Consider the following 144,179-nt stretch of genomic DNA (forward strand, 5'->3'; position numbering starts at 1 on the left):
GCAGTACGTGTGAAAAAGATCTTGGAGTCCTCATGGACAACAAGTTAAACATGAGCCAACAATGTGATGTGGTGGCAAAAAAAGCCAATGGGATTTTGGCCTGCATCAATAGGAGCATAGTGTCTAGATCTAGGGAAGTAATGCTACCCCTCTATTCCGCTTTGGTTAGACCACACCTGGAATATTGTGTCCAATTCTGGGCACCACAATTCAAGAGAGATATTGACAAGCTGGAATGTGTCCAGAGGAGGGCGACTAAAATGATCAAGGGTCTGGAGAACAAGCCCTATGAGGAGCGGCTTAAGGAGCTGGGCATGTTTAGCCTGAAGAAGAGAAGGCTGAGAGGAGATATGATAGCCATGTATAAATATGTGAGAGGAAGCCACAGGGAGGAGGGAGCAAGCTTGTTTTCTGCTGCCCTGGAGACTAGGATGCGAAACAATGGCTTCAAACTACAAGAGAGGAGATTCCATCTGAACACGAGGAAGAACTTCCTGACTGTGAGAGCCATTCAGCAGTGGAACTCTCTGCCCCGGAGTGTGGTGGAGGCTCCTTCTTTGGAAGCTTTTAAACAGAGACTGGATGGCCATCTGTCAGGGGTGATTTGAATGCAACATTCCTGCTTCTTGGCAGGGGGTTGGACTGGATGGCCCATGGGGTCTCTTCCAACTCTTTGATTCTATGATTCTATGATTCTTTGATTCTATGAAAACCAGTTTCCGCCAAACCGGTTCCAAACTGATTTAATCACTTTGCGTAGATGAGCCCTTAATGTTGTTCTTCAAATGCAGCCTTCTGCAAAGAACAGCCCTGCCTTCTTCCTCAGTCCTGGGAAGCTCAGAGTTAAAAGCAGTTCACCCTCCTCCCTCCCGGTCTTTTTTCACAGATCTGTGACAGCAGGTGACCTTCCCTTGAACAGCTGAGATTCAGTCTGCAGCTCCAGAATCCAACAAGCCTACCATTGCAAAAGGAAGAAAAGAGACTTGTAAATAATTCTCCTTTCTCAGTTATATTTTCCCCCAATTTTCCTATATTTCCATGAATTGAAGGTAATGGAACTGTATTGTTTCAAACATTATAGATACATAATATGCATTTAAAAATTTTATTCTGGTTTTTTCTTGAACTAAAAGCAAAAACTGCTTTCTCAGTAGGCACTAACAATGGGAAGACACATGATCAATAACGTTGGAGGGCTGGTGGCAACTAGCTATTATTACCATGCTAAACTGCACATGTACAAGCTGGGTTTAGAAAAGGCAGAGGAACAAGAGACCAAATTGCCAATATCCTCTGGATAATGGAGAAAGGCAGGGAGTTTCAGAAAAACATCTATTTCTGTTTGATTGACTATTCTAAAGCCTTTGACTGTGTGGATAATAATAAATAGTGCAAGTTTTTGATGGTATGGGCATGCCAAGTCACCTTATCTCTCTCCTAAGGAATATGTATAAGGACCAAGTACCAATTGACCACGGAACAAGACACTGGTTCAAGATTGGGAAAGGCAGGGTTGTATACTCTCCCCCAATCTATTCAACTTGTATGCAGAACACATCATGCAATGTGTGGGGCTTGACCAATGCAAGTCTGGGGTGAAAATTGCTGGAAGAAACATTAACAACTTTCGATATGCAGATGACACCACTTTGACGGCCAAAAGCGAGGAGGAGCTGAGGAGCCTTCGAATCAAGGTGAAAGAAGAAAGCGCAAAAGCTGGGTTGCAGATAAACATTTAAAAAACCAAGATTATGGCAGCAAGAATGATTGACAACTGGGAAATAGAGGGAGAAAATATGGAGGCAGTGACAGACTTTGTATTTCTAGGTGCAAAGATTACTGCAGACGCAGACCGCAGCCATGAAATCAGGAGACACTTACTTCTTGGGAGGAGAGCAATGACCAATCTTGATAAAATAGTGAAGAGTAGAGACATCACACTGGCAACAAAGATCCACATAGTTAAAGCAATGGTATTCCCATAGTCACCTACGGATGTGAGAGCTGGACCATAGGGAAGGCTGAGCGAAGGAAGATAGATGCTTTTGAATTGTGGTGTTGGAGGAAAGTGCTGAGAGTGCCTTGGACTGCGAGAAGATCCAACCAGTCCATACTTCAGGGAATAAAGCTCGACTGCTCATTGGAGGGAAGGATAGTAGAGGCAAAGAAGAAGTACTTTGGCCACATAATGAGGAGACAGGAAAGCCTGGAGAAGACAATGATGCTGGGGAAAATGGAAGGAAAAAAGAAGAGGGGTCGACCAAGGGCAAGATGGATGGATGGCATCCTTGAAGTGACTGGATTGACCTTGAAGGAGCTGGAGGTGGTGACGACCAACAGGGAGCTCTGGCGTTGGCTGGTCCATGAGGTCACAAAGAGTTGGAAACGACTGAACAAATGAACAACAACAAACTGCATTGCTGTCCTTAGGAATGCAAATACGGAAAGAAAGAAGCATGGTGTGGATTGCAAGTTATTTTATGCATTGTTTGCTGTAGGAGGAATATATACTATCTGGATGCTTACTTGCATTCGATTTGCAGATCGGAGGCAAATAGGGATTACAGGAAACAAACACTTTCAATATCTTCTCCTCACAGGAAAACTGGGATTGTAAATGATTTACATATATGTGCACACTTTCTATCACATATCCTGGAATGTTGAAGAGCATCGCACCAAAATAGCAAGTGATTTCCAACAATTGCAAAGCATGGGCTAGGGAGCAACAGGTTGCACGTCACTTACCCAAAATTCTGAAATACTCGAAATCCGAAGTTGTCTTCATACGTGGCTGAGATATGTGACACCTTGTCTTTCAGATGGTTTACTGTACACAATATTTATTTCATGCACAGAATTATTGAAAACATTGTGTTTAAAATTACCTTCAGGCTATGTGTATAAGGTGTGCATGACACATAAATGAATTTCATGTTTAGACTAGGGCCCCATCCTAAAGATATGCAAATGTATATGCAAATGCGGGTATTCCATCCCCCCACTCCCAAAATACGAAATCCAAAACATTTCTACTCCCAAGCATTTTCGATAAGGAATACTCAGCATGTAGTGTCTGTGTGGGTTGTTTGATAGGATACCAGAGCCCTTTGGATACCTTTCTTTCCCAAATGAGGAAGATAGGTGCTTTTGAACTGTGGTACTGGAGGAAAGTTCCGAGAGTGCCTTGGACTGCAAGAAGATCCAACCAGTCCATACTTCAGGAAATAAAGTCCGACTGCTCATTGGAGGGAACGATAGTAGAGACAAAGATGAAGGACTTTGTCCACATCATGAGAAGAAAGGAAAGCTTAGAGAAGACAATGATGCTGGGGAAAATGGAAGGAAAAAGGAAGAGGGGCCGACCAAGGGCAAGATGGATGGATGGCATCCTTGAAGTGACTGGATTGACCTTGAAGGAGCTGGAGGTGGTGACGGCCGACAGGGAGCTCTGGCGTGGGCTGGTCCATAAGATCACGAAGAGTCAGAAACGACTGAATGAATGAACAACAAATAGAACGAGATGGGGTAAAATCTTGTCTTTTTGTCCCAGGCATCACAAAGTTTTCGGTCTGAAGCATAAATTTAAAAACCAGCTCTGTTCCAGGTACCTTCCTGTAAAATATAGGTAACAATAATTTATCCCACTGTTTTGATCTAAGCAGAGAAATGCGATAAAACTCTCTGTGGATTTAAGACTGTGGCATCAATGCAACATAAACCACTTCCACCTGTTAAGACAGAAGGTGCAGAACATGTTTTTTCTATTTCCCTCTCAAGCTTTTGGCCCAGAGATGCCCACTTGAGCCTTGTTTCTAGGAAAAGAAAGAAGCACCGGGTGGGAGGAACCCTCTGATGTGGGAACAGAATGTGCATTGACATGTTGAGGCGAAGGATGGGGCCTACATCAGCTCCTGGCGCCTTTATGCGTGTTGCCATGTTAAAGCCAGTTGCCTGGCAACCTGTTCACTGGGAAGAATTTGGGATGGCAAGGACTGCAGGAAGAAAACAAGATGCTGGTTTTTTGCATCCCCCTTTTTTGCTTCGTTTGAAAATAAGGGGTAAGATGGTGGTGGAAGAGGAGGGTCACAGTATTGACAAGGACACATATTTTTGGATGAGGTTTCATCCATCGCTGCCCTTCGCAACTCCTTTGCCCAATTCCATACTATCGCCACAATGAATGCCCAGTCAAACATGCTTCAGCTCCCACACACAGCTGAATCTCTTCTCATGCAGAAGGAAAAAGAGATGTCCTTATTTCCAAAGGGCACAGATGCTATCATTCCAGTCTCACCCCAGACGTTTCAATGCTGGATTGCCCTTTCAGGAGAATCGAGTGGAATGAAAACACCACCCCCATAAATGCTCTGTAAGACATTGCAATCACAGAAGACAAGCTGCAGATGAGTATCGCAATCGCACAGAAAATACCACACTTCAGACACTTGTGGAGAAATTAAAGACAGTTAAAGACGATTCAAAAACTATTTTCGACACATTCTTTGCCTACGCATATTTGAGCAAAAATGAGAAACAGCTCCTGCAAATTCATTTTAGTAATTTTTAATTCAAACATAATAAAAAAGCAATAACAATAAAGCAGCAAAATGTATAATATATAATGTTAAAACTATGCTGTGCTGGTATGGCTGTACCAGGAGCTCCAACTTCCTTTTCTTTCTTTGAGTATTTGCATGTATTCCAAAGTTCCATGCATTTTACAATAAGGTGGCTTCCCTTGATTTGCAGCCACCTGCCTATCATTGTTGGGGTTTTTTAGTTCCGCCCCTTTCCCCAGGGTTCAGGAAGGAAAGGGAGCCATTTTAGCTCAGTCTTATAGTTGAAAGCTTAGCTACAGGACGTGAATCAGCTCCACCTGTAGAGAAGCTTTGTTTCTTACGAAATTCCGGGGTAAAACAGTTCCAAAGGACTCCAGCTGGAGAAACTACACAGAGACTTTGGCCTGGTAAGGACCTCTCGCAGCAGCCATAACGCAAATTGGAACCGGGTGTAGGGGCCCCACACCAGCAAAGCCTAAATACAGATTGCCCAAGGAGGGGTTAAAAAGGGTTTTCCTGTTAAAGAAAAGAAACAGTTAAAGAAACAGTTCACGTAGCCAGTTGCCTGTCCCTTGTGGACAAGATTAAGAAAGCCACCAGTTGATTCAAAGCCTTTAAGTATTTGCTTGACCTGTTGAAGATCTGAGAAGTATTTGATTGTTTTGTTGAAGACCTAAGCAATAATAAAGGACTTTGTTAAACTTTTCAAGCTTCTAAAGACTTTTGTATAGGAAAATCCTTACAGCCTCTCAGCTGAGGCACCCGGCTTCCCGCTGGGCACAGAGAGCACGTCCTGTTCAAAAGCCAATTGCTATAGGCCCAGCGCGTGACAGCACATATGCAGTTTCATTCTAGCTCCTGTAACCAGGAGATGATCACGCACACGCATAACTCGTATCTGACACTCTTTGCCTAACTGGGGAAATCAGGTCCTAATGTATGATGGAAGGTTCATTTTATCCAATATGCGTAGGCAAAGAATGTGTCAAAAATAGTTTTTGAATCATCTTTAATTGTCTTTAATTTCTCCACAAGTGTCTGAAGCGTGGTATTTTCTGTGCGATTGTGATACTCATCTGTAGCTTGTCTTCTGGGATTGTGATATCTTATGGGGCACATTTATGGGGGTGGTGTTTTCATTCCACTCGATTCTCCTTTGACGAAATGTCCGGCACAAGTGAGTAAAGTAATAAAAGTTTTACACTTTCCCATTATTTCCCATTTTGATTATTTTTTAACATTTGGGATCTGCACAGCTCTGTAGGAACAGAAAGATGAGTGTGCACGGACTCTTGAAGCTGTGCTCTCATGAGACCATGCAGTTCTGAAGTTGTGCAATCATATTTATTTATTTATTTATTTACTGTATTTGTATATTACCTTTCTCAGCCCACAGGCAAATCAAGGCGGTTTACGGGGCAAAATTAAATGCCTATAATACCATAAATGCAATTAAAAACATTAATATATAATAAAAACCATATCAACATCAATAAAAGCATAAATAATGAGTGTCTCCTTGTTAAAAACATTGCCTGGCTCCATCGTCTAGTATAATAATCTTCCAAATTTGTGTACTTATATTTTGAGGACATTTACCGGTAACCAAACAATATCCACTTTTTTATATACATTTTAGCAAACATGCTTCAGCTCCTTCAACTCCAGCTGAATCTCTTCTCATGCAGGAGGAAAAGATCGCTTAAAGCAAAAAACAAAACAAAAACACATATACACAGACTGGGCCACAGCAACGCGTGGCAGGGGACTGCTAGTATATAATAATAATAATAAAGTTTTATTTGTATTTATTTATTTATTTAAAACGTTTATATTCCGCCCTTCTCACCCTGAAGGGGATTCAGGGCAGAGCACAGCATATACATGGCAAACATTCAATGCCGGGACACAAATTCACATACAGTACATAAACATTAAAAAAATATATCAAAATATTAAAATACACCATTTAAAACTGTCCTAGTCATCCGCATCAAATCTAATTGGCCTGGTCATCTTTCCTATTGCTGCTTTATTGCCCTGTCCCAAAAGCTTGGTCCCACAGCCAAGTTTTACCATCCTTCTAAAGGACAGGAGGGAGGGGGCCGACCTGATCTCATCAGGAAGGGAGTTCCATAGCCGGGGAGCAATCACTGAGAAGGCCCTGTCTCTCGTCCCTACCAATCGTGCCTGTGACAATGGTGGGACGGAAAGTAGAGCCTCCCTGGAAGATCTTAATCTCTGTGATGGTTCATAAATAAATAAATAAATAAATAAATAAATACATATTTGTATCCCACACTATCTCCCCGTGTGGACTCAGTCTTTATAGTCTTTGTAGGGTTGCCACATGAGAATTATTCCAGGTGCTGATTCATAGGATTACCAGACTTAAAACTGGAGACAGATCCTGTATTTAGAAGGAAATTAAAGCAGGTGTTGTTGTTATTATTCTTTATTCACTTATTTTATGTTTTATCCCACCCTTCTTCCAATCTAGAACTCAAGATGCCTACTTATAAGTGCAAAACAATGCAAAGTGAAACAATGGAAACGCATTACAATACAAATATACAAATTAAAAAGACAATGAAACCATTTGTGTCACTGAAAGCATTAAATATTAAAATATTAAAATGCATTAAAACTCCACACCCAACACAAAATCCCAATTGCACCATCCCCAAAAACCTGCCTTTCATCAAACCATAAATGATGGATGGAGAAGGTACATTTGAAAGGCAAACTAGACAAGCTACACCCAAATTGTTCCAATGTTAGTTGACCCTAGTGTGAATTAATCATGGGGTTTTATTCATAAGATGAAAGAGCAGAGCACATTTGACCTGATCCAACACTGCTTTAAAAAAAAATCTTTTTATAAGAAGAAGGCAATTGTTAAGTGACGCATATCCTTCTCCTTAAGCATTCCCACAGAGTTCCCTGAGAAGCTTTTAGTTCCTATCTGCAGTTTCCGAGGCCTGTTCTATACTGTCATATAATTCAGATTAAATCAGACAATCCACTTAATCTCCTCTGAACTGGATTATTTGAATCTACACTGCCATATAATCCAGTTCAAAGCAGATAATCTGGATTTTATGTGGCAGTGTAGAAGGGGCCTCAGAGATGCTGTTGTAGTTCAGCGTGATGGTAATGTTGCTAATACTGGTAGAAGGGAGAAGAGGGCTGGAAGAGGAGCAGCAGCGAAAACGGATTAGGGAGATAATCATGGCTCCGAGTGATTCTGAAACCTTTGAGGGCTTCTCCGACTGTGAGATGGGGATGGGGAGGAAAGCAGGGAAGTCAAGCGGGCTACTCGCAAACAAGAGTCCGACGAGGAGATTCAAAGGAAGTGTATCCGTGATATACTTAGCGCTCCTACAGAGGACGAGGACTTCATGGGGTTTGAAGGGAGTGATGGGTCTGGGAGTGACACGGGGGAGGAGGATGAGCTGGATTGGACCTGTGTACAATAAATTAGGGATATCTGTAATCAACCCACCTCCAGCGAGGACTTTGAGGGGTTTACAGGGGAATGGCAACCGGGAAGCACTTGGCAAGATCTAAGTCTTGACAGATGCTGGCAGAGGTGGAGGGATGGGCGCTCGGGTTCAGCTGCGGGGAATGGGGCAGCTGAGAGCGATGATGAAAGGGTGGGGAGCTCCTCAGCTTCTGATGGGGAGCTTTAGGATAAAAATGGGGTTTTGTTGTATGGATCTTTGCAGAAGGCAAAGTGTCTCTTTTGGGGTGTGAATCTTTGTTGCTGCCAATTCTCGAGCTTGGGTCCTTGGACTACAGATTCCTGCGTTCCTGTGTTTACTTCTACTCTGCCACTTGACTCCGGACTGTTTTGATCGACGCTTTTTTGCCAGTTGGATTTGGACAACTTGCCTACCACGTGCTTTGACCTTGGAACGTTTTCTGGACTCTGTTTTTGCTTCTTTGTACTGTGCTTTTTGAACTGTGTGAGTTTAAAGCGGATTGCTGTATTTTTGTGTTGAACCGGATTAAACGCCAGAATAATCCGGGTTATATTTCAGTTACTTATAGCGCCTGATTTTTGATGCCAAATTGTTGGCTGAGCTTGGGGCACTGAAATTAAGTGCTCCAAAGACTCTGTTGTGAACAATAAATTTGTGTTTGGACCTATTACTCTGTGTTTGGCTTTACTGAGGCTTCTGGGTCTTGACAGATGTTTCAGTACACATGAGTTACAGGTGCAAAGGAGTGGTAATACATTTTATTGATTAGCCCATTGGCTATATCAAAAACATTTGGCAAACACATACACATATAGTACAACATAAACCAAAATAAACAAGCTGCTAAAAAGGTTCAAATCCAGACCAAATATCTGCATCATCCATACAGTTTACCCCAATCGACTCTAAATATTCAGTCCTTAACTGTGTTGCTTCAAATAGTAAAAGGGCTGTTCTGTAAGTTATTTTAGTATTCTGGACAGTCAATAAAAATGTAGTTTTAATATACAGATCCCAATGTGTGTTTTTTAAAGAAAATAATGTATGGCCCGAGGTATTGGTTTATCTCAACTAAACAGTACATGTGCAATATCTTCTACCTCTGACGCTCCACAGATACAAAATCGTTCATTATATGGAACTTGGTTAAACCTTCCATGTTTGACCATTGTATCCAGCTGTTCAATTCTAGTTCTGGTAAATACCCTCCTGAGGTGTTTAGGTATTTCTGTCTTTAGATATTGGGCTCTTTGAAAAGTATGTTTAAAATGACTTAGCCATTTCAATGAGCCAGCTTTACTGAGGGTGGCAATGTCTTTCTGAGCTTCTACAAGGGTTGAATGAAAAGTAATGCCTCCATCTTTGTAACTTTCTTCAATACCTGTTTGAAACTGATTTAAGTCATCAGTGTAGATGTGCCCTGTGTGATTTGCCCAGGTTCACCCAGTGGATTTCCATGGCTAAGTGAGTATTCAAACCCTGATCCCCAGAGTTGTGATCTAATGCTCAAACCACTGCCTATGCTCCTAGGTTTGCCTGTTTATTAGGATTATGTGAGCAATAAGGAAAGATTACAGGCTACCCCATAGGCACCACGCTGTTGTCTCGTCTTGTCCAGATGGCTTGGTACACACAAAAAAGGGATGAAGCCACATGGTCAGGCAGCAAGAGAAAGCACCCTGGAGCGGAGCCTGGGGGGATCCGGCATCTTGCTCTGCTCCGCTCCTGACAATTCACCTTTTGTTCTCCTTGCGCCTCTGCAGCCAAATTCCCTTGGCTTTTTGAAAGCCAGATGGGGCAGCGCTGGGAAGATCTTGGCTGGCCAGGTCTGAATTTTCCCTTATTAACTTCATTACATTATCTTGCCCATTTGTTTGGATTCATCTTCCATTAATTATTTGGCCCCACCATCCAGAGCCTTGTTGCCGGAGAACTATGGAGAACAGAAAACACAGAACCAGCAGACTCAAATGACAAAGGGAAACAGAACAGGATGCTGAAGACAATATGTTTGATATATATTCAGAAGTTGCTGTGTTGGCCGTGCAGCGAAATATAACAAAATCCAAATTCTACATTACAGTGATACTGTTATGGAGCCAACTAAAATAGACCACATGAACATTTGCAAAGCTTCACTGGTTTCTTCACTAGGCAAATATATTTAAAATCATATAGGAGAAGAAATGCGGTGATGTTAAAGACACAAGTCAACGTTTTATTTCAAATGTTGCTTTTGTCATCAGGATGGACCTCAATGCATTTTAGTTAAATCAATAAAGTTATTCCTGTTTTGAGGGTTGAGGAACCTGCTTAATATCTCACATCAAGAAACAGTGAAATGAAGTGATTTAAAGCAGTTCACGGATAGTGAGATCTGGATCGTGGATAGTGAGACCCAGCATGTGGATACTGAAACCCGACAAGTGCATAGCGAAATCCAGTGCTAGGCTGCAGTGAGTCTGTGCCTGATGAGACTTAAAGTTAAAACCCAGTGTCCCCCAATCAAAGAATTCTCACCAGCTGAAGCAGGAACCACCAAAGTACGAGGGTTGAATGAAAAGTAATGCCTCCACCTTCGTAACTCCTCAACAGATGGCAGTACTGGTATGCGGCAGGTACTGGCTTGTTCAGTAGACTCTCCTCTACAGTTCCATTTTAGTGGGAAGTCTTAGCATTGAACAATTGTGTTGTTAAAGTGCAAACTATGGAACCCTGCACAGATGGTCGGTCAATGTGACTTAAGCAACGTGCAGTCATTGAATTCTTAACAGCAGAAGTTGTCACCTCAACATCTTTAAACTTACTCGCCAAACAACGCACAGTATTCACATCAACACAATCACCATAAACAGCTTGCATTCTCTGATGAATCTCCTTTGAGATGACACCTGTCCATGGAGAGCCTTCTTTTGCCAGGAACTGTCCATGGAGAGTCTTCTATTATTATTATTATTATTATTATTATTATTATTATTATTATTGGGTTGCTGTGAGTTTTCTGGGCTATATGGCCATGTTCCAGAAGCATTCTCTCCTGATGTTTCACCCACCTCTATGGCAGACATCCTCAAGGTTGTGAGGTCTGTTGGAAACTAGGCAAGTGAGGTTTATGTATCTGTGGAATGTCCAGAGTGGGAGAAAGAACAAACACCTTCCAACAAAGGATTCCTCCAGACAGAAAGCAGCCAGGCTTTGAAGCTGAAAGGCCATTAATTGCTAATCAAGGTTGCCAATTGCAACATTCAGACATGCCTCCAACAGAAAAGAGTTATTTCTCCCACCCTGGACGTTATTCCACAGGGATATCAACCCCACTTGCCTAGTTTCCAACAGACCTCACAATCTCTGAAGATGCCTGCCATAGAGGTGGGCGAAATGTCAGGAGACATGGCCATACAGCCCGGAAAACTCACAGCAACCCAGTGATTCCAGCCATGAAAGCCTTCAACAACACATTATTATTATTATTCCTATTGTATTTGGGCATGTCTCATTAAGCAAAGTTGTAACCATTTGAGAAACTTGATTAGCATTAGGTCTACTTTGCCCACACATTTCAGAAACTTCAAAACAATCCAATTCAGTGTTGATTTAAGGCTGACAAGCATGTATGTGTATTAGGGATGCGCACTAAATTACAATGCAGAATGAGTGGCATCCCTCCCTCATTAAACAGCAGTCCTGATGTCACCCAAATAAACAAAAGATGTAAAAGAGAGTGGCAACCCAAGCTCTCCCACTGCCTGAGGCAGGGAGTGAAGGATATCATTAGAAGGATTAAGGCAGAAAGGAGAACCAGTAAAGGCAATCTGTGCGAGTGTTTGTTTTGAAGGGCCAAGGGGAAGAAATGAGAGGTGCTCTTCTGTCCTTGAGAATGGTGGTAAAGAAAGCGCCACATCTTGCCAAAAGATTGTGTACTCGTGCCTTCAGACCGCAAGCATTTGGGACCCAAGTGAGAGCTTGGCAGGCAGCTGGTAAAAGGGAGGGTGGGCAGCGTTCCCAGTACAGCTCTAGTCTAGAAGGAACCAAACTGAAAAGGCACTTCCCTTTCTGTCTTGTACCCAGTAGAAGAAGGAATTGGCACAGGGAGAGAAGGAAAATTTGTGATTCCTAAAACCCAGAAGCAGTACAAGTCTGATTTATCCGAAATTAGCTCCCCTTGGCTAATAAAAACACTTGCTTTGACCAGCACCTGTAATCATGGTCAGCGTTTTGGTATTCAAGCCCATTAATTTGCACTCGCCTCCTCCCCAAATCTGAATTATCCCCATATGAAAATCAATCACATAGAAAAATACCACCTGTAAAATTAGCTATGAATGCCATTAAGTATTGTGCCAAATACACACCCTTACAAGATGTCTGTGATGCATCTGAGGACACTGTTACTATAGATCAGTGTTTTGCAACCTGAGGGTCGGGACCCTTTGGGTGTTGCGAGGGGTGTCAGAGTGGTCGCCAAAGACCATCAGAAAACACAGTATTTTATGTTGGTCATGAGGATTCTGTGTGGGAAGTTTGGCCCAGTTCTATTGTTGGTGAAGTTCAGAATGCTCTTTGGTTGTAGATGAACTATAAATCCCAACAAGTACAACTCCCAATTGTCAAAGTTTATTTTCCCCAAACTCCATCAGTGTTCACATTTGGGCTTATTAAGTATTTGTGCCAAATTTGGTCCAGATCCATCATTGTTTGAGTCTACAGTGCTCTCTTGATGTAGGTAAACTACAACTCCAAAACTCAAGGTCAATGCCCACCAAACCCTTCCTGTATTTTCTGTTGGTCATAGAAGCTCTGTGTGCCAAGTTTGGTTCAATTCCATCACTGGTAGAGTTCAGAATGCTCTTTGATTATTGGTTAATTACAACTCCCACATGACATCAACCCCCCCACCCCACCCCACCCCACCAGTATTCAAATTTGGGCATATTGGGTATTTGTGCCAAATTTGATCCAATGAATGAAAATACATCCTGCATATCAGATATTTATGATGAGATTCATAAAAGTAGCAAAACTACAGTTATGAAGTAGCAACAAAAATAATGTTATGGCTGGGGGTCACCACAACATGAGGAACTGTGTTAAGGGGTCACGGCATTAGGAAGGTTGAGAAACACTGCTATAGACCTTGCCTGAACAAGAAACGGAAGTTTCAAAAACCTATATAGAGAATTTGGGACCTTTTTTCATTAGCCCAAAGATGTGATCAGAATATGGACTTTGGAAGTTGAGAGGATGACTTAGCCAAGAATGGTATAATCCTATGCATCCTACTCAAATATTTATTTGTCGTATCAGGACAACCAGTCAAATTATATTACATTTCTAACAGAACAAAGCAAACAAACAGACAAAATACAAAATTTGTGAGTTTGGTAGTTGATTAAATGTCCTTTGACCAGTATCTGGCCACTTGCAGTGCTTCTGGTGTTGCTGCAAGAAGGTCCTCCATTGTGCATGTGGCAGGGCTCAGGTTGCCTTGCAGCAGGTGGTCAGTGGTTTGCTCCTCTCCACACTCGCGCGTCGAGGATTCCACTTTGTAGCCCCATTTCTGAAGGTTGGCTCTGCATCTCGTGGTGCCAGAGCGCAGTCTGTTCAGTGCCTTCCAAGTCGCCCAGTCCTCTGTGTGCCCAGGGGGGAGTCTCTCGTTTGGTATCAGCCATTGGTTAAGGTTCTCGGTTTGAGCCTGCCACTTTTGGACTCTCGCTTGCTGAGGTGTTTCAGTGAGTGCCTCTGTAGATCTTAGAAAACTATTTCTAGATTTAAGTCGTTGACGTGCTGGCTGATACCCAAACAGGGGATGAGCTGGAGATGTCTCTGCCTTGGTCCTTTCACTATTGGCTGCTACTTCCCGGCAGATGTCAGGTGGTGCAATACCAGCTAAGCAGTGTAATTTCTCCAGTGGTGTAGGGTGCAGGCACCCCGTGATAATGCGGCATGTCTCATTAAGAGCCACATCCACTGTTTTAGTATGGTGAGATGTGTTCCTACTCAAATGAAACCCTATTAAGTTCCATGACTCCCAGGAATATTCATGTATAGCAGACATTAGGCCAAAGATTTCAGATTTATATGCAATTATATATTTTTTCCAGTTTTACTAGAAATATACCGGAGTGGTATTAAGTATTTTGCATTTTTTTTAAAGTATGAGAGTTTTGTATCGTAGTATTCTAGAAATCAACTCAAAATGCTAAGTGTCACAGCATTTCCTTTTAATGTTACTTGTCCTACTTGTGTCAAATAAATACAATACAGCAGCAGCAAACACAAAGAAAAGAAAGCTTTCTGGAGATCAAGGCTGAGACTTATGCTGAAGGTTGATCTATAGGGACTTCAAAATCGTACTTAAATTTTCCATGCCTTTAAGGCAGCGGTTCTCAACCTGGGGGTTGCGACACCCAAGGGGGTCGTTTGGCCATTTTGGAGGGGTCATGAGGCTGCCTCCTTTGGTCCCGCCCCCAAGTCTTTGGCCCCACCCCCAAGGCTTTGTGCAAGGGTGGCCTTTTGCAGCTGGCAGATGGTAATCTTCAGTGCTGTTCTGTCACGCGCTGGGCCTGTAATAGCTGTTCTTTTCTTATAGGACGTATAATTTAAGCCCAGCAGGAAGCCAGGGACGCCTTAAAGAGAGGTTGTCAGCGATTTCTCTGAAGTGATGGTCTTTAGAGTCTTTAATGATACAGCAAAGTCTTTATTATGGAACAAACAACAAATCTTCAATAGTTCAAACAACACTTTAAGGCTTTCTTAGTCTAGTCTTCAATGGATTGGCACCTGACTTCGATCAACTGAACCTTCTCCGTAGGAAAAAACCCTTTTTAACCTCTCCCAGGCTGCTTTCTATCTATGCCTCGTCGGTGTGGGTGCTACTACCGAAGCCAAGTGTGTCTGGCTATCGAGCAGACCTTACCGGCTGAGGCTTGAAGATATTTCAGCTGAGTTCAGTGAATCAATTTCCCTGCATGGTCAGTTTTCCTGGATGATCCTTTTCCCTGGATGTTCTTTTTCCTCTGGATGCTCCCTTTTCCCTGGATGATCCTTTTTCCCTGGCGGTTCTTAAAAAAGGAAGCTTTTCTATGGGACGAGCTGGTCTACATCCTATAGCTTAGCTACCTTGTGTGAGACAGACCAAAAAATGGCTCCTTTCACTCCCAGAGCCCAGAACAAGGGGCGGAACCAAAGCTTAACTATGATGGACAGGAAACCTGTCCTATGACAGCAAACAGATAACAGAAAGAAAATAAAGTTGGAGCTCCTGGTACAGCCATACCAGCACAAACACCGATTGTGTTTAAGTGCAAGCCTAGGTCTTTAGGCACTGCACCCAGTGTACCTATCACCACCAGGACCACCTTTACTACTTTATGCCAGAGTCTTTGCAGTTTGATCTTTAAATCCTATTCTATTATTATTATTATTAATTGTTGTTATTATTATATTTATTATTTTACTCTATTTATTATTGTTATTATTACATTTATAACTATTATTATTGGAAGAATACGTAAGCACATTTACATTGAAGGTTAGAATAATGGTTTAATCAGAGTTGGACAGTCTTATCTTATATTACCATTACCAGAGTTGGACAGTCTTATCTTATATTACCATTTTATGTAAATATTCAGAAACATTGTACCTACTGATGCCTCAATTAATGTAATTGTATTGGTATCTATGTTTATTTTGAAACTGACCAGTAGCTGCTGCATTTCCCACCCTCGGCTAATACTCGAGTCAATCCATTTTCCCAGTTTTTTTGTGGTAAAATTAGGTACCTCGGCTTATATTCGGGTCGGCTTATATTCTAGTATATACGGTATGTATTTTCACTTTTATTATGGGCATAGATATAGATAGATTTAGATAGATCATTAAATTTTATCTTTTTCTATTGATCACTATGGGATTATGCTGGTTGCAGAAGTAATGCACTTCCATAATTCCCCTCCTGTAACCATGGTTTAATGTTATATCCACTTGATTGCAGCGAGATGGGTTTTACAAACCATAGCTTGTGTTAACATTGTTTAGAGTTGCATTTGGACAAGCGAGCCATTCTTATGACAATTTCCCAAGTTTGTGAAATCATCAAAAAGAGGGTGTGACAAGAAAGTCTCCTTGAAAGCTCTTTAAAGCATGTCAAATAGCTTTATTGAGCAGGTGATCTGGTGAGTTCTTTCTCCCTTCTTTCCTCTCCAATTTAATTTCGATGTTATTAGGAAGGAAATTTCAGTTCTCCTCCTGGCAGCCGGGTACCATGTGCAACGGCTTGGTGCCTGCGTTGCCAAACAGACCATGTGTGGGAGTGACAAATTACATGGCATTTGGAGAAGGGAGGGAAAAAATCCTTTTGAACAAGAGGGAGGGAGGAAGCGGGAGCATCTGTTTGTACGCCTGTGTGGGAATATTAACCCATTTCAATGTATTGCCGAAGGCTTTCATGGCCGGAGTCACTGGGTTGTTGTCGGATTTTTGAGCTGTATGGTTATGTACCTGGAAGCAGTCTCATATACCTCTCTAGAAATCTCTATATATATCATCCCCGGTTAAAAGGTGGTGCAAGGGGTTAAACCCTTGTGCCGGCTGAACTGCTGACCTGAAGGTCGGCGGTTCAAATCTGCGAGATGGAGTGAGCTCCCATCTGTCAGCTCCAGCTTCTCATGTAGGGACATAAGAGAAGCTTCCCACAGCATGGTAAAACATCCAGGCGTCCCCTGGGCAACGTCCTTGCAGACGGGTAATTCTCTCACACCAGAAGTGACTTGCAGTTTCTCAAGTCACTTCTGACATAATAAAAAAATCCCTGGTTAGAAAAAAAAAACATTCATGGGATTTTGTGCCTCTAACCCAGGGGTCCTCAAACTTTTTAAACAGAGGACCAGGTCACAGTCCCTCAAAGTGTTGAGGGGCTGGATTATAATTTGAAAAAAAACATGAATGAATTCCTATGCACACTGCACATATCTTATGTGTAGTGCAAAAGACACTTTAAAACAATACAATAATTAAAATGAAGAGCAATTTTAACAAATATAAACTTATTAGTATTGCAATGGGAAGTGTGGGCCTGCTTTTGGGTGATGAGATAGGATTATTTATTTATTTATTTATTTACCTTACTTATATACCGCTGTTCTCAGCCCGAAGGCGACTCACAGCGGTTCACAACAAATACGAACAGCAAAAATTCAGTGCTACAGTATAGAAACAATTAACAACCTAACACATTACACAATTAATAAACAGTTACTACAATACCCATTCACTGTCATCTCGTCATCAAAAACATGTTCCAGATTCGTCATCCATTGTTCCATTCCAGTGTTCATTAACCAATCATTGCACTAATTATTGGAACCCCTGCTCAAACAGCCAGGTCTTCACTTTTTTGCGGAATACCATTAGGATTGTTGTTGTTGTTGTTGTTGTTGTGTGCCTTCAAGTTGTTCTAGACTGAGCAAGGGCCGGGTAAATGACCTTGGAGGGCCGTATCTGGCCCCTGGGCCTTAGTTTGAGGACCCTTGCTCTAACCCCTGAAATGTGGAGGGCCAACTGTAATGGATTCAAATTACAAGATTCCACCTAAATTTTAGGAAAATAATAGAATCATACAGTTGGAAGAGACCCCGTGGGCCATCCAGTCCAACCCCCTGCCAAGAAGCAGAGCAATAACATTCAAAGCACCCCCAAAAGATGGTCATCCAGCTTCTGTTTAAAAGTCTCCATAGAAGGAGCCTCCACCACACTTCAGGACAGAGAGTTCCACTGCTGAACAGCTCTCACAGTCAGGAAGTTCTTCCTAATGTTCAGGTGGAATCTCCTTTCCTGTAGTTTGAAGCCATTGTACTGCGCCCTAGTCTCCAGAGCAGCGGAAAACAAGCTTGCTCCCTCCTCTCTATGACTTCCCCTTACATATTTATACGTGGCTATCATGTCTCCTCTCAGTCTTCTCATCTGCAGGCTAAACATACCCAGTTCTTTAAGCCACTCCTCATAGGGCTTGTTCTTCAGACCCTTGATCATTTTAATTGCCATCCTCTGGACACATTCCAACTTGTCAATATCTCTCTTCATTCGTGGTGCCCAGAATTGGACACAATATTCCAGGTGTGGCCTAACCAAGGCAGAATAGAGGGGTAGCATGACTTCCCTGGATCTAGACACTATAACTCCTATTTATGCAGGCCAAAATCCCATTGGCTTTTGTAGCTGCAGCATCACATTGTTGGCTCATGTTTAACTTGTTGTCCACAAGGACTTCTCTCCTGACGTTTCACCTGCATCTATGGCAGGCATTCTCAGAGGTTGTGAGGTCTGTTGGAAACTAGGAAAATTGGGTTGATATATCTGTGGAAAGTCCAGGGTGGGAGAAAGAACTCTTGTCTGTTGGAGCTAGGTGTGAATGTTTCAAATACCTCGATTAGTATTTGATTAGCATTTCACACCTACCTCCAACAGACGAGAGTTCTTTCTCCCACCCTGGACTTTCCACAGATATATAAACCCAATTTTCCTAGTTTTTAGCAGACCTCACAATCTCTGAAGATGCCTGCCATAGATGCAGGCAAAACGTCAGGAGAGAATGCTTCTAGAACATGGCCATACAGCCTGAAAAACCTACAACAACCCATTAATCCACTTGCATACCAGAACATCAAGCGCTCGAATGAGCTCTACTTACATTTAAAATCATTATCTCTATTTTGGTAATGATTTTTCTGGGACATTATGCAAGAACATTGTTGGTGTGTGAATTTGGTACCCAGTTATGTGTAAAATGGGTACAGTTATGTGTAATATTGCATACCTGAATATGACAGGGTGCCCAACTTTCCCTTCTACTTTCCTCAACGGGAGAGATTCATGTTGATAATCAGAAAACAATTAAGTTCTCTTATCACATCATTAATCAAAAGAGCGAAGAGTCCCTATGCTTTTCAATCATTGCTGCATAGATTGCAGAGTAAATGAATATCACACAAATGCACAGATGGGGAGAAGCCTACAGCCATATCCAACGCTGGTGGCGCGCTGTTCACGTGCAAGCATGCGCCCAGGCTGTGATCTTTAGGTGTGAGAATAAGGATATTACTGGTTATGTTATTTTCATCTGTGAAATGCTAGAGGGTGTGCTAAAATAGAGGAAGGGTTCATAGTGGGAGAAGGAACCACTTGTAGTCTACTGCCATAATGCAGCAAAGTTGGAGTAAAGCATGACCCTCGTATCTGTGGACTTTGCTTGGACATAGAAAATCATGGATAATAGTGAACATGATTGAAAAGAAGAACATCTGACCTAAGAATTGAGGATTTCAAAAGGGATGCCATGCTGTAATGGGTTATCTGGAAAGACATGTTAGCAGTTGATTGGCTGAGCATGCCAAGAGCCAGAGTTCTGATTGGCTGCTGTTTCTGGCTTGCTGCTGAGACCAACGGTTCTAACTGCCATTTCCATCTTTCACTTTGGACGGTGAAGAGAGTGCTGTCTGCCAACTATCTTGAAGCCTGATCATTTTAAGACACAATACAATACAGGAGGCCCTGCTCTTGGTCCCGCCTGCATCACAGATATGTCTGGCGGGGACGAGAAACAAGGCCTTCTCAGTGGTGGCCCCTCGGCTGTGGAATGGAAATTAGATCGGCCCCCTCCCTATTGGCATTTCGGAGGAAAGTGAAGACCTGGTTGTTCGAGCAGGCCTTTGAATAGGCAGTGTAATGAACATAGGAATACGGAACAACAGATGATGAGATTGGAACTTGATTTTACTTGAGACGCTAATGAGATGTTATATTGATGTTTAACTGTTTATTATGTTATTATTTTAATCATTTTAAACTGTTTTTATGATGTCAAACATTGAATTTTTGCTATTGTTAACTGCATTGAGTTGCCCAAGGGCTGAGAAAAGTGGTATATAAATGAAATAAATAAATAAATAAATAAATAAATACATATTTAAAGATTATTTTAAAGGACTGTTTTATTCCCCCTATTCTCTGTGTGAACTCAACGAGACTACTGTATATATTGTTTGAACTTTTATATTGAAGTGACACTTTATTATACTGCAGGGTATATACTGGTTTAATAACTGTGGTAATGCTTTTACCAACTCAATCAAGAATGTCAGAGGAATCCTGAAAGAATGCCAAGAGATGACATATTTTGAGAAGTGATAGGTGAAGCTACGGATATCAATCCTGCAGATATGGGCATCATAGTGTAAATGTATAAAGCAGGATGCATTGGGCTCTAAGCCAGTGTTTCGCAACCTGGGGGTCGGGACCCCTAGGGGTATTGCAAGGGGGTATCAAAGAGGTTGCCAAAGACGATTAAAAAATACAGTATTTTGTGTTGGTCCTCCGCCATCAACTCCACTGGACTGGCCATGTTGTCTGGATGCCCGACCACTGTCTCCCAAAGCAGTTGCTCTACTCCAAACTCAAGAACAGAAAACGGAATGTTAGTGGACAGGAAAAGAGATTTAAAGATGGCCTCAAAGCCAACCTTAAAAACTCTGGCATAGACACTGAGAACTGGGAAGCCCTGGTCCTTGAGAGCTCCACCTGAAGGTCAGCTGTGACCAGCAGTGCTGCAGAATTTGAAGAGGCACGAATGGAGGGTGAAAGAGAGAAACGTGCCAAGAGGAAGGTGCATCAAGCCAACCCCTTTAATGCTGGTGGTCTTTGCTTCTTCCAGCACGCTGGCGTTCATCCGCTTGTCTTCCCAGGAGATTTGCAGGATTTTCCGGAGGCAGCGCTGATGGAATCCTTCCTGGAGTTGCACGTGATGTCTGTAGACAGTCCATGTTTCACAGGCATATAGCAGGGTTGGGAGGACAATAGTTTTATAAACAAGCACCTTGGTATCCCTACAGATGTCCCTGTCCTCAAACACTCTCTGCTTCATTCGGAAAAATGCTGCACTTGCAGAGCTCAGGCAGTGTTGTATTTCGGTGTTGATGTTGACTTTGGTGGAGAGATGGCTGCCAAGATAGCGGAAATGGTCAACATTTTTTTATTTTACACCATTAAGCTGTATCTCTGGCATTGGAAAGGGATTGGCTGGTGACTGCTGGAACTGCACTTGGTTTTCTCGATGTTCAATGACAGGCTGAGCTTCTTGTATGCTTCTGCAAAGGTGTTTAGAGTGGCTTGTAGGTCTTCTTCTAAATGCGCACAGGCGACATTGTCATCAGCATACTGGAGTTCTATAACAGATGTTGTTGTAACCTTTGTTTTAGCTTTCACTCAGCTGAGGTTAAACAGCTTGCCATCTGTCCGACAGATGATTTCCACTCCAGTGGGAAGCTTCCCATCAACAAAGTGAAGTATAATAGCGATGAAGATGGAGAATAAAGTTGGGGCAATAACATTATGCTTCATAACAGTAGCAAAATTAGTTATGAAGTAGCAACAAAAATAATTTTATGGTTGGGGGTCACCACAACATGAGGAACTGTATTAAGGGGTTGCGGAAGTAGGAAGGTTGAGAACCACTGCTCTAAGCAATCTGGAGGTTACACAATTGCATCCATTTCACCATTTCTTTCATCAGTGTGTGTGGCTTCCAGCAATCCTGCCCTCAATTCCAGATGAATGGAAGTCTAAAGGAGTTTCTCAAAGTCAAAGAAAAGGCATGTAATATCCAGAGATGCACCGTTACTATTTCATTGGTCCAAAGCTAACCCCCTGCGGGTAACCTAATTCAAACTGAACTCTGACCAGCATGGATTCCCATTGTAATAGCGATTATTGGGCACGGCACATTTCTCCCCCCAGCCCACCCCATCTTGGGTCTTTTTCAATAGTAGCAATCATATTTGCAACAGGCATGCAACTTATTGCTGTATTACTCTTATTTTATTGAATAGCGTAAATGCCTCTTGGTCTGGGTGGATACAGGACTCTTGCACAGGCTTATATAAAGATGCCATACATTAAAGCCGAGGCTTTCTGTGCAAAACCCTTTTTTTTTTCAGCCACTGAGCTTACCCCAATCGCTTTTACCATGGTAACCTGCTATACTTGCTATTTTTGTACACAAGTGAGAAATAGTATGAATTCTCTCCTGCATAAAACATACAGAACTTTTTCCTACCAGGTAATTGGTCCAACTGCTTCATTATTGTCTCTACCAGGGCAGGCGAAGCAAAGGCCTGGGGCATCAGGCAGCTTCAGGTTGGATTCCCAGCTCTCAAATCCTCCAGGTGATAAAAAGATATGAGGTGTAAAATCTTCAAATGATGCATTTTTGTGAGGAAACATTTCCACACCTCATTATATACTGGAATATACCCGTTGATGAAGCAGATGTGTCATTAAGCATTACTTCTTTGAGAGAACATTTGGTACCAAAGGTAGAAATAACATTCTGAGGTTCCTACACTACAAAAAAAATGAGTTCAACAAGTTTCAGCAATGTTTTTATTCAAAATTATCTTGGGAACCTGGATAGTTTGTTTTTTGAAGTTTGATCATATCAGATATCGCTATTTAATAGAACAAAGCCAGTTTTTTCCTTTTTTGTATGAATGCTCCCAATAGAAAATGCATAAGGATGTGGGTGAACTACAATTCCCAGAATTGTTAGATAGTCCTTCCCAAACCCTGCTATTATTCAAAGTTGGCCATGTTGGATCTGTGTGCCAAGTGTGGTCCAGATCTGATAACAGCTGGGTTCAGTGATATCTAGATAAGGGTGAACTACAACTCCCAAATTCCCAGGGCAATCACCCACAAGCCAGCTAGTAATCATAGTTGCCCATGTTGGTTCTGTGTGCAGTTTGATCCAGATCCGTTGTCGGCTAGGTTCAGTGCTGGCTTCATAAGGGTGAACTACAACTCCCAGACTCCCAGGGCAATCACTCACAAACCCAGCTAATAATCATAGTTGCCCATGTTGGTTCTGTGTGCAAAGTTTGGTCCAGATCCTTTGTTGGCTGGGTTCAGTGCTCTATGGATAAGGGTGAACTACAACTTCCAGATTCCCAGGGCAATAATGCCGAAACCCTGCCAGTATGCACAGTTGGCCATGCTGGGTCTGTGTGTCAAGTTTGGTCTAAATCCATAATTGGCTGGGTTCACAGTGCTCTCTGGATATAGGTGAACTATTTATAAATCAAGGTCATTGGGGGTTTTGTGTGCCAAATGTAGTCCAGGTCCATTATTGAAGGGGTCAGAGTTCTCTGACTTGATGCAGGGTGAACTACAACTTCCATCCTGTGGAGTCCCTCTCCCAAACCCCTCCAGTCTGTTCAGTTGCTGATGAATTCCTCTGTGTTTGCTAGGAGCCCCTGGTGGTGCAGTGGGTTAAACCGCTGAGCTGTAAACTTGTTGACCAAAAGGTTGCAGGTTCGAATCCAGGGAGCGTTGTGAGCTTCCGCTGTCAGCCCCAGCTTCTGCCAACCTAGCAGTTCGAAAACATGCAAATGTGAGATCAATAGGTACCGCTTCGGCGGGAAGGCAACGGCGCTCCATACAGTTATGCCAGCCATATGACCTTGGAGGTGTCTATGAACAATGCTGGCTCTTCGGCTTAGAAATGGAGATGAGCACCACCCACCAGTCGGACACGACTGGACTTAATGTCAGGCGAAAACCTTTACCTTTCTAGGAAAAGGTAGGAAAGGGTTAAGGGAGAGGCAGTCGGCAGGGTCATGCAAATTCCACACAAGGAACTCTGGGATGCTTGCCTGTGGTGGAGGAAACGTGACAAATCTAGGATGAAATGGCCCCCGAATGAAAGCATTCCTTTGATTACTAACTGTGACCACGAGGGGAAAATGAAATAATCGTATCAGGTAAACTTTGCGAAAGTAAACCAAAACATTTTGAACTTGCTTGAGAGCAACTGAAATGTATTTTCTAAAATGCATCTATTTTGGCAATTCTTTCTCGATTGTTATTGTTATGAGCTCCATTTTGGAAGTCATACAGATTGGGGTTTTGCTTTTTTTTAACATACTGACCATATCTGGTGAGGCCTGCTGATGTTTGTTCCTTTTTGCTCTGTTTTGCTGTCCACACAGTAAGTAAAAGATTCTAGAACAAGAGATCTTAACCTGGGGTCTGTGGAAAGATTTCTGGAGGTCCGTGGGAAATTTTTTTTCTCTGACCTCTAATTGAAATTGAGCATTTTCCCCACTTACGAATGTTTGGGAAAAAAATACAATAGTATTCATTTCATATCACATTACAGTTGTTGCATCTCTAAAAATTGCTTATGCTGATCCATACTTTGAAATTATGGTAGTTGTTAGACTCAATGCTAGATCACATTATGATCACTTTCCTGCTGTTTACAAAATAATGTGACATAGTTGGCCAACTATCTGGTAACACATACTGTAATCGGCATTGAACAGAAGGAAATCGGGTATTGAAATTGTGAGGAAGTTGTAAAATGTAATTTTAAATAATAACATACCAATGTAGAGTGTCATAAAACTATTTGCCGCTACGTTCTGAGAAGAGGTTGGTGGTTTTCACCTGGTTGGCAAAGGGCCCATATGTGTGAATTTCAGAGGGACCACTTACAACAAAAAAATTAAAGAACCAGTTTCAGAGGCAGGTGCTGTTTACCTTGCCTGCTGTAGGTAGGCACAAAGCTACAATAGGACTGATCACCTGAGGAAAATCCCATTCTTTCCCAGCTTAAGTTTTATTGCAGTTAGGTGCAGACTACTGCAACTTGGCATCTGAAAAGCTGTGTTTGTTTCATTCTCCTTCACCAGCCTCCCAGTATAAATGTTGTAAAAAGAAACGGGAAAAAAGCACCCAGCTAGACAGAAGCTTCTTTATCAGAGGCTTTATTAACAAAGGTATGCCTACACACATGTATACAACACAAAAAATTATCCATAGCTGTCTGGATTGTTAAATCACAATCCATGATGGCAAATGAACTAAAATATAATATGAAATCCTAGTTATTTTTTGAAGGAGCAAACACTGACAACATGCTCCAAGTAGACTAACAAATGAGCACTCTGCTAAGCGTCTATTTCACAAAATTTCTTACTTTGCAATCAGTCACAAAGTACAAGTAGTTGTGATAAATTGCCTGTCCACAGATTTACTGACATCCTTTAATAACACAAAATGTTTAACAAATTGTACTGAATTAATCTATTCTTAACATTAAACAGAACTGATAAGTAGAGTGGACAGTACATGAATGAAACTGTAAGTACTAGTTATAACTGAGCAAAAGACAAACTGCTGATATAAAGTACAATTCTCTTTAACTTATGTGACCTTAAAAATAGTGTTCCTTCTGATATAGTCATTTTTATTAAATATACGGGAAGAATATACTGTACTCTTTACTTTATTACATATCCCATTACAATAATTTATACATAAAGCGTTGAATGTGTTTGATTATATTTAAACCAGTTAAATCTGATATTTAGAGTATTAGAAAAAAAAATCCAGGTTGTTTTCTTAACATTGTTGCTAGACTCAATGGCCTTTTCAAAAACCAACAAATAAAGCAGAACTCATCTCCCAAAAAGGCTCCAGAAGCATAATTTGACTTTTAAATAGTTTGCTAGAGCCTGATAAGAATAATTTAGCACCATCACTTTCCCCCCCAAAATGCATTACTGGCCATTCCTGGTTTACTTTGGATCCCAGGGTGGAAAAATAAGCCCTGGATCGATTGCAGAAGTGTAACAGTCGTTTATATTAACCGGCAGTCTTGAAATCCTCCCAGCTATATTAAGGACACACTTACCAAGGTGAGTAGGTGACTTATTTCTCACCCCTATTCCTGTGATTTGCCCATACATATGTGGCCATGTAGGAAGAGTCAAGGGGGGTAGGTCAAAATGAAGAAAGCCACATATGCTGTGTGTTTATACACTGCAGTATTCACATATATAACAAAATGCAATGTTTACTAAAAAGAATTTTTCCCATAGGCCCCATCAATGAAGGCAAGCCTTCCAGAGGCAGCACAAAGTATTAAAATGCCTTATGAGTTTCATATCAAGGACCAGTTTTCTGCCCTATTTGTTCCAGCCATTAAAGTTGACTGGTTGCCAGTTTCCTTGGTAGTTGGTTTCAGCTCCACTTCAAGATAACTTTTGCAGTAACCATCCTAGAGGATTGGCTTATACCATGGTCAGTCACTCCACAAAGGCCAGGCAGGGGTATACTTTAAATATGGACAGAGCTGGATAAACCCTGCTTGGTGGGTTTAAGGCACTAGTCAGACTAAGAAGGAAACATCGACATGACGGCTGGGCTGCCATTGTGTAACTGTTTGCTTTGGAGCTGCCAAGAATAAAGATTCTGGTGTTTTCATCAGAGATCTGGGCTCCAAGAAAGCGAAGATAACAGGAAACATATGGTTCCATTCCTCTGAATTCATTAAAATGATACGGACCCACTTTGAACAGTTCCTCCATGTAAGACCCTGTAAAAACCGTGGACGCATTTCTATTAGATTGTAGGGATAGCTGAATATTTCTTCATCAAGCATTTGTGGGGTATAGGTAGTGGCATTAGCTTTGGCCAATGTATTCACATCTTACAACACTAATATTGGCTTGCTTACAAAGCTAAACTTATTGTTGGCACATCCCAAGTGGAAATACGATGTTTGTGTCATGGAGGATTTTTGCAAAATACTTAATCTTATTTCTTGGATTTGGTTCCTGACTTTTAAATTCAATGTTAAACCTATTTTACAGATGATGAATTAAGGCTAAATTAATGGCCATGCCAATAAAAAAACCCAGGCACTTTTTAAATACATATTTTTGGAGAGGAGATACTTTTCCTGTAGGTTATGTTCTTTCTATACTCTTCTTTGTTCACACTATGCCCCTGTTCAGCATCATTTTAGATATATATACTTTGAGGTTTCTTTTTGTTGCTATACTGTTAGCCAAATTCTTCCTTCAAAGAAGAATGTATACTCCTCCTTGTCTGCATTACTTTACTTGAGGCCAATCAAAAGTCAAAGAGTTGAGGAATTGTCCAATGAATGAGATTAATTTCAATTTTTCAAGAAACACTCACCAATGGCCCATAGAAAGGCTCAGTGTGCGGTATGCTGCCCTCTGCTGGGAGGGATGTTAATGAGCACAAATGGACAGACTGCATTTGTTCACTCAGTTGCTTATTGCGAGGTCATGCTGTCTCAGAGAGAATGCAACATGTCCACTATTATATAGAGGACTCAAAAAAACTAAAAAGTAAGTAAAAGTCCTCAGCTAAGAAATGAGTGGGTGCATTTAACGGGTGCAATAAAAATTTTCAATCAAGCCTCCCACATTTTCCTTGTGTGTTTTTTGTAAACATGGCAAATCTCTCTTCCTTAGACACGTATGCAGCAGTGCAGGGCTTCTTTTTTCAATCACAAGCCCTTTCTGCCCTAGAAATGTTAACATACCCCTGGGAAAATAAAATAGGCCCAAATATTACATTTACTGACAATAAATCAGCACTTGCAAGGTTTGCTAAACTGTCTGATTGTCCTTTTTTGTGGAGTACAGCTGAAGCATTTTCTGCAGGGTCCATTGTAACCTCTGCATGTTGTTGCTAAATGAGTGGTGTTTAGATACCTTTAAAAAAAGTAAAGGTAAAGGTTTTCCCTGACATTAAGTCTAGTTATGTCTGACTCTGGGAGGTGGTGCTCATCTCCATTTCTAAGCCAGAGCTGGTGTTATCCGTAGACACCTCCCAGGTCATGTGGCCATCATGTCTGCATGGAGTGCTGTTACCTTCCCGCAAAAGCGTTACCTATTGATCTACCCACATTTGCATGTTTTCGAACTGCTAGGTTGGCAGAAGCTGGCCCTAACAAATACCTTTACTGTTGACAAATTTTTGAGACCCCAAAGTTCAGCTATCTGAAGTTGGGTCCCACAGTTTTAAGAAGAAAAGCAGTAGTGGCCCCAAGAGAAGGCTTATAAAGCAATTGGAATTTAGGTAGTCCTATTTTTATTAAGAAAAATCGTCAAAAGGGATTCCATATTCAATACAGCTGCACTTTGGTATAACAACCACTCATCTCATTTAAAAAATATTCTATCTGCTCACCTGCCAATCTCATCTTTTCAAAACAACATTTGCTGATGTTTTAGAAGATGAAACCAACTTAAATGAAACTAAAAACTTTAGTCAAAAAAATTAACCCCCAAAACCTGGGTCGACTTATCCATGGGTCCTATGCGAGTGCTGTTCTTTTAAGTGTTATCAACAAAATACATTCCCTTCTCTGAGTACAGAGGCAAAAGGCAAGAGATCAGTGGGTTCTAGAAGAACCTAAAAAAGCACTGCTCCTGTATCTCTCTGCTGTGGTGCCACTTCTGAACTTTCTGAATGCCTAGGCAGTGGTGACACTCTCCTCCCTTCAGCTACAAACCCCTAGGCTTATATGAGGTCGACTTGTATAAGCAATAAATGAAATAAAATGCATGACATACATTTCCATGATTCTGTTAATTATTTGCATCTATTTCAGGTTGTAGGTTATCATATGCAAGCCTTCCTTTGTAGATTTGCTGCGAGACCCAAGAAACAAAAGATGACGACCTAGCAATTTCTACTATCTTTTGTACATCAAGGAATACCATTTACAAAAGAGGGCACTCAAAGAAGAACAGGGACAAAAAAATTTATTAACAAAAAAGCTATCACAGTGTCATTAGGTCTAAGGTTTCAAGACTGATATGTTAAAAGGGTAAATTCCAGGTGTTAAAGTAGAACATACTTCAAAACAACCACCGTACTTCAAAACATCAAGAGATTTTATCTAAATGCCAGTAGTATTTGTTTTAAAAAAAATTAAATTAAAAGGGTTATCAAACTAAAAAAAATGCACCCTGGTATTTCAGGTATGAAGCTCCACATCTGTGAGCAGAAGTAAAAAGCAAAGGTGCCCAGAATAACTTCCAGCAAACTTGTGCCAGTGCTGGGAATTTCCCTTCCCAGCATAAATAGCTATTGGCTGGCCACCTAACAGCAACAGTTTTGTAAATGAATCAGAAAAGCATACAAAGCCATGCAAGTTGGCAGGCAAAGTGTAAGCTGCAAAGTGCAAGCAAACAGTCCAATAGCCTGATGACACTAGAAAGGCTCTGAAAAACAGTCAGTGCTGTTGTAAGGGTCAGAGGAGAAAACAAACTTTCCATGTTTACAGGTTATTGCAGGCTATTCAACACCGAAGCATATATTGGGTTTACTGGAGCACGTTTAATGATTTTGCCCTTTCTCAATATGGTGGCGATGCTGGGAAGAGCTCAGGGCGGGAAGGGTAAAGCACACTTGTGCTGCTAGGACTAATTTTTAAATTCAGGATAATTTCCCTAGGAAATGAATTCAAAAAGACAACTTCCGCTTGTAGACAGATGACCCTCCCGAGAGTCCTCTTTAATTTTAATCCAAGAAACTAAGACTTTTCACTAGGATGATTTTCTTTAAAATTAAATTATTTAAAAGGGGGGGGGGGGAATCAGTGAAGAACATATTCACACAACTCAAGTAAAGTTAACAAGACCAGTTAAACAGAACAGAAATAAAACTATGTCAAGTTCTTCAAAGGGGAATTAACATAAGGACGTCTACAAACAGCCACACTTAGAAAACAATAGAATGAGACTGCTTCTCTCTCAGTGAGCAGAGAAATCCTACATCCAACATTTGTATAGCCTCTTTGCATTAGGGTGAGAGGGAGACTGGAAAGATGTGTGATTTCGCTGGTGCTCTCCTGATCAGCAGTCTGGCCCCAATCACGATACTGACACAATGTGGCCTCGCAGAAGGGCACACATCCATGCGCATCGCCTATTACCAAAAGAACAAGAGGAAAAACTCCACTCTGTGGAGTTGCCTTCTGTTTGGCACCGATGCCAACTCTGCTACCTTACTGAAATCAGTAAAAGGCTGAGTCCTTTAAGTGTTGCTTCTCTCTCTGGATTTTTCATTTCTGCCATCCTAGAAACAAACAAAGAAACCGTAATTTCTATTAACATGGGTTAGGAGCTGGTAGCAACAAAGATAAATAAATCTGTGCTGTGGTAGGTCAAGGGAAAGTTCTTTAACTTCATCCCCTATGCTCATTCCCCCTTTAACTACAAGTCACTTATTCATTTCTAAATAAAATCACGGAATGAAGAAACCTGAGGCTCTCCACATGTTGCAGGACCTACCTCTTAACCAGCAAATGGTCAGGGGGAAAAAACGAATAGAAAGCCACATATTTTCCATCATTGTTCTACATTATTTTAATTACAAACTGTGTTTTTTTGCATGACCTGCATCTAACTAATGTCTTGTCATATCCCTGATCATTACATCCTGCTTGGTAATCACAAGGTAGACAAGCCATTGAGCTATTTGCACACTTCAATTCTTCAGTTTGTCACTGGATCAAGATTTGAGACTCTTTTGATCAGGGGACCCTTTCTTTTGTCAATTCTGGAAATTTGCTCACCATCAAATAGTTATCAAATTCAACATGAAATAATTGACTTCTCTTCTACAACTCTGTATACTATTTGTGGAAAATCTTCAATAGTTCCATTATTTGTCATTCATTTCTCTTTATCTTTTATTGCAGTAAATAATTTATTTTTCTTTTCTTAGTTTATACACTAACTATTTACCCGATTTGTTAGCTGATTCCAGGTGATTCCTTTCTAAACACGTTACTTCACCAAAGCCTCCACCATGAAGTACTGCACTTCATATTCAGAAGGTTTATCCTAAAAGCAGGGATTTTGGGGAGAGAAAAGATCCTGAACTTTCTGACTATCATTTGAAATTTATTGTGGTTTAGTTTTTAACTGAGGTAGCAAACTTATTTCTGGTGTGAAGTACTTCAAGTGAATGCCCTTAACAGAAAAAATAATATTCATAATACAACGTATTTTCAGGAAGTAGAGTCACAGTTCATCCTTCCGGACACACTAGCTGTGTACATAGGGAGACTGTGTACAACTGTGTACATGCCAATTACATAGGCATGTCCACCATATTTACTTGAGTATAATGAGAGTCCTTTTTGCTAAATAATATATCTGAAACCTGAGAATACATTACTCTCGATGACACATTAGAACTGTACAGGCAACCCCCATCTGTTGGTCACTTCATTGTGTCCCCTACCTCCTTGGCCAGCCAGCCATGTGGTGGGCCTCTGCAGCAGCAGACCCCAACCACCCTATTTCTGAACGCACTGGTGCCCGAAGCTGCCCTCAAGACCCACAAGGGGACCCACTTCTGCTGCCCTACCTCTCTGCTTTGCCTGTCATCAACCTGAGTCTGGATCCATGCAATCCAAAACACTATCCCTTTGGAGAGTTTGGAAAGCTCTGCTCCAAGGAAGACACAGTATTCCTCTCCTCTTTCCCCTTCTTTTTCTCACTCTTGCAAGGTAAAGGAGGAGTGGCGACAGGGGCTCAGGGTCACTCTGCAGAGTGGCCTTGAAACTTGTGGCCTCCATCCCTTGAGTCCAGGAAAGGCATTATTGGTTCCTTGGGCTCTTCAGCACATCTGAGGTAACCTGCCTCCCCTCCATCTGAGCCTGCCATCTTCCTGTTGACCACGTTGTCAGATCTGCTTTATTTTCATGTGAGAAGCATACTTGGGGTTCCCTCATGGGTCCTGAAGGCGGTTTGGGGCACCAGGAATCCCAGAAGTTGGGTGGTTGGGTACACAGGAAAGCGGCCAACAGGTGAACTACACTTGCCAGCAAATCATTTTTTTCCACCCAGGCATTTGAAAATTCAGGTGCACATTACAATCAATGACACATCACACGAGTAAATACAGTAATCTGACCATCACTGAAATTCCCAACCCCACCCCAATATAATAATGTACAATCCATCACGGGTCTACTCTCAGTGAGAGTGAGGTCTATGATTCTCTAAGGAAATTATTTGTCAGTTGGGACAATAAAAACTGGCATTCTGATATGGTGTAGAATACAAACTCAAAATAAAGGGGACACAAACTTTAAAAAGAGGTGGAAACATGGGTTTCAAGTCAAGTAAATAGTTTGTTACATCAAGAAAGCAAAACAAGGCAACCAGATGCATTGAAAAATAATTTCTCATATAATATAAACTTATATGTAAGAAGTTGGAACACAGCATGGTGCATTTTTTATTTAATTGAACAGGGTCCTTATATTAACTTTGATTTTAACTTCTAAGCTCACCTTTAAAAGCGTTTAGAAATGTTAACTGGAGCCCTGTTTACAACCTGCAACGAGAAGCTAGAATTTGCAACACATCAAAACAACAGGAAAGTGACCATTTTCTGCCCTCACAACCATCTGTGTGGGCAAAAGAGAGTTGTGAACTTCCATTCATGGAAGTACCACATGGCAGCAGAGAAATGGGGTAGGCAAAATAACAGTTACCTCAGGAGGTGGTGGCTTGATAGTAACCGGCTGGGATGTTCTTCGTGGTGGAGAAGGTTTTGGCTGCACTTGCTGCTGGACTGTATTATAATAGGTGACCCCTCCATACACCTGAGACTGGGCCTGTACAGAGAAAAGGAAACCATTGTTTGTTCCATAGTGATTTTAATACATCTTTTCTTAACTTGACAAACAAAAAGAACAACATATGCACAGATCAAAACAGAAAAACACAACGGAAATTTTTAATCTGCCCATTTTCATATAGAAACTATCTCCGCTTAGCTACAAACTCTTATGTGAATACCAAAGTGATTTTATTGAGTATCATTTAAAAACCAGTGTGTGTAATTGAAAACGTTGACACTTAAGAATATTTATGCTGCCTACATTTATCTCTTCATTTGTTCACAAAATATTATCCCTGAACATAAACAGAGGATTCTAAATGCCATTCATTTTGAAGGTTTACCATTTTACTCTAGCAACAGGAGAAAGTCCTGTCCTAAGAGTAGTCTTGCCTATACAGATCAGTACAGGATTTTGTCCTATAGTCTCCTTGTTACTTCCCATTTTGGAATTCAATGTTTAGAGATGAAACAGCAAAACAAACTTACTTGAGCGTTGGGGTAAAGGTGGGGAGGTGGGGGTGGTGGGAGAGCTCCTGGAGGATAGGGGTAACTAGGGCTGCCAAAATTCATCACTCCAGGAGGAGGAGGGAAATAGGTTGGTGCCAGCAGTTGTTGTGGAGGTGGTGGTGGCGGCGGTGGCTGTCCAGGAGGCATGGAGACCGGCGGAGGATACAAACCCGGGTTCGCTAAAGGTGCAGGTGTCTGGTGGGGATGCAATCCTGGTGGACACAGACAAAGTAGTCAGAAACAACTGAATCTGCCATCAAAACGCCATAGCAAAAAGACGGTGAAGTGCATAACAGTTTATCTCTCTGGTGCAGAACTTTGCTGGGAGAATTCATTGTTTGCTTCCTATAAGGACCGAGTCACTTGGGAGTATCTTTTTGCAATGTAATTCTCTCATTCCCCTTCCTTCTGTTTGTGGGGGTGAATTCTGCAGAACCAAACCTTTCTTGTTGGCAGAAGAGCAAAATAATACTCTCTCCACTTTAAAAAAAAAACCCCAGTGCAGGCAGAGAAGAAGAAACAAGATGGACAAATAAAATAAGACTGTGGGCATTGAGGAAAGGCTTTCAGAGCCTTGAGATGACTGTTCTTCTCTCTGAGGCAGGTTGTGCAATGTGCACATTATTTCTTAGGCAATACAAGCAAGTAGTTAAAGAATTAAAATTGTCCCCAGATTCTGATGGCAGGCCTATCTAATTCAGAAAACCTTCCTTTGAATTGGAAAGTTTTCCAATAGAGTGATGTGTATATGAATGTCCCAAGAAATGTGGGATTTCAACTAGCAATCAAATCCTAGGTATTTAAAAAAAATAATTCTTGCTGCTATATGAGTTCACAATTTATCTGACACCTCCCCAGCTGGGCAAATTGATTATTTCCATCCATTTTGGGTGCTACCATCTACAGAGAGAGAATATCTCCCCAAAGTTTTTCCATCCTTATGCATCTCATCACTAAGCTAGCTAACATGTGTTGAATTTTTGCATTCTGACAGGTATTTCTGGCAGGTTTTGCAGAAGAACAGCCTTCATGTATTTGTAAATAGGTATTTGCAGCAGGACAACTTTTACTGTCTCTTGTCACTTTTTAAACACTAAAGCATATGTCCTAACATGCTAAAATCAGAAATTTCGCATCAAGAATTTCCACAAAAATTAGGTGAAAGAGGTTAAAGAGAATATAATGAAAAGTGAGAAGACAGTCCCTACCTGGATGTGGGAGATGCATTTCTGGCTGAACAATCACTCTTTGTGGAGGTAACGGGGCAGGATTCTCGCTGTGAGTGTAGATCGGTCCCTGGAACTGTACTATAATGACAAGGCATTAAATACAGTCTTTATTTCATAGCACAGGCAGCATAGCAATTACATACAAAGATACCATTGCCATGAGGACATGTGAAAGAGGTCCTTCATGAAACAGTTCTTCCCACTAATATCTTAGTGGGGAATGATCAAGAGGTTATTCATAGAATCATAGAATCATCATAAAATCAAAGAGTTGGAAGAGACCTCATGGGCCATCCAGTCCAACCCCCTGCCAAGAAGCAGGAATATTGCATTCAAATCACCCCTGACAAATGGCCATCCAGCCTCTGCTTAAAAGCTTCCAAAGAAGGAGCCTCCACCACACTCCGGGGCAGAGAGTTCCACTGCTGAACGGCTCTCAGTCAGGAAGTTCTTCCTAATGTTCAGATGGAATCTCCTCTCTTGTAGTTTGAAGCCATTGTTCCGCGTCCTAGTCTCCAAGGAAGCAGAAAACAAGCTTGCTCCCTCCTCCCTGTGGCTTCCTCTCACATATTTATACATGGCTATCATATCTCCTCTCAGCCTTCTCTTCTTCAGGCTAAACATGCCCAGTTCCCTAAGCCGCTCCTCATAGGGCTTGTTCTCCAGACCCTTGATCATTTTAGTCGCCCTCCTCTGGACACATTCCAGCTTGTCAATATCTCTCTTGAATTGTGGTGCCCAGAATTGGACACAATATTCCAGATGTGGTCTAACCAAAGCAGAATAGAGGGGTAGCATTACTTCCTTAGATCTAGACACTATGCTCCTATTGATGCAGGCCAAAATCCCATTGGCTTTTTTTGCCGCCACATCACATTGTTGGCTCATGTTTAACTTGTTGTCCACGAGGACTCCAAGATCTTTTTCACACGTACTGCTCTCGAGCCAGGCGTCACCCATTCTGTATCTTTGCATTTCATTTTTTCTGCCAAAGTGGAGTATCTTGCATTTGTCACTGTTGAACTTCATTTTGTTAGTTTTGGCCCATCTCTGTAATCTGTCAAGATCGTTATTCCTTGAGACTTGGGCTGAGGAGACCAGTCATTCCAAAATTCACTCAGCAATGAAGTCCACAAGGTAATTCTGGCTCTGTTACTATCATAATTGGCTCTATTTTTGGCTCTGATCCTATCCATATGGAAATTGGCTCTGATCCTATCCATCTGGAAAAGGCTTTCATTCAACTAAGAGATTCCTTGTCCTCTTTCCACTCATTTTATTACAAATAAATCTGTCTTTTCTCACTGGGTGCTTCGGAAACTCATTCTTGTTTTATAGAGTCAAGAAACCCAATAAAGACTGGCATTAAAAATACCCACAGTAGCAGTGAGCAACTTACATGTGTCATAGTAGTGCCCATCCATTATGCTTATGTGCACTGGTGGAGGAGGTTCTGGGACAGGCCGCTGACGTTGCGACGAGTAACGCTTTGCTCGCCCTCCCTGAACGCCCTGTAAAAAGCACAACAGAGTATAAATTCACAACCGACAATCACATAAGAAAACACCCACCTACTGCCCAGGGAGCTCTATTAGTTAAAAACTATGCCTCTTATCATTTATAAGGTTCATTCACATCTTATGTGCCTCAAAGAGTTTCTTATGCAGAACTCTGAGAATTTAAGCTCAGACTTCAGGTTTTGAGACCTCACAGTCAAGGGTGGATCAGCAGCTGCCCAGGCACTTGTCACTTGAATTCCTACCCTGTTGATTCCTGAAGATTCAGGATGATGGTAATAAGAAGGGGAACTACAATAAGATGTTCATGAAGCAGGATGAGAAAAATAAAAATAAGTTTGGTTGAAGATTTCAAATGGAGAGATGGTATTCTTGTTCTCTGCGTTTGGTTGTCAGTCCTGCAATGCATTTGTAGGCCCCTTGTGTCAACAGACTGCATCCTACTCTGTGCTTGAAAAATACTGGTGTGGTAAACAAATTAAGCCAATAGCAACCCATCACACTGGCAAACATTCTGTTTGACTCCAATTGCATAATTATCACAATTGCTTTATATTGGGCTTTTTTATTACTGCCAGTAGAGACTTGTCATGAGGAATTATGTGGCTACTGCCTGCCCCCTAGCTGCCAATTCATTTGAGGAGCAGGAAAGAGACATGGGGCTTTACCATCTCTTCCATTCTGTTGAACTGTGGAGGTGGGGCTGCTCCAATGTGCATCTGGTTGGGAATACCTGATGGAAAAAGGAATAAAAAAGAAAACAAGGTAATGATTATTGCTAACCTTAGTTTACAGTATCATTTAAAAGAACAGAAAGATAGAGAGCACACTCAGAGAGTTCATGGTAAAGATGAAAATGTAAACAAATGTTACTTGCCAGCTTTAGGGGGGAGGCAGAAGGGAGATAGGGAAGGACACATGCAAGCCCAAAACTACCTTTTCTTGATCCTGTGTATAGGATGTAATACTCAAAACAGGCCCAATACAATAACCTTACTACATTCAGCCCTACATAGCTGCCAGGGTTAGGGGTACAACACCCCTAAAAAAGAGGAAAAGAACATCTCTCTAGGGGTCTCTAGATTCTCCAGAATGACTCTATGGTCAATTTCCAGTGGCAGTTGACCATAGGGTCACATTGGAGGATGTAAAGTTTCCTAGAGAGAACATACTGGTAGTGCTCAACTCTGAATAACCCAAATCCCAAATGTCAAATCCACAAATGTGGAGGCCTGACTATATTTAAAGGCAGGTAACTCACACATAGTGATATGTTAAAACTGGAGAATCTGTGGATTTCTCTCCCACAATCTTTCCTAAGGCTGAACATCAGGGTAGAGTAAAGGCTCTTCTATTATCAATTCCCCTGCTCGCTCAGTTGAAATAGCTTTATCCATGCGGAACCCTGCCCACTCAGAACAAGTGATTTCTAATCACCTGTTTAGCTCGAGGAGCACCTGTTGAGTTTCATGTCTCAATCTAGAGCAGTGATTCTCAACCTGCGGACCCCCAGATGTTTTGTCCTACAACTCCGAGAAATCCTAACCCATTTCCCAGCTGTTAGATGGCCAAAACATCTGGGGACCGAAAGGGTGAGAACCACTGATATAGAGCCTCTGATGTAGCATCCCTGAATGGGAAGATGTAGCACTGATGGAACCCCGACTGAGGACTCTATCTCAAATTCACAGAAATGAATATTCCCAAGTAAATCTACATTTTAATTCCTGAGCTACAAATTGGATTGGATTTCTTAAAAATGCACACCAGATAAAAGTACTCCCTCTCCCATCTGGCGACTTTTATTTGGTGTGCATTTTTAAAAGATGCGACTTGTTTTCTACACCGTAAATAAATGAATGTATTTATGTGTGTGCAATGTGTGACAGGGAAGAATCTTAAGATTTACAAGTGGTCATATTTATTTGCCTTAGATTTTAGCTGAATCTGTTTTTAATTATATTATGAGCTGCTTTGGATCACAGTAGTGTCTTAAAGACAAGAAATGAAACAAATATAATGCTTACTTTCCCCAAGGGGAGAGTGCATAGTAGCAAGTACAGAATAAAAATGAACCAAAAGCAGAGGAGAACCTTTACACTAAAGAGTGGAATCATACCTGCAATTTCTGCCATGTTCACAAGTCGAAATCCCTAGTTTTTGTGCTACATAACAAGTATGTATGCATACATGAAAATACACTCCATCCTCTATATTTCCAATTGTGGTGGCTGGATAAAACTTTTAAGCTTCAGGAATCTTCAAATGGTAAGTCTGAATCTTTATTAGAAATTGGCATACCATCATTGCAATTCAAATTTAGTTGAACCAGCATATAGATGAATGTCTTCTTTGGCTCCTCTCTGCGCTCCAACCTTCTTTCTTCCTAAGCAATCATGAGCCCCATATAAAGCATATATAATGAAACTATGCATACTTAATACTACTAATGCCAGATTCAAAATGGTAGCATGCCCCAATGAAAGTGAGAGCCTGAGAAGGGATCCAGGAATGGGTAGGCAATGCTTAGGAAATCTATGTTGAAAGGTGAGACTCAAATGCATGTTAGTGATTGAGAAGGTGAATGTCAAATGCAAGTTGAGAAGTTATTTTTTTCTGGGAAAAATACATTGGAAAAGAAAAAAAGCAAAGCTAAAAAAAACATGCTAACCTGAAACATTCAAATATTTTTGGCTACAATCTTCTTAGTTTTTAATGTTTGACCACACACAAACCTTTACCTCTTCTTTAATTTCTCTGTATAGGTGAATAATAAAAGTTAGGAAATGAATTATCACAATTCTAACCACTTACCCTGAGGTTGTATGAACTGAGGTTGGCCCTGGTTCCAGTTCTGTTCTGTTATATTCATCTGGGTCATATCCTGCTCGAGACCATCTAGACTCGTTTCAACAGGCACCTCCCAGTTATTAGTCTTTGCTGGGGAAGGGGATGGTATAACTTCCGCCGTCTTCAGTGGCACAGGTGCCAATGCCGATGGAAGTGGGACCTCATCTGCCAGTTTCCCCGTCTCGCCTGCTTTGTTCCTGGTCCTCCTTGCTCGAGAATAGGACTTCTTTTCCACAGGCCTATCTGGAGGTGGCTGCAAAACATCTGAAGGAGTTGGCTGGACTTCTGGAACTATCTCTTCCTTTCTCTCAGGGCTGTCACGAACATACAAGATCTCTGCCTCAGGAGAAGGCTCCCGTGCAGGGACTGGTTCTGAGCGCCGAGGCCGATAACTGCTCTCATGCTTTGACTGCTCACTGAAGCGAGGAGCATGCTGGCTGTTCACATCCACAGCACGATAGCTTGGCCGTGTCTCCTTGTAGCCACCAGGCCTTGGGAAAGTCCTAGGTGGGGGCATGCGTCCTGTCCCTGCTGGATTCCGGTTGATGAATGTCCGGGGTGGCACAGAAGCACTGTCTGTGTTCTGGTGTCGTGGGGGCTTACTAGGCCAGTTTGGCTCTCTCTGTGGCTCTCTCTGTGGTGGACTCCCAAATCTGAATAGAGATAAAATATAATGCCATACATCAGAAACTAACTCTTCTAGCAATTTAAGGCTGAGTGTTGATTTCTCCAACATTGCAATAGTAATTCAAGCATAATGCACCATTGATTGTAACGCACACCTCCTTGCCTGTCCTATCTGATGTGCTACCCAACAGGCAAGGGGAAGACTTGCCACTCTGGCAGTAGCTTCTCCACTAAGGTTTCATTTACAAAACCTTCAAAACCGAAGGAGAGGTTCTGAAGGCATTGTGAATGAGGCCAGTTGGGAAGCCGTGCTACTCTGTTAGGCTAAGACTGTTGAGTTCACCAGCCTTGGCCTGACAGAGGAGCACAGATGGGTTTAAGTGTGCGACACACAATCAAATCTAATGTGCACCTCACTTTTGACTATGTAATTTAGCCAAAAAAGGTGAGCATTAGATTTGAGTAAATATAGTACTACTCCCCATCTGAATAAGACAGAAATTTAATTTTGTGTCAGTTTTAAATGTTTTACCTGCTTTTAATTATTTTTAATAATAATAAAAACTATTTTTATTTATTACACACCTCTCCTTCTAGTCTAAGGCAGGGCACAACATAGTGAAAATACATCATTATACTAAAATGCATTCCATAAAAAGCACATATAAGGACATATTCTATCAAAATACATGGAACAAAAAATAGAACACAATCAATATAGAATGTGTCTAAAATCCATAGTTAAAAACTGAGCGGGGAGGCCTGTCAGAAGTTACCAATTGAGTTCTGGCTGCTTAGAGGTAGCATCCCTCAGAAGACCTCAATGTTCAGGGCGGACTGTACAGAAGTTAATCCTATAGGTGACCTGGACCCAAACCCTGTAGGGCTTTAAAGGTCAGAACCAATATTTTGTACTTTGTCCCGAATCTGATCGGCAACCATGGGAGTAACTATAGTATAGGTGTGATATGCTCACGTCTAGATATTCCTGGAACTAGTCTGGCTGCCATGTTTTGAACTAACTGAAGTTTCCAGTTAGGTACAGAGGTAGCCCAATGTAAAGAACAGTGCACAAGTCCAACCTTGAGGTTACCAGCTCAACCAAAGCGTGCACTACTATTTTTAGGTCCAATTCTAGTAAGGGGTGCATTTTTATTATAGATTCTTAATTGCTTTGAAAGTCACTTTGGGTCCTACTCTGGGAGAAAGGCAACATACAAAGGCAGTAAATTATAAAACAAAAATCTAGACCTTCAAGACCCTACAATATAATTCCATAACAAGTGCACATATGTTGTCCATTTCCCTGTTAACCTACCTTGGTTTGCGTACTCTTCTAGGCTTAATGTCATCAGCATTGTGTGATGAGCGGATATCATAGCCATATAGAGCAATCAACTCCTGCCTTGTTTTGGGTGCTTGTTCATCTTCCCGGAACTTGTCATGCTCCCATCGGCCCTCATCCTTCCAGAGTTTACGCTGGCGCCCCTTAGGCCTTACGAGAAAGGGAAAGAAGCAGTAATACTATATTGCAGGCAATTTATGGTTGACCTTTAAAGCAACACAGGAACCCCTGAAGGACTTGAAGCTACAGAATCAAAGATACAATTCAATCACAAAAACAGGAACCAAAACTAAAATAACATACGAAACTAATTACATAGCAGAGAAAAAGTCAAGTCAAATGCTCGGCCAAAGTTCATTTTAAAAAATGGCTTATTCATATGGGAACAGCACAAGCCAGACCACCTTTCCCCAGAAGAGACAGGTAAATAATCTGTTTTCTCACAGCTCTCCTTATAGATTGGCTGCTCAGAATCATCCAAAATTTCCTCTGATCGTTAAAAAATTAAAGACTGCTCCTACATAATTTTTTCACTTCCTGCTTCATACAAGCCTGATAAGCCAAATATAGTGTTCTGTACGGAGAATTGTGTTCCTGCAAGTAAACAGCTCCTTCATTTTTACAGCCCCACTGCAGCCTTTCATGAATTCTCTTGGAAGACTTGGGAAAACCCTCAGAGCCACTTTTCAGATGGCATCAAGTATTGCAGAAGAAGGAGAAGAGGGTTCTCCTCTGCAAATTCTACACACCAGTATGACACATAGATGTAGGCTAGCGTTACATCCCCAATCAATTATGTCTCATGTATGAGCTTCCTATCTAGGAAACACTCCATCCCTCTGTGCTGCTAATGTCACTTACCGGACTTCCTCTTCCTGGGTTTGCCCACGAAGGTCATGTTCAAAGAAAAGACCTTTGCGAGGAATGTAGGCAGGGTTCTTTCGATCTTCATCATCATCCAAGTGCTTAGGATGTTTTTTGCCAGCTTTGTTCTCAGCTGGTTCAGTACTCTCCTATAAAGCGGAGATGAATCAAACAAGCAAAATTAACACATGTGTATTTAGAAACATCCAATTTTCAAAACAGAAACAGACAACAGGAATACATAACTACAAAGATAGGGGAGGGGGGAGGGACATACTGTTCATAGGACTTCAGAGGGCTGCAAACCCTATATATAAAAACAATTTAATGTATTTATTTACTTTGTTCTATATCCCACCATCTCTCACTCACTGAGGAACTCAGAGTGCCTAACACTTGGCAACAATTTGATGCAGTTCAAACATAATACAATACTAAAACAAAATGCATAAAAATCAGAGAACACAAAAATTAAAACAATACAGAATAAACATTATAAACAGTATTAGATGATATTAAAACCAATTACATTAAAAGCCAATTCCATCTCATTGCCATAGCCGAATCCAATAGCTGTTTAACAGGTTACCCATTGTCTTCCCCAAAAGCTTCCTTCCAGATAAAGGTTTTTACTTGTCTTCTGATGGATAGCAGGGAGGGAGCCATCTGATGTCTTTAGGGAGGGTGCTCCCCAGCCAAGGAGCGACAGCTGAGAAGGCCCTCTCTCTCATTCCCACCAGCCACACCTGAGACAGGGGTGGGGCCAAGAGTAGGGCCTCTCCGGCAGGTCGTAAAGTTCGGGAAGGCTCATATCAGGAGATGTGGTCCGATAGATAGGTTGGGCCTGAACCATTTAGGGTTTGCAGTTTAAAGTTTTTTAATAAGTTAACATGTTTCTAATAAATTCCTGGAGCAGTTCTGCCACATGATTATGCTCCATTGGATCATTTAATGCGAAACAGAGACCTTTCAGTTTAGTTTCTGCATTTAAGAAGCCCTCCTGGGTATAAAACCAGAACCGGAGGTATAATGGCAAAGTTTTCTCCTATGCACAAGTTGACACATAGCATACTAAGTTTCTTTAAAAAGTAAGAAGGGCCTTTAAAAGGTCTGGTAGGTCACTAAAATGGTGGAGGCAAAGGGTTATGTCAACTGCTATGGAATATATAAAATGTGACAGTATGCTTCAGTGATAGAATATGCATAAGAAGGACAGCTTTGGTTAAAGTGTGATACTTTTAAAATATAGGACATTGTTTTAAAATGTTATGGTGTTACAACGATATAAGGTAGCTATTTAAAAATAAAATGAAATAGGTCATATTTTTGTTTCTAGATTGACTAGGATATATATTCAACATTTTGCAAGACTCACCTGCCCATCCCCGCTTTGCCTCTCCCCTGCCACAGTGCCTTTTGATTCTGGTTTTTCATCTCCTTTGCCTGATTTTGTTGTCAAATCAGTGACATTATTTTCCCGCTTCAACTCTACTTTGGATGTTTCTTCCTCACTATATTCTCCCTCTTCAGCCTGAAACAAACATTAAAACTGAGTCACTTGGTGTTGGAAACATTTATAAAATTATTATATACCCTGCTACCATCTTCATGAAGGGACTCGCATATAAACAAATAGTACATAAGCAAAGAAACAGCAAAATAAATTTTAAAACAATGAACACACATAAAACCCCATCTGATAAAATTGTAAAATTCCTAAAACGCAGTAGAACCTGAAAATAAAGCTGGCTGTCTACAGTAACAGATCAAAGTGCAAAGTGAAGCAATTGGTGGATTCCCGATTTCTCCCACCAAAATCATCGTCATCATCACCATAATCATATATTGTGCAAAACTCAATTTTCCCCCAAATTGTAAACTAAATATACATCAAGGCACATATTGCTAGCCCTTCAACCTGCATGATAAATTTCAAATATCTGGAAAGCAGTCAAATCCCTACTAAAGCTTGCAATGGACCTGTGCCCCTACAGATGTTGCTCAGATTCATCACAGTCAGTTGTCAGAAATGCTGAGAGCTGAAATGTATTATCTGGAGGGTCATAGGTGTCTCATCACAGTACTTAAATTATTAAGCACAGGATGCTGCTTTCCAAGAAGCTAGAGATTCCATGTCCTGATTCATCCAATAGCAACTTCTCAGCCTATGCACTCATCCTAGCAGATTTCAACAGATCCTTGAAGGATTTTTTAAAAAAATGCAATGTACTGTCAAGTTTATGCACAAAATTAAATTACAGCAGGAATACTAGTATGCTGTCTACTCACCTCTGAGTCTTCAGCACTTTCATAGTCAGAGAGAACAGCTTTAAAAAAGGAGAAATGTTTGAGATTAGATACAACTGAAAAATCCAGCACACCCAATACATTTCTCATCTTTCTCCTAATCCCACTACTCATATATTTTCAGTATTTTCTGGCAGCCACACTACCCACTCTATGATTGGGTACATAGCCTGGCTTTATCTTTGATTCTTCCCCTGCTTTGTATCCAAGTTGTATTCACCTTGGGTCCCATGCAAGAAAAAAGGTGGGATATAAATAAAAGAAACAACAAATCACTTCATTCTGTAAAACACTGTAAAAGTGATGGCAGTACCCCTTCTAACCTCTTGGCAAAAAAGATCGAATTCATATTCAAGCTTCTCAAAACCACTGAATGTTTTTCTCTTCCTACTTTCCGATATCGCACCTCAGCCTTTTACCCCTAGCCCAAACATCCACATTAAAATTATTCATTCCTGTCATCAGGTACCTGTTCTGAATCTCCTTCCAACTTGATCCCAAGCTCAGGCTAAACAGATTGCACTCACTTTGAACATCTTCCATGGCTTTCCTTTCCTTTATCGTTTGCCACCATCTCACTATTTACCATTTGTGTAATCTATCATTCCTTGTCATCAGCTGGTTTCCAATTCGCTTAAACAACTAACTTGTCCTTCACTGCTATCCTTAATGCCTACAACTAACTTTAGATCACTTCAATAATGCAGTGTCTCTCCCTATTTTTAAATCCTTCCTTAAATGTCATATTTTAGGTGAAAACCATGAGAAGAAGCCTTCACACTCATATATTAAGGAAGTACGTGCATATGTACAGACTCTTCACATAAATACCAAATGTCTGACCATTGGTCTATGGAGCTGGAAGATCAATCATGCTGATGTATCATGCATTTTTAATGTGAAGGAATTATGTGAAATTCCCCAAGTTGTCATTTAAAAGTCAAGCTTAGCTACAACCTTCAATATCTTGGGGAAACATCTCTCCCAGTCAGTGGTCCCTGCAACTAATTGCTAAGTATGACAAAGCCTTATGTTTTGATATGGTTCTCAAACTCTCCCAGACATTCATTCACTCATTTCTACTTGTGGAATGCTCTCTCCTTGGATGCCAGCTATGGGCATCATTTTAGCATCAAGAAAGCTTAGCTGTTTATCCAAGTATTTGAGATCTAATGTGCATGGGGGTTCAGTTTTCTGTTGCCCAAAACATTTTACTGATGCATTATGCATTATAGTCTGACTGATAATTTGTTTATTCAGTGAATATTATTTCTACCACAATTCTGTTGGTTTTCTATATTAAAGAAATGTCATATAATATTTCTGGCACATGTCTGTTTGTTAATAGATTTATATCCAGTTTTATAACCAAAGTTATCTGTAATCACTTCCAGGCTTATCATTATCAACAAATCTGGGTTTACTAAAAAGCCAAGGTACTAGGGAGACAGTGTAAAATTATATCTTGAAAGCAGCACTAACTCCCTACTGAAGAGATCTAGTTATTAATTTTAAGAATATCCACCAACCCAATTTATACTTCTATGTCACAGTTAGTCAAATTAAGAGATGACCACTCACCATCTCCTTCTATGCCATCTTCACTTTCCTGTTTTAAGAGAGAAAAGTATTACAAAGGAATGTGAGCAGAGATTAAGAAATAGCTTCTAATTCTCCCTAAGACAACAGACAACAATGATGATGCATACTGTAAAAATATTCAAGAAATCGCTGTGATAAAGGAAACTAAAGCTGAGATTCCCCTTCCTTTCATCTAAATGTAAAATCCTGAGATGCATGTATTGACAAGATACTAACAATCATTTCAAATGTACTGCAAGGATATGTGTACATGTTCAGAAACAAGGGAAGTATAACACACACAAAAACCCCAGAATGCAATATACTTCTCTGTGCCTTCAGAAAAATCTCATACACTTGCTCCAACTCTATCTTTCTCTTCAGTTTTTCTACAGCCTTGAGTTTTCCTATAGTATAGGGAAGCTAGTTTTCTATGATATCTCCTGGGATAAGCTCTGAGTTTTTTTTGGGGGGGGGGGGGGGTTGTATGTGTGCTTTCTAAAACAAATCCATGATGAGTCACTGCTTGGTCGGGTCTGGCTATAGGAAAGTGATTTCTGCATTAGAGGATTCTAGAAAAACATGGAAGCAGCAGGCAGCTCCATTTTAAGCAATAGGCAAGAAACTGCCCAACTACAAATCTTCTCATGAGGAAGAATCTAGGGCCTGTCAACAGACACAGCAGACTGGGATGTTGCTTGCAGAGCATCTATTCCCCTGCTTCCTGTAACCACTGAAAGATGAAGCAGCATATTTGTGAAAGGAGGAGTGCTTTTTCTCCTCTCCAGGATGAGGACTGCCTGCAGCAGCAAGCAGTCTTTAAAAACAAACCCAAACCCAAGGCAAACCTAATTACAGAAGATAGATGGTAAATAATAACTTTGTGGAAAAACAGAGCTAAAAAAAGGCTATTAATATATTATAGCAGCATATACAATTCCCATTAAGCTACAAGCTTCAAATCATCAGTCATCATTTTGTTTTGTATCATGATGCCACCCTTTTCAACAGTGTTTTTACATCTTGTTTCTGCCCCTCCACCTATTCTTAAGAAATTGGCTTTCCTTAAGAAGGGTGGACAGCTTTGGAATCATTATATTTTAAATTAAATGTTGGAATATGGCAACTTATAAAGCACCTTGGGCTACTAAATAAAGTTCAGTAATTGCAATTAACTAATTTCTATCCCACATTGAAGATAGCAGATACTGTGGATTATCTGCTTTGACAAATTGAAACTGAATCCAGACAAAACAAATATGCTTGCCACCATCAAGGGTCCTAATTGGGGGATGGAGGTGTGTCAACCAGTTCTGGATGGGGTTAAACTTCCCCTGAAAGACTGTATTCACAGCTTGGGAGTGCTTCTGGATCAGTCTCCCTAAATCTCAGTCCAGGTAGATGGCATGGTCAGGAGTGCTTACTACCAACTTTGGTTGATCCGCCAGCTGCGCCCCTTCCTATATTTGAAGGACATGAAGATGGTAGTGCACACACTGGTAACCTTAAGGTTGGACTTCTGCAATGTGCTTTATATCGGGCTACTCAAATACAGAAGCTAGATTGGTTACACGAACATCTCGGAGTGAGCATATTACACCTATCCTGAAACCACTCCACTGGCTGCCAATTAGTTTTCGGGCAAAGTTCAAGGTGACGGGTTGCTGCGAGTTTTCTGGCCTGTATAGCCATGTTCCAGAAATATCATCTCCTGACGTTTCACCCACATCTATGGCAAACATCCTCAAAGGTTATGAGGTCTGTACAAGGTAATAGCTTTGACCTTTAAATCCCTACAAGGTTTCGGTCCAGGATACCTAAAGGATCGCCTTCTTCCATACAATCAGCCGAGAACACTGACTTTAGCCTTTAAAGCCCTAAATGGTTCTGGCCCGACCTATCTGTCCGAACGCATCACCCCCTATGAACCAGTTAGGACATTAAGATCGTCCGGGGAGGCCCTGCTCTCGATCCCACCAGCCTCGCAGGCACGACTGGTGGGGACGAGAGACAAGGCCTTCTCAGTGGTGGCCCCTCGGCTATGGAACACCCTTCCCGCAGACATTAGATCGGCCCCCTCCCTGCTGGCATTCAGGAGAAGAGTGAAGACCTGGCTCTTTAAACAGGCGTTTAATTAAGCAGTGCAATCAATTGACTGAGATTGGAACTTGGAACTTGGAATAATGGACGAGGAGATCGGATTATGACTTTACGGATGAGACGTGATGGATTAGTTATATGGATGTATTGTTATGTTGATGTACTGATGTATTGCTATGTGATTTAGTTGCTCTAGTTACTGTTTTTAAATGCTAATACTAATGTTGTGCACTTTGTATATTGACCTGGTTGTAAACCGCACTGAGTCGCCTACGGGCTGAGAGAGTGCGGTATACAAATAAAGTAAATAAATAAATAAACACTTCAGTCCTCTGAGGGGGCAGTTACTCCAATTAGCCAAAATCTGACTGGCAACCGTCACCCAGAGGACCTTTTCATTGGCTGCCCCAAGTCTGTGAAACAACCCGCTGGTAGAGCTCCAACAGCTAAATCAGCTGTTGGATTAAAAAAACCAGTAAAGACCTATCACTTCTGGCAGGCCTACTAACTGGAGCTTTGTACAGGGAGAACCACTCCCATGCTACAGCAGCTCCACTGGCTGCAGGTCTGATTCCTGGCGAAATATAAAGGGCTGGTTATCACCTATAAAGCCCTAAATGGTTCGGGCCCAGATGATTTGAAAAACTGCATCTCCATATACAAACCACCACAAGCATTGCGGTCCATGGAGGAGGCCTGCTCTTGGTCCTACCCCCGTCTCAAGTATGGTTGGTCAGGTCAAGAAACAAGGCCTTCTCCTTGATCGCCCCCCACCACTGGAAATCCCTCCCCAAAGAAGTAGAAATTCTCTCTTTTACAAAGCTTCTTCTTTTCTTTTTATGTCAGGAGCAACTTGAGAAAGTGCAAGTCACTTCTGGTGTGAGAGAATTGGCCGCCTGCAAGGACGTTGCCCAGGGGACGCCAGGATGTTTTACCATACTGTGGGAGGCTTCTCTCATGTCCCCATCTGAGAAGCTGTAGCTGATGGAAGCTCACTCAGCTCCCCGGATTCGAACCGCTGACCTTTTGGTCAGCAGTCCTACTGATACACGGGTTTAACCCACTGCGCCACTGGGGGCTCCTTAAAAACCTATTTATGCACTTTAGCGTATGGAAAGGATCAGTAATACATTTTAGTTATGTACTCTCGTTTAGCTACTGGAAAGCTACCTCAGCCCTGTTGGTTGCAGTAAACCACCCAATATTTTAATGCCTTTTAGCTGCTGGTAAATGTGTGAAATGTGATGTATTACATTTATTTAAGTTCTTACTTTTTGGTTATTATTGGTTAGCCATAAGTTTTATTTATTATGTTGATTGATTTGTTGTTTTGTTTTATTATGGCACTGAATGTTTGCCACTTTTGATGGAAACTAACCTGAGGCCCCTCGAGGGGCTGGGGCAGGTTATAAATAAAACTTTATTATTATTATTATTATTATTATTATTATTATTACTATTATTACTACTACTAACTAGTCTTTAAACATAAACCTGAATTTTAATGCATGCCCTTTAATTTGTTGTCTGTTTTCATATATATTTCATTTGTTGTTTGTTTTATTGTGGCATTGAATATTTGCCACTTTTGATGGAAACCTCCCTGAGTCCCCTCAGGGAGCCAGGGCAGGTGACCGCATTTCTGTGTATAAACCCACACGATCTCTTCGTTCATCTGGGGAGACCCTGCTCTCGCTCCCAACTCCCTCGCAGGCGCGATTGTTGGGGATGAGGGATAGGGTCTTCTCCATGGTTTCCCCCCCCCCCCCACTCTAGAACTCACTCCCCAAGAATATCAGACAAGCCCTCACATTGGCAGTCTTTAGGAGGAGCCTGAAAACGTGGCTGTTCCAGTGTGCCTTCTCTGAATAAAGGAAACAATCCCCTGCAAAGTACCCTGAGAAGCACTTTAATTACCCATTGGGTTGTTCTCTACTTTTCGTTTAAAACTCCCCTACTAGTTACATCCTCTGTTCATGTCCAGCATTTATTTTTAAAGTTTTAACTATTACATCTGGCCCTGCCATAGATTTTTAAATTCTTATGTGTTATTGTCTACCTGTGAGTTATATTAACTGTATTGTTTTTTTGTTTATTGCTTGTTGTTTTTATTATTGCTTGTTGTTTTTGATGTGTTGTTAGGCTTCGCCTCATGTAAGCTGCTCCGAGTCCCTTGGGGAGATGGTGACGGGGTATAAAGTTTTATTATTACTACTATTATAAATAAAACCTTATTATTATTATTACCTAGTCTTTAAACATAAACCTGAATTTTAATGCATGCCATTTGTTTAATTTGCTTTGTCTGTTTTCATATATATTTCATTTGTTGTTTGTTTTATTATGGCATCAAATGTTTGCCACTTTTGATGAACACTGCCCTGAGTCCCTTCGGACAGCTAGGGTGGGTATAAATAAAACCTTATTACTATTACCTAGTCTTTAAACATAAACCTGAATTTTAAAGCATGCTCTTTGTTTAATTTGTTCTGTCTGTTTTCATATATATTTCATTTATTGTTTGTTTTATTATGGCATCAAATGTTTGCCACTTTTGATGGGAGTCCTCTCGGGGAGCTAGAGCAGATTATTACATTATTATTACTAAAACATTATTATTACCTAGTCTTTAAACCTAAACCTGAATTTTAATGCATGACCTTTGTTTAATTTCCTTTGTCTGTTTTCATATATATTTCATTTGTTTGTTTTATTATGGCATCAAATGTTTGCCACTTTTGATGAAAACTGCCCTGAATCCCTTCGGACAGTTAGGGTGGGTATAAATAAAAACCTTATTATTATTATCTAGTCTTTAAACATAAACCTGAATTTTAATGCATGCCCTTTGTTTAATTTGTTTTGTCTGTTTCCATATATATTTCACAGCGATATGTTTTGGTATGTAACTTTTATGGTGGTATGTGTATTTGTAGTGTTTTGCTGTGCTTATATGTTTTAATTGTTTTGCAACCCGCCTTGAGCCATGAGGAGAGTGGGTAAGAAGCAAAATTATTATGATTATAATTATTCTGGGTTATCTGGCTGTGTGGAAGAGCCCCAAGGCCTGAGGAGGCTTGAAACCTCAGAGCGCTTCAAACTGCGGCCTAGTGCAAGGCCCAGTCCCTCACGGAGCCTTCCCTCTCCTCCGCCCAGGTACTCACACACTCCGAGTCGGCCGGGCTTCCTCCCGCCGTCAGAGCCGCCTCCACGTTTTCAGGACCGGCGGAGGTAGGAACAGCAGTGGCGGCGACGGCAGTAACAACAACCGCGGTGCCTCCACCGCCTGCATTGCTAGCGTTGGCCGCGGAGCCGGCGAGTCCGAGGCGGAGGGCGCCCCTCGGCGAAGGGGCCGCGCTCCCAGGCGGCGAGTCCGACTCGTCCTCCTCACTGCTGTCCTGGGAAGCGCGCTGCCTCCTCCGGTCCGCCATCTTGACGAGAAGAAACAAGAAGCGAAACGGTTAGGGAAGAGGAAGAGGAGGGGGCGGAGCCCAAAGGGATGACGGGTAACGAGCAAGGCGCGCGCCCACCAGCTCCCAACTTCCGACACGCAGCGCGCGCGCGCGAGACACGTTTCGATGCCTCCCCTTCCCCCCAGAATTCTTTGCGAAGAACAAAAAATAGGATTAAAGACAAAAGGGGAGGAAAGGAAGACAGCGGCCAATGGAGGCGCTGTGGAGCAATGACGTCACGGCAAACTGCTCTTCAGTGGGCGGGCCGAAGGACGCCTCGGCAACAGGGTCACGTGCTTCTCGAAGATTGACACCTCCCCCTCTTCCCCCCCCTACTGCCTCGACGCTTTCCCACTGCGACGGTGATGTCATTGTTGTTTATCCTGCAGGACTGAAAGCGTAGAGGCAGGGCGTTGCACAGGCTTCGGAGGGAATGAAAAGGGTAAACCGGCCGCATGGAGAAAAACAGGTTGGACACAGCCCTTAGCCAGAATTCCGAAAGCCAAAATAATTCAAGCAAGGCTGCATGGACACTGTAGAATCAATGCAGACCCATACCGCTTTAATTCCCAGGGCTCAGTGCTGTGGAATTGTGGGATTTGTAGTTTGATGAGGTTGGCAGAGCTCTTTGACACTGAGCCATAGTCATTAATGGGTGTCAAACTGCATTGATCTCACAGTGTAGATCAGGCTTGGGCAAACTTCGGCCCTCCAAGTGTTTTGGACTTCAGCTCCCACAGTTCCTAACAGCTGGCCAAAGTTTGCCCATGCCTGGTGTAGATGCACTCACTGACACCTTTGCTTTCTGGTGGCAAAATGTACACAAACTTTGTTTCATGCACAATTGAATACATTAACCTTCAAGCTATGCATGTAAGGCAGGCATAGGCTAACTTCGGCCCTCCATGTGTTTTGGACTTCAACTCCCACAATTCCTAACAGCCGGCCAAAGTTTGCCCATGCCTGGTGTAGATGCACCCACTGACACCTTTGCTTTCTGGTGGCAAAATGTACCCACACTTTGTTTCATGCACAATTGAATACATTAACCTTCAAGCTATGCATTTAAGGCAGGCATGGGCCAACTTCGGCCCTCTAGGTGCTTTGGACTTCAACTCCCACAATTCCTAACAGCCGGCCAAAATTTGCCCATGCCTGGTGTAGATGCACCCACGGACACCTTTGCTTTCTGGTGGCAAAATGTACCCAAACTTTGTTTCATGCACAATTGAATACATTAATCTTCAAGATATGCATTTAAGGCAGGCATGGGCCAACCTCGGCCCTCCAGGTGTTTTGGACTTCAACTCCCACAATTCCTAACATCCAAAGTTTGCCCATGCCTGGGGTAGATGCACCCACTGACACCTTTGCTTTCTGGTGGCAAAAGGTACCCAAGCTTTGTTTCATGCACAATATTATTAAAAATATTGGATAAATGTACCTTCAAGCTATGCATATTAAGGCAGGCTATGGGGCAACTTCGGCCCTCTGGGTGTTTTGGACTTCAACTCCCACAATTCCTGTGGGAGTTGAAGTCCAAAACACCCGGAGGGCCGAAGTTGCCCCATGGCCTGCCATAGCACACATAAATTTTGCGGCCCATCTCCAAGATATCTCATTATGCAAGTAATGGTGTTCCAAAACCCAAAACACTTTTCCCAAGAATTTCAGATAAGGGATGGCCAACCTGTAATGCAAAAGCGGGTGAGCCTGCAGTGGCATGCTAGGTCCAGGAAGCTGGTGGAAAATACAAACCCAGTTATACTGCATGCTGGAACAATATTTTTGTTTATTTAAAGTGACTTAGGTTATAAGGCTCAACTAACATTAACCATAACAACCATTCGCCTTCCTATTATCTACCCAATCTCATTACCTAGGAAAAACCGGTTGCCACTTGTAGAAAAGAAAAAAAATGAAGAGAAACCTGGCACTGAAAATGATATGCAAAAACAGTATAATTTTGAAATAGTCTATCAACTGGGTTAACATGAACCAAGTCTAATCATAAAAGTTAGAACATAAAAAGGAGCTTGGCTGGATCACATCAAAGACTAGCCCAGTCCAGTATCATGTTTACCCACTATCTAAACAGATGCTAATAAAAAGTCCAGAGTCAGGACACAAGGACAGTGTTTCTTTTCCCAGCAAATGCATGCTACCAAAGGACATGGGAGGCCCATCAACAGGTGCATCTACACTGCAGAATTAATATAGTTTGCTACAGAATCCTGGGAGCTGTAGATTGGAAAATCAGCAGCACTATTGGGCAGAGAAGGCTTAAGTCCTTGCATAGTTACATCTCCAATGATTCCATAGCATTGAGCATGGCAGTCAAAGTGGTGTCAAACTGCAATAATACTAGAGTGCAGATCAGGGGTCCTCACACTTTTTAAACAGGGCCAGGTCACAGTCTCTCAAACTGCTTGAGGGCCAGATTATAATTTGAAAAAAACATGAATGAATTCCTATGCACACTGCACATATCTTATTTGTAGTGCAAAAAACACTTAAAAACAATACAATAATTAAAATTAAGAACAATTTTAACAAATATAAACTTATTAGTATTTCAATGGGAAGTATGGGCCTGCTTTTGGTTGATGGGATGGGATGGGATTGTAGTTGTTGTTGTTGTGTGCTTTCAAGTCGTTCCAGACTTAGGTTGACCCTGAGCGAGGGCTGGGTAAATGACCTTGGAGGGCCGTATCCGCCCCCCCCCCCCCCCCGGGGCCTTAGTTTGAGGACCCCTGGTGTAGATACACCCAACATCTTTAGGTACTATTCATAAACCCCTGTAGAATAAGGGCAGTGCTTTTAACGCCATAGTTGTAGGAATCGGGTACCTTTGTCTGTTTTGAATCAATACAGCTTCACTTTTTTTTTTTTTTGGTCGTGTCAGGAGCGACCACTCCTGTAGTGAGAGAACTGGCCGTCTGCAAGGACGTTACCCAGGTGACGCCCAGATGATTTGATGTTTTATCATCCTTGTGGAAGGCTTCTCTCATGTCCCTGCATGAGGAGCTGGAGCTGATAGAGGGAGCTCATCCGCCTCTCCCCGGATTCGAACCTGCGACCTGTTGGTCTTCAGTCCTGTTGGCACAGGGCTTTAACCCACTGCGCCACCGGGCAGCTTCACTGAAGAGCTGCATATCTAACATCGTTATTCCTGTCCACTTTTTTCACAACATGCATCATTTTATGGTGTCTGTCATGCCCCTTTCTTTTCTATGCTGAAAACCCCCATAGACTTTCTCTAAGATCAACACATTCAGCTACCACATTTTGCCTTTTACTGCTCTAGATGTGTTGTGGGTTTAAGATGAAACAAGCAGAATTTATTCTATATTCTATATGATGTTACACTATAGATGTTTATGACAAGGTTCAGCACTATTTTTTTCTAAACATCTGCAACATGGAATTTGTCCTTGCCACATGCAGTCTCGCAATTTTAGAATACTCTTTAAAAAGTATGCCTAAAACCAATTCATGCACTTTCGCTTTTTTGTTTTTCCAGTCTTGTAATTTTCCTTTTATTGTTTTGCTTTTGATAATATCAGTATGTATGCTTTGTTAAACCAACTTAGCTATAATAATGTTGAAAGGGAGGACAGATACTGCTTCCTGCCCCCCCCCCCAAAAAAAACCCCACAAATTTAAATGGTCCTGGCTGCCTTTTCTAGACTCAAAAACCACCATGTCTCAAAGACACAGGGCCCTTGTGCAAAACCGCAATGATGGCATTCTCATTTGCAAGTTCAACCTGTTCCATTTAAATGTTCCTATGATTGGCTGTATCGTTTCTACTGCAGAAAGTAAATTTTCCTTTTTTAGGCAAAGCATGACATACAATACTATTTCCAGAGCTGCTGCTGGGAATGAGTCACTCTATTGTATATATTTTGATACTACATTTAAAAAAATACAGGTCTACTGTTACTTTCTACCTTTCAAGGACTTCTGATCCAACTATTCAGACTCCTCTTGATTTATACATTTAACTAAGTTTAAAGCCACTACAGTAACCTTTTCTGTCCAATAGCAGAAGTAGATTCTGCTGGTCAAAATTGTACCATCTGTCAAACGAGGCACAACACATAAGAAAAACATTAATATTCTTTTTTATTGTAAAAAAAATTGATTTGTTTCAATTTTGTTTAAACATACAAGCAGAACATCTGTTTTAATACTCCCTGTTAACACTGTTAAACCTAAATGAACCAAAGCAAAAAAATTAAAAAACATTAACAGCCACAAATTTGCTTATTTACAAACTTCTTTGTCCTTTATAAGATATTTACAAGACAACAGATTTTACATATTTAAAATGGTATAAAAAAGGATGCATCTGCAGACAACCACATGTCAAAGGGCAGAAAAACAAAGCATGGGACAAAATTACAATTTTAGAACTACTGTTAACTTGGTTAAATAAAGCAATGTTTTTGTTTTAAACCGAAGATCAGATCTGATTTCCAAGGGCTTTTAGTTAATATAAATTTCACAGTGCTGTATTCCCTTATGGGGAGAAAGACCATTCCTTCCATCTTGCTCCTAGCTAACATCCAATGCAAAACCTTTATATAACCGCTATCTATTTCCACACACGTATCCATCCCCTTCTTAGATACAAGTTCCATGTGTTAATATTAAACAAACTTATTTTAAGTCAGCATGGTCTCAATGGGGCAAGTGGCAGTAGGGATGAGAAGATTTTGCTGCTATATTTCAGGACAACATGTATGGCATCTCTGATAAAAGCCAAATTTGGGGGCAAGCAGAAACATCTTCCTCCTCCTTTCTAACCACATCAACTCAAGAAATATCTTGCAAACTCTTTGTGCTTACTTTAGAGTTGGAAGTAGGCTCAAATGCTAGCAGGATAACACTCTAAAATCAACAATGCCTCCACCAGTAAGACTCTCATCAAAGCTTGCTGGTTATATATGACCATGCTTTTAACAGTAGGGCAAAAATAATTTTTAAAAAACCTGTAAGGATGCATGCTGGCATGCTAAAAAAGCAAAAGATCCAAACACAGCCTTAGTTAAAATAAAGCTAGGCAAGCATTGTGCACTATCTCAAATACACAGGCTACTTGGCAAAAGAGAAGATGTGTTTTCTTCTCATTTCAAAGTGTCTGTTGAATTCGTGACTTAACTACATGGACATTGAGTGTGCTACCTTTTGAAGAAAAGGAGCATCCTTTTGATTTTTCAGGACTTATAACCCAGAAATAACTGCAGCTACTGGAAGTATTTGGAGGTTGGAAAGTTGGGAAAGAACCAATCTGGTGGATGAGCATCCTCCCTATGTGATGTTATTGGCATTTAAAGAGAATGAATATCATCCTGCACTGGATCTTGTAACAAACCAGAAAAGTGACACAAGAAACATTCTTCTATTTATACAACAGTGTCATGCACTGCAAGATTTTAGCTTCAGTGTTCATAAAAATACACTTGTGTGTGCACACATAGACAATAGCGGCCACCTGCTATTGTATGAAGCAGGCAAATAAGCATATACTCTCTTCTCAGGAATTCCTTGTTCTCAGAAGCATTGTTTGTTTTAATCACCAGCTACTGTAAAGATTTCAAGTCTGGGATCTACTTAAGAAGTGCCAACTATGTTTAAGAAAGAAAGTTTCAACTGTTGGTGTTTTTTAATATAATTTTAAGAAAAAGTGAGAGAACAGAAAGTTGGTTCCCACCCACAGGACTTGCAGACTGTGCCGAATGTAGGGGCAATTTCACCTCTTGCAAGAAGATTTGAACCTTTCTAAAAGGTATATATACTGTTGCAATCGACTTCACACAGGGAGAGACTCCTTCTCAGAAAGATTTGATTGGAGGAATCATTTAGCTTCTGGGTGAAAGGATACTATCTTTTTACCTTTCCACTCTCTCACTGCTCCCCATTCTTTCTAGAAACAAATTACTTTGCCTAGGCTGGGAAAAGAACCACATGGCTGTTTGTAAGTGCTTCCAGGCAAGAGCCTGTTACAGCCTTTGGCTGTAATAGGGAAGTCCAGTTTTTGAAATGTCATTTGTCTATTGGTAATGCCAAGGGGTCGGTATCTGCCTAAACTGACCAGATCTCAAATGCCAGTAAATTTAGTAGTGCTAATGCTTAGAATTTCCATTAAGGATCCAGAACTGTGCAACTTTTTGTGCCATTAAAACCCAACCATTTAGACCCCACTGTATTTTGACAGAGGAAAATAAGACCATAAGCATGTTCTGGTAAAACAAACAAGTGAAAATCTGGAGACAGGCCGACACCGCATTGTTAATTTAGGATTATGTCAAGTGTCCTGACAGAATTAACAGTGTGGCACAGTTGTCAGACCTACAGACCTTCACTACGGATGTTACAAAGTCAAGACTTGATCACCTACTGTCCTTGAAATTGAAGCAGAAGGTATAAACCAAGTTTGAGAAAACCAGAAATGAAAGTAAAAGCCACATCACAGCAGTATGTGAAGGATCAAATGAGGCAGGAGGAAATGCATGGATCAATGATGTGGATGTTTTTTGGAAGAGCAGCTGGGAGCAGATCCAATAGAAATGTCCCTTTGCCCAATGTACTCAGATGGGTAACACCACCCCCACTTCATTTCCAATGCCCTTAAGGAGCAAGCGCAATAATGTCAATAACAATATGAGTTTTTGAAAACAGAGGAAGCCTTCATGTTTGCGATAATTTACAAATGGGAACAATACTGTCATATTTTTATGCTTGTCCACCGCTCATAGTCTCAACAGACTTGCTCACTGCAACTGTTCAGTACAGTTCATCTGAGGTTGCCAACTGAAATTTTGCAACTTTTTCCCAACAAGAAGAAAAAAACAGTAGTTTCTCCCAAGTAAAAGAAAAAAATGGACAACAGATGAAGAGTTTTGAGGTCTCAAAGAAACCATATGCAAGCATAAAAAAATATTTATAGTGAACAAGAATGTACATCAAGAGGGAAGATTGACATAAAATGACATATACAGTTCTCTGCCACTTGCTGTGACTAGCAAAGGGCAACCTGTCAAGGCAGAGGTTTCTCCTAGTTGGACACACCTATTTCCTGCATGTCCGGTGAGGTGTCTGTTTCTTTTGTGTCTCCAACCGGCAGCGACTTCGTTCATCCAACCATGGCAGTTCAAAGTTCCTGACAAATAAAAATGTTGCATGGAAAATGGTTAGTAACAGCAAAGTGGGGGAAGAGTTTTAGCATTTCAAATTCCTCACTCTTTATAAAGAAATGGTAATAAGCACACAAACAAAGATTTAAGAGAAGAAAGGTTAAAAAAGAAAACATATCAACCCAATTGTCACCTCTAGTTCAGAAGGAGCTACAGTAGGAAACAAGATTTGAATGTATAGAGGAAAGGCCCATAATTCAACATCCCTCATTTCAGCACAGTATATCCTCCCTCAATATAGATGTGTGTACTTACTGTGGGCTTAATTTTGGTAATGGTCGGCCAAATGCTACAACAGGCAAGTAAGGGGTGATCATCAGGCTTTCAACTAAAATGAGAAAGATGAATGGAATATTACCTTTACAGGTGATAAATATTGAGCAATGCCCATTTTTAGAACAGGTTTTTCCTGTCCCTTTTTAGTTTAAAGCTATGCATGGATAACGTGAAGACCTGCAATATCGTATTTAAAAGTCACTCACCATCATCTGACTCTGGGAAAAATGAGGTAACTTCAGGCTCAGATTCCTGAATTCCTTTCTTTTTGTACATTCTGAGCTGTAGTCGCTGCAAAATTCTTTGCTCCCGAATCCGCTGAATATCCCACCTTTGGGAAGAAGAAAAGGGAAAAATTGTAATATATTCAAAACTTCATATAAGTGCCTCCATGTTGTGACTAGTAGCCACTACGCTACACTATTCTAGTTGTTTTAGGAAACTGACAGAACATCCTATGACCAGGAATACAAAAGGTTAATTACAAACTATAAGGGAAAACACTTCTTTATATTAATATATCACCCAATTTTGTTCAGTTAATCTGAGTCCTTATATTCAAAAGCACCTGTTTATTTACCTCTCCCAAAACATCTGTTAATACTTTTGATTTATATTCTATTAGATTTACTTTATATTCTATACTCCTTCACTTTTTGTAAAACATACAACCCAATTGCATATCTCATACTGCATTTACTAAAAAATAAACTAGTTGCCCAAGCCTCTGGCCCACAAACAGCTGCAATTCCTTTTCACCTTTTCCTCCTCTTCTCATCCAGTTCCAATTTTGCATGCCGTTTGGAGAAGACACTGTCATCTAAGGTCTAAGAGGAAAAATATATATTTTTAAATGTCAATAACTACACTGCTAAGTCATTAATTATGATACTAGAATGGATTCTCCCATCACTGGCTGAGTATTGTTTCTTTTCATTCCCCAGAAAAAGGCATTTGTGAGCTAGCAGATTACAATATTCTTTTTTTTTATTTCCCTCTGGAATCCTCCTGAAACCCAGGAAACAAATATGCAAAAGATCAGGCTTTGAGAACAAAGCACTGAACCAAGAAAAGAAAATGCTGCTTTTTAGCCACAGATAAATTAACAGAGAAGAGTCTCTTATTCAGATTAAATGGCTACCTGTATCAGTGCCCAGGCATAACTGGCAGGCTCATCAAGCAACGCCAATCAATTTTCCTGGTGGCAGCATGAGTTACGTGTCCCAGTAACACAGGCAAAACAGAGTATTTTGAGCTTCATCACAAAACTCCTTATATGAAATTCTTACAGTTGTACATAAACATGGGGATAAATTCTTAAAGTTGTAGATAAACATGGTGATAATTTCTGGTTTAGGAGCAAAGGAACACAAAGGTTCTCCATGTCTGCTTATGGGATTTACCCTACACCCTTCCTCCTCTTTTAACAACTATTTCCTTGTCTTCCTGTTCTGAACCTTAACAACCTGCCACAACAACCTGCCTGTCTTCCTATTTGCTTCTTTATTTGCTGACCTACCTCCACAAGCTCTGAAGGATTCAGGTCTCTCAGAGGTTCTACTGTGTGGTCCCTCCATGATGGAACTGTAAAGGGAAAACAAGTGTGATAGTGATTCATTTTAAGAAAAAGAAATGCTAAAGAGAATTTAACATTAAACAATGTAATAAGCCTAGTAGTGAAAAGCAAAGTGAGTTTAGATGTTTCAGTAACATCAATTAGCAAGGTGCTTGCCTACCTTATTGTCATTTTTACTACTCTATATACATAATAAACTTGGTCCTCTTGAAAAACAATCTTGGTCCTCTTCAGAAACCTTAAGATTTTCCAATATTGGCCACATGGCTTGTAGTTCCCAGCTTCTGTAGTTAAAATGACTTTCAAGTTTTCTTTCCAAATGCTCAGAATAGGTTACATATCATTCTATGTGCAAACATGCTGAGGCCCGAAGGATTTTCTGCAACCACCAAATGAGCTTTGTAGCTGAAAAAAGGTTTTGAATCTGAGCTCACAAATTCTGAAGAACATGATCATTCATATTCAGTACTGAGAAACCAATGTCCTTTAGTAATAGTACCAAGTAGTATTTAGCTAAAATACCACATGTGAACAGCCCAAAACTTTTTTAAAATCCCTTTATTTACAGACTCATAGAACTGACTTGTAGAGATCTACCCTCCAGGTAAATCATTTGATTTTATGGCACAATCAGGTCTCCCTCAAAATACAAAAGCACAAACAAGCAAGTACAATTGCAACACAATTATTAAATATCTTATTTATAATAATAATCACCTAAATAAAACCATTTATGAAGAGTTGGCTTGAAGCCAATTTTTCAAGTTCCAAAAAATTACTGGTCTATACTCATATGTTTTATATACCTATGTTAGTCATAATGTGGTATGCATCAATAGCCTAAAAAACAAAGAAACACCATTCTATTGCAATTTACAAAAACCTCTTTGTCTTGTCACCTAGACGCGAGTTTTTATATGCCACAAATGATTGGGTAAAATGCTATTTTATAAACCTGCTTCAATCCTTTGCCAGGCATTCTCTAAACCAGCAGCACATTTTCTCCCAGCTAGCTCAAAAGGTTAATTGGCAGCTTTCAGAATGTTTTCACAAACTAGCATCTTAAAGACTGCCTAGTCTCGAGACTGATAATTTCTGTTTATCCAGACCACTCAAACCAATGGCTTGACTTGGAACAAAAGTTTTCCAAGCCAGAGATTTTGAGATTTAAATTAGCCCTAGTGCCATCTGAGTAATTACTGAGAAGTCTGCAAGTCTTGCACTATTTTCCTACCATAGGATGTTGCAAAGGTCATGGGAGACAAGTATGTTTAAAGAAGGGTTAGGATAATTTTATGACGAATAATGGTTACTACCCATGATAACTAAGTGAAATTTCCCCATTTAGAGGGGAACAATACTTTTGATTTATTAAGGCAGAGCAATCATGCAGCTCTCTATACATTGCCAGGGGACTGCAACTTTTATCACTCCTCAACATGAACTATGCCGTATAGGACTACTACAACTTGCAGTTCAAAAACATCTGGAGAGCTATAACTCCCACTCATGGCAATACAGCAAAGGTTGCTTTCCTCATGTTTGGTTTGTGAGCTTCCCAGAAGCAACGGGTTAGCTGCAGTTCAAAACAACCTTCTAGATTAGAAAGATCTTTGAACCAATCCCACAAAGTTATTATAAAATTGTGGACAATTTATTATAAGCTGACCCCATAAAAGCATTCTTCAATACTCTAGCACAAAACTGCAAGCACATATCAGACAAGACCAGGGCCAAAAATGAGGGAGGGGACATGGAAGAAAGAAAAGATGACCAGATTCTAGTTTATTCTGCTGTGTAAATTTCACTTGGATTTTAAGACCAAGTTGCTTTTAAGAGGAAGAGGTTTCTACAATCTGGTGTGAAAAAAATCTTTCTTAATCATCAGAAGGAAATTGCTTCAGAACTTCCCTAAGAAAAGAATTTGTTATCACATTTAAAAAGATGGAAAACACAAAATTGCAGTATAATTGAATTTAGCTCCTATATATGTAATTATAGAAAATAGATTTAGATTTCTAGAATGCCATTTTAACAGGAGAAACTGCAAATCTTTAGTACATTTTCTTCTATCCAGAATAATCTGCATCCAAGAACCCCAACTACCAAATAGTATATGGGCAAAATGGCTACTTTTAAGAGATTTGTGGCAGAGAGGGGGGTCAGAGGAAAAGCAGTTCATGCATAAAACGGTCTAACACAGATTCTCTTCCTAGTCGCTCAGGAACCAAGACAGAAAGCCCTATGGCTCAAAAGTCACTGGAGAAAAGACTACCATCAACCATATTTGCCTTCATCCATACCCGCATTGAAAAGTTTATAACTATGAAAGCAAGAACAACTTGAGAGAGGTATAACAACAATTAAGCAGTTGAGGAAAATACAATTGACCCTGTGTATCCATGGGTTCTTCAATCAGGGATTCAACCAACCATAGCACAAAAATATGTTAAATTTATTTTGCTGTGCTTCAAGTACTGTGCTAATACATAGGCACACCCTCCTGCAGCCCCTGGCCACAGATCCTCAGGCTCTCTCCAGCCTTTGTTGAGTTGTCTGTCATTTTGGTATCCATTTGAATTCTGGATCCAAACCCCAACAGATACCAAAGTTCCCACTGTATATAATTCCTACACAAACATACAACAGGAACAAGGTCAGAGTTTTTCACTATCTGCTACTCTGCCTAATTAACAGGTAAAAGCAGAAACAAAATTTACTTGAGAGGATGATGCCGTCATCATATTCTTGGGCCCTTTTCATCTGTTGAACAAGATCACAAACCTCCATGTTTCTTTGAGCTTTCATGCTCATAAAGTTGAAAACTGGCTAACACTAAGTACAAGCCCTTGAACATCAGACAGTTTCTTTCCTGCTGACTACACTAAAAAGCAGTACTATGTTATAGGCTTAGACCAGGCATGGGAAAATTTCGGCCCTACGGGTGTTTTGGACTTCAACTTCCACAATTCCTAACAGTTTGCCCATGCCTGACTTAGACTCTACAATTATGTCAGGTGGAAATGATAAGAGATGAAGTTCAAAGCATCTAACAGACCAAAGTCCCCATCACTGCTATAGAAGTAAACTAGATTAACAGTTGTGGCTTCTCTCTAGGAAATCTAACAACTAACTCTAGGAGAGTTTAGTGATTTCAAAGAACATTTTTGCAGTTTCAGAGCATTTAGAATTGAACCACTCCTTTCTTTTTTGATCCCCTGGTTCCCTAAGATTTCTGCGCATGGTTTGGTTAATCAACCACATCTCTTGGTCAAACAAAGATAAACTGAAAATATTATAGCAAATTACACAAACAAATACAAAGTTGTACATTTTGCATTAAGAGATTCTGAAGATCAAATATGATATACCTTGAGAAAGAACTTGCTTTATTGAATACTTACTGCATATAGGTTCAGTAGTTTGCTACTTTTTCAGAATTGTGGAAAATTGAACAGAACATAGAAGAACCTGCAGCTGTATGTCAAATATGCTCAGATCATAGTTTGTGAATGATATATAGCCAAATGCCGATTTGCTTCTATTCACAGTCATCACCTAATCACACAAATACCCTAAGAGTCATCACTTACCATTCCTCTTCCACGAGCAGCTCTGCTTATTGGGAAAAAATAATATACAAAACTCTAGGTTTTTTAAAAAAAAAACTTTAAAATAAAAAAGTAAAATCAAGCAAAATGAGTATGTAAACACAAAATACGAAAATTTCCCCCCTATGGTATTCATTTGTATAGCTGAGTCTAAACGCACAACTGTGTTCTCCCCTTAACAAAAAAAGAGATAAAAACTTGATTGTGCCATATCTTACCTTAATAAATCTATACCACAGATTGACTTCAAAATGTTACTCATTAATATGGCTTAAAGCAGACATCGTGTGACTTCTTACCACAGTTAATGCAAAATGTATGTGCTTTGGGTTGTCCTTTTAAAAAACCTTGCAAACCAAAAACAGTTATGTACTGATAAGAGTTCTTCTTACTTTAGTTCAATTGTTTTTCAGCTCCAACCTGTAAAGTGAGACCCATTTTTCTCTAAACAAAACTCCTATATAAATATACACACATGCATTCCCTACTCACTTTCTCCTTTTAAAAAAACTGAAGGTGCTGCTGGTGCAAACTATCTCAAATAAGAGTGCAAATTATTTCTTTACAACTCCAGATGAAGACAGATATCTTGATTGACAAAGCAGTCTGATATCAAACTCAATAGCTTGTGGGTATTGCAGCTGGAAACATTACTAGGAGAGAAAAAAAACTGTACCTGAGTGCCTTACATGTGTGCGAAAGAGCTTATCTGAAATGCAGCTAATCTGATATGGTTTATAGAGCAACCTGATTTGAGAACAAAAGATATTCGAAGATTCCAGCAACTTTGGGCTCTTGGTCATGCCAGCAAATACACATCTCCCAGGACAGAACTGTTTTCACCTAGTCTTCACATAAAAAGATGACTGTCACACTGCCAATCCCCAACATGAGTCATCAAGAGCTGCTTGCTAACAAAAACCGATACTTAGAGCATACACTGTGAGCATTGTATGCTACAAACGTCATGGTTATTCAAAAAGTCACCACGGATCACTAAAGTGGCCAATCTTCTTTGCACATTGCCCACACCTGGTCTAAAGTGGTATGAGTTTCAGAGACTTCAATTTTCCAGCCAGGTCTAGAACCTGACACAGCATCACTCAGAAATGGAATGTTGCCATCCGACTCTCTTCGAGTGTTCAAAAGCCTCTAAAGAAGACCCCTAAATGAGTAAGTTCCATGCCCCTCCAACCCACCTCACACCAACCACCACAAAGGCACAAGCAAGCCTCTTACTTGCTACAATATCCTCCTTGGGAGAAGTTTCTTGTAATGGTGAAGGAGGCAGCTGGTGCCACCGGCACAAGTACATGTCAGTGGTGGAAAGGTAGGGTAAGTCTTCTGTTTCACTGCAGGAGTCCCTTTCCTTTGAATGGCACCCATGCCCTTTCAAAGATGCTGAGGATTTCAGCGGAGTGTCTCCAAGTGATCTAGTTTTTTCAGGAGTTTCCTGACTTCTTAGTTCACGTCTGTTAATTGATTCAGTCAAAGAACTGCTGGGTTCATCTTTCAGTGCAGAAGCCTTTGGAGATTTACATTTAACTTTTGCAAATTCAGCCACCAGCTTCTTCATTGGATTTTTCCTCTCAGCACTTCCAAATGGAGACTTCCTGCAGAAAAAACAAGGATATGTCTACAGCAGCAAATACAGAAGAAGAAGAAGAAGAAAACCGCACAGGAATTCTACAGTTCTATTGTGAAGTAGCTTAGAAATGAGAAATCAACTCAAACTTCAGTGGTTATCATCGTTTTTACAAAGATGGTACATGAACCTAAGACAGTTGTTCTCAACCTGTGGGTCCCCAGGTGTTTTGGCCTACAACTCACAGAAATCCCACTCAGTTTACCAGTTGTTAGGATTTCTGGGAGTTGAAGGCTAAAACATCTGGGGACCCACAGGTTGAAAACCACTGACCTAAGAGTTTTGAACCCAAATTTAATCACCACAAAGTCCTTCCAAGAATATCAAACATTGCCAAATTTCTTTATCAAAATTCTTAGCTCTTTTATAGAATGCAACTCCCAATGGTTCATGGGTGGAAACCTTGTAAAAGCATATTTGAAAGCACAGACCAGCAATCTTGGCATTACCTTTTGTGGCCCTTTCCATTCCGTCCATATGGGAAGTGTTTCAAAGGCAGTGGATGGGATGTCTCCAAGAGCTCTGGCAGTGGACATTCTATAGGTGACTTCTCTGGTACTTCAGGTTCAATTGCCTCCTCTGTTTCATACTCTGGAAATATCTTGTGTTTCTCACGTTCATTGTCCTTCTTCACCAGCTGCATCCTCCTTTCCATGCGCTCAATTCGAGCAAGGAGCTGAGGACACAACAGTGCAATGTGTTAAATATCAAATATGGTATTTTCAGTTACTAGAATTCACCTTGTGAAAAATCAGCCTTGCAATAATTACCTGGGAGTGCTGATATTTGCTTACAAGCCTTGATAGTACTGGGTCCTGTTTGGACATGCTTACTCCACATCAATCTCTCTTTCAAACTGGGATGCCAATTTTGCCTCCATTTTAAAAGTATGATGATTAAGAATAGAACTCCATTTTACTAACGACTTGGTGTTTGAAATGTTTTGTTGCAGTTATCAGTTTAGTCAACACTATATCTTTTTCTCAGGATATATCTGCAGACATCACTGATTTCTTTTGTAAGAAAACTCTATGCTACTTGCTTTCACTGTGGAAAATAATAAGGATTTACATGAAATCTACAGAGAAGAATTGGGAAGAATATTTCCAGATCACTAGATGAAATGGGGGACAGGGAGGATGGGTGGGAGAGAAACTGAAGGTAACATCAATGCTTCAGTAAAGCAGGAATGGAGTGATTCTTCAGTCAAGATAGAGTAACATTTCAGCTATACCATGCAATGTTCTCCTTCTGTAAATTTAAATAAAACCTGCATATATATCCCACTTGAATGATACACATGTAATGGTATATTTATGAAAGATAAGTAGCTTCTGCACCTTCTGTTTTCACTTATAGCATCAGGCACTTTGTAGATGTCCATGTTTAATTCTACTTCCTTGTTAAAAACACAGTGTGATGTTTACTACTTCTTCCTCGCTCATGTTCATTCAATAGCACTGGGAACAGATCTTCTCCCCATGTTTTTCAAGCCACACATTCTGCACCAGTCCCAAAGGTTTATATTTAACACTTCCACATAGACATATAACAAAATATAGAAACGTTCACAATAGGGAAAAACAGTACTCATTGGATGTTAGAACCCAAATCCAGCACAGCTGTGAAAGCTTTTGATATCACTCTCTATTGCTTTAGTTCCCTAGCTATAAAATGGGAATGAATAGCAACTTACTTTAAAAAAAACTATCCTTTTCTTGAGCTATTGTCATTAAAGCCCTGTATTCTTTGTCTTTCCCTACACATATTTTTCTCTATACTACCTAGCATACTGCAACCATTAAATATATCTTTAATATAAGAGTTGTGTAACAGTGTCCAAAAACTACCAAGCATATGAAATGTAATGTTAAAAGGGGGTACCAAAGATGCAAACTACAGTGCAACAGGAATGCAAACTGATGTTATCGCGGATCAAGGGTATCTCTGTTTTTTAATAAATCCTTCCAGAAGCAAGTCTAATTCATCTAACAATCTCTTCTGCAAAGCCTCCATTTTGGACACTGATGTGGCAGACAGAGAAGATCACTCTGTAAAATGAAGTCCAAAAGCTCTCAAATATTTCCACAAGTGAAACAAAAATACTAAAGATTTTGGCATTACTCCATAAAAAAGAATGGCACTTGGGGATAAGAGAAAGAACCACTGCAGATACTTTGCAAATCTGCAGTCAGGAACTGCAACAACAACCAACTCAGCTGTGCTAGAATCAGCCTGACTCATACTCTTTGCATATGTGCTGTGAGTATTCTACCTCCTCAGGATGTGTGTGTGGGTTTGTGTGCCCCCCCCCCCCAGCCTTTGCAAAAGCACGGTAAGTATTCAGTCTGCCATCATCACATCCTTGACTGCAAAACGGCAGCTGGCACCTCCATATTGGTTAACTTTACAGGGGCCTGACGGGAGATTTGTTTTTACACTATCTGTTTTGGATCACAGCTTTCTGCTATGAATGGTAAAAATATTAAGCTGCTACCACTTTTTGCAAATCAAAAGCTAATGCTACCACTGCATCTCACACTACAAACACAAACCCTGACAAACATGTCTCCAGAGGGAGGAGGTAGAAACACTTTTTTCCTTGATAATAATGGATGCAGCAGCTGCAAGAACTGAGAAGAGGGGACTATTTTTAGGCAGCACACGTGCCATGCATAGGGGCCAGGATTACAAGTCTTTTGTGGCAATTTGGGGACAGGGAATGAGGGACAGAAATGATGGCATACTAAACCGTTATTTCTAGGAGCATAACTTAGAAATGTGCATTATGCTCTAAACTACTTTTGCTGTAGATAGTAACTTTAAAAGCAACAAAAGCCAACCAACCTTCATTTGCAGTTGATCCTAAGGATCTCCCCCAGTTTCATCTTGTGTTCCCATTCAGCTCTTATGGTGATAGTTTAAGAGGGTTGTGAAGCATCTCCCCCTCCCACATATTTATTGTAAACATCATTTTACAGTTGTGGCTGTAACTAGGAGGAAAACTCTCCATGAAAGCCCCTGTCATGTTGTAGGACCCAGGGACTCTAAACTGTTGGCTTTCACCAAATACAAGAAGGACAAACAAGAGTTGCAAGGTGCCAGGGCAAGGGTGGAGAGAAGTACCTTGCAGGAGTACCACCAAAAACACATTTTGTAATAGTGATTATTTTTAAGTGGGCTGTGGTGTCTGTGAAAAGGGAGGGGGGAAGAACAGTATCTCTAGAAGGGAAGAGGTGGAAGAAGAGCACCAAATCTATACTTATAATATTCCTTGTAAAAGGCACCAGTTCAAAAGCCTTCCTCTATTGTTCACATGGACACTGCAGCTGACTTATTTTGATCAAGCCTCTCTCCCTCCCATGCAGCTCCAAGCCAAGACCCCTTTAAATTAACCTTTTGTATACCACAGGTGGGCAGCTTTAAATTAACCCTGCTATTACTACAGCTCTGCTGATACAAGGGACAGCAGCAGCTACAAACCCTGCCTTGCCTGGTCAGCTGCTGATTAACTCCCTAATAACTGCAACCTCTCCCAAATCCTTAACACTGTGTGCCTGGGGTAGTGCCAGGCAGGGTTCTTAACTCCACCCGTCAACCTTCCCAACTTGCCCCTCAGCTTAACCTCCAGGGTGTCAACCCCTTTCATGGCTGCTTATTAACTCATGCAGTACCATCCCCTCCCTCCTCCAGGCTCCCTTCTAGTTCCATTTCCAGCTAAGCCTTCAGCTGCCCTTGAACATTAACCCTTGCAATACCTTCTCTTTATTGAGGGGCTGCCTCCACTTTAGCCTACAAACAGTAAGGTTCCTTTTTTAATTTTATAAAAAACCTGCCTGCCCTAAGAGAAAACATCATGATTTTATTTAAATAGCTTAAGGAACTGTAGCATGGTAGAGGTCAAAGGTGATCATATTTAACCTCTTATCATGCTACACCTCAAATCATTTAAATTTCAGCCTGCTTTTCCCAATAAAATGGGAAGTGGAATAAAAGTCCCAATAAAAAGGAGCCTTTTACCCTTGCCCAATAACACTGAAGTGTGTGTGTGTGTGTGTGTGTGTGTGTTTGCGTGAGTGCACACCTTCAAGTGACCTGTTGACTTATGACTATTCCATGAATTTTACAGGATTTTAAAAGCAGGGTCCTTCCACATAACACATATAATTCTAACAGGAGCGGAACGCAAGGAGCATACAACCCCCCTGTTGCGCCAACTCCACTGCCTACCAATTTGCTACCGGGCTCAATTCAAAGTGCTGGAGTTGGCCTTTAAAGCTCTAAACGGTTCCGGCCCAAGCTACCTATCCGACCACATCTCTGCCTATGAACCCACCAGGACTTTGAGATCTTCCGGGGAGGCCCTGCTCTCGATCCCGCCTGCCTCACAGGCATGGCTGGCGGGGACGAGAGATAGGGCCTTCTTGGTGGTGGCCCCTCGGCTGTGGAACGCCCTTCCCACGGATATTAGACTAGCTCCATCATTAATGGTATTCCGCAAAAAAGTGAAGACCTGGTTGTTTGAGCAGGCGTTCGAATAGTCAGTGCAATGAGTGTAATGAACAAAGGAATGGAACAATGGATGACGGATCTGGATCATGTTTTTAGTGATGAGATGCTAGTGAATGGCTATTGTTGTTAATTGTATATTATTGTATAATGTGTTACGAGGTTAACTGTTTTATACCGTGTTATTGTAGCATTGAATTTTTGCTGTTTTTGCTGTTCTTGTTGTTAACCGCTGTGAGTCGCCTAAGGGCTGAAAACAGCGGTATACAAATAAAGTAAGTAAGTAAATAAATAAATAAATAAATAATATCCCACGATATCTGCTTTGAACTGGGTTATCTGAGTCCACACTGCAATATATTCCAATTCGAAGCAGATACTGTGGGATTTATTCAGCTGTGTGGAAGGGACACAGCTGAATAAATAAAGGCTGGATCTAGGCTGCCATATAATCCAAATTATCAAAGCAGATAATCCACATTATCTACTTTGAACTGGATTATATGAGTCTATACTGTCATATAATCCAGTTCAAAGCAGATAATCTGGATGTTATATGGCATTGTAGAGTCAGCCTTAGATTGGATATACACTGCCCTATATTCCCATGATCTGATCGAAAATTACCTGCTTTGAACTGGATTATATGAGTCTACATTGCCAGGTAATCTGGGATAAACAGATAATCTGGGATAAGGTCCTGGGATATAAGGCAGTATTGGTCCAGCCTTAAGAGTTGGTTTTGCCAGATTCCTCTTCTGATCTATTGACAACAGCAACTGGCATTTATTGGAACATGTATACAGAACATGTTTTAATACTTATATTGGAAAGTGCTTATCTCATCCAAATACTTGCTGTTCAATAGTGGAGCTCTCTGCCTCTGAGTGTTGTGGAAGCTCCTTCCTTGGAAACTTTTAAACAGAGACTGGATGGCCATCTGTTAAGGATACTTGGTGCTTTTCCTGCATGGCAGGGGTTTGGCCTAGATGGCTCATGTGGTTTTTTACAAATCTAATATTCTATGATTCTACGAACCAGGGCTAATCATATTTTAACTGACAAAATCAGGGAGAATACCCTCAAAGCTAACACAATTTCTCAATGTCCTATGGGGAAGGAGGGGCGATTTGACCTCAAGTACACAAACTGGCTTGGACTCTCTTTTGTTCACTTCCGACTACACAAGTGGGTCTCCCTCTCTGTTTTTTCCTTGATCAATATTCTCCCATGTCTACAGTGACAGAAACTTCTCCCTAAAATGCCCTCCAGCCCCTTCCACACCGCCATATAACTCAGAGTATCAAGGCAGATAATCTACGTTGATCTGCGTTGAACTGCCACAGCCCTATATCCCAGAATATTAAGGAAGAAAATCCCAAAGTATCTGCTTTGAACTGGAATATACCGCAGTGTGGACTCAGGGCCCTTCCACACAGCCTTATATCCCAGAATATCAAGAAGGAAATCCCACATTATCTGAGTGTGGACTCAGTTAACCCAGTTCAAAGCAGATAATGTGGGATTTTATACAGCTGGGGGGGGGGGGCTTCCACTCAGCCCTTTATCCCAGAATATCAAGGTAGAAAGCCCCCAGATAATCCAGCTCAAAGCAGATATTATGGGCTTATCTGCCTTGATATTCTGGGATATAGGTCTGTGTGGAAGGGCCCTAGGTTATGAGTCTCAGTTCAAAGCAGAGAAAGTGGGTTTTTATACAACTGTGTGGGACCCATCCACAGCAAAAGCTAGAAATTGAGATATTTTGGGATGATACAAATCAGACATTTGTAATTGTTATCATGTCACTACTATAATTTTAAAGAGCCAGTATACAGAACATGTTTTAATACTTATATTGGAAAGTGCTTATTGTACTTTTAAAGGTTGTATATTTTATGTCATGGCCTAGGGCTAGTACAATAAACAATCAATTCATTCACAGCCCTATATCCCAAAATATGCATGCAGAAAATCCCACGATATCTTCTTTGAACTGGATTGTCCGAGTCCACACTAAGATAATGTGGGATTTTCTGCCTTGATGTTCTGGGATATAGGGCTGTGTGGGAGGGCCCTGGATTATGAGTCTACACTGCCATATATTCCAGTGCAAAGCAGAGAAAGTGGGTTTTTATACTGCTGTGTGGGGGGCCATCCACTCAGCCCTATATCCCAGAATATGAATGCAGAAAATCCCACAATATCTTCTTTGAACTGCGTTATCTGAGTCCACACTCTGATAATGTGGGATTTTCTGCCTTGATATTCTGGGTTATAAGGCTGTGTGGAAGAGCCCCCAGATAACCCAGCTCAAAGCAGATATTATGGGCTTTTCTGCCTTGATATTCTGGGATATAGGGCTGTGTGTGAAGGGCCCTGGGGTATGAGTGCACACTGCCATATATCCCAGTTCAAAGAAGAATGTGAGTTTTTATACAGCTGTGTGAGGCCCTTCCACGCAGCCCTATATCCCAAAATATGAATGCAGAAAATCCCACAATATCTGCTTTGAACTGCGTTATCTGAGTCCACACTCAGATAATGTGGGATGTTCTGCCTTGATGTTCTGGGATATAGGGCTGTGTGGAAGGACCCTGGATTATGAATCTACAGTGCCATATATTTCAGTGCAAAGCAGAGAAAGTGGGGTTTTTATACTGCTCTGTATCTGCTTTGAACTGGGTTGTCTGAGTCCACACTCAGATAATGTGGGATTTTCTGCCTTGATGTTCTGGGATATAGGGCTGTGTGGAAGGGCCTGGATTATGAGTCTACACTGCCATATATTTCAGTGCAAAGCAGAGAAAGTGTATTTTTACACTGCTGTGTGGGGGGCCTTCCACACAGCCCTATATCCCAAGATATGAATGCAGAAAATCCCCCAATATCTGCTTTGAACTGGGTTGTCTGAGTCCACACAGTTCAAAGCAGAAAATGTGGGGTTTTTCCTGTCGTGGTAGTCTGGGCGAAAGGGCCCTGCTATTCAAAAGTGGCAGCCCGGGCCTTTCTTTCTTTCGAGCCCATTCCCTCCTCCCTTCCCAGCCCCGAAGTTCCCCATACGCCCCTGCGAGGATTTCCATTGGCCCCTCCCACTCCTAAGAGCAGGCGCCCAACGCGCGCGAGCCCTCTCCCTCCTCTCGCTTAACCCTGTGGAGGCCGGTTGGCGCCCAACCAGTGTGGCTTAACCCTTCTCTTCCTGCCCCTTCAAACGCGTTCTCCCGCCAACCCTCGGGCCGTTAACCCTGTGTCCGCCCCAACTCACCGTGTCCCTCTCGGCCTTGAGCTCCTCGATCTCCTTCTCCTTGGCCTGCAACTGCTGCTGCTGCTGCTCGATAAGGTCCAGCTGGAGCAGCAGGATCTGCTTGAGGCAGGCCGCCTGGCTGGAGGCGCCCCCGCCGGCCCCCATGGGGCTCTTCCGAAGGCTGCTCCCACCACCACCGCTGGTGCTTCCAACAACGCTGCTGCTTTTCCACTTGCTGTTGGGCTCCTCTGCAGCCGCGGGGGGAGGCTGTCCGGGCTCGGTGGGCAAGGGAGAGGGGGAAAGCGAGGCCGGGGAGCCTCCGGGCCCGGCGTGGGGGCTGTTGCTCCCTCCGCTTCCTCCTCCTCGCTTGCCCTCCTTGGCGGCGGTGGAAGCAGCAGCAGCAGCAACAACCGCCGCCGCTTGTCCGGGCAGCACCGCCTGGTACTTGGAGGGCCGGGCATCGCCCACGCCCGCCTGCTGCCCAGTGCCCGGCGAGGGCACCACCAAGCCGCTCCAGCAGCAACCGCTCCCGCCGAGGCCTTCTCCCCCTTCCTGCTGCAAGGAGGCAGGAGCCCGGCCTTTGGGGCCTGACGCCGCCGCCGCTGCAGCCACAGCCACAGGAGGCGGAGGCTCCTCCTCTTCCTCCGGGCCAGGCTCCAGCAAGCCCGGCCCCGTCGTCGTCGTCGTCGCGGCTGTTGGAGTCGGTGGGGCCGCGGCGGTGGCTTTGTACACGGTGGATCTCATGGCGATGGGGCGGCCGCGGCTTCAGGCTCCGGACGGGGCTTCTTTGGCGGTGCCTCCGCCGCCGTCTCGCCGCCGCCTTCTTCCTCCTCCTCCTCTTCCTCCCCCTGGACCCCAATCCCCCGCCTGGACCCCTCGGGGGGCGCCCACGACGTCGCCTCCCGCCCCACCAAGACCCATCGCCCCCCTTGCTTGCTCTTCCGACGGCCCCCTTGGCTTGTCCTCGGACGGCTTCACGGACTCACCGCCGCCCTCCTCTTCCTCCGGGTCCTCCTTCTGTTCGCCCCATCGCTGCCTCCAGTCCTCTTCTCCTTTCCCCCCCAAAACAGGGGGGAGGGAATGGGGTGCTACAGGGAGAGGAGGAAAACAGGGAGCCCCTCCACTAACTCAAAAACAAAAATCAATAGAGCGCTCAGGCGGGGGGGGGGGTCCTCCACTTTCCCCTAATAACAAAAGGGGGGCTTCAATTCTGGGCACCGACTTTTCCCCCAAATTGTGTGGGGGGGGGTACTACAGGGAGAAGAAAACAGGGACCCTCGACTAACCCTAACCCTCGACTAACTAAAAAATAAACAAGGTGCTGAGACAGGGAAGTCTTTCACTCTTCCCTAACTAATAACAAAAGGGTGGTTTCAATTCTGGGCTCTAATTTCCCCCCAAAACAGTGGGGCATGAGGTGCTATAGGGAGGTGACAACATAAATCAATAGGGTGCTGAGACAGGGAAGTCCTCCACTCTTCCCTAACTAATAACCAAAGGATTGTTTCAAATCTGGGCCCTGACTTTCCCCCCAAAACAATGGGGAATGGGGTGCTACAGGGAGAGGGAAACAATGATCCCCTTGACTAACTAAAAAACAAATAGGGCGTTGAGGCAAGGAAGTCCTCCACTCTTCCCTAACTAATAACAAAAGGTGGTTTCAGATCTGATTTTTCCCCCAAAACAGTGGGGAATGGGGTGCTACAGGGAGAGGGAAAACAGGGAGCCCTTTGACTAACTAAAATAAATAGGGAGCTGAGACAGGGAAGCCCTTCACTCTTCTCTAACAACAAAAGGGTGGTTTCAATGCTGGGCCCTGATTGTGAGCTTCACCTGTTGGGAGAGTTAAGATTTCTGAACCTCCCTATCTAACAAAGGCCCATGGAGAAGGAATAATGGCATCCACTTGGGAGAAAGCAACGTCTGGCAGGACAAGGAGGGTTCAATTGGGCTCCTAATTGGGCTCCATCGCTGCTTCGGGGCCTCTACTTTCCCCCAATACAAAGGACAGAGTAAGGGGTATTATAGGGAGATGAAAACAGGGAGCCCCTCAATTAACTAAAAAACACAAATAGGGCAAGGAAGGAAAGTCCTCCAACTCTTCCCTAACTAACAACAAAAGGGTGGTTTCAATTCTGGGTTCTGAATTTCCCACAAAATTTCCCTTAAAATGGGGGGGAGGGGTTGCTACAAGAACAGGAAAACAGGGAGCCCCCTAACAAAAATAAATAAATAAACAAGGTGCTGAGGCAGGGAAAGCCCCCACTCTTCCCTAACTAACACTTTTCCCTAACAAACAAAAGGGGTGGTTTCAATGCTGTGACTTTCCCCCAAAACAGTGGGGCTCTGACTTTCCCCCCAAAAAAGCGGGGCTCTGGCTTCCCCCCAAAATAGTGGAGCTCTGACTTTCTCCCAAAAACAGTGGGGCTCTGACTTTTCCCCAAAAACTGCAGGGCTCTGACTTTTCCCCAAAAACAGCGGGGCTCTGACTTTTCCCCAAAACAGCGGGGCTCTGACTTCCCCCCAAAAAACAGTGGGGCTCTGACTTCCCCCCAAAAAACAGTGTGGCTCTGACTTTTCCCCCAAAACAGCAGGGCTCTGACTTTCCCCCAAAACTGGGGCTCTGACTTCCCCCCCAAAACAGTGTGGAATGGGGTGCTACAGGGAAAGGAAAATAGGGAACCTCTCAACCTTTCCCCCAAAACAGTGGGGAATGGGGTGCTACAGGGAAAGGAAAATAGGAAGCCCCTCGACTAACTAAAATAAATAAACAAATAGGGAGCTGGGACAGGGCAGTCTTCCACTCTTTCCCAACTAATAACAAAAGGGTGCTTACAATACTGGGCCCTGATTGTGAGCTTCACCTGTTGGGACTTAAGATTTCTGAACCTCCCTGTCTAACAAAGAAGAAGGAATAAAGCCATCCACTTGGGAGAGAGCAACGTCTGGCAAGACAAGGAAGGTTCAAGCTCTTCTATGGGTTTCTTTTATAGGGAGGAACAGCCCCCCTTCCCCCTAAAGTGGGGGGATGCATTCCCCACGATTTAATTTGGAGGGAAAAAAGGGATAAAAAAGGGTGGGATTTGGTTCCCCAACAGAGTGAGGCGCTGTGGGCTCTTCTCTAGAGTTCCTTCTCCTCGGGGTCCCTTTCTTCCTCCTCCTTGGGGTCCCCTTTCTCAGCTTTTGGGCGCCTCAATGGGGAAAAGGTGGGCCCAGGAACATGTGGGCCTTCCCCAACACTAAGGGTCGTTTGCCAATCTCCCTCCAAGCCCCAGACGCGGAAGTAGTCTGTGGTGGGAATCAGGGCCTTGCTACTCGACTGCTCTTCCCTCAGGTTCAAAGGGATGGAGGGAGAGCAACGGCATGGGCTGGCTAAAAGGCAACTTCCTCCAAGGCTGAATAGGAAGGGAGGCCTTTCCTGCCCTCACTCTAGCCCTCCGCCTCTTCAGGATGCCTCCCTCTCCCTCAAGTTGGTTGTTTTTGTGAGGAAAATAATCTCGGGCCTGAAACCCACAAGCAGGCGGGAAGACGGAGCCCGTTCCCTTCCTCCTCCTCTGCCCTTGCGCCCCTTTACGGCTTCCTAAAGGCTGGCGGCGGGAAAAAGCGGGCGAAGGGAGGGGGGAGCCCGGTGCGGAAAGAAAACAACAAATCCGCCGCTCCGGTTCCGACTGATTTCGGTTACCTTTAAACGGCCGCCATGGCCTGGGCCGCCTCCGGGTAGTGCGCATGCGCCAACCGCCATTGACGGGCTGGAAGGGGAGAGAGAGAGAGAGAGGCACCTTGGAAGGGGGCGGGGCCAGCGAGCAGAGCGCGAGGGCAGCCCTCACTCCAAGCAGGAAGCAGAAGGGGACACACACACATTTCCCACACAGACATGGCAGCCATACACGCCAGGGCCTTGCAGAAGAATTAACATCTTTATCAAGTAGTCAGCTGCCAAGTTGACAATCCCTTATCCAGGCATGGGTAAATTTGGGCTCTCCAGATGTTTTGGACTTCAACTCCCACAATTCCTAACAGCCAATAGGCTGGGTTGTTGTAGGTTTTTTTCAGGCTATATGGCCATGTTCTAAAGCAGTGGTTCTCAACCTCCCTGCATCCTGTTGAGGCATGGGGTTTTGCAGTTTGGAGGAGGATTCAGTTTGGTGGAGAATTTCAGTGCCTACATCAGTGTTTCTCAACCTTCCTAATGCCGCAACCCCTTAATACAGTTCTCTCCTGTTGTGGTGACCCCCAACCATAACATTATTTTTGTTGCTACATCACAACTGTAATTATGCTGCTGTTATTAACTGTCATTATATGCAGGATGTATTTTCATTCACTGGACCAAATTCGGCACAAATGCCTGATATGCCCAAATTTGAATTCTAGTGGGGTTGAAGGGGAGATTGATGCTGTCATTTGGGAGTTGTACTTGCTGAGATTTATAGTTCACACACAATCAAAGAGCATTCTGAACTCCACCAATGACTGAATTGAACCAGTCTTGGCACACAGAACTCCTATGAGTAAATACTGGAAGGGTTTGATAGGCATTGGCCTTGAGTTTTGGAGTTGTAGTTCACCTACATCCAGAGAGCACTGTGGACTTAAACAATGATGGATCTGGACCAAACTTGGCACGAATAATCAACATGCCCATATGTGAATACTGGAGGAGGTTAGAGATAATAGACCTTGACATTTGGGAGTTCAAATCAAATCATTTATTTTGGTCATTGACCATCACAGGAAATAGAGTCACATTTTCATTCAAACTTGGTATGTTTGGTACATTAAAAATATAAAGCACAATATGGATGAGGGAGCGGAAGGGAAGGGGAAACAGGTTAAAACAGAATGCCCAGGTCCATCACCAAATTGTAGACCTTTGGGAGTTGTAGTTGCTGGGATTTATAGTTCAGCTACAATCAAAGAGCTTTCTGAACTCCAACGGGAGAATTGGGCTAAACTTCATACACAGAACCTCCATGACCAATAGAAAATACTGTGTCTTACGGTCTTTGGCGACCCCTCTGATACCCCCTCACGACCCCCCCAGGGGTCCCGACCCCCAGGTTGAGAAACACTGTTCTAAAGGCATTTTCTCCTGACGTTTCGCCTGCATCTATGGCAAGCATCCTCAGAGGTAGTGAGGTCTGTTGGAACTAGGAAAAAGGGTTTATATATCTGTGGAATGACCAGGGTGGGACAAAGGACTCTTGTCTGTTGGAGCTAGGTGTGAATGTTTCAACTGATCACCTTGATTAGCATTTGATGGCCTGGCAGTACCTGGAGCAATCTTTTGTTGAGAGGTGATTAGATGTCCTTGTTTGTTTCCTCTCTGTTGTTGTGCTGTTCTAATTTTAGTGTTTTTTTAATACTGGTAGCCAGATTTTGTTCATTTTCATGGTTTCCTCTTTTGTGTTGAACTTGTACACATGCTTGTGGATTTCAATGGCTTCTCTGTGTAGTCTGACATGGTGGTTGTTGGCTGTTAGGAATTGTGGGAGTTGAAGTCCAAAATACCCAGAGGGCCCAAGTTTACCCATGCCCAGTACATAATGAGACCTCTCATGAAATTCACATATATGCACCATATATATATCTATATAAATAAAAATTTAATGTTCATTTGTGGGATTAACATAACTCAAAACCACCGGACAAATAGACACCGAATTTGGACACAATCAGGCCAACGAGTGACCATCACTCATAAAAACACAGAAAAACAGAACAGAACAGAAGGGAAGCCAAGAAATAAAAAATACATATACACACACATACACATATATACACACACATACACAGACTGGACCACAGCAACGTGTGGCAGGGGATGTCTAGTGACCATCACTCATAAAAACACTGAAAAACACAGCAAAAGAAACGTAAAAGCCAAGAAATAAAAAATAGATATATATACACAAAGATATACACACATATATATACACACACAAAGCACATATACATAGACTGGGCCACAGCAACACGTGGCAGGGGATGGCTAGTATATATAAAGGTTTTCCCCTGACATTAAGTCCAGTTGTGTCCGACTCTGGGGGTTAGTGCTCATCATTTCTAAGCCGAAGAGCCGGTGTTGTCCATAGACTCCTCCAAGGTCATGTGGCCAGCATTACTGCATGGAGCGCCGTTACCTTCCCGCCGGAGCAGTACCTATTGATCTCACATTTGCATGTTTTCAAAGTGCTAGGTTGGCAGAAGCTGGGGCCGACAGCGGAAGGTCACACTGCTCATGGAATCAAACCTGCGACCTTTCAGTCAACAAGTTTAGCAGCTCAGCGGTTTAACCCACTGTGCCACCAGAGGCTTTATATATGCCTTATGCACATTGCTTGGATGTAATTTTGTATAACCCAATTTCCTCAAGTCTAATACACACACAAACACCTTCAATATACATACCTCTTAAAATGGGGTGCCTCTTTGAATCACCTCATAAGTGGCAAAGTTCAGTCAGAAAGCACCAGGACAATGTTCAAGCACATTTCCCACAGATATTGTTAATGTAGTTTTATACACTGTATTATCTTTTATATCAGTGGTTCCCAACCTTTTTTTGACCAGGGTCCACTCTCCAACATTAGTACCAAAAGGGTTATGAATATATATTTTTTACAACTTTAGATTCGGTATAGTTATTTGGGGTGCTGATTCAGAAAACTGCATTGGATAGACCACATCAGATCTAGTTTCTGATACATAACATATGCTACCCAGTAGTCGCCATCTGCTTGCCTACAGAAAATTATATTTCATAATTGAGAGCTGATGTAGTGTATTCAAGGCAATTTTCTGAACCAGAACCCCAAATAACCCCAGGAACAGGCCTGAAAATGAACACCAAGGTGTGCCCCCACTTCCAGGAGCCACATGGAACAGGGTCTTACAAACTGCTAGGTTGGCAGAAGCTGGGGCCGACAGCGGAAGCTTTCCCAGTACAACTCTTGTGTTTGGCAATGGGAGCTAACAACAACAACAACAACAACAACTTTGGGGCCAAAACAGAGTTTTACAAAGGGCTGCTTTCCTATTACGCTTGATGTGTGACAATGGGAGCTTACTACTACTACTTTGAGAGAGTCTCTCTCTCGCTTCGTCGCCAGTGCTATCGGGTGAGTCTTCTCTGTCCTGGCCTGGGAAGCCTCCCAAGGTCAAAAAAGCACTGGTGAGTGCAACAGCCTTCCTTCCATCTCTCCCTCTCCTTCTTTATCTCACCCCCTTGTGCATGCCAACGGGTGAGTCTCCTCCACACCAGTCTGGGAGAAGGCAGAGAAAGTGTTGGCATCTCCTTCCTTCCTTCTCTCCTTCTCACAGACCTTATTTTAGGTCTCGCAGCCCACCAGTAGGCTGGGGCCCATGAGTTGGAAACCAATGTTTTATATACACCTCATGCACATCACCTGAATGTAATTTTATACATAATTTTACGCTATTTCTTCCATTCACACTTATAAATACCTCCCAAATAAACATTTCTAAAAATGAGGTACATCCCGAATAGACTACTGCAGCGTACTCTATGTGGAGTTGCCTCTGAAGACTGTTTGGAAGCTCCTACTAGTCCAATGCTCGGCAGCAAGGTTGCTCACGGGAGTGGGGCACAGGGAGTGCACAACCCCCCTGTTACGCCAGCTCCACTGGCTGCCAATTAGCTTCCGAGCACAATTCAAAATGCTGATTTTAACCTACAAAACCCTACATGGCTCGGGCCCGGTTTACCTATCCGAACCAATCTTTCCCTATAAACCATCAAGGACTTTAAGATCTTCAGGAGGGGCCCTGTTCTCAGTACCACCATCTTCGCAGGAGTGTATGGTGGGGACAAGAGACAGGGCCTTCTCTGTGGTGGCCCCCCAGTTATGGAACTCTCTCCCTTGTGAGATTAGGTCTGCCCCCTCTCTCCTATCATTCAGAAAGCAGCTAAAATCCTGGCTTTGGAGTCAGGCATTTGCAGATTGACGGATGATTTGATACAGACCAAGAGGATGAGCTCCCTCTATCAGCTCCACCTCCTCATGCAGGGACATGAGAGAAGCCTCCCACAAGGATGATAAAACATCCAGGTGTCCCCTGGGCAATGTCCTTGCAGAGGGCCAATTTTCTCACACCAGAAGCAGTTTCTCAAGTTGCTCCTGACATGACAAAAATTGGCCACAGTGTTTTGGACTGAGTTGGATGTTGTTTTTAAAGTGATGAATTGTTTTTATATGTATTTTATAAACTTATTTATTGTATGTTGTTTTATGACATTATTTATTGCACAGCATTGAATTTTGCTGTTAGCCGTTCTGAGTAGAGAAGAACAGGATACAAAAGTTCTAAATGAATAAATTTTATCCCAGGATCTGATCCCAGGTTATCTGCTTTGAACTGGATTACATGAGTCTCCACTGTCAGATGATCTGGGATAACCTCTTATTAATAAAAAAAATCCTAAATCTCTCTTAAAGTTAAACAAACAATTCACCTCTATTGGCCTAATCAATTTGTCATTTTTTATTTAGTTAATAAATCTTCATTAGCCATTACCATAAACTGAAGTGATGGTCACCACTCACAAGCATTGAAACCTTATGAAACACTTCACACCTCACAGGTCAAACATGGTCTCCGTCATTTTTGGAAGAATTATTTTTGGTGAAGATTGGCATCTGGGACCCTTAGATTGAGCCCTTTTTGAGAAGGGTCTTGACCTCGGCCGGTATTGGTTCTGAGGGTCAGATTTGACAGATTTTGCCCATAGACATAACTTTTCAGACAATATTCAGGTACAAGTGTTAGCCGTGATCATTGACCAAGTAACTCTTAGTCAGTGCAGTCTGTCTTGAAATGGAAAATGAACGGGGATAGGAATTGGTGACAGTGTCAAAAAAGTGTTGGGATAGATGACAGTACCTGGGTGAATCTCTGGCTGAGTTGTGACAGGGCTGGTGAGAGACAGCGAACTGCTTGGGACTACATCATGCCTGGACTTGCAGTGATCAGCTGACTTAGAATGGAGCCTCAGTTCCTGGGTGGATGTGAAAGGCTTTCTACCGAGTCCTAACTGCTGGTGTGTGGAGTGGCAGACAATGTATTGGTAGAACCATGAGGTTGAGTGGTTGCAAAAGGTCTTCAACAGGTGCCATTTTGGGCAAAAGAAGCCAAAAGGAATGTGTGCAGCAGGAGTTTTTGATTATTCACCAACTTTGAGTCTGTTCCCGAGTTTAAAAATCCCACTTCTTCAAAAAGCCTTCTATAACTGCAGGAGCAGAAGAGGACAAACTTGAGGATGCCTTTGGATGGAAATGGTCAGCAGTTTTCCAGACGTATCCACCAAATGATTTGCTACATGATTCGCGAGTTGTATCTTGTGATGCACAAGGAACATAGGCCCACTGTCATATAATCCAGATTATCAATGTAGATAATCTACATCAGGGGTCCTCAAACCTTTTAAACAGAGGGCCAGGTCACAGTCCCTCAAACTGTTGGAGGGCCAGATTATAATTTGAAAAAAAAATCATTCCTATGCACATATGTATCTTATTTGTAGTGCAAGTAACACTTAAAACAATACAATAATTAAAATGAAGAACAATTTAAACAAATATAGACTTATTAGTATTTCAATGGGAAGTATGGGCCTACTTTTGGCTGATGGGATAGGATTGTTGTTGTTGTTGTGTGCTTTCAAGTCATTTCAGACTTAGGTTGACCCTGAGCGAAGGCCGGGTAAATGACCTTGGAGGGCCACATCAGGCCCTCTGGCCTTAGTTTGCGGACCCCTGATCTACATTATCTGCTTTGAACTAGATTATATGATTCTACACTGCCATATAATCCAGCTCAAAGCAGATATTCTGGATTTCATATGGCAGTGTAGAAGGGGCTATAGTTTGTCACTTGTGCTAACAAGAAAACCTCAGAATATAACCTTTTTCTTATGGAGTGGCATTTCTTGCAGGTGTCAAGTGTATTTTGTGTGATGGCTTAGCTTGCCTGGCTTCTACTATCATCGAGTTTGGCTTCTGAAGTTTGGCTAGCTATTTGTGTTTGGAATTGTCCACCTGATAACAAAATTGAATCTTCTTAGCCATTGGGGTAACCAAGGAAGGCATTGATCAGGATGACTTTAATCCTTGCAGAAGATAAGGAAGAAACAGTAAGAAACGTGATGCTGGAGCTTTTAGCTGGACATCACCATAAACAAGGTTGTTCATCACCAATGGAGAACTTCAAAGCCCAGTGCATTAGCCATCCTGAGGACCAGGTCCATGAATGCCCCCAGGTCATCTGCAGGGAAAGGTGGATCTATCTCCAATACCCCAGAGCAGGCATGTTTTTGGCTTCAAATCCCACAGTTCCTAACAGACAGCTGTTATGAATTGTAGGAGTTGAAGTTCAAGAAATGAGGATGAGCAGTTGGACACCTTGAAACATGAGAACTCACTGGAGATTGAGAGTACAAGAAGCTCAAAAATTCTGGAAGGATATAAATAAAGTAATACAGAAGATTTTAGAAATTAAAATTAGAAAAGAACCAGAATTCTATTTACTAGGAGTGCTAGAGATAGAAGAAGATAAGAATAAAGAGTTATTGTTTTATTTTCAGACTACAGCAGCGAGAATAGTATACGCCAGGAATTGGAGACTTAAAGAGACGCCAAAAAGAGAAGAATGGCTGAACAAAGTGTTGGAGATTATGAATATGGATAAACTTACCTATTGGCTCTCACTAAACCAAGGCATATCAAAGAAAGAAAGTAATTAGGATCCAGTAAAGGATTACTTCAGTCAGTTGAAAATAGAGTTGATATGCTAAATAGAATCAATCATAAAGATAAAGAACACTGAGGGGAAATTAACTACTAGATAACACTATCTTAAGAAAGACTAAACGACCATCGTAAAGAAGAAGGAAATCAGCAACCTTTTTTTGGTGGTGTTTTTCTTTCTTTTTTCTTCTTTTTCTCTCTTTCTTTCTACTGTACTATACATGATATTGCTCCCCAACTTTCAATGTTAAAATATTCTCCTTTTTTCCTCCCTTATTATTATTAGTTTATATATTTGAATATATTTGTTATTTTAATGTGTTATTGTAATATGAACTATGATGTTTTACCGATTGTGTGTGTTTTATGGTTGGAAACCGGTCTGAGTCCCTCAAAAGAGGTGAGAAGGTCGGTATATAAAACTTTGAAATAATAAATAATAATAATAAATTAGTTTATTTATATGTGTGTGTGTGTGTGTGTGTTTTATTTTTCTCTCTTCTTTTTTGCATGCTGCAAGTCGCTTCTGGTCACTTCTGGAGTGAGAGAATCAGCCGTCTACGAAGACGTTGCCCAGGGGACGCCCAGATGTCTTGCAATCCTGCGAGTAGGCTTCTCTCATGTCCCCCTAATCCTGATCCCTAATCCATCTAAAACACAGACATGTGCTTTTCACTTTAAGAACAGACAAGCATCCCGAGCTCTGAAGATTACCTGGGAAGGAATCCCACTGGAGCATTGCAGCACACTCAAATACCTGGGAGTCACTCTGGACCGTGCTCTGACCTACAAGAAGCACTGCCTGAATATCAAGCAAAAAGTGAGCGCTAGAAATAATATCATACGAAAGCTGACTGGCACAACCTGGGGATCACAACCAGACACAGTGAAGACATCTGCCCTTGCGCTATGCTACTCTGCTGCTGAGTATGCATGCCCAGTGTGGAACACATCTCACCACACTAAAACAGTGGATGTGGCTCTTAATGAGACATGCCACATTATCACGGGGTGTCTGCACCCTACACTACTGGAGAAATTACATTGTTTAGCTGGTATTGCACCACCTGACATTCTCTGGGAAGTTGCAGCCAATAGTGAAAGGACCAAGGCAGTGACATCTCCAGCTCATCCCTTGTTTGGGTATCAGCCAGCATGTCGACGACTTAAATCAAGAAATAGTTTCCTAAGATCTACAAAGACACTCGCTGGAACACCTCATCAAGCGAGAGTCCAAAAGTGGCAGGCTCAAACCCAGAACCTCAACCCATGGTTGATACCAAATGAGAGACTCCTCCCTGGGCACACAGAAAACTGGGCGACTTGGAAGGCGCTGAACAGACTGTGCTCTGGCACCATGAGATGCAGAGCCAACCTTAAGAAATGGGGCTACAAAGTGGAATCCACAACATGCGAGTGTGGAGAAGAGCAAACTACAGACCACCTGCTGCACTGCAACCTGAGCCCTGCCACATGCACAATGGAGGACTTTCTTGCATCAACACCAGAGGCACTCCAAGTGGCCAGCTACTGGTCAAAGGACATTTAATCAACTACCAAGCTTGCAAACTTTGGATTTTAAAAGAAAGAGAGAGAGTACAAGAAGCTCAAGCAATAATAGTGTTGATCAGAAGAGTCCCCAGATCTCAAACGTGCTGGCGATGTATGTTCAGAATGGATTGTCAACTGGTAAATACACAACTCCAGTTGGGCCAACTCAGAGTAAGGCTGTGAAGGAGGTCTTGGGGCATCTCTTCAGGTTGTAGGAGAGTCCAAAATTTCCCATTCCGAACACCTGGCAGTCATCCATCATCAGGGAGCCAGGTGACATGTACCATTATAACCATCTGTCTAAGATTAAAGCAAACAATTGTTAACTGTCACAGTGACTACAGGATGGTTAGCAGAAACAGGAGACGAGGGATGTTTAGAGGTTTTTGACCTCACCTGTTTTTGTTTTTTTTATGGCACTCTTTCATCTTTTTGGCCTTGTAGCTTCACCAGGATAGCTGGTTTTTCAGGGAATAACCAGAGAGCTTTGTTCTTTAAGCAGCCTCCGCTTGCACTGGACATTTGATAGCAGATTTAATTGATGGAGAGGATGGCGGGGAAGAAGGTAGGGCACCTTGAGGTGATGATGGAGATCTTACAGGCATAGTCTTTAAGCCCAAGCAGCCTGGCAAGGGGGAAGATATCAAAAACAGCCTTTGAATCTGAGGGGTGGTTCAAAGAAGATTTTGACTCAGTGTCATTCTTGGCCTCCTTTGGTATTGAATGAGCAACCTCCTCTTGCATCGAGTGTTTGACGGGAGATTTAGAGGGAGAACAACAGAGCAGAAGGCAGGACACTTTGGGATGATGCTGAAGAGGTTGCAGAGATGGGCCTCGAGCCTGAGGACCCCAACAGAGCTGATGGTGTCAAAGAGAACTTTGAGGGGAGTGCCATTGAAGCCAAGGCACCCTTGGAAGATTTCAACAAAATGAACAGAGAAGGTGGCATTAGGATGTCTACGTACAGATATATTATCAAAAGGCCAGCATGATCTCTACGGGTCTGCGGTGTTAAGGCTTGACAGTGCACACAGGATTGCATGTTGTGGACGTTCCCCAAACATATTAGGCACCTTTTATACCTGTCAGTGTCTGGTATTTTATGGCCAACCTGCTCGCAGTACTCGAAATCAGTCTAAGGGCCTTTCCAAACAAACCCTATATCCCAGGATCTGATCTCAAGTTTTCTGTTTATCCCAGATTATCTGGCACTGCGGACTCATATAATCTAGTTTAATGCAGAAAACCTGGGATCAGATCCTGGGATATAGGACCTGTCTAGAAGGACCCTTAGAAGACATCCTCGATAATGCTGTTCAGCTTCATACAGGAAGTGATGGAGCAGTCTGAATCAAAATGTAAAAGTGGAACAGCCATCTTGTAATCCAAATCCAAGTTAATAGCGTTCCAAAGGCAAGCGGAAAAACAAAAGTGAAAGAAGCTAACATTAGAGGTTGCTTGAGAAGCTGCTTCAGCAACAAAAGAAAAGGAACTAAAGGGTTCTGGTAGCAATGGGCATATTTATGCCATCCGAGAGTTGGCGAGGTTACTATCAAACATCCTATGTGTAATGATTCTTAAAGATTGTGTTTGTGTGATTCTCAGAGACCACAAAGCAGACTGATATGACCATTGGACTAGAACTCTGTAAACTAGGGTTCAAATGTCAGCTCTGCTATGAAAAAACCCTCTGGGTGACCTTAGGCAAGTTGCACTCTCTCAACTTCAGTGGGAGGAAAAGGCAAATTCCCTAGTGAGTAAATCTTGCCAGGAAACCCCAATGAAAAGATTGGCATAGGCCACAAGAAACCTCAAAGCACACAACCATTGTTAAAAGAACTTAAAGTGATAAGACAAACTGTGTTTATCAGCCATCTAGGTTCAATGTATTGTCGAAGGCTTTCATGGCCAGAATCACTGGGTTGTTGTAGGTTTTTTCGGGCTATGTGGCCATGTTCTAGAGGCATTCTCTCCTGACGTTTCACCTGCATCTATGGCAAGCATCCTCAGAGGTGGTGAGGTACTTCTGAGGATGCTTGCCATAAATGCAGGTGAAACGTCAGGAGAGAATGCCTCTAGAACATGGCCATATAGCCCGAAAAAACCTACAACCACCAATCTAGGTTCATTTTGTCTCAATACAGCATACAGAAAAAACCATGGTTGCTTACAATGTGGTGGGAAAAATAATAAAGTCTTTTACTGGAGGAACATTGAGTCCATCTCTGTATCTATGCCCACTCCTTTCTGACAACAGAGGGGGCTTTTTGGAATGGGAATGGGACACACTAAAGGGAACAATGGCTGATGATTGTTATCAGGGGTTCTGGGAAGGGGAGATTTCCTTGATGAGACAAAACACAACAGTCTCGGAATGATGGGTTTAGGTTTCATTTTGGGAAAAATTGATCCGTGCTTCTGTGGAACTGGTATGTTTCCTGAGTGAATCTGCATTCTGATCTCTGTAGCAAGTCCAGGGGCTTGGGCAGAGTGGAAATTCTGGTATTTTGTGATGGTGGCAAAAGAAGTTGTCAGCCCTGCCTGGTGGGAAATGTTTCCTTGCTTTCCGAAGTTGAGGGGTGTAATTAGTGGTCATTTTCCTAAACCCTGACCTTTTGGAGTCCCAACCTCAGATAACACTAGGTGGTATAGCAGAAAAGTAATGAGATTAGCAACACTATGCATGAATCGATAACACTGCTGCCTTCTCCTTCACATGGTAGCTAGGTTAACCCTAGCTGTAAACTCAGTGCAAGTTTGAACTTGCTAAAGGATTGTTGAGAGTGTTTGATGTGAAAATTATGCTTGTGAGGTGTTTTATGAAGTGGACCAATAAAAATTAGAGCAACATTGTGCCATCAAATCTTGTGTAAAGCTTAATGAATCTGCTACTGTGATTTATGAAAAGTTACAAAGGACTTATGGGGAGTGTTCCCTAATCAGGCCACAAGCGCTGAGATGGTGCAATGCCTTTATAGAGGGTCGAGAAAGAGTGGAAGATGAAACAATTATCATAACCCATCTTAACTCCTACAATCCCACACAGCCCCTTGCTACTACAGTAGATACATACTACACACAGAAACACAAAACTAGTCTATAAGCCTGCATTTGTCAATTTGCACCATAGATGTACACAAGTGCCCAAAGCTCTCGCTGGGAGAAAGAGACCAAAGGTGTGTAGACCCTGGGCAGAGAGTGAAATGTTCTATCTATGGGGATAAGACACTGAGTGGTGAGCAGTGACATCCTCTTGGCCTGATATCGACGGTGCGTGCAGAGGAAATAACAGTGAGGGGTATGAGACCTCCAACTGTGAGAACTCATGGAGATCAAGAGTACAACTTCAAATAACATTTGTTTCAGATCTCGAACATGGTGGTGATGTATGCCCTTAATAATATGGTCAACTGGCGCATATGCAACTACAAACGGCCCAACTCAGAGTGAGGCTATGAAGGAGTTCTCAGGGGGATCACTTCATGTCAGAGGAGCAGATTCCAAAATTTTCCCTTCTGGATGCTTGGTCAACATCCATCCATCAGAAGAGCCAGGTGATGTGTCCTGTTCTGACAATCTATCCAGTAGCTAAGAGAGCAATGGTTAAAGAAACCTTACTCTCACAGTAACTACAGGTTGGTCTCCACAGAAGCCAGAGATGTGGGGAGCTTGGGGGTTTTGACATCTTTTTTCAATGGCACTCTTTATTTTTATTTTATTTTTTCAGTCTTGTAGCATCCCTCCAGGGTATCTGGCTTTTCAGGCAATAACCTAGAAGTTTTCTTCTTGTCATTCTTTGCTATTAAATGAGCAGATTTCACAGATGAAGAGGATGGCAGCAAAAAAGTCAGGGCACTGAGGTGATGGCCAAGACATTGGAGACATAGTCCTTAAACCCGAGCATGGCAGCAGCCCAACATCATGCTGAAAAATGAAGTGAAAGAAGCTAACACCGAAATTGAGCAATTCAAAGCAACTGAAAGGACAGAAAGCAGGACCTCCCTGGAGGATCTTAATCTCTGCAATGGTTCATAGGGGGAGATGTGTTCAACATTTATATGCCGTCCTTCTCAACCTGAAGGGGACTCAGACCGGCTTACAAGATATATATACATGCAATCTATATATATATATATATATATATATATATATATATATATATATATATATATAAATGCTCTGTGCATAATGAGTACCTTAAAAATAAAAGAACCAATGAACAAAATCACACCAAATTTGGCAACAAAACATCTCACAACACAAGGAGTGACCATCACTCAAAAAAAAATATGATTTTGTCATTTGGGAGTTGTAGTTGCTGGGATTTATAGTTCATCTACAATCAAAGAGCATTCTGAACTCCACCAATGATGGAATTGAACCAAACTTGGTACACAGAACTCCCATGACCAACAGAAAATACTGAAAGTGTTTGGTGGGCATTGACCTTCAGTTTTGGAATTGTAGTTCACCTCCATCCAGAGAACACTGTGGACTCAAACAATGATGGATCTGGACCAAACTTGACAGGAATACTCAATATGTCCGACACCAAATTTGGACACAAGACAACTATCAGGCCAATGAGTGACCATCACTCATAAAAACACTGGAAAACACAGCAGAAGGGACTTAAAAAGCCAAAAAACAAAAAATACATTACAACTCATGCGCAAAACCACATATATATACAAACACACATATATACACATATACACAAATATATACAGAAATATATACACACATATGCACACACAAAATACATATAGAAAGGGGGAAGGAAGGAAGGAGAGAAAGAGGGAAAGAAGGAGGGAAGGAGAGGAAAGAAAGAGAGAAGGAAATAAAAAGTGAAGGAAGGAAGGAAAGTGAGTGGGAAGGAAGGAGAGAAGGAATGAAAGAGAGAGAGGGAGGGAAGGAAGGAAGGAAGGAAAAAGAGAAGGAAGGATGGAACCAAAGAGCAAAGGAAGCGAGGAAAGAAACAAGTAGAGAAGAAAGAAGGGAAGGAAAAAGAGGGAAGGAAGGAAAGAGGGAGGGAAGGAAGGAGAGAAAGGAAGAAGGAGAGAAAGAGGGAGGGAAGGTTGGCCACAGCAATGCGTGGCCGGTACAGCTAGTATATTATATTATTAGCATAGTACAATCTCAGTATTAAATATTACTATATTGTACTATACCATTATATTGAAATATTGTAATATTATTAGTAATATTACATGTAATATAAATATATAATTATAATATATTATTAGTATTATATTGCATTACATTACAATATTATAAATATTATATGTATATACAATATATTATATTGCATCTCTGAGACCTGTGTCTGACTGTACCCTTCCCTCCTGATGTTCCCTCATATTCCCTGAATGCTTTTACCCCACTCCAGATTCTCTTCTCTTTTCATGTCCTTCTAGGTTTTAAACATATTACTAGCAGTTCCCTGCCATGCGTTGCTGTGGCCCAGTCTGGTGATCTGGAAAATAAAATCATGAGAAAGTGTTGGTTTCTAATATATGTAATGTCTTTATGCTTGTGGGTAAACAGTATTTCTTGCTGTTTCTTTGCCAGTGTTGATATAGAGATTGTCTGGTTTGCCTCCTCTGTAACATGCAACATATCATTATCCTTCTTTAGGGGTCCCTTTCAAATCTTTGATACTGTATCTGTCATATACATATGTGTGTGTGTGTGAATGGCTGGATGGCCCTTTGTCAGGAGGGCTTTGATTATGTTTTATTGCCCTGGTGAAGGGAGTTGGACTGGATGGCCTTAAGGCAGCATTTCTCAACCTGGGGTTGCGAGGGGGTGTCAGAAGGGTCACCAAAGACCACCAGAAAACACAGTATTTTCTGTTGGTCATGAGGGTTCTGTGTCAGAAATTTGCACCAATTCTGTCGTTGGTGGGGTTCAGAATGCTCCTTGACTGTAGGTGATCTATAAATCCCAGTAAGTACAATTCCGAAATGTCAAGGTCTATTTCCCCCAAATTCCATCTGTGTTCACATTTGGGCATATTGAGTATTCATGCCAAGTTTGGTCCAGATCCATCATTGTTGGAGTCCATAGTGCTTTCTAGATGTAGGTGAACTACAACTCCAAAACCCAAGGTCAATGCCCACCAAACCCTTCTAATGTTTTCTGTTGGTCATGGGAGTCCTGTGTGCCAAGTTTGTTTCAATTCCATTGTTGGTGGAGTTCAGAATGCTCTTTGATTGTAGGTGAACTATAAATCCCAGCAACTACAACTCCCGAATGTCAAAATCACAATTTTTGAGTGATGGTCACTCCTTGTGTTGTGAGACGTTTTGTTGCCAAATTTCGTTCATTGGTTCTTTTGTTTTTAAAAGTTGTGTTTTAACTTTTTAATATGGCCCTGTATCTTAGCTTTTAGTCTAGATTCTAATTAGTTTAATGCATTATGCTGTTGTGAGAATGTGCCCCATTCTCCTTATGCTGGTCTATGACTGTAATAAGGAAAGATGTATGATTATGTCACTATGCAGTACTCGGATGCAACCACAGGAGGGCAGTCTATGGACAGAAAGGCTGCCTCAGAGAGAGGGATGACTAAAATTTCAGCAGGGAAACACTTTAGGAACCCCTCTCAGAGAGCTAGAGGGTTGCTACAGAGACATTATAAGGGAGGCCTTCTCAAAAGGATAGGCAAAAATGGAAGTGGGCTGGAGAAGGGAGAAAGAAGCCCTTAATATGACAAAACTTGGGTAATCATTCAGTTCTTTGCAGAATCCTATATTTAGAAAGTACATTTAAATTTGTGTGGGGTTAGATTTCAAATTCTCTTTAGAATAGAAAACTGTCAGAGTGTGCAATGTCCAGTGCGGCTTTTGGGACCTCCAACATTCCTCCAAAGGCTCTTGCAACCCACCAAAAAATACAATATTATTATTATTATTATTATTATTATTATTATTAAACTTTATTTGTACCCCGCTAGCATCTCCCGAAGGATTCGATGCGGCTTACAACAGGCCGAAGCCCACACAATACAACAACACAATACATAGCAAATAAAACAATTAAGCAGAAAACAAATACAATGCAATACAACAAGACATTATTAAAAACTGAGCCGGCCGGAGTAGGGGTACAGGATTAAAAGTGCTGATGTGTCGGAGGGGTATGGGATTATAATATAAGTGCGGTGTGCAGTGTGCGGTGGTCTTGGTTCTGATTAAAGTGCTTCTGGGATTTGGGACTGGGGTTTCTAGTCAGAGAAGGCACATAGGGTTCCTAGTCTGAGAAGGCACATTTGAACAGCCAGGTTTTCAAATTCTTTCTGAAGACTGCCAGTGTAGGGGCTTGTCTGAGGTCTTTTGGGAGGGCATTCCAGAGGCGGGGGGCCACCACGGAGAAGGCCTTGTCCCGTGTCCCTACCAAACGCGCTTGTGGTGCGGGCGGGATCACGAGCAGGGCCTCTCCAGATGACCGGAGTGAGCGTGTGGGTTCATAGACAACGATGCGGTCACGCAGGTAGGGTGGTCCCAAACCGTTCAGGGCTTTGTAGGTAAGCACCTGCACCTTAAATTGGGCTCGGAAAATAAACGGCAGCCAGTGGAGCTCCTTGAACAGGAGGGTTGACCTCTCTCTGTAATGGGCCCCAGTTAACATTCTGGCTGCTGCCCGCTGGACCAATTGGAGTTTCCGAGCCGTTTTCAAGGGCAGCCCCACGTAGAGTGCATTGCAGTAATCCAGTCTAGAGGTGACTAAGGCATGGACCACCCCGGCCAGATCAGCCTTAGCGAGGTACGGTCGCAGCTGGCGCACAAGTCTCAATTGTGCAAAAGCCCTCCCGGCCACCGCCGACGCCTGAGCCTCAAGCGTGAGCGATGAGTCCAGGAGAACTCCCAAGCTGCGGACCTGTGGTTTCAGGTGGAGTGTAACCCCGTCCAGCACAGGTTGCCACCCTATACCCCGATCAGGTTTACGATCGATCAGGAGAACCTCTGTCTTGTCGGGATTGATCTTCAGCTTGTTCGTCCTCATCCAGATAGACACAGCGGCCAGGCACTCGTCTAGCACCCGAGAGGCCTCCTTGGAATTGGGTGGAAAAGAGTAGTAGAGTTGTGTGTCATCTGCATAGAGATGGCACCCAACTCCAAAACTCCGGATGACCTCTCCCAGCGGTTTCATGTAGATATTAAAAAGCATGGGAGATAAAATAGAGCCTTGCGGGACCCCACAGGTCAAAGGCCAGGGATCCGAGCAGGCATCTCCCAGCTTCACCATCTGGGTTCGACCCTCCAGGAAGGACCGGAGCCACGACAAGACCGTGCCCCCGAGACCCATCCCAGAGAGTCGACCCAGAAGGATACCATGATCGATGGTATCGAAAGCCGCTGAGATGTCCAAGAGAACCAGTAGGGTCACACTCCCCCTGTCCAGTCCTCTACGGAGGTCATCCACCAATATGAATGGGTTCCTGAATTGGTAAGCTCAACAAACATTCCACTTATACAAAAAATAGAAAATAATAGAATTCAGCGTATAATTGTATAAACTTATTATACTACTAGCTGTTCCCTGCCATGCGTTGCTGTGGCCCAGTCCGGTGATCTGGAAAATGAAGTAATGAGAAAGTGTTGGTTTGTAATATATGTAATTTCTTCATGCTTGTGGATAAACAGTATTTCTTGCTGTTTCTTTGTCAGTGTTGATGTGGAGAGTGTCTGGTATGCCTACTCTGGAACATGCAAAATATCATTGTCCTTCTTTACAGGTCCCTTTCAAATCTAGGATACTATATCTGTGTGTGTGAATCATATATCTATCTATCTATATCTATGGCTGGATGGCTCTTTGTCAGGAGGGCTTTGATTACGCATTCTTACCCTGGTGAAGGGAGGTGGACTGGATTGCCTTAAGTATTTTCTGTTGGTCATGGTAGTTCTGTGTGGGAAGTTTGCCCCAATTCTGTCGTTGGTGGGGTTCAGAATGCTCTTTGATTGTAGGTGAACTATAAATCCCAGTATCTACAACTCCCTAATGTCAAGGTCTATTTCCTCCAAACTCCATCTGTATTCATATTTGGGCATATGGAATATTTGTGCCAGGTTTGGTTCAGATCCATCCTTGTTTGAGTCCACAGTGCTCTCTGGATGTAGGTGAACTACAATATCCAAACTCAAGGTCAATGCCCACCAAACCCTTCTAGTGTTTTCTGTTGGTCATGGGAGTCCTGTGCGCCACATTTAGTTCAATTCCATCATTGGTGGAATTAAGAATGCTCTTTGATTGTAGGTTAACTATAAATCCCAGGAACTACAAATTCCAAACAACAAAATCAATTTTTGAATGATGGTCAGTCCTTGGGTTAGTAGGTGTCTTGTGGCCAAATTTGGCGGCAATTTGCCTAGTGGTTTTTGAGTTATGTTAATCCCACAAACGAACATTACATTTTTAATTATATAGACTAGCCATCCCCTGCCACGCGTTGCTGTGGCCCAGTCTGGTGATCTGGAAAATAAAGTAATGAGAAAGTGTTGGTTTCTAATATATGTCATTTTTTATGCTTGTGTGTAAACGGTATTTCTTCTTGTTTCTTAGTCAGTGTTGATGTAGAGATTGTCTGGTTTGCCTACTCTGGAACATACAATATGTAATTGTCCTTCTTTAGGTGTCCCTTTCAAGTTTATGATATTATATTTGTCATATACATATGTGTGTGTGTGTGTGTGTGTGAATCATATCTATCGATGGCTGGATAGCTCTTTGTCAGGAGAACTTTTATTATGTTTTCTTGCCCTGGTGAAGGGAGTTGGATTGGATGGCCTTAAGGCAGCATTTCTCAACCTGGGAGTTGGGATCCCTGGGGTGGATCATGAGGGGGTGTCAGAGGGGTCACCAAAACCATCAGAAAACAGTATTTTCTGTTGGGCATTGAGGTTGTGTGTGGAAAGTTTGGTTCAATTTTATCGTTGGTGGGGTTTGGAATGCTCTTTGATTGTAGGTGAACTATAAATCCGAGCAACTGCAACTCCCAAATGTCAAGGTCTATTTCCCAAAACCTCTGTCTGTGTGCATATGGAGTATTTGTGTCAAGTTTGGTGCAGATCCATCATTGTTTGAGTCCACAGTGCTCCCTGGGTATAGGTAAACTATAACTCCAAAACTCAAGATCAATGCCCACCAAACCCTTCTACTGTTTTCTGTTGATCTTGGAAGTCCTGTGTGCCAAGTTTGGTTCAATTCCATCATTGATGGAGTTCAGAATGCTCTTTGATTGTCAGTTAACTATAAATTCCAGCAACTACAACTCCCAAATGAAAAAAATCATTTTTTTTTAGTGATCCTCACTCCATGGGTTAGTAGGTGTCTTGTGGTCAAATTTGGTGTCAATTCGCCCAGCGGTTTTTGAGTTATGTTAATCCCACAAACGAACATTACATTTTTATTTATATGGATTGTCAAGTTTTTTTGTTTTTTTGTCATGTCAGGAGCGACTTGAGAAACTGCAAGTCGCTTCTGGTGTGAGAGAATTGGCCGTCTGCAAGGACATTGCCCAGGGGACGCCCAGATGTTTTGATGTTTTATCATCCTTGTGGGAGGCTTCTCTCATGTCCCTGCATGAGGAGGTGGAACTGATAAAGGGAGCTCATCCGCACTCTTCCCGGATTCGAACCTGCGATCTCTTGGTCTTCAGTCCTGCTGGCACAGGGGTTTAACCCACTGTGCCACCGGGTTGTAAAGTTGTAAAGGCTTTAATTGCAGATCTACATCATTACACAATCACGTCTCAGGAAAGCTCAGCCATTGGCCACTAGATGGCTCCTGAAGTCAGCTTGGTGCCGCTGCAGTGCTCCACTTTCCCTCTCCAGCTTGAAAAGTGCGCAGTTTCCTCTTCTGGAATGCCAATGCAGTCCCATGTTGAGCAGAACCAAGGTGACTTGAGGGGCATAGCAGACACTGCACCAGACTGCCGTGCTTGGTTTCCTATAAGTGCCCACACCTTACCACTGCCCTAGGCCTCTTTTCCTCCAGCAATTAATTGGAGGCTTCTGGTTAACTACCAAAACCATGGGCTTCCTGGATTATGTGGAACTAATAAAGTTTCTTACTCAAAAACAGAAGCAAGACTCATTTCTGCTGATGTTTGCCATTTTCTTGGGCCAGCTATGCCTTTAGGCAAAGCAAGAAAAACACCCCGGGCAGAGAATTTTGAATGTCACAAAATAGTGGCAAATTGGAAGGACAGACGTCCTGGTAGGATTTTCTGTCATATGTGTCAAAATAGCATAGCTTTCTTTGGCTATCGTATACTTTGATGTAGTTTTCGGAGAATGGGTACCCTTTCCTGCCTTGCATCAGGCAATAGAATTTCTCAGGTCAATCCTACCATTTATAGTGTACATTCCAACACCTGGCATTTTGAAGACATTCCTAATAATAATAATAATCATCATCATCATCATCATCAGCAGCAGCAGCAGCAGCAGCAGCAGCAGAAGAAGAAGGACCAATGCCATTAGAACAATTAGCCATTAGATTCCAGTGTTTCTCGACCATCCTAATGCCGCGACCCCTTAATACAGTTCCTCATGTTGTGGTGACCCCCAACCATAACATTATTTTTTGTTGCTACTTCATAACTGTGGTTTTGCTACTGTTATGAATCATAATGGAAATATCTGATATGCAGGATGTAGTTTCATTCACTGGACCAAATTTGGCACAAAAACTGATATGCCCAAATTTAGTGGGGTTGGGGGAGGTTGATTTTGTCATTTGGGAGTTGTAGTTGCTGGATTTTATAGTTCACCTACAATCAAAGAAAATTCTGAACTCCACCACCGTTGGAATTGAACCAAACTTGGCACACAGAACTTCCATGCCCATGAGAAAATACTGGAAGGGTTTGGTGGGCATTGATCTTGAGGTTTGGAGTTGTAGTTCACCTACATCCAGAAAGCACTGTGGACTCAAACAATGATGGATCTGGACCAAACTTGCCACAAATACTCAATATGCCCCAACCCCAAAATGACAAAATCAACCCCCAAATGACAAAATCAATTTTTTGAGTGATGGTCACTCCTTGGGTTAGTAGGTGTCTTCTGGCCAAATTTGGTGTCAATTCATCCAGTGTTTTTTGAGTTCTGTTAATCCCACCAGTATTCAAATTGGGGCATATCAGGTATTTGTGCCATATTTGATCAAGTGAATGAAAATATATCCTGCATATCAGATATTTACATAACAATTCATAACAGTAGTAAAATTACAGTTATGAAGCAATGAAAATAATTTTATGGGGGTCACCGCAACATGAGGAACCGAATTAAGGAGTCACGGCATTAAAAAGGTTGAGAACCACTGATCTAAAGCTTGTTTCTATGCTGGTCACCCAACTGTCAATCGATATTCAAGCTTATGTCGAAGGCTTTCATGGCCGGAATCACTCAGTTCTTGTGGGTTTTTTCGGGCGATATGGCCATGTTCTAGAGGCATTTCTCCTGACGTTTCGCCTGCATCTATGGCAAGCATCTTCAGAGGTCTGCTGGAGCTGGGAAAAAGGGGTTTATATATCTGTGGAATGACCAGGGTGAGACAAAAGGCTTTTGTAAGTTGGGCTAGGTGTGAATCTTTTCAACTGACCACCTTGATTAGCATACAATGGGCTGACAGTGCCTGGAGCAAACTCTTCTTGAAAGGTGATTAGATGTCCCTGCCTGTTTTTCTCTCTGCTGTTTTAATTTTAGAGTTTTTTAATACTGGTAGCCAGATTTTGTTCATTTTCATGGTTTCTTCCTTTCTGTTGAAATTGTCCACATGTTTGTGGATTTCAATGGCTTCTCTGTGTAGTCTGACATGGTGGTTGTGAGAGTGGTCCAGCATTTTTGTGTTCTCAAATAAAATGCTGTGTCCAGGCTGGTTCATCAGGTGCTCTGCTATGGCTGACTTCTCTGGATGAAGTAGTCTGCAGTGCCTTTCATGTTCCTGGATTCTTGTTTGGGCGCTGCGTTTGGTGGTCCCTATGTAGACTTGTCCACAGCTGCATGCATCTTCAGAGGTCTGCTGGAGCTGGGAAAAAGGGGTTTATATATCTGTGGAATGACCAGGGTGAGACAAAAGGCTTTTGTAAGTTGGGCTAGGTGTGAATCTTGCAGCTGTGGACAAGTCTACATAGGGACCACCAAACGCAGCGCCCAAACAAGAATCCAGGAACATGAAAGGCACTGCAGACTACTTCATCCAGAGAAGTCAGCCATAGCAGAGCACCTGATGAACCAGCCTGGACACAGCATTTTATTTGAGAACACAAAAATGCTGGACCACTCTCACAACCACCATGTCAGACTACACAGAGAAGCCATTGAAATCCACAAACATGTGGACAATTTCAACAGAAAGGAAGAAACCATGAAAATGAACAAAATCTGGCTACCAGTATTAAAAAACTCTAAAATTAAAACAGCAGAGAGAAAAACAGGCAGGGACATCTAATCACCTTTCAAGAAGAGTTTGCTCCAGGCACTGTCAGCCCATTGTATGCTAATCAAGGTGGTCAGTTGAAAAGATTCACACCTAGCCCAACTTACAAAAGCCTTTTGTCTCACCCTGGTCATTCCACAGATATATAAACCCCTTTTTCCCAGCTCCAGCAGACCTCTGAAGATGCTTGCCATAGATGCAGGCGAAACGTCAGGAGAAATGCCTCTAGAACATGGCCATATCGCCCGAAAAAACCCACAAGAACTGAGATATTCAAGCTAATTGAAGGAACTAGCGGAAGTCATCTCAGAACCATTGGCAAACATCTTTGAGAGTTATTGGAGAATGGGAGAAGTCCCAGCAGATTGGAGGAGGACCAATGTGGTCCCAATCTTCAAGAAGGGAAAAAAGGATGACCCAAACAACTACCGTCCGATCAGCCTCACGTCGATACCAGGCAAGATTCTGAAAAAGATTGTTAATGAAGTGGTCTGCAAGCACTTAGAAACAAATGCGGTCATTGCGATTAGTCAACACGGATTTGTCAAAAACAAGTCATGCCCGACTAATCTGATCTCTTTTTTCGATAGAGTTACAAGCTGGGTAGATGCGGGGAATGCCGTGGATGTAGCATACCTGGACTTCAGTAAGGCCTTCGACAAGGTCCCCCATGACCTTCTGGCAAACAAACTAGTCCAATGTGGGCCAGGCAAAACTACGGTTAGGTGGATCTGTAATTGGTTAAATGGACGAACCCAGGGGGTGCTCACCAATGCTTCCTCTTCATCCTGAAAATAAGTGACGAGCGGAGTGTCGCAGGGTTCTGTCCTGGGACCGGTCGTATTCAACATCTTTATTAATGACTTAGATGAAGGCTTAGAAGGCATGATCATCAAGTTTGCAGACGACACCAAATTGGGAGGGATAGCCAATACTCCAGAAGACAGGAGCAGAATTCAAAACGATCGTGACAAATTAGAGAGATGGACCAAGACTAACAAAATGAAGTTCAACAGTGACAAATTCAAGATACTCCACTTAGGCATGACTCTCCCCTTTTCACACTTAATAGATTTAATACGAGAAATAGTTTTCTCTGATGCCTATCACTTTTGAAGAAATGCCAAGGAAATCATCCTCCAGATCCTGTTGAGTTGCAGCTCCCAGCATCCCTTACCAGTGGCTATGCTTGTAGAGACTGCTGGGACTTGTAGTCTGCCAGCATCTGAAGGGTCTCACGGCTTCCACCTATTCATGCCCTGAGCTCTTGAAAAGATTTTTCAAAGCTGTGCCAGAAACAAATCGTTAGGCAAACATGTTCTTGTCTGTGAAGTGACCTTCTCTAAAGAGTGTGCTATTGTTCACTGGCAGAAGATTTTCTGCTCAAATGAGCAGCAATGACCTTTTAGAGCTTTATGGCTGTTAGCTACTAGCTATCCCAACCCATTTGGTTAGAGCTGGAAAAAAAACAGCATGCGGGTTTAAATGCGATTTGGGTTTGTATCGCTTACAGGCAAGATGGAACTATGGTGGTCCCCAAGGGGGCACGTGTTTGCTCTGGGGAAGCTGATCCTTCAGTCGCACTTTTCAGTTGTGAATAAGCTGATCTGTTGTTTTTATGGGCTTTCAAGTTGGCTATAACTTCAAAGCAATTATATCCTAAAGTTTTCATTACAAGATTTGTTCAGAGTGAGTTTGCTTTTGCCTTCCCCTGAGGCTGAGAGTGTGTGACTTGCCCAAGAGCATATTGTGGATTTGCACGGCTGAGCCGATAGTCAGACTCTGGATTCTCTGAGAACTAGGGCCCTTCCACACAGCCATATAACGGCAGGAAATCCCACAATATCTGCTTTGAACTGGGTTATCTGAATCCACACTGCCAAATATCCCAGTTCAAAGCAGATATTGTGGGATTTCTTGCTTTGATGTTCTGGGTTATATGGAAAGGCCCCCAGGTTGCATCTAAGCTATAGACGTAATGCACTTTGACACCACTGTAACTGCCATGGCTCAATGCTATAAAATCCTGGAATGTGTAGTTAGGTGAGGCACCAGCACAATTTGGTAGAAAAGGCTAAAGGCCTTGTAAAAACTACAGTTCCCATGATTCCACAGCATTGAGTCATGGCAATTAAAGTGCTACCAAACTACATTAATTCTACACTGAAGATGTACCCCTCGTCCAACACTCAAGCCACTGTAGTGTGGTTTGGACCAGATGGTCCTTGTGGTCTCTTCAATAATAATAATAATAAGAAGAAGAAGAATAAGAAGGAGGAGAAGGAGGAGAAGAAGACAAAGAAGCCATTAGAACCAATGCCATCAAAGCCAGAATTGAAAAGTCGACGACAGATCCCAAATGTAGACTCTGTAAGGAAGTAGTCAATAGATCACATCCTCAGCTGCTGCAAGAAGATTGCGCAGACAGACTACAAGCAGAGGCGTAACACAGTTGCTCAAATGATTCATTGGAACTTGTGCCACAAATACCATCTGCCTGCGACAAGGAACTGGTGGGATCACAACCTGGAAAAAGTTAGAGAGAATGAACAAGTCAAGCTACTCTGGGACTTCCAAATTCAGACAGACACAGTTTTGGAGCACAATACTCCTGACCTCACAATCGTGTTAAAAAACAAAGTATGGATTGTCAATGTTGCAATCCCAGGTGACAGCAGGATTGAAGAGAAACAACTGGAAAAGCTGACATGATATGAAGATTTAAAGATCAAACTGCAAAGACTCTGGCACAAGCCAGTCAAGGTGGTCCCAGTGGTGATCGGCACACTGGGTGCAGTGCCTAAAGACCCTGGCCTACACTTAAACACAATCGACACTAACAAAATTACCATCTGCCAACTGCAGCAGGCCACCTTACTGGGATCTGCATGCATTATTCGCCGATACATCACACAATCTAGACACTTGGGAAATGTCCAACATGTGATCCAATACAACAGCCAGCAGAGTGTCTGCTGTGAACTCATCTTGTTGTGTTTCAAATAATAATAACAACAATTCTTCTCCTCCTCCTCTTCCTCCTCCTTCTGGAGCTAGACCCTATATGAGGCTGCCATGGGAACGTCACACCACTTGGATAAATTGAACTCAACAAGGAGTGCGGAGAAGCAGTCAGTTTTCCTAGACTTGTTTGGCTCGTTCCCTTTCAGCCGGACAGTCCATTTGCATTTTACATCTTCTTTCCGTCTTAGAAGGCATCTGTGGTTTTTACATTCCAGAGCTGGAATGCCGGAACTTGCCTGTGGGAACTCTCCAGTATACATCAGCCCCAGAGGGAATATTTTTTCCTGCCTGAATGAATGAACACTGCATTGGATTTATTAACTTTCTTGTTTCCGGTGTGGTTTTTGAGCAGCCTGCTTCTGGAGCTGCCTGTCAAATCTAACAGAGGATGCTCAATACTGTTGTCTTTTTGGCTTCAGAAAATAACACAAGATGTACAAAACAATAGGCTCTGTTTTATATACTCTATGGATATGGGGGCTTGAAGATTCACTTGGTTATGTTCTATGTATGTCAGACATGTTGTGACTGTCAAAACTTGTTTGGGGAGCTTCCATCACTTATTGCCCATGCTGTGGGCCCTTCCACATAGTCATATAATCTAGATATCAAGGCAGAAAATCCCACAATATCTGCTTTGAACTGGGTTATGTGAGGCCACATTGCCATATATTCCAGTTCAAAACAGATAATGTGAGATGTTATTCAGCTGTGTGGAAGGGGCCTAAATGTAACAGGTTACAGGTGGATTCAGTGATATAGGGGGCCGTGGTGGCGCAGCGAGTTAAACCACTGAGCTGCAGAACTTGCTGATTGAAAGGTTGACACTTCAAATCCACAGAGCAGGGTGAACTCCCGTTGTCAGCCCCAGCTTCTGCCAACCTAGCAGTTAGAAAAAATGCAAATGTATGTTGATCAGTAGGTACCGCTCTGATGGGAAGGTAACAGCACTCCATGCAGTCATGCTGACCAAATGACCTTGGACAACGCCAGATCTTCTGCTTAGAAATGGAGATGAGCACCATCCCTCAGAATGGACTTGACTAGACGTAATGTCAAGGGGAAACCTTTTCCTTTACCTTCAGTGATGAAATACAGACACTCACCTCCACCAAAGGGTGCCTCTACACTTTAGAATTAATGCCGTTTCACATCACTTTAATTGCCATGACTGAATGCAATGGAATCCTTAGATTTGTAGTTTAGTGAGGCACCAACACTCTTTGGCAGCAAAGGCTACAGATCTTGTAAACTACCACTCACTTGATTCCTACCTTATTGAGTAGAAGCTGACATCAGTGATAGTATAATTGCTGAGTCCGGAAGCTCCAAGCGTTACGCACATTCTGCAACCGTGGTTGTGAATAAGGGAAGGGACCACGTGGTCCAGAGAGAAAGGTGGGGAGGATTAGGATAAGGTTGAGGGTTAGGGTTTGGGGTAGGGTAAAGGTTAGGGTTAGTGTTACGATTAGGGTTAGCGGTAAGGGATTAGGGTAAGATTTAGGGTAAGGTTTAGGGATAGGGTAAGGTTTAGGGCAGAAGCCCTCAAACTTTTTAAACAGAGGGCCAGGTCATAGTTCCGCAAACTGTTGGAGGGCCGGATTATAATTTGAAAAAAAAATGAATGAATTTCTATGCACACTGCACATATCTTATTTGTAATGCAAAAAACACTTAAAAACAATACAATAATTAAAATGAATAACAATTTTTACATATATAAACTTATTGGTATTTCAATGGGAAGTGTGGGCTTGCTTTTGGCTTATGAGATAGGATTGTTGTTGTTGTTGTGTGCTTTCAAATAATTTCAGACTTAGGTTGACCCTGAGTGAGGGCCGGGTAAATGAGCTTGGAGGGCTACATCCGCGCCCTGGGCCTTAGTTTGAGGACCTTTGCTCTACACTGCAAAATTAATGCAGTTTCACATCACTTTAATTGCCATGACTGAATGCAATGGAATCCTTAGATTTGTAGTTTAGTGAGGCATCAACACTCTTTGGCAGTGAAGGCTACAGATCTTGTAAACTACCACTCACTTGATTCCTACCTTATTGAGTAGAAGCTGACATCAGTGATAGTATGATTGCTGAGTCCGGAAGCTCCAAGCATTACGCACATTCTGCAACCGTGGTTGTGAATAAGGGAAGGGACCACATGGTCCAGAGAAAACGGCGGCGGCGGGGGGGGGGGGATTACGATAAGGTTTAGGGTAAGGGTTAGGGTTTGGGGTAGGGGAAAGGTTAGAGTTAGGGTTAGGATTATGATTAGGGTTAGGGGTTAGGCTTAGGGTTAGGGTAAGGTTTAGGGTTTGGGTTTAACCATTAAAGAACTCTTACATTCCTTCTATGATATCTGTGTTCCATTCCACGTTGTGCAAACAACGCTCCTAAAGGAGCGAAGCGGAAACAGCGCAACGCTAGGAGCTTCCAGTCCCAGCTATCATACTATTAGCCTGACATCTATTGTTTGTTCAGCCATTCTGGTACATCTACACTGTCAACTGATTGCAGTTTGAAACCACTTTAATTGCCATGACTCACTGCTATGGAATGATGGGAGCCAGGCATGTAGCCAGGGGGCGGGAGGCTTGAGGGGCTTCAGCCCTTCCCCCGAAATTCTCATGGTGGTCCATGAGAAGGCCTTACTGGTACATTATTTAAACTGTTATGTTTATTCATATGATCTGATCACCATGCTCAATAAATCCCATAAGCATGGGGGTACTGGGGTAACGATACAAAAGGTTTGCTAGGGTAGACCCTCTTTCAAGCAGACTCAGCCCCCCCCCCCCCCCCCGAATCAAAATCCTGGCTATGGGCCTGATGGGAGCTTTAGTTTTTACAAGGTACCTTCTGTACGGAAGAGTGCCGATACCTCACCAAATTACAGCTCACAGGATTTCATAGCGAAGAGCTATGACAGTTAGAATGGTATCAAGCTGCATTAATTCTACATGTAGATACATCCAAAGGCCATATATAAACATACACACAGCTAGATACAGTAACATGTTCAGAAGTTAGAGCTCCTTTCCCTTAAAAACAACGTGGAAAACAAGTCTCTGAAGTTGACTTGCACCTTGTACTTGGAGCACTTGATGTTCCAAACTAATGCTCTCCTGCTCTGACTGTTTCCCTATCTTGCCTTTCTCTCGCCAAGTATAGGAAAGGACATTGAAGCTCACTGCAGAGGTAAACATCTTGCATTTGGCTGCACTGCAGTTCCTCTGCGTAGAAGGCTTTCCTCGCCAAACTCCCACCTCCTTTTCCCCTTGAATATCCACTAGGGGAACACTGAAATATTCCTAACAGGAGTCTTGGTTTGGGCAAGGCAAGTCTTCTCCCCGTGACCTAGTTTCTGTTGTTTTCTTTTTTTTAAAGAGAGATATAATATTGAAAAACAAAACTAAAAAAGGGCCCCACCTCCTCTCGCTTCTAGCCAGCAAAATAAATCATGCTTTGCTTTGTAACAGGAATTTCCTGTAGCCAGAAACCACACACAGACAGAGGGAGACGAAGGGACGGCTGGGATCCTGTTCGTACACGTGCGCTGCCTCCGCCTCTTGGCCTTGCACATGTCACTGCAGCAGAGATGCCTAGGGAAGAAGTTGTTGTGGCTAAAAATGGAACACACCTCACATGTCCTGAGCATGTGACAGAGAGAGAGAAAGAGAGAGAAGGAGAAGGGGGGCAAGGCTTTTAAAACAAACAGCCTTTCTCCAGCGGATACGGCTTTGGAAAACACAAGGAACCAGAAAGGCAGGAATTCACATGGAACCGTTTACAAAAGGCAGGCCTCCAAGTGGGTTGGAGACAACACCCTGAAAAGGGATATATGGCACACAGCAGCAGCAGCCGGCCCCACTTTGCCTTTGATTTCAACTCCTTCAGAAGGGGGAAAACAACAAGATAGTGACAATAGCCATATTGTTGGTTGTTGCAGTATGCCTTTGAGTCGTTTCAGACTCATGGCGGTCCCCTAAAGCAAATTTATCACATGTTTTCTGGTCAAGTTTTGTTCAGGAGAGATTTACTCTTGCCTTCCTCTGAAGCAGAGATTGCATGACTTATCCAAGATCACTCAGTGGGTTTCATGGCCTAGCAACAGCCAGTGCTCAAACCACTATGTTGTTGAATACAGACACACACAACAACAACAACAACAACAACACTGAAGACAACGTTGTCTGTGCGCATTCAGAAGAAGACCTACAAGCCACTCTAAACACCTTCGCAGAAGCATACGAGAAGCTCGGCCTGTCATTGAACATCGAGAAAACCACAATGCTCTTCCAGCAGCCACCAGCCAACCCCTCTCCCATGCCATAAATACAGATTAATGGTGTAACATTAGGAAATGTTGATCATTTCCACTACGTTGGCAGCCACCTCTCCACAAAAGTCAACATTGACATTGAAATACAACACCACCTGAGCTCTGCGAGTGCAGCTTTATTCCAAATGAAGCAGAGAGTGTTTGAGGACCAGGACATTCATAGGGATAACAAGGTACTTGCTTATAAAGCTATTGTCCTCCCAATCCTGCTATACGCCTGCGAGACGTGGACTGTCTTGCACATCACATGCAACTCCTGGAATGATTCCATCAGTGCTGCCTCTGGAAAATCCTGCAAATCTCTTGGGATGACAAGTGGACAAACATCAGTGTGCTAGAAGAAGCAAAGACCACCAGCATTGAAGCGATGGTCCTCCGCCATCAACTTCACTGGACCAGCCCCATTGTCCAGATGCCCGACCACCGTTTCCCAAAGCAGTTGCTCTACTCCAAACTCAAGAACGGAAAACGGAATGTTGGTGGGCAGGAAAAGAGAATCTTAAAAACTCTGGCATAGACACTGAGAACTGGGAAGCCCTGGCCCTTGAGCGCTCCAGCTGGAGGTCAGCTGTGACCAATAGTGCTGTAGAATTTGAAGAGGCATGAATGGAGGGTGAAAGAAACGTGCCAAGAGGAAGGCACGTTAAGCCAACCCCGACCGGGACCTCCTTTCACCTGGAAACCAATGTCCTCACTGCAGGAGAACATGCAGATCAAGAATAAGGCACCATAGTCACCTACGGACCCACCGCCAGTACAGGGGCCATGGCAAGGACAAGCCGCGGCTGGTGAGACTCCTTTATTTGGCAAATACTCGTTTAGCGAATGTCCAGAGGTTTGGAGGAGTCCATCAGCAGCTACCAGCAACCAGGATGTTTTTTGAAACAATCTTTCCCCATTTGATTAGTTATATTGTTACCTAACCCCCTAAATAAATGTGCACATTTATTTGCGGGATTTGTATACCGCCCTTCTCTACACTGAAGTGTTGACAACAATTCAATGCCATGAATAAAAAAACAGTATAAAACATCCCCTGATAAAACATTAAACATTATTAAACACATCACATAAAATAACATCACATATTGCACAAAAACATAGCTGTTGTCCGTAAACAATCCTGGGTCATTGCACTTTCAACTTGCAATTTAACTTTAAATATTCCTCTGATGGTCTGAATGCTTGGTTCCACCACTGAGAAGGCTCTGTCCCTTGTCCCCATCAGCCGCACCTGTGAGCCCGGTGGAAGATCTCCCTGGAAGATCTTAAATCTACAAACTGGTTCATAAAAGGAGATACATTCGGACAGGCAAGTTGGTCCAGAGCCATTTAAGGCTTTATAGGCTAAAGCCAACACTTTGAATCGTGCTTGGTATCTAATAGGCAGCCACTGGAGTTGTCGCAACAGGAGGGTTGTATGCTCCCTGTGCAATGCCCCAGCTAACAACAAGGCTGCAGCACATTAGACTATTTGCAGCTTCCAAACCTTTGAAGGCAACCTACATATAGTCTATTGCATTAGTCTAAACAGGATGTAACAAGACTGTGGACTACCATGGCCAAGTTATCCTCTATATATGCTTCTTTTTATCTCTTCTTGCCTCTCGAGTCCTTTTCTCGCAGTCTGCAGCCAGCCCCAGTGACTACATGGGCCACCCAGGCCTCTGTACACCGAGTCCCCTTTCAGTATCCATGGATCCTCATGTGTATGTATCAATATGTCATATTTTATATCTTAATATAAAATCCCTTTGGAGAAGTATGCCACCGATCAAGACCTTTTGGTGACCTTTTGCCAGCACTTCATGCCCCGGTAACTCCATCCAGCTGTCATTCTAGGCATCATCTACATACTGTATGAAGGAATCACCTATCACCCTCAGGGCCATTCCATCTCTACTGGCCCTATATGTCCTAACTGTGCAGAGGACGACAGGATCCATTCGCAAGGCCACCCGTCCTTTGTCTCAGTCACCTGAACACTGCAATACCATTAATCACCTGGCATGACTATCCATAGGTGCCCCCGGTGGTGCAATGGGTTAAACCCTTGCGCCAGCAGGACTGAAGACCGATAGGTCAGAAGTTCGAATCCAGGGAGAGCGCAGATGAGCTCCCTCTGTTAGCTCCAGCTCCCAATGAGAGAAGCCTCCCACAAGGATGGTAAAACATCCGGCTGTCTCCTGGGCAACGTCCTTGCAGATGGCCAATTCTCTCACACCATTAACAACTTGCAGTTCCTCAAGTCACTCCTGACACGAAAAAAAATGATTATCCATTTGTTGGGAGGTCATGCCCTGTTGTTCCACAATGACATTTCCCCTTTCCCAGGAACAGACCACTTAATCCTGTCAACATGGACAATGTTTTGCTTTTGGACTCAATGGACAGCAGCACCTGAGGCACTGGACCTATTCGCTGGGGACTCATATTGCAATTATCTTCATAAAAAACACATGGGACCTGATGGCCCCCTTTGTTTGTCCCTCAACTGGGACCAATAATCCATTCGGAACTCTTCACACATCCTTTGTCTCTCGGACCAGCCAGCCCCCCGTCAGCCATTGGAGAGCCATTGGGAATCTGGATTGGAAGTGGGGAATGCTCTCTTTTCGGCCGGCAGTCCCGCCTTTACAGGGAATCCTCCCTCAGTTGTTCATGACATCAACAAAGCCTAGCCAATCACGGTGAACCCGGCTCCAGCTGGGGCAGGAGCAGGAATTTCAAAGGGTTTTACTGTATAAAAGTATATGTTTTTCAACTATGGCATCTCAGCTTCCTTTTGCGGATTAACGCGAGCTGGCATTCACTTCAACTGACTTGAATAAAATACCTTGGTGGCTTCTTCAACTTGGTGAGATTTCTTAATTTGGGAACATTGGGATAGCTTCTTCATCTCGCCAGGCGCATGGATCCACAGGCAGCCTGATAGCCAGTATCAGTATCCACTTATCGGAACTCAGTATCCGCGCTACAGGTTTCGCTATCCACTGCCCAGATCATACTATGCATGGTTGCTTTAAATTGCTTGATTTCAACTACACCATACTTGAAATAAACAATTTTAAAAATCCTAAATAGTTTTACAGTGATTGCAACATACATCTTGGAACTGTCTTGATAGGGGATAAATTTTTAACCCAGGATACTATATATTTTGTATCTTGAGTATCTAAATCAGTGTTAATGAGCCCCCCCGCAAATAACCTGCTTCTCCTTTATCTCACCCGAGTTTTTAATCAGTTTTTAATTAGTTTTTCTTTTAATCATTACATGTAGCCCGCCTATTGTAACTGTGATTGTGTTTATTGTAATTTTATACCGTTATGCATTCATATGTTTTATGTAATCATGTTGCTGTTGTTTATTGTTTGCGTTTTCAGTTTTGTTTTGCTGTAATTTGTTGTTTGGGCTTGGCCTCATGTAAGCCGCCCTGAGTCCCCATTGGGGGAGATGGTGGCAGGGTATAAATAAAGATTATTATTATTATTATTATTATTATTATTATTATTATTGTCAACCTGGGGGTTGGGACCCCTTGGGGGGGGGGTTGCGAGGGGGTGTCAGAGGGGTCACCAAAGACCATCAGAAAACACAGTATTTTCTGTTAGTCATGGAGGTTCTGTGTTGTAAGTTTGGTCATTCTGTCGTTAGTGGGTTTCGGAATGCTCTTTGATTGTAGGTGAACTATAAATCTCAGGAACTACAACACCCAAACGTCAAGGTCTATTTTCCCTAAACTCTACCAGTGTTCACATTTGGGCATATTGAGTATTCGTGCCAAGTTTGGTCCAGAGCCATCATTGTTTCAGTCCACAGTGCTCTCTGGATATAGGTGAACTACAACTCCAAAACTCAAGGTCAGTGCTCACCAAATCCTTCCAGTATTTTCTGTTGGTTGTGGGAGTTCTGTGTGCCAAGTTTGGTTCAATCCCATCTTTGGTGGAGTTCAGAATGCTCTTTGATTGTAGGTGAACTATATATCCCAGCAACAACTTCCAAATGACAAAATCAACCCCCCCCCCCCCCAAATCCCATCAGTATTCAAACTTGGACGTATTGGGTATTTGTGCCAAATTTGGTCCAGGGAATGAAAATACATCCAGCGTATCATATATTCAATTACAATTCATAATAGTAGCAAAATTACAGTTATGAAGTAGTAACAAAAATAATTTTATGGTTGGGGGGTCACCACAACATGAGAAACCGTATTAAGGGATCATTAGGAAGGCTGAGAACCACTGATCTAAATGTTTTGATGCGCAACAGGTCATAGTATTGGATAGTCAGTGTGTTGGGTTATTTAGAGCATTGGATAGGGTCCAGGTTTGGTCCTCATGCAGGCTTGAAACTCTGTATATTTTGCACCAGTTACTCTTCTTCAACCTGACCTAACTCACAGGATTGCTGTGAGAATCATGTGGGAAGAAAGAGAAAGACTTGTGGTGCTTTGAGGCATAGGGTCAATGGAGGAAAGGTGATATGTAAATATTTTCATATGCAGATGTGGAAAGAGGGAAACTGGCTCAAACGAGTGTAATTAAAGGGTGAAAGTTCTATTGTTACCCTGAGACAGAACTTTGGATCACAACTCCCAAAACCCCTGAGTTCTGTCCTATCTGAGCATGTATAATTGAAATAAACATATTTTTTTCCACTTCACCCTCTCCCTTGCCTTCATATTTCCTTCCTCTGCTGTTTCCTATGTTAAATATTCAATTGACCTCCTTTGGGCAGGGACTATTCTTGTCTTCTATGGTAGTGGTGACCTAAGTAGAACAGACTGGTTCTGATCCCCAAGCCATTTCTTGCTAGGAAAACAATAGTTGTAGTCGATGGACACAAACATAACTACTGACCCCTCACAACAGATGTCTGAGAAGCAGAATACGCTGTACAGTTGGCCCTCCACATTTGTGGGTTTGACTTCTGTGGATTTGATTATTCACAGATTTGATTAAAATATCCTTTCTAGGAATCTCCAAGCCCTTCAGTTCAATTCTGTGGTCAACTTCTGATGGATGTTGACCACAGTCATGGTGGAGGATCTGAGATTCCTAGAGGTGTAATTACTTGGGCCTAACATTGAGCCCTCTGGGAGCGCAGCGGGTTAAACCGCTGAGCTGCTGAACTTGCTGACTGAAAGGTTGGTGGTTTGAATCCAGGGAGAGCTCCTGCTGTTAGCCTCAGCTTCTGCCAACCTAGCAGTTCGAAAACATGCAAATGTGAGTAGATCAATAGGTACCGCTTCTGCGGGAAGGTAACAGTGCTCTATGCAGTCATGCTGGCCACATGACCTTGGAGGTGTCTATAGACAATGCCAGTTCTTCGGCTTAGAAATTATTATTAGAAATTATTATTTCCCATCAAGAGAAAAGGGCATGGGCTTATAATAATAATTGTTGTTGTTGTAATAGCTTTGAATAAAATTCCTATTATTATTATTTCCAATGAAAAGGGAAAATTATTATTATTATTATTTCCCATCAAGAGAAAAGTTCATGGGATTATAATAATTATTGTTGTTTTTGTAATAGCTTTGAATAAAATTCCTATTATTATTATTTCCAATGAAAAGGGCATATTATTATTATTAATCATACTGCCCCCTTTTTTCTCTCCATTGGGAGAACTATATTATTGTTATCATTATTATTATCGTTAATAATAATAATATGCCCTTTTCATTGGAAATAATAATAATAATAATAATAGGACACTACTAGACTTAATGTCAGAGGAAATCTTTACATTTACCTTAAGCTCAGAACTACCAGCTGGCTCAATGAAGAAACAAAAACTTGTTGTGTCCCTTTTGCACAATTTGAAGGGAAAAACCCAGAAATTGAAAATTGAAACATCTGCTGGTATGAACACCAACGTTATTGCCTGCAAACATCTGCACACTGAACTCTTGTGAAAGAGGCAACTAAAGTAGCTTGTGGAACAGTTGGCATCCTAGAAATGTTTGAACGAAAATATGACTCATCTGTTCAGCTAGTAGTGGTGTTTCCCAGTTCCAAATCTAATTGTATATAGGTTATTAAAAGACTGCCAAACAAGTTCCTTCAAGCCAGCGTGCATGTCTGTGGGCAAGAAAACCACCAGTTGCGCAATGTCAGTTGTGACCATGCGTTTCTCTACACGTGCAAAAGACTTTATTACTCAAGGGAGAGTAATAGGCTGCAGCATGAATAGAACTGGCCCAATGCATCTTTATATACCCGGGGTGTCCAGTCTTTTGGCTTCCCTGGGCCACATTGGAAGGAGAAGAATTGATTTGGACCACATGTAAAATACCCTAACACTAACAATAGCTGGCAGTGGGTTAAAGCGCTGAGCTGCTGAACTTGCTGACTAGGGAGCAACGTGAGCTCCCTTTGTTAGCACCAGCTTCTGCCAACCTAGCAGTTCGAAAACATGCAAATGTGAGTAGATAAATAGGTACCGCCCCGGCAGGAAGGTAGAAGTAGAAGTAGTAGAAGTAGAAGTAGTAGAAGTAGTAGAAGTAGAAGTAGAAGTAGAAGAACTTTATTTTTCTACCCTATCTCCATCTCCCCGAAGGGACTCGGGGCGGCTTACATGGGGCCCAAGCCCAGGCAGAATACAATTAAAATAAAGCAATAACAATTAAAACAACATAAAAACAGCATAAAACAACATAACATAAAATAGCTAGCAACAACAATAACAGCAGACTAATTTTCCTGTGCCGTTATACATTGTCATCTACCTTACTAAACCACTACATGAACTAGTTAAAGGATAAAGTGGTTTAGTAAGGTAGATGACAATGTATAACGGCATAGGAAAAATCATGGAAACAGAGCGAATTAACAGGATCAGTTAATATAATATAGGACATCAGACTGAATGATAATTCAAGTCATGATACAGGCCATTTGTTACAGGAGTCGTCAATCGAAAGCACAACGAAACATCCACGTCTTTAATTCCTTACGGAATGTGGCTAGGGAGGGTGCCAGCCTAACCTCCCTGGGGAGGGAGTTCCAGAGAGGGGGGGCCACCACAGAGAATGCCCTTTCTCTCGTCCCCACTAACTGTGCCTGAGATGGGGGCGGGAGCAAGATAAGGGCTTTTTAAAGTTTTTAAGGACCGCGTGGGCTCGTAAGGGAGGAGGCGGTCATGCAGATAGACAGGTCCTGAACCGTAATGGCGCTCCATGCAGTCATGCTGGCCTATGACCTTGGAGGTGTCTATGGACAACGCTGGCTTAGAAATTAAGATGAGCTCAAAACCCCAGAATCGGTCACGACTGGACTTAATGTCAGGGGAACCCTTTACCCAACAATAGCTGATGAGTGACATTGCAACAGAGACTTCTTGCTCTTTATTTTATTTATTAATATTAACATTTTTTTTGTTTATTCTGGCCAAACTGTTGAAAATTATAATGCAAATTATGAATTTTTTAATTGTGTCAGAAGCAAATTGGTCACTTCTGGTGCGAGAGAATTGGCCGTCTACAAGTACGTTGCCCAGGGGATGCCTGGATGTGTTACCATTCTGTATAATAATAATATTTATTTATTTGACCAGTCAGATGACCATTTCAAAATAGAACACGAGTAAAAAACAAGGCAAAAAGGTGAGGACAGCAGCTGACCTATTTATAGTCAGAATCTTATTTTCCTGGTTCTTCTTTCATGAAATCTGCTCTTTTCTTAATAGCTTTCAGAATTAAAAAAAGGCTTACTTTGATTATGTTGGATCTTTCCTGACCTTGCAAGGAGGCTTCTCTCATGTCTCTGCATGAGAAGCTGGGGCTGACAGACAGGAGCTCACCCCACCTCACCGATTCAAACTGCTGACTTTCAGGTCATCAGGTCAGCAGTTCAGCCAACACAAGGGTTTAACCCATTGTGCTGCCACAGCTTTTTATAGATAATACCGATATTTGTGGATATACCATATTCTGATTATTTCATTCCATTTTGTCTAAATTCTGCATTTGACAACTGTGCAATTGAGTTAAAAAATAAAAAAATAATCTCATAATGTTTAAGTTAGTTTACAATTTTGTGTTGGGCCATATTCATAGCTACCTTGGGCCACAGACTGAGTTGGACATTGTTTTTCTCCTGGCGAATGTTTTATTATGCTTTTTATCTGATATGTATTTTTAACTTATTGTTTATATATGATGTTGTAAAGGTTTGTGTGTGAGCATTGAATACTTGCTGTTAGCTGGTCTGAGTCCCTCTACGGAGGTAGAGAAGATCGGGATACAAAGTTAAATAAATTAATAAGCCAACAATGTGATGTGGCAGCAAAAAAAGCCAATGGGATTTTGGCCTGCATCAATAGGAGCATAGTGTCTAGATCTAGGGAAGTAATGCTACCCCTCTATTCTGCTTTGGTTAGACCACACCTGGAATATTGTGTCCAATTCTGGGCACCACAATTGAAGAGAGATATTGTCAAGCTGGAATGTGTCCAGAGGAGGGCGACTAAAATGATCAAGTGTCTGGAGAACAAGCCCTATGAAGAGCGGCTTAAAGCCTGAGCATGTTTAGCCTGAAGAAGAGAAGGCTAAGAGGAGATATGATAGCCATGTATAAATATGTGAGAGGAAGTCACAGGGAGGAGGGAGCAAGCTTGTTTAATGCTTCCCTGGAGACTAGGACACGGAACAATGGCTTCAAACTACAAGAAAGGAGATTCCATCTGAACATTAGGAAGAACGTCCTGACTGTAAGAGCTGTTCAGCAGTGGAACTCTCTGCCCCAAGGTGTGGTGGAGGCTCCTTCTTTGGAAGCTTTTAAACAAGCTGGATGGCCATCTGTCAGGGGTGCTTTGAATGCAATATTCCTTCTTCTATGCAGGGGGTTAGACTGGATGGCCCATGAGGTCCCGTTCAACTCTATGATTCTATGATTCTAATAATAATAATAATAATAATAATAATAAATATTGGACAAATTTGTTGTATACTAACTGTTTCACAATTTGGCAGAGACACTCTTGATTAGTCCTCTGTAATCCCACTTTTTCAGCTGCTTTTAAAACGCCCCAGATTCTCTCCCCTGCTTTTTGCCTCCTATGTCCACAGCATGTTTCAGCCAAAGTAGTTTGCACTCTGTTAACTCAGACAAGAGGAAGGTGTTGAATCTTATCTTTCCTAGTGGATCAGGCAAAAGTAAACTGCTGTTTAACTGCTGTTTTTGTCTTTTTCCTCATTGGCAACTTTTGCCATCTTGATCACACACAAATGTTTCTTGGCCATGTGCGTCCCAGTTTTCATCTGTGAAATATTGAAGGGTATGTGAGAAAATTAAAACGCCAACAGTGCTTTAATTTGAACAACAATGCTATAAAATAGCTTAAAATGCATCGCTGTGTGTAAGTCAAGCAAATACTAGATCAGAGAAATAGCTATCAATGCATAAACTGACCTACAAATCTCACCTCTTTTGAAAAAGAATACTTTTGCAGTGTTTCCATGCCAAAAATGCATTTAAAAGTCTTGGCAAAAGGGTGTCCTAGACACCTTGATGAATATTTTGTATTCTGTAGCTGTCTCATCCCTGTGTGTGGCTGCATTTGCAAAGGAAGCTGACTGCACCAAAAAGCAGGGGGTGCAGGGAGATGCCTTGGCTTTCTCTAAAAAGAAAAATCATACATCTCTCTGCAGGGAAAATATCAGCGCTGTGCATTTCTGCGGATGTGTGCACGCTAAGGGAACACAAATAGGTTATTTAATTAGAGGGATTGCCCTGCATTCTCAACTACCTCAGTTTCACAAACAGCTAAATTATCTCACACAAGAGTTCCACCTCCCATCCCAAAGCTTTATCACACAAACACATACCTCCTCCACCTTGGCTTTCAAAAACATCCTAAAAGTGCCTCAGCTACTTCCATACAAACCAACATCCACTCCATTAACCTATCCCAAAACCCACACTTTAAAAACATTCCCAAATATTGCTAAAATCTAAAGAATCTCCTCCAGAATAATCACTAGTCCATAATAACAGTTTAACAGCTTACTGGGAGTTGAAGGCCAAAACATATGGGGACCCACAGGTTGAGAATCACTGCCGTGTAGACTTAACAGCACCATTTTATGACATTAACCCACTTTCATTCCAGAATTCACCACCACCAACATAATTCTTCTCAGATTTGTTCAGACACCAGTACTAAAATACCATTTGGAACAGCAGTTCTACACCTTCCTAATGCCGCGACCCCTTCATACACTTCCTCATATTGTGGTGACCCCATAGGCGGCCCTAGGTAATTTTCAATGGTAAGCAAACAGTATTTTGCCCCCCCCCCCAACCAATTATTGATATATATTTTCTGTTCGTCGTGGGAGTACTGTGTGCCATATTTGGTTCAATTCCATCATTGGTGGAGTTCAGAATGCTCTTTGATTGTAGGTGAACTATACATCCCAGTAACTACAACTCACATATGTCAAGGTCTATTTTCCCCCAAGAGCACCTGAAGAGTGCCCCTGGGCACAGTCAACTATACTGCAAACGCTTACTTTGCATAATAGGTTGCTGAGGCTTCCCCCAGACTGTTGTGAGCCGAGGGGGCGCTCCTCGAGTGGTGGTCAAGGGGCATTTACAGAGGCGCCTCTGCGCCTCTGGCAAAAAAAAAGTGTACTGCGACCGCTTACTTTGCGTAATGGATGAGCCGCCCCTGGGTGACCCCCAACCATAACATTATTTTCGTTGCTACTTCATAACTGTAATTTTGCTACTTTTATGTATTGTAATGTAAATATCTGGTATGCAGGATGTATTTTCATTCACTGGACCAAATTTGGCACAAATACCTGATATAGCGATGTTTGAATTCTGGTGGGGTTGGGAAGGTGGTTGTTTTTGTGCTGGCTTTAGCCTTGAAAGCCCTAAACGGTTCTGGCCCAGTTTACCTGTCTGAACACATCTCTCCCTATGAACCATCTAGGTGCTTAAGATCATCTGGAGAGGCCCTGCTCTCAGTCCCACCCCCTTCACAGATACAATTGGCGGGAATGAGAGACAGGGCCTTCTCAGTGGTGGCCCCTTGGCTATGGAACACCTTCCCTAGGGATATTAGATCGGCCTCCACCCTCCTAACATTTCGAAAGAGAGTTAAAACCTGGTTGTTTGGGCAGGCATTTGCAGACGCAGTGTAACAGACTAATTGAGATCCACAGAATGATTGGACGATGCGATGGAAAATGATTTTAGTGATGAGACACTGAGGATTTGTGCTTTAAGGTTTTTATAATTTTATTGTTTTTATATGGTTCATATTATATGTAATGCTTTTAACTGTATTTTATGTTGTTTGGGGGCATTGACTGCCGACTGTAAACTGCCTCAGATCGCCTCCGGGTTTAGAGGGATGGTATACAAATATGGTAAATAAATAAATAAATAAATTTGGGAGTTGTAGTTCCTGGGATTTATAGTTAACCTATGATCAAAGAGCATTCTGAACTCCACCGAGGATGGAATTGAACCAAATTTGGCACATAGAACTCCCATGACCAAGATAAAATACTGGAAGGATTTGGTGGGCACTGACCTTGAGTTTTGAAGTTGTAGTTCACCTACATCCAGAAAGCACTGACTCAAACAACGACGGATCTGGACCAAAATTGGCATGAATACTCAATATGCCCAAATGTGAACACTGGTGTAGTTTGGGGGGGGGGGGAATAGTCCTTGACATTTGGGAGTTTTAGTTGCTGAGATTTATAGTTCACATATAGTCAAAGAGCACTCTGAACCCAGCCCACAATGGATCTTCACCAAACTTGGCACACTACCTACATAGCCAACATTGAATACTGGTGGGGGTTGGGGGGTGTTCTTGAATTCTGGGGGGTTATAGTTCACCGACACCAAAAAGGAAGAGAAGAACAGGTGGAAAGAGCTTCAGCCTTTGCTGCCAAGAGGGTTCCTAAAACCACGAGAAATATGTGTTTTCTAATGGTCTTTGACGACCCCTCTGAAACAACCCTCGCAATCCTCCCAGGGGTCCTGACCCCCAGGTTGAGGAACACTGATTTGGAAGAACATCTGCATCTTTAACTTTTCTAAAGAAGATTTCCCAATTCCATACCCCCTACTTCAGTTAGGATAGGACATAGCCTCCAACATTACACAGGTGAAAACCAGGATGTGTTTTGTCAAGCAACATCGGATGTTGATCAAGATGCCAAAAGTTATCAATGAGGAAGAACACGAATTAAAAGAGGATGCGGCAGTTTGCTTCTGCCTGACCTTATTCCAAAGTATAACATTATACTTCGGAATAATGGGATGATATTGTGTTCCCCTTTTCCTAGAGTTCTCCCCTATGGAAGAAAGTGTTTTATGTTTATATTTATGTGCTTAGGAACACACAGCCTACCATTTCAGATAAGTTAATACAAATTAAACCTCCTTTACCTAGAACTGCAAAATCTGAAATACTTCAGCATTCAGTAGCGTGGATTCTCCTCAGCACCATCACTACCACCACACAAACTATCTGTTTTTGTCCCACAGAACAATGGAGTCTTCTTGTTGCATCATTGTGGATTTGCCATCCACCCCCTGCAATTATTCCTGCTGCTTCCGGATTCAGTGTGCAAAAGGGAAGGCATAGGAAATAGGGGTGTATCACATGCCAATGCAAAGGTGACTGTGCAAAACCTTGGGAAAGTTAAGCAAGCATATCCATCTGTGGTTGGCTCAGGCTTGGGAGATCATTACCTAATTTAGTCCTAGTTCCCACTGCAGTGCTTCAAACCTGTCTGATCTGTGGTGACTCTTCCCACTACAATTAATTTGAATTGGTTGGGAATTATGGTGATACTAAGGCAAACCTTTCACAGGGTTTCCTCTATGAGATTGGTTCAAAGGAGTTTGCCATTGCTACTTTTTTAGGCCTTTTTCATGTCTGGAGTGACTTAAGAAACTGCAAGTCTCTTCTGGTGTGAAAGAATTGGCCATCTGCAAGGATGTTGCCCAGGATATGCACGGATGTCTTGATATTTTACCATCTTTGTGGCAGGCTTCTCTCATGTCTCCTCACGGGGAGCTGGAGCTGACAGAGAGAGCTCATCTGTGCTCTCCCTGGATCTAAACGTCTCACCTGTCGGTCTTCAGTTCTGCCAGCACAAGGGTTTAACCCATCTTGTCACCAGAGGCTCCATATTCTTAGGCTGAGAGAATGTAACCTTTCTAGGTTCACCCTTACTCAATTGCTGAATTTGCATACCGTTTGGCACAAGTCTGTCCACGCAAAGCAGGTGAACACAGCACTGAATGAAACATGCAGAATAATCACAGGATGTTTTAAACCTATACCTGTTGATAAACTCTACAAACTAGCTCATTACTGCCCCCCCCCCCCCCAAATGTGTATTGGGAATTTGCTGCTAACGATGAGAGAAATAAGGTGGAATACTGTGAAAGCCATCCTTTGCATGGCTATCACCCTCCTCTCAGCAGACTCAAATCAAGGAAAAACTTCATGAGAACTACCACTCCTCTTAACGTTCCCCTAGCAATAGCAAGAGTATCCCTCTGAGCAGCTAAACCAGGAAATCCCGAATTGATGATCCCCCACTAGGGTCTGCCTCCAGGAGCAAACCAATAATGGGCAATGCTTCTGAACAGATTAAGAAGCAGAGTGGGTAGATCAAAAGACAACTTGGAAAAGTGGCACAACGTAGAAGAATCCTCTACCTTGTGTGACTGTGGAGCAGAACAAACAAATCCACATATGTATGCTTGTCCACAATGCTCTGCCTCATGCAGAGGAAGAATTGTTCAAAGCTACAGACAATGTGGTCACAGTTGCCCGTTTTTGGTCAAAACTTATTTAACCACTTGTGTTCCCTCTATTTTTATCAGTTTTATACTTATGTATGCAATGCTTTTGACACAAAATAAAATGTTCGCCCTGTGGGTTTCCATGGCCAAGCAGGATTCGAATTCTGGTCTCTTGCAGTCTTACACCAGCCTTCAAACCACTCCACTGTGCTGGATCTTGAGGCTGAACTATACATTTGACTCTCCACATTTTCAGGTTTGCCTTTTGTGGATTTGATTATTCACAAATTTGATTAAAATTTTACCTTTAGGAATCTCTAAGTCCTCCAGTGTGTTTCTGTAGTCAACTTAGGTCACATGATTTAGAGATGTTATCTCCGGTAAGAAGAACAGCAATTTTTTATGCGGGGTTTGTCATTTTCAGGAATTGTGCTTTTTACCCAAGAGAATATGGTTGACTATACGTAAACAAAGGAAAATCCTTGAACAGACAATAATCAGTGTTATCAGAGGTACTGGAAACCTTTTATTCACTAAGAAACCACTCTCCCCTCCCCATATCCTCCTGTAGGAAGTGGCAGAAAATGAATCTAGTCAAAGCTTGGAAAAACAACTTTTTTGGACGTCGGTTTCCAGAACACTGGGATTTGTACTCTACAAAGTTTACTTCTCCAGGTTCGGTGTGCACAGTCCAAATCTTGTATTGGTGTGTTCATGCAAATACTCTGGGTTCAGGTAAGGGTTCAGGGTTCCAGCAATGCCCCTGACCCTGCAATTCTGATCAGTAGATTGTGGAGAGGTCGCCTTAAGGCAGTGTTTCTCAACCTTCCTAATGCTACAACCCATTAATACAGTTCCTCATGTTGTGGTGACCCCCAACCATAAAATTATTTCCGTTGCTACTTCATAACTGTATTCATACTGTTATGAATTGTTATGTAAATATCTCATATGCAGGATGTATTTTCATTCAGTGGACCAAATTTGGCACAAATACCCGATATGCTAAAATTTGAATTCTTGGTGGGGTTGGGTTTTTTTAATTGATTTTGCCGTTTGGGAGTTGTAGTTGCTGGGATTTATAATCAAAGAACATTCTGAACTCCACCAACGATGGAATTGAACCAAACCTGGCATACAGAACTCCCATGAACAACAGAAAATACTGGAAGGTTTTGGTGGGCATTGACCAGTTTGGGAGTTGTAGTTCAGTTACATCCAGAGAGCACTGTGGATTTTATTTATTTGTCGTGTCAGGGCAACCAGTCAATTATATTACATTTCTAACAGAACAAAGCAAACAAACAAACAGACAAAATACAAAATTTGTGAGTTTGCTAGTTGATTAAATGTCCTTTGACCAGTAGCTGGCCACTTGGCGTGCTTCTGGTGTTGCTGCAAGAAGGTCCTCCATTGTGCATGTAGCAGGGCTCAGGTTGCATTGCAGCAGGTGGTCAGTGGTTTGCTCTTCTCCACACTTGCATATCGTGGATTCCGCTTTGTAGCCCCATTTCTTGAGGTTAGTTCTGCATCTTGTAGTGCCAGAGCGCAGTCTGTTCAGCACCTTCCAAGTCGCCCAGTCCTCTGTGTGCCCAGGGGGGAGTCTCTCATTTGGTATCAGCCATTGGTTGAGGTTCTGGGTTTGAGCCTGCCACTTTTGGACTCTTGCTTGCTGAGGTGTTCCAGCGAGTGTCTCTGTGGATGATAGATCTGTGGATGATAGATCTGTATCAAACTTGGCACAAACACCCAATACATCCAAATGTGAACACTGGTGGAGTTTGAGGAAAATAGACCTTGACCTTTGGGTGTTATAGTTGCTGGGATTTATAGTTCACCTACAATAAAAAGAAATTCTGAACCCGAACAACGATAGATATGGGCCAGACTTCTACACATAACCCCCATTCCTTGAAGGGACTTGCTAGAGCAAGCCTCCCTCCAGCCTCACATGCTCTCCGTCATCCACATATGTGTACTGTGTTGCCATGCGCCAAGCACGTCTACTCTCCCTCCCCACTTGGAGTCTCAGAAGTAGCCCTCCCCTTAGCTGACAGGCTGGCTGAGAAGCCGGCCAATCACAGCAGAGGAGGGCTTTTGGTGGGAGGGTTCACTGTATGTTTCTCTGCCAAAGGGTTTCCTAAGACCAACAGACATATGTTTTCTGATGGACTTTGGTGACCCCTCTGAAACCTCCTTGCGACCCCTCCCAAGGGTCCCGACCCCCAGATTGAGAAAGGCTGCCTTAAGGACTGCTGCCTCCCACACATCTGCCACTTGGGATCAGAATATGTGTGCTGCAATCAATGGAAAATTTGATAGTGAAAGTCAACGGCGATGGAGAATTAGATGAAGGTGGGGGTAATAAAGCACAGGAAGGGACACATGTAACACCAGTTGTTAGTTCTTGCAAACTCAGAGCCATTTCCTCAATTGGATCTTTCTATTTGTAACGTGGTCTTCCTCTTGTCCTACTGCCCTCAATCTTTCCAAGTAGTAGTGTCTTTTCTAATGAGCCATGTCTTCTAATGAGGGGGCCAAAGTACAATAATCTCAATTAAAGGCATCTTGGCTTCTAGGGAGAGTTCAGGCTTCATTTCCTCTAAAACCTATGTTTAGCAGTCTGCTGAATCTGTAGAACTCCTCTACACACATTCAAACATTATATATACATATATTCTGGATATATACAAGCCTAAATCTTATTGTTAGACCTTGCTGCGCTAAGCATATTTCAGTCAAGTCCGATACAGAAGACACAATAACATTGCACCCAGGCAAGAGGGGGAAAAACAGGAAAACTTTACTCTTATCAGCAGAGTTAAAACTTAAACTTGCAATGTTACAAACAGTGCAACAAACTTACATAGTCTTTGTAAGCAATGCAGAATAAGGCTTCTTCATCTTCATCCAAATGAGAGAGCAGTAGAAATGGTTGAGCAAAATGCCTGAGCAAAGGCTCCTCAAAGCAAAAGCTGAACTATATTCTAAAAACCATATAGTTATACTCCACCGGGTGTGGTCCAAACTTACTAGCTGACCTACATTAGCAGCTGCACATAATAATTAACAACATAAGGTTTTCTTTAACACACACACATACTAGATCCTGTTACGACTTACTGTAACAGACCCGATTAAGGTATTTATTATTATTTATTTATTTCATTTCTACCCCGGCCATCTCCCCACAAAGGGGACTCAGGGCGGCCTCACATAAGCATCAATGATACTATCAACATATACAATAAAAATGTCAATTAAAACTGTAAAACTCAATTTAAAACATTATACAATACATTAAGAAATTAATCTATATAAATAAAAATGCAATGTTAGTTTGTGGGATTAACATAATTCAAAAACCACTGGACGGATTGACACCAAATTTGGACACAATACACCTATCAGGCCAACGAGTGACCATCACACATAAAAACACTGAAAAACACAATAGAATAGACTTAAAAGGCCAAAAAAACCACATTACAATGCATGCGCAAAATCACATATACACAAATATATACAAACACAAAACACATATACACAGACTGGGCCACAGCAACGTGTGACAGGGGACAGCTAGTTAACAATAAAATAACATGCCGCTAAAACCAAGATCCAGCCAGGTAAATCCAATGTCGTAATGTTCAAAGGTAGAGCCACTGGATCAATTAGATTTACCATGGATTGAGCCACTATTCAAAAATCAATTCAGTGGCTCAACTCAACTATAGGATTGCACCTATTAAGTCAGAGTTTCTAAACCAGGGCTCTCTGAAACTCAGTTGCTCCAGAAGAGGCTGCTAGAGTTTTGGCAAAAATATGAGAACAGAATTTATTTATTTTTTTGCAAGGGTTCCATGAGATCTAAAAATGATTTCAAGGGTTCCTCCAAGGTGAAAAGGTTCAGAAAGGCCACTTTAAGACGTCATTACAAGACTGTGTCATTACCCAGAACACTCCAACCTCACACAGGCTAAGCATCTGAAAGTCACCATGACTTGGGTTTATCACGGCACCAGTAAGAACTGGGTCAAATCTTGATTTACATCTTTAAACTTTGCAAAGCATACAGTTCTCAGTTTGAAGGGCAATCCAGTTCTAGTGAGGCTTAACAATCAAGAACCATAAGAAGGAGAGGAAATGAAGGATTATAAGATATTCACCAACCTATTAGGCAAATGACTGTGGGTCATTTTTTCCTCTGTGCTAAGCTGTACTTCTGTTTATGCGATAAGAATTTATCATTTTAAATTTACATTAGATTTCCATCAGCACGTGCCAATCGTATGAAAATCAATCGGCTCTTTTCAGGTCATAGTTTTCCTCTTTGGAGCAATAGATAATTGACCAGTTGGTTCACAGCACTATTGACACAGGCCAGAGAAGAATGTGTTGCCATTCAGATTATTATTTACATTCCTTTTTTCCTGGTAGGACAGAGTGCTGAACTGGGATCTAGGAAATTTAGATCTATCAATCACCCACTGGATGACCTTAAGTTAGTCTGATCTGTCAGCCTGACCTACCTCACATGTTCAGATGCTGTCTGGGTTTAAATCAGCAAACTAATGTCTTCCAGCAGGACTTTCCAGCTTATTTTTATATTATGATTTTGAAGTATTTGTCGATAGATTTTAATATGTATTGGTTTTACATTCTCTTTTAACCAATGTTAAAAGAGTTATATGTTGTCATGCTTGTTGTAGTTCCCCACCTCGATCCACAGAGAGTGGCATGCTAGAAATAAATCTTACACGCGGCTCCAATGAATCCCAACTCTATTATAACTCTATTATATTTATAGCTATTATAAATATATTTTGGGGTGCTGAATATGAAAAATAAAAATCCTGATCAGTTGCTTTATGTTACCACCGGAGCTATTTGGAGACACACAACAGCCACATAAGAGATCTTGGATCATCCATATAAATACAAATGTAATGTTCGTTTGTGGGATTAACATAAATAAAAAAACCACTGTACGAATTGACACCAAATTTGGACACAATACACCTATCAGGCCAACGAGTGGCCATCATTCACAAAAACACTGAAAAACACAGCAGAAGGGACTTAGAAAGCCAAAACAGCAAAACGGTGCTACAGCGCATGCACAAAAACAACTCCCCCAGCAAACAAAACTCCACACAATAGCATAGCCACACTCTCTTTCGGACTACAGCTCCCAACATCTCCTATATCAGACCCTTTAGGAGAGGAGGATGATCCAAAAGCAATGCTTCGAAGATGCAAGCTTTCTTCTCCTTGGATTTCTTTGAGAGCATCCCTGTATATTTCCAATTTCCTTTTTCTGGACTACAACTGCCAGCAATCTTCCAGATAGATAGATTAGATAGAGATAGATAGGTAGGTGGATAGATTGATCAGGAGGACTGTTGGGAGTTACATTCCAAGAATAGATAGAGAAGGAAGAAAGAAGAGAAAGTAAAAAGGGAAAGAAAAGGGAGGGAGGGAGGGAGGGAGGGAGGGAGGGAGGGAGGGAGGGAGGGAAGGAAGGAAGGAAGGAAGGAAGGAAGGAAGGAAGGAAGGAAGGAAGGAAGGAAGGAAGGAGAGAAAGAAAGGAGAAGAGAAAGAGGGAGAAAAGGTTGGCCACAACATGTGGCGGGCACAGCTAGTAGAATCATAGAATCTTAGAGTTAGAAGAGACCTCCAACCCCCTGCTAGGAAGCAGGAAAATCACATTCAAAGCACCCTGAACAGATGGCCAAAAAAACCCCCAAAATGTTTTGGGAGAGCTGTCCATACCTACCCCCAGAAAGTGCGCACTTTTGAGGTGGGTTGTCCACACATGCTTTGGGGACTAGCCTGAGAGAACATCTGGAGGCTCTCCCCCCTCCCCTCAAGCCCTTAGATCCCTTAGAAAACTAATAAAAAGTTATGTAGCCTCCATTGGAAGCTCCGGTGGACTCTCCCAGCGCATAAAAATGATGCGCCAGAACAGTGGGAAGGGGAGCGATTTTCCTCCCTCCTTCCCCCCCCCCCCAACTCTCCTAGCGTATCATTTTGACATGGCGGGAGAGCCTGCCAAGGCTTCTAATGGAGGCTACATACATTTTTCTTAGATTTCTAAAGGATAGGGGCTTAAGGGTAGATATTCCTTTCTGGGAAAAAAAATAAAGACCTGGCTCTTTGAGTAAGCTTTTGAGAATGCAGCGGAATAGATAACACGGAACTCTGAATGAACATGCAATGGCCAGACGATGTTACTGGGTAATGTTTTTAACAAGATGACACCGATGATTATATGCTTTAATGGTTTTTATTTATGTTTTATATTGTAATGTTGATTGTTTTTAATGGCACTTTTATAGATGCCCCACATCAAATTATGCCAATCTGAAACTCGCCTTGAGTTGCCGTATATCTGAGGAAGGCGGGTTATAAATATTGTAAATAAATTAGTAAAATATTCCCAGAGTTTACCAGGCTTATTCAGCCTGGTAAACTGTGGGAATGGTATCTGGACTGTAGTGCATTTATTCCATGCCTTCCAAAAAGTGCGGAATAAATGCACTATGAAATTAATTCGCGACAAACCAAGGTTTTCCTGGTTGGTAGCGAATTAATGCGGGACTGTCCATAATGGTGTCTGGAGAGCCCCTCCTTTATTTATAGTTCCCGCAATAAAGCCCCTGTCTGGATGGGCCCTCGGATAATGTGGGGGTTTCTGCCTTGGTAGTCTGGGATATAGGGCTGTGTGGAATGGCCCATAGTGTAATCTGGATCAGATCCTGGGATATTATAATAATAATCTATATAACTAAAAATTTAATGTTTGTTTGTGGGGTTAACATAACTCAAAAACCACTGGATGAATTGACACCAAATTTGGACACAATATGCATATCAGGCCAACCAGTGAAACATTGAAAACACAGAAGAGACTTAAAAAAACAAAAAAAATTAGAACGCATGCACAAAACCATATATATACAGAAAGGAGGGAGGGAGGGAGGAAGGGAGGGAGGGAGAGAAAGAGGGAAAGAAGGAGGGAAGGAGAGAATGAAGGAAAGAAAGGTAGAGAAGGAAGGAAGGAGAGAAGGAAATTAAAAAGTGAAAGAAGGAAGGAAAAGGAAGAAGTGAAGGAAGGAAAGAGAGAAAGAGAGAGGGAAGGAAAGAAAGACAGAAGGAAGAATGGAACCAAAGAGCAAAGGAAGGAAGGAATAAACAGCTAGAGAAGGAAAAAGGAAGAAAAAAGAAGGGAAAGAGGAAGGGGGGAAAAGAGGGAAGGAAGGAAAGAGGGAGAGAAGGAAGGAAGGAAGGAAGGAAGGAAGGAAGGAAGGGAGGGAGGGAGGAGAGAAAGAAAGGATAGGAAGTGTTTGGTCACAGCAATGCGTGGCGGGCACAGCTAGTAATAATTAATTAATTAAGATATTTGTACCCTGCCCTTCTCAATCCCCGGGGGGGGGGGGGGCACTCAGGGCGGCATCCTGCTGGCAACAATACGATACCTCTAATGTATACATAATAAAATCCAATAATTATATACATTTAAAACATTAAATCACATTAATGAATTATAGGGCAGTGTGTATCCTGCTGGAGTTGCAATTTGCTATAGAAGGTTAAAGACTTTCTAGGACTTTTCTATAATCCCATAGTATTGAGCCAGGGCAGTGACAGTGGGGCCAAAATGCATTCAATATTATCTTGGAAGACCCCAGGATCTGGCCTTCAATCCATTGCCAAGGCGTTTGGATTGCTGCTGCCTTTGGCCTGAGTGTAACTAAGGCAGGAGGGAGGGAGGGAGGGGGGAAGGAAGGAGTGGGGCTTCCCTGCTCACGCGGCCGCCCGGCTCCTCCTCCTCCTGCTGCTCCCTTTCCAGCCCTCCCGGGTGGCCGTCTGGGGCGGCTCCACGGTCACGCGGGGAGGCCACGCGCTGGGTCCGCGCCTTCCCTGCTTCCCCGAGCCAGGCTTTGGGGCAAGAGCGGGAGGGCGGCCAAGAGAATGGGTTGCCTGAGGGTGCGTGCGCCTTTAAGAACGTGGCTCTCTCTCTCTCTCTCTTCCTCTTCCCTCCTGCCAGCGTGGCGCCCTGGGTTGAACCAGGAGTGCATCTCACCCTCGTGGAACCCATGCAAAGGCCCCACACCGCCTTGACTGCCAATCACTCACTGCTGTGGGGTCCTGGCAGTGGTCGTTTTGACAAGGTCTTCTCTGTCAAAGAGGGCTGGAGCCTCACCCAACTACAAGGAGGGCCAAAAAGTCACAAAGGCTTTCCAATAGGCCAGTGGTTCTCAACCTTCCTCATGCTGTGACCCCTTAATACAATTCCGCATGTTGTGGTGACCCCCAACCATAAAATTATTTTCCGTCCTACTTCATAACTGTCATTTTACTACTGCTATCAATCGTAAATATCTGATATGCAGGATGTATTGTCATTCACTGGACCAAATATGCCACAAATACCCTATACGCCCAGATTTGAATACTGGTGGGGTTGGGGGGAGTTGATTTTGTCATTTGGGAGTTGTAGTTGCTGAGATTTGTAGTTCACCTACAACCAAAGAGCATTCTGAACTCTGCCAACGATGGAATTGACCAACAGAAAATACTGCAAGAGTTTAGTGGGCATTGACTTTGACTTTGCAAGTTGTAGTTCACCTACATCCAGATAGCACTGTGGACTCAAACAATGATGGATCTGGATGAAACTTGGCACAAATACTTCATATGCCCAAATGTGAACACTGGTGGAGTTTGGGGAAAATAGACCATGACATTTTGGAAATTGTAGTTGCTGGGATTTATAGTTCACCTGCCATCAAAGAGCATTCTGAACCTCACCAACGATGGAATCGAACCAGTCTTGGTGCACAGAACTCCCACGACCAACAGAAAATACTGGAAGGGTTTGGTGGACATTAACCTTGAGTTTTGGAGTTGTAGTTCACCTACATCCAGAGAGCATTGTGGACTCAAACAATGATGGATCTGGATGAAACTTGGCACAAATACTTCATATGCCCAAATGTGAACACTGGTGGAGTTTGGGGAAAATAGACCATGACATTTTGGAAATTGTAGTTGCTGGGATTTATAGTTCACCTGCCATCAAAGAGCATTCTGAACCTCACCAACGATGGAATCGAACCAGTCTTGGTGCACAGAACTCCCACGACCAACAGAAAATACTGGAAGGGTTTGGTGGACATTAACCTTGAGTTTTGGAGTTGTAGTTCACCTACATCCAGAGAGCGTTGTGGACTCAAACAATGATGGATCTGGACCAAACTTGGCACGAATACTCAATATGCCCAAATTTGAACAGTGGTGGAGTTTGGAGAAAACAGACCTTGATATTTTGGGAGTTGTAGTTGCTGGGATTTATAGTTTAACTACAATCAAAGAGCGTACTAAACCCCACCAACGATAGAATTGGGCCAAACTTCCCATGTAGAACCCCCATTATCAACAAAAAAATACTGTGTTTTCTGGTGGTCTTTAGTGACCCCACTGACACTCCTTCATGACCCCTCCAGGGGTCCCGACCCCCAGGTTGAGAAACACTGCAATAGGCAATAATGTTACTTTAAAAATTTACAATACTATAGCATCATAGAGTCTGTTATTTATTTATTTACATTTATATGCCACTCTTCTCACCCTGAAGGGGACTCAGAGCGGCTTACAAGATATATACATACACTATATTATTAGCATAGCACAATATCAGTATTATTATATCTTCTATATAAATAAAAATGTAATGTTCGTTTGTGATATTCACAGAACTCAAAAACCACAGGGGGAATTGACACCAAATTTGGACACGATACACCTAACAATCCAATGTATGTCCTTCACTCAAAAAAATTGATTTTGTCATTTGGGAGTTGTAGTTGCTGGGATTTATAGTTCCCCTACAATCAAAGGGCATTCTGAACTCCACTAATTGAACCAATCTCGGGACACAGGACTCCCATGACCAACTGAAAATAATAGAAGGGTTTGCTGACCTTGAATTTGGGAGTTGTAGTTCACTTACATCCAGAGGTGGACACAAACAATGATAGATCTGGACCAAACTTAGCACAAATATTTCATATGCCCAAATATGAACACAGATGGAGTTTCGATAAAATAGAGCCAGACATTTGGGAGTTGTAGTTTCTGGGATTTATAGTTCACCTACAATCATAGAGCATTTTGAACACCTTCAATGACAGAATTGGGGCCAACATTCCCCATGACCAACAGAAAATACTTAAGGCCATCCAGTCCAACTCCCTTCACCAGGGCAAGATCAAAGCCCTCCTGACAAAGAGCCATCCAGCCATAGATATAGATAAATATATATGATTCACGCACATGGAGATATAGTATCCTAGATTTGAAAGGGACCCTAAAGAAGGACAATTATATGTCGCATGTTCCAGAGTAGGCAAACCAGACAAACCTCACATCAACACTGACATAGAAACAAGGAATACTGTTTACTCACAAGCATAAAGGAATTACATATATTAGAAATCATTACTTTATTTTCCAGATCACCAGACTGGGCCACAGCAACACGTGGCAGGGGTGGCTAGTATTACTATATTGTTTTACACCATTATATTGTAATATTATTACATATTGTATTATTATTGGGTTGTTGTAGGTTTTTTCGGGCTATATGGCTATGTTCTAGAGGCATTATCTCCTGACGTTTTGCCTGCATCTATGGCAAGCACCCTCAGAGGTTATGAGGTCTGTTGGAAACTAGGGAAATTGGGTTTATATATCTGTGGAATGTCCAGGGTGGGAGAAAGAACTCTTGTCTGCTGAAGCTAGGTGTGAGTATTTCAACTGACCACCTTGATTAGCACTTGATGGCCTGGCAGTTTTTTGGTGTGGGGAGGGGCTCCTAGCTGATGATTTGGGAGTTGTAGTTGCTGGGATTTATAGTTCACCTGCAATCAAAGAGCATTCTGAACTCCACCAACAATGGAATTGAACCAAACTTAGCACAAAGAGCTCCCATGACCAACAGAAAAGACTGGAAAGGTTTTGTGGGCATTGACCTTGAGTTTTGGAGTTGTAGTTCATCTACATCCATAGAGCACTGTGGACTCAAACAATGATGGATCTGGACCAAACTTGGTACAAATACTCAATATGCCCGAATGTGTACACTGGTGGAGATTGGGGAAAATAGACCTTGACATTTGGAAATTGTAGTTGCTGGGATATATAGTTGACATACAATCAAAGAGCATTCTGAACGCCACCAACGATAGAATTGGGCCAAACTTCCCACACAGAACTGTGTTTCCTTATGGCCTTTGGCGACCCCTCTGACACCCCCTTGTGACCACCAGGGGTCCTGACTCCCAGGTTGAGAAACATTGATCTACACTATAGAATGAATGCAGTTTGACATCACTTTTATCTGCCATGGCTTAATGCTATGGAATCCTGGGAATTGTCAGTATAACAAATACACTAATTCAGGGTAAGCATGCTCAAGAGCAGGCATGGGCAAACTGCAACCACACTGCACCACCTTCCTCCTTATTATCCAACATTTTCGCTTATCCAATGGTCTGCCAGCCCATTTATGTTGGATAAGCAAGACTCTACTGTAGCAACCTTCTAAGCCTCCACTAACTTTGTAAATGTGTATAATTGTTAACCTATGTTATACGTACATTTTGGTTTGCCAGTTTGACAGTGTGGGTGGGGCTTCAGACACAGGACTCCTTTTTAATATCATATGCTTTTAGACCTCAATGGTGGTGGGTGCAGTTTGTCTCCTTTCATACTTCAGTGAGTACATTTAAATAGTTTGGACTATATTTATATGCTTAAAAACACTGGACTATGGACTAGTTTGTTGAATATATACAAGAAATAGGTCTGAGATGTTATTTTTTAAAGAAGGCTACTTTGTTTTTATCTCTGAGTGCATATTTTAACTAAGAGGTTTCAAGGGAGTGTATATCTTTTGGATAATTGCAACCGCAAATTGTACTTCAAAGAAACAACCATCCTCTGCTAACCCAATATATTTTTGTAGTGGCATGTCTTTATCCTTGGCAGTTCAAAGACATGGTTCTTTAGTTTAACAGCTGAGTTACCTGTGTGCTATTACATTAATGCTTATGAATATCACTTGTTCAAAGGTTTGACTTCAAACAAGATCACGCTTTTCTCGACTAGTGGTTTTCAGAAGGTGGTCTCTACATGTTCATGGAGAGTCACATTTGCCAAACGGATATTTAACAAACTTAGAGGTTCCTATTCATCGAAGGGCTTTTACCCTGGCTTGATGTCACGTTCTCCCATCAGCTGTACTCTAAGGCCGCTACCGGAAGATTCCTTTCCCAGAGAGGCTCTGCCCCTGTGATTCGGATCACGTAGAAACAATAGAACATGTGCTCCTTCAGTGCCCGTTCTACAGGGATATCCGTGCCAGGCTTATCTTACCTCTGATATACAAGCACCCAGGCCATTCAGGACAGTTATACCTCCCTGCTACTTGCAGATACTAATTCGGCTACAACCTACAATGTTGCAAAGTTCTGTGCAGCAGCATGCAAAATCCATCAGGGAATAAATAGTCCCAAAAGTTAACTGTGTGTCCAGTAATCTTCTTCCCTGAATCTACAATTTGGTGATGGATCTGTGCATTGTATGTTTTTACCCTGTTTCCCCATCCACTCCCTCGCCCATATTGTGCTTCAGTAGTTATATTTATATTTTTAATGTACCAAACATACCAAGTTTGTATGAAAACGTGACTTCTATTTCCTGTGCTGGTCAATGACCGAAATAAATGATTTGATTGATTGATTGATTGCCAAACGGATGTGACATCATTTTTACCTTTTCAATAAGGTTATGATGCGTTTATTTCCAATAGGTTATGGAATTTCCAATAGGAAAAAAAAATTCCCTGAGCAAATATTGACAAGAAAACTCCACGACTGGTTTGCCATAGTTAAGAAATGACTTGAAGGCACCAAACAACCTACAAGAAGCACTGCCTGAACATCAAGCAAAAAGTGGGTGCTAGAAACAATATCATACGAAAGCTGACTGGCACAACCTGGGGATCACAACCAGGCACAGTGAAGACATCTGCCCTTGTGCTATGCTACTCTGCTGCTGAGTATGCATGCCCAGTGTGGAACACATCTCGCCACACTAAAACAGTGGATGTGGCTCTTAAAGAGACATGCCGCATTATCATGGGGTGTCTGCGCCCTACACCACTGGAGAAATTACACTGCTTAGCCAGTATTGCACCACCTGACATCCGCCGAGAAGTAGCAGCCAATAGTGAAAGGACCAAGGCAGAGACATCTCCAGCTCATCCCCTGTTGGGTATCAGCTAGCAAGTCAACGACTTAAATCTAGAAATAGTTTTCTAAGATCTACAGAGATACTCGCTGGAACACCCCAGCAAGCGAGAGTCCAAAAGTGGCTGGCTCAAACCCAGAACCTCAACCAATGGCTGATACCAAATGAGAGACTCCCCCCTGGGCACACAGAAGACTGGACAACTTGGAAGGCGCTGAACAGACTGCGCTCTGGCATCACGAGATGCAGAGCCAACCTCAAGAAATGGGGCCGCAAAGTAGAATCCACAACATGCGAGTGTGGAGAAGAGCAAACCACTGACCACCTGCTGCAATGCAACCTGAGCCCTGCCACATGCACAATGGAGGACCTTCTTGCAGCAACACCAGAAGCACTCCAAGTGGCCAGCTACTGGTCAAAGGACATTTATTCAACTACCAAACTCACAAATTTTGTATTTTGTCTGTTTGTTTGTTTTGTTCTGTTAGAAATGTAATACAATTGACAGGTTGCCCTAACACGACAAATAAATACCACACAATCTCTTCATTCATCTGGAGAGGCCCTGCTCACGATCCCACCTGCATCGCAAGTGCGATTGGTGGGGACGAGGGACAGGGCCTTCTTGGTAGTGTCCCCATGACTCTGGAACTCCCTCCCCAAGGACATCAGGCATGCCCCAACATTGGCAGTCTTCAGAAGGAGCTTGAAAACATGGATGTTCCAGTGTGCCTTCCCAGATTAAGGAATCCCAAGCAATATGTCCCAAATGCACTTTACGAGAGAGAATTGTCTGCACACCCACTTATCCCCAAAATATCCATCCTATTTCACCTGGACATGCCCAGCATTTTTTAAAAAATTAATCATTACATTTGGCCATGCCACAGGTTTTTAAATGCGTCGTGATATTTTTGTTATTGTTTTGCTTTGCTATGAGTTATTTATTGCTGTATTGTATTATTGTTGTTGTGTTTTTCGTTTCTGATGTATTTTGGGCTTGGCCTCTTGTAAGCCGCCACGAGTTCTGAGGGCGATGGTAGCGGGGTACATATAAAGGTTTATTATTATTATTATTATTATTATTAAACAACCACAGCCACCTTGAGTGCATCTGCACTGTAGAATTAAAACAGTTCAGCACCACTTCAACTGCTATGGCTTAATGTTATTGAATCATGGGAGAAGGAGTTTTTCAAGGTCTTTAGCTTTCTCTACCAAAAAGTTCTGGTGCCTCACCAAACTACAAATCCCAGGACTCTATAGCCATGGCAATTAAAGTGATGGCAAACTACATTGATTCTGCAGTGTAGATGCAACCCTTCTCATTTGCATCCAAGGCTGAAGGACTATACATTATCTCATCAGGGAATAATAATATAGTGGTTGGAAGGAGGTTGAACAGCATTGAATTCCACCCCATGTTTATTCCTTCTCCCTGTAGCAAAACAACAACAACATTGTTGTGGATCATCTCCTGATTTCTAGAGCAGAGACAGCTATTTTGACAGCGATTCTCTGGGATCACTGCTTTGCCTCCTCCAGCCCTCTTATTAATTTTTCAAAATGTTCTTAAAATACAGAAAAGGGTTTGGTTTATTGGCACGGCAGAAGCACTTCTTTTACAAGGTCTGCGCCTTGCTTGTAATACATCGGAAGGGATGGTTTTGTTGTGAGCAGAAAACTTGATCTACCGAGAGACACACAACTCCCGCTCTCTGTTTTGTTGGCCACTGCAGGGTTTTTGTGTGTGAAGGTCTGGAGTGCTGCATTGCAGAGGAGGAACGTTGTTACAATTTGGCTGCCGCACTGTAAAAAAACAAGTATTTTCATTCACTTTATTTCCATTTTGGACAGTACTGCTACGAAGACTAAATCTTTGCTCTGGTTTGGAGGAGTCTCTTACAGAAACATATTGGTTCCCTTTTCTGTGCCAGGCACTGCATTGCAGATGTTAAGCTTTGAGAGTCTATATATGAATTCTTTAAAAAGTATGCTCTCTTTCGGAAGGTGCAGTTCTGATAAGATGTCATTAGGAAATTTGCTCCTTTGGTAGCACTGTACTTCTGAAGTACATATTATAGCCCTAAGCAGAGTTTTTAAAAGAGATCCTTCTGCATTTTAGTAGTATTTATCTCAATGTATTGTCGAAGGCTTTCATGGCTGGGATCACTCAGTTCTTGTGGGTTTTTTCGGGCTATAAGGTCATGTTCTAGAGGCATTTCTCCTGACGTTTCGCCTGCATCTATGGCAAGCATCCTCAGAGGTGACCTCACCTCTGAGGATGCTTGCCATAGATGCAGGCGAAATGTCAGGAGAAATGCCTCTAGAACAGTGGTTCTCAACCTGGGGTCCCCAGATGTTTTTGGCCTACAACTCCCAGAAATCCCAGCCAGTTTACCAGCTGTTAGGCTCTCTGGGAGTTGAAGGCCAAAAACATCTGGGGACCCCAGGTTGAGAACCACTGCTCTAGAACATGGCCACATAGCCCGAAAAAACCCACAAGAACTGAGTATTTATCTCACTTTGAACTTTTAGGCTACAGTTCTGTGTATCTTTACCAGGGAGGCCCCATCTACATTGCTATGTAATCCAGTATCAAAAGTCAGATTAATTGCATTGAACTTGCAGTATAGACTGAGGCCCCTTCTACACTGCCATATAATCCAGATTATCAAAGCAGATATTTATTTATTTATTTACGACATTTATATGCCGCCCTGAAAGGGACTCAGAACGGCTTACAGGTATATATTACATACAATATATTATATTATTAGCATAGTACAATATCAGCATTAAACATTGCTATATTGCACCATACCACTATATCGTAATATTATTAGTAATATTACATGTAATATAAATATATAATTATAATATCTTATTATTATTATATTGCATTATATTAGTCCACATTATCTGCTTTGAGCTGTAATATAGGAGTCTATACTTCTATATAATCCAGTTCAAAGCAGATAATCAGATTTTATACAGCAGTGTAGAAGGGGCCTTCAGAAATCCAGTTCAATGTAGTTCAATCTGCATTATATGAGTCTAGTAAGATAAATGTTTTCCCCTGACATTAAGTCCAGTCGTGTCTGACTCTGGGGGTTGGTGCTCATCTCAGTTTCTAAGCTGAAGAGCTGGCGTTGTCAGTAGACACCTCCAAGGTCATGTGGCTGGCATTACTGCATGGAGCGCCATTACCTTCCTGCAGAAGCAGTTCCTATTGATCTACTCACATTTGCATGCTTTCGAACTGCGAGGTTGGCAGAAGCTGGGACTGACAGCAGGAGCTCACACTGCTCCCCAGATTTGAACCTGCGACCTTTCGGTCAGCAAGTTCAGCAGTTCAGCAGTTTAACCCACTGCGCCACCGGGGGCTCCTGACCATTATAATTAAGTTCAAACTGGATTATATGGCAGTGTACATGTGTTATGAATAACTTTTCAAAAACTTTAAATCATAGATTCTTTTTATTACAATTTTCCAGAAAGAGAAAGGGTATCAGAACTTTTACAGAACTACATTTAGACATAAGAAAAATACAGATTCTATGTAAGTACACTGAATTCACAAATAACCTTACATTGGCTAACAAACAAAGGGGAATTAAATTTTTGCTCAGCAATTGCATTACATATACACATTAATTCATCCTCATGCAAACGAATATTACCATATCCTTTCTCCCTCCTTGGAGAAGCACCTGCTTAGGCCGGACCCTGCCTAAGAGAGCTCATCTGTGCTGTCCCCGGATTCAAACCTGAGACCTGTCGGTATTCAGTCCTGCCGGCACAGGGGTTTAACCCACTGCACCACCGGGGGCTCCTTGTAGACCTGCTGCCCTGCAAATACACCAACTCTCTCTCTCTTTCCCATGGAGAAGAGTAGCAGGTGGACCAGACTCCTCCAGTCTGCCACAATTTTGGAATATTAGAAGGTCTCTTATATAGCAATATTTCTTGCTGATGCTGTTTCAGAGTTGTAAATGAATTATAGATGTTTTTCCAGCTTGAAACATTCTGACTTCATCTCAGTTCCGTACAGATGTTGACTCTCCTTAATTGGTGTTGGTAAATGTAAGAGCCTTGTGTTGACTTCCTTCTTAATGTAAGGAACCTTGTAAACATTTCCTTAAATTAAAGAGCCATCATCTCTGATAATGTAAACACGTTTTCCCAAAAAAGTTCAACAGTTAATCATTTGTCAACTGGTCATCAACAACTTTTAATTACAGTCCATTAATTCTTCACCTTCTTGTAGTTTTCAGGCTTCATCTTAGGAAGGTATCTCTAGATCAGTGTTTCTCAACCTGGGGTCCCCAGATGTTTGTGGCCTTCAACTCCCAGAAATCCTAACAGCTGGTAAACTGGCTGGGATTTCTGGGAGTTGTAGGCCAAAAACATCTGGGGACCCCAGGTTGAGAAACACTGCTCTTGTTCAAATAGATCCTGTATAATCAATTATATAGGACAATTCCCTTCAAACCATACCTCATACTTCATGACATAATAGGCCTTAGTGGATCTTCCTTCTGAGCAGAAATGGGCAAGATAGCATTGTTATTTAGATTATATGTGTGGCATAAAATAAAATATGTCCAGAATTGGATGTGTTGTTCTTCTTACGTACTATCAAGTTGGCTTCAGGTTATGGTGACTCAATGAATGCAAGACCTCCAAGAATCCCTGAGTGCATCTACATTGTAGAATTAATGCAGTTTGACACCACTTTAAATGACATGGCTGTAAAATCATTGGAGTTTGGTGAGAAACTAGCAGTATTTGGCAGAGAAAGTTAAAAACCTTGTAAAAATATAACTCTCCTGATTCCATATCACTGAGCCATGGCAGTTAAAGTAGTGTCAGACTGCATTAATATGTTTTGTATTGACATTCCCTGAGGAACTCGCATGCTCCTTTTCTTTGGATGCTGAATTGAATTTCTTAATACTCAACTGAATTTTTTAAGTTACAGCAAAGCTGGAAAATTCACTGGGAAAGGCAGCGTTCTTATTGGGAGGGGAAGCCCCCTTATTTTAAGTGAGTCTGTTTCTTTTTCCCTTTTCTATGCATACATTAAAGATAATCCTATGGAAATGCCTCTGTACCTGAAAAATCCATGATTAGTTGCCCTTTGGGACCTCATCTCCCCAGACACGCGGCTGCAGATGAACTTAGATGCTGGCTGAATTTAGATCCAAATATCTCTTTCCATGAATGGGATTCTACTGATCCTCACACAATCAACGTGGAATAGAATATCCCATTGACATGTGCGAGGGGGATAATGTCTTCCGACTTTTCCCCCTTCGTGCAAAATAAAACCTGGGCCACTGCCCGTCTGACTGTGTCTCAGAGCCTCTGTTTAAATCCTCTGCATTTGGCAGGTGCTAGTTGAAGCTTGGAAAAAGTGATCAAGGTGACAGGAGCAGGAAAGGTTATTCCAGCTTAGGCCATGCCTTCTTGTCCCTGCTCTCAAGGCTGTCTCAGGACACTAGGATCAGTCACCCTTGCTAGACTGACCAGGTCATGTGCCATTGAACTTCTTGACAAATCTGCCTTTCCAACTCCAGAGCTTGGAAAAGATAATTTCCAAGCTCTGGGATTCTTTAAATTGTAGTGTCAAAAATCAAGCTCTGTTCAGTTCCAAAGAGTTGGGTATCTCATATTTGGAAGATGGAGCTAGTTCTTATATCTGCTAGTTTATGTTGTTGTTTTGATGGGCTGTCAGGCTGTGAACTCTAAAGACTCTAACAGCACTGCTGAGGTCTTGTGGAGGCCTCCTTGATGGAGTTAATACACTCATAATGTGCTATTTTCTTGATATTTTCCATTCTCACGATATACCAATATACAATACTATAGCCTCAGTTTAGTGAGTCATTTTGTCTTCTAGGGAGGTTCAGGTTTGATATGTTCTAGAGCCTAGTGTGTTCTAGTCAATCTGGTATAATGGTTTGAGTTATGGATTACAACTCAAGCAGACCGTGGTTTGATTCACTCCGCATGAAGATGCCAGCCACAGATGCAGGTGAAACGTCAGCAGAAAATACTGCTAGAACATATTAATACAGCCCAGAAACCCCATAACATCCTAGTGATTCCAGCCGTGAAAGCCTTCAACAAAACATGGGTCAATACTCTATTGATAAATCCAGACAGGTCCCCTGCAGGTGTTATATTCCATAGGCAGACAATATCAGGATAGAGCAGTGGTTCCCAACCTTTTTATGTCCAGGGACAACTTGACCAGGAACCACTTTTACTAAGGACCACCTGACCAGGGACCACTTTAACCAAGGACCACCTGAACCAAGGACCACTTTGACCAGGGACCACCTGACCAGGAACAACTTTGACCAAGGACCACCTGACCAGGGACCACCTTAACCAAGGACTATCTGACCAGGGACCACTTTGACTAAGGACCACCTGACCAGGGACCACTTTAACCAAGGACCACCTGACCAGGAACCACTTTGACTAAGGACCACCTGACCAGGGACCACTTTAACCAAGGACCACTTTGACCAGGGACCACCTGACCAGGAACCACTTTGCCCAAGGACCACCTGACCAGGGACTACTTTAACCAAGGACCACTTTGATCAGGGACCACATAAATACCAAAAGGGTTATGAATCAATTTTTGGTCATCTTTAGATTTGGTTTGATTATTTGGGGTACTGATTCAGAAAATTGCATTGGATAGTCCACATCAGCTCTAGTTTCTAATAGAGAACATATGTCATCCAGTAGTTGTCATCTGCTTGCCCACAGAAAACCATATTCAATAATCTAGAGCCGTGGACTTTATTTTAGGTCTTGTGGTCCACCAGTGGGCAATGGTCCACAGGTTAGGAACCACTGGGATAGTGTATACATAGGGCCCCTTCTACACTGTTGTATAAAATCCAGATGATCTGCTTTGAACTGGATTATATGGTAGTGTAGACTCATATAATCCAGTTCAAAGCAGATCATCTGGATCTTCCACTTTGATATTCAGCATTATATGGCAGTGTAGGAGGGACCTAAGGCTACCACACCTTTAGAGTGCATCTGTTTGACACCACTTTAACTGCCATAGCTCAATGGTATGGAATTATGGAAGCTGTGGTGACCGCTCTGACAACCCCTCGTGACTCCCCCCAGGGGTCCCAACCCCCAGGTTGAGAAACACTGCTCTAGAACATGGCCATATAGCTCAAAAAACCTACAACAACCCAGTGATTCCGGTCATGAATGCCTTCGACAATACAATAAAGTTGTTATTATTATATAGAGGGGAAGTGGAAGGAGGGAAAGAGAAAAGAGCAGCTGGGAAAATGAGAAACAAGAGACGATCAATTGGGATTGCCTTGCTAAATCAGGACAGTTAGGGGATAACTACCCATCTCTGAACATCCAAATGCCTCATCCCATTCAGGCAGCAAGCTGCTGTTTGTTTGTTCCTCATCCACTCACAAGTGACAGAATACCATTCTTACACCTCCACCCTGCAATGTGAATTGCTTACTCAGGAACCAGCCACAGGCCATTAAGAAAAATTAAAATTCTTTTGACCTGTCCCTGGGCATTAATTTGGTGTGATGGAGCCACTCAGACTCACCACAGTATTTTGTTTGTCCTGTGAGGCTGGCTATTATCATTCTTCGTAAACAAACTGGAACCTGAGGCCTGGCTGAATGCTAGAAGGCTTCCTTGTGAGCTGATGGATAGAAAAGGATTTGGATACAGGTCCCATATTTTAAATGCAGACATTAGATGTACCTATGCTACACAATGATAGTAGCACTTTGATACCAGTTTAACTGCCATGGTTCCATCCTATAGAATCCTGGGATTGGTCGTTTTTGTGAGAATTTCCAATTCCTTTGCTAGTTGTGTGGGGTGGTGGTGCTGATCTCTGTTTCAAAGCCGAAGAGCCGGCATTGTCTGTAGACACCTCCAAGGCCATTTGGCCGGCAAGGCTGCATGGCGTTGTGCGTAGACGCCTCCAAGGTCATGTGGCTGTGATGACTCTATGGAGCGCCGTTACCTTCCAGCTGGAGCGGTACCTATTGATCTACTCATATTTGCATGTTTTCGATCTGCTAGGTTGGCAGAAGCATATGTCATCAGTTGGAGATCCCTTTCCCCAACACCATCTACTGCTCTGGGCCAGAGTGAAGAGAGAGGGGGCCAGGGGGCAGTTCCATCTTGTCTCCTGTGCTATGCTAATAATGTAATATAATGCAATGTAATATATTGTATACACATAAGATATAATATTATAATGTAATACAATATACTACTACTACTACTAATAATAATATGATACTATAATTATATACTTTATATTACATGTAATATTACTAATAATATTACAATATAATGGTATAGTACAATATAGGAATATATAATACTGATATTGTGCTATGCTAATAATATAATATATTGTATGTATATATATCTTGTAAGCCACTCTGAATCCCCTTCAGGATGAGAAGGGCGGCATATAAATGTCGGAAATAAATAAATAAATAATAAAATACCATGAAAATGAACAAAATATGCCTGCCAGTATTAAAAAAACTCTAAAATTACAACAGCACAACAAGAGAGAGGAAACAAACAAGGACATTAATCACCTCTCAACAAAAGTTTGCTCCAGGCACTGTCAGGCCATTATATGCTAATTAAGGTGGTCAGTTGAAACATTCACACCTAGCTCCAGCAAACAAGAGTCCTTTGTCCCACCCTGGTCATTCCACAGATATATAAACCCCTTTTCCTAGTTCCAACAGACCTCACTACCTCTGGGGATGCTTGCCATAGATGCAGGCGAAACATCAGGAGAGAATGCCTCTAGACCATGGCCATATAGCCCAAAAAAACCTACAACAACCTAGTGATTCCGGCCATGAAAGCCTTCGACAATGCAATAATAAATATATAAGCTGGGGCTAACAGTGGGAGCTCACCCCCTCCTGTGGATTTGAACCACCAACCTTTCTAACTATATATCCCAGGATTCCATAGGATACAGACACGGCTGGTAAAGTGGCATCAAATTATGCAATGCAGATAAAACTTTTATATGTCTGACAAAAATATATTGTTGGTTTCAGTTGCTCAGAATTGTTTTGGGACTCGAGAAATCCAGGTACCAGCACTTGGGCAAGGCATTCATTTTTCAGTGCAGGTTTGTTGTCAGGATGAAGTGGGAAACAGCACACTGCATAGAAAATTAATGGATATAATAAATAATAAATATGCTGCTGCACATATAGGCCTCAGTGGAGTATGTTGGCATATCTGTGGGTTTATGGATATGTTAATCCATTGTTGGGGTGGTTTTTATTCCTGCCTCGCCCCATGTATATGTGTTCTACATACTCAACATATCGGATTTGTGCATAGCCTGGAAAGTTGTTTCTGTTCATGAACTTCATTTAAATTCATAGCATCATAGAGCTGAATGACTGCATATGGACCATTATGTCCAGTGCCGTACTTAATGAAGGATCTCCAGCGAAAGCATCCCCAAACTCTTTGCAGAAAATAGGACCTTGTTACCTCTTTAGGCAATTGATTCCATTGTCAAATTGCTCCTCCTGTCCAGAAGTTCCTTTTAATGTTTAATTGAGCTTTATTGTTGTCCTTGAATGCATCTTTCAGATTTTGTTAACTGGATGTGCCAAACTTGAGCTGCATAAGACCTTTCCTTTAGTTATTATATTAAACTGAATTAATCCAGTCTGCATTCCGAATTCCACTGTCTACCTCTTCAACATTTACATATCATTTTCATTCCATTTTGGAAACCAAAAGAAGTAGGAGGAAAAAGAAGTAAAGAAACACGATTGACCTACAAAAATAAAGTGCAATTCTGCAACACTTGATCTAAAAGTTAGAGGGAGCTAGGGGGATGCAGATGGTCCAAACGGCACATCACATGCAAGCATTTCTAACCAAAATATGATAGGAGATGGATGAGGAGATAACCAAGGAGCCCGGCATCTTAGAAAAAACAAAAATTAGAAAGGGTGATTTGGAATGAAGAACCAATTTAAGGGAACAGACCCTTAATCCTTTGCTTGTGAACTATATTTTTGTTTCATATAGGTAAAGGTTTTCCCCTGACATTAAGTCCAGTCGTGTCTTTCTAATCTTTGGTACTTATCTTCATTTCTAAGCTGAAGAGCTGGTGTTGTCCATAGATACTTCCAAGGTCATGTGGCTGGCATGTCTGCATGGAGTGCCATTGCCTTTCTGCCAGAGTGGTACCTATTGATCTACTCACATTTGCATGTTTTCAAACTTCTAGGCTGGCAAAAGCTGGGGCTAACAGTGGGAGCTCACCCCACTCCCTGAATTTGAACCAGCGACCTTTCAGTCACCAAGTTCAGCAGCTCAGTGGTTTAACCCACTGTACCACTAGGGCGCTCCATGGCTTCTGCGTTCACAGACCACTGTCCACAGCTGGATTTTTTAAAAATGCAAAATTCAAAGCTTGATTTTGCCATTTTATATAAGGGACATCATTTTGCTATATCACTGTATATAATGGGACTTCAGCCTCCGTGGATTCTAGTATCTACAGAAGATCCTGGAACCAAACCCCTGCGGATTTCACCAGGGGCCCACTGTATCATTTCTTGTGATTGTCCATTATATATTATTATAATCTTGTGCTTTTGAACTGAACTGATGTTTAATTGTTATTTTTTTAATTTGGATGCATAATTTCATAACCATTCCCTGCATTTTATAAGCTGCATTGGATCCTATATAATGAGAAAGGAGGAGTATAAATTAAACATAAATACATTCATAAATAAATAGATAACCTTGGAATCATAAGTGGGTAAGGTGAGTCAGTAGTGACAACTTGCTGGCCCTTTAAGTGGTTTTACTATGC

General features: G+C 42.2%; 2 protein-coding genes across 4 annotated transcripts; both read right to left on the minus strand.

Annotated features, from left to right (window-relative positions):
* Window positions 1-24,851: 24,851 nt before the first annotated feature.
* On the minus strand, window positions 24,852-51,042 carry CASC3 (CASC3 exon junction complex subunit). 2 transcript variants are annotated; one of them, XM_060781044.2, is made up of 14 exons: window positions 50,664-51,042; window positions 45,400-45,427; window positions 43,801-43,838; window positions 42,887-43,042; window positions 41,509-41,660; window positions 40,621-40,797; window positions 38,640-39,328; window positions 36,494-36,558; window positions 35,708-35,819; window positions 34,288-34,386; window positions 33,059-33,291; window positions 32,442-32,564; window positions 32,238-32,281; window positions 24,852-30,007 (listed from the first exon to the last, which is right to left on the minus strand). In XM_060781044.2, the coding sequence occupies exons 1-13, from the start codon at window positions 50,928-50,930 to the stop codon at window positions 32,240-32,242; spliced, it is 2,181 nt and encodes a 726-aa protein (XP_060637027.2). In that variant the 5' UTR covers window positions 50,931-51,042; the 3' UTR covers window positions 24,852-30,007; window positions 32,238-32,239. The 2 variants fall into 2 exon arrangements, with proteins under 2 accessions (XP_060637027.2, XP_060637026.2); XM_060781043.2 differs by lacking the exon at window positions 32,238-32,281 and having other exon boundaries at window positions 50,664-51,040.
* A 4,020-nt stretch (window positions 51,043-55,062) lies between these two features.
* MSL1 (MSL complex subunit 1) lies at window positions 55,063-76,783 on the minus strand. Of its 2 annotated transcripts, XM_067470033.1 has the most exons (9): window positions 76,697-76,783; window positions 73,036-74,102; window positions 65,711-65,937; window positions 64,856-65,229; window positions 59,949-60,013; window positions 59,189-59,256; window positions 58,636-58,760; window positions 58,409-58,481; window positions 55,063-58,119 (listed from the first exon to the last, which is right to left on the minus strand). In XM_067470033.1, exons 2-9 carry the CDS (start codon window positions 73,756-73,758, stop codon window positions 58,029-58,031), a joined length of 1,746 nt encoding a protein of 581 aa, XP_067326134.1. In that variant the 5' UTR covers window positions 73,759-74,102; window positions 76,697-76,783; the 3' UTR covers window positions 55,063-58,028. The 2 variants fall into 2 exon arrangements, with proteins under 2 accessions (XP_067326134.1, XP_060637030.2); XM_060781047.2 differs by having other exon boundaries at window positions 73,036-76,776.
* Window positions 76,784-144,179: the final 67,396 nt, after the last annotated feature.

This window comes from Anolis sagrei, chromosome 6 (genome assembly GCF_037176765.1).
Source record: "Anolis sagrei isolate rAnoSag1 chromosome 6, rAnoSag1.mat, whole genome shotgun sequence".
NCBI classification, from domain to species: domain Eukaryota; kingdom Metazoa; phylum Chordata; class Lepidosauria; order Squamata; family Dactyloidae; genus Anolis; species Anolis sagrei.

Coding starts and splice junctions, on each gene's coding strand:
- MSL1 (XM_067470033.1), bottom strand. CDS start 73,758: ATGAGATCCACCGTGTACAAAGCCACCGCCGCGGCCCCACCGACTCCA. Junction 60,014..64,855: donor CAAGGAGGATATTGTAGCAA/GTAAGAGGCTTG, acceptor TTCCCTTTACAG/TTCCATCATGGAGGGACCAC. Junction 58,482..58,635: donor TTTCCCAGAGTCAGATGATG/GTGAGTGACTTT, acceptor TTCTCATTTTAG/TTGAAAGCCTGATGATCACC.
- CASC3 (XM_060781044.2), bottom strand. CDS start 50,930: ATGGCGGACCGGAGGAGGCAGCGCGCTTCCCAGGACAGCAGTGAGGAG. Junction 43,043..43,800: donor AAAGTGCTGAAGACTCAGAG/GTGAGTAGACAG, acceptor TGTTTGTTTCAG/GCTGAAGAGGGAGAATATAG. Junction 35,820..36,493: donor TCAACAGAATGGAAGAGATG/GTAAAGCCCCAT, acceptor TGCTTTTTACAG/GGCGTTCAGGGAGGGCGAGC.